General features: G+C 38.1%; 2 protein-coding genes across 2 annotated transcripts; both read left to right on the top strand.

The window, feature by feature from the left end:
• The first annotated feature begins 31,881 nt into the window (after positions 1-31,881).
• On the top strand, positions 31,882-91,322 carry Brdt (bromodomain testis associated). The gene is made up of 17 exons (XM_020158351.2): positions 31,882-32,070; positions 32,867-33,004; positions 34,022-34,136; positions 41,090-41,259; positions 42,230-42,583; positions 51,662-51,790; positions 53,872-54,060; positions 54,793-54,965; positions 55,098-55,384; positions 55,477-55,590; positions 55,664-55,816; positions 63,355-63,416; positions 66,352-66,526; positions 72,186-72,286; positions 81,663-81,868; positions 82,744-82,924; positions 91,254-91,322. The coding sequence occupies exons 1-17, from the start codon at positions 31,882-31,884 to the stop codon at positions 91,320-91,322; spliced, it is 2,805 nt and encodes a 934-aa protein (XP_020013940.2).
• Positions 91,323-107,480: 16,158 nt separating this feature from the next.
• On the top strand, positions 107,481-143,855 carry Ephx4 (epoxide hydrolase 4). Its single transcript, XM_074076493.1, has 7 exons — positions 107,481-107,754; positions 110,033-110,118; positions 118,527-118,684; positions 121,188-121,316; positions 132,025-132,128; positions 135,188-135,336; positions 143,257-143,855. The coding sequence occupies exons 1-7, from the start codon at positions 107,524-107,526 to the stop codon at positions 143,486-143,488; spliced, it is 1,089 nt and encodes a 362-aa protein (XP_073932594.1). The 5' UTR covers positions 107,481-107,523; the 3' UTR covers positions 143,489-143,855.
• Positions 143,856-144,179: the final 324 nt, after the last annotated feature.

Raw genomic sequence — 144,179 nt, 5'->3', positions numbered from 1 at the left:
GGTGGCAGTCTTATGGGACTGAGTACTTAACTTGGAGGGTCTGCACTAATTCCTTGTAGTTGGTGTCAGAATTGAATTATTGGACACACACTGGTGAGAATTAGAGAACTGGTGTAGAAAATCCCTCACATATTTGATGTTAGGGACTACGTCCTAACATAGGGGATGTAACTTAGTGATAGAGTGCATGCTTAGCATGTAGAAGATCCTAGATTTGATCCCCAACATGGAAGGAAGGAAGGAAGAAAGGAAGGAAGGAAGAAAGGAAGGAAGGAAGGAAGGAGGGAGGGAGGGAGGGAGGGAAGGAGGGAAGGAGGGAAGGAAGAAGGAAGGAAGGAAGGAAGGAAGGAAGGAAGGAAGGGAGGGAGGGAGGGAGGGAGGGAGGGAGGAAGGAAGGAAGGAAGGAAGGAAGGAAGGAAGGAAGGAAGGAAGGAAGGAAGGAAGGAAGGAAGGAAGGAAATGACAGGTAGCTGGGTGTGGTGGCATGCACCTATGATCCCAGCTGCTCAAAAAGATGAGGCAGGTGGACAGTGAGTTTGAAGGCATCCTGGGCTACATAATGAGACCCTGACTCAAAAATAAAAAGTGGGTCAGGGTTGTAGATCAGTGATAGAGTGCTTGACTATCATATGTGATGCCCTAGGTTCAATCTCCAATATTGAAGAAGGGAAAAAAAAAAAAAAAGCCAGGTGCTGGTGGTTTACACCTGTAATCTTAGCTCAGGAGACAGATCAGGAGGACTGCAGTTTAAAGTCAGCCCAGGCAAATAGTTCACAAGACTCTATCTCGAAAAAACTCATCCCAGAAAAGGGCTGGTGAAGTGCCTCAAGGTATAGGCCCTGAGTTCAAACTCCAGTATGGGAAAAAAGGAGAAAAAAAGCTGGGCATGGTGGTACATACCTGTAATCCAACACTCTGAGGCAAGATAATTGAGAGTTTGGAGGCAGCCTGTGCTTTATAGTGAGTTCCAGCTTAGTCTGAGCTACATAAGTGAGGAGAGAGAGAGAGAGAGAGAGAGAGAGAGAGAGAGAGAGAGAGAGAGAGAGAGAGAATAGAAACATTGTAAATACTTACCAGGGTATTCAAGTTTGCAGAAGTATAATCCTGAAAACCAATAGCAGGATTGTAAATTCTTGGCATTCCAATAGTCATTGTTAGAACTTAAGTGTTTTATTATTGACAACGGCTTACATTTCTGCTTCTTGATTATGCTTTAGTAGGTACACAGTCTATGACCATAGCTATGCATTCTATGTTACCTTGTTATGAATTATAATCCTAAAGTTCTTGCTCAAAGATTAACAGATATCAATTTAGTATAAAAACAAGAACAAATTGGAGGATTGTTTGTGACTGCACATTTCCCTTACTGAGCTAGCTCATTGACTAGACCTATCCTGGTGACATTTTAGAGCTGTATAAAAGAAATTCAGTCCTGTAGATGGTTTCAGCTCTTCTCAGGCTCAGATTGCTACTGGTCATTAATACAGGTGCATCTACTTTCCCAAGACTCAAAACTGATTCTGGAGTTATTGGGGGATGACACTCCAGCATTTGATTTCTCATTCTAGTTGAAAATTTTGTTCTTGGTCTTTGCAACTAGGTGCTCATCTGGCTTTCTTTCTTTCTTTCTTTCTTTTTTTTTTTTTGCACAGTACTAGGGTTTGAACTCAGGGCCTTTACCTTGAGCCACTCCACCAACTCTTTTCTGTGATAGGGTTTTTTTCAAGATAGGGTCTCATGAACTGTTTGCCCAGGCTGGTTTTGAACTTCGATCCTCCTGATCTTTGCCTCCTGAGTAGCTAGGATTACAGGCATGAGCTACTGGTGTCCAGCTCATCTGGTTTTCTAATTCCTATTGCCAGCTCAGTGTTCTGGTCTCGTGCTCTTCCTCACTTTGATTCGCTCCCAAGTCTCTCACGTTGAGGTTGTTTGAAGATTCATCATGGAAAAATTAAGAGTAATTACAATGTTTTATGCCAATCTAAGAATGATGATTTTTTAACTTCATCATTAACTATTAGCAACCCAAGCATTTACTCTTGGATTTTTGTTGTTGTGTTTGTTTGTTTGTTTGCTTATTTTGTTTTTTGGCATTTTTGTTTTGTTTTAGTTTTAGCAGTACTGGTGTGGCAGGAAGGCAGGGAGCAGGAAGAGAGATTAATGAATGCTCAGTGAAACAAAGAAAAACCAGAGTTAGGGAATGTTACCTGGAGGCCAGAGGAGGGTCACCTCACCCCAGAGATTAGAGTGGCCAATGAAATGACATGTGATTATGTATGGGACAAGCTGTAGCCACCCCCTCCCATTTCTATAACCTGTTCTAAATGGTATATAAGGAAAGCCCCCTTTGTTCTTTGGCTCAGCCTTTGGACACAAGTCTGCTGAGTTGCTGCCAGCTTGCTTAATAAACTTGCTTCCAGAAAGCTTTGGTGCCCTCTCAGTCTCTGTCTGAGCCCTCCTGCAACACTGGTGCTTGAACTCAGGGCCTCGTGCTTTCTAGGCACTCTACCTCTTGTGCCAGTGCCCCCAGTCCTACTCTTGGTTTTTGAACATTAAAAATTTCAAGGCAAATTGGAGCTCCTCTAGTAATGCACACAATTCTAGTACCTGGAGCTCTAGATCAAAGGCTGAACTCTCCAGGGTTCTACTTGTCAGGTCCAGCTACTTGCCCCAACACAACAAAGAGATGAGTGATGGTGAAAGGGCAGAGAAAGGAGGTTTATTACATGGCACAGACATCCATGGGCAGCATTGGGAAGATAGCACTTCAGTTCATCCTCAGCTAGCTTTGGGGTACAAACATGAGCTTTAGGTTTAAATAGAGGAAGAATTGGGGAGAGGTAGCGAGAAATGAATAATTACTAAACAGTCCCTGTCACAGGTGTGATCTGGTGGTTGTTAGGTCCCTGGCATTCTTGGGGCAGGCAGAAGGTCCAGAGGCTAACACCAAAACCAGACCTCCTGATTTATGACTGCTTGCCAAACTTTCCTGCTTGTTTCCCTGCTTTCAAAATCTCAGGAACTTCCAGTTTCTCAACCAGCTAGGCATGTCAACCCATTCCATCTGGTGATCACAGATAATCAGAGACCAGGAACTCTCTCCTTCCCTCACAGTTTGGCCCCTCCTGTAAAGCCCACTACCCATTCCAGCCAAGCTGCTGCACTCTGACTCTGAGGGAGGCAGCCCAGCAGTCTGTACTTCAATAAATCTTTCTTTTCTACATGTGGCATGGTCTTTGTTCAGCAGTTCCTTACCTCTGGTGCTGAAACCCAGGAGAGGTTGACAAGATGCTCTGGCCCAGGGCTGGTCCCTTGGCCTTCATGTCCTGCCCTCTCCCAAACCCAGACTGTTGAATTAACCCCACGTGCCTACGGACTGTGGATCTCGGACCTCACCTCCTTGCTGGCTTTCCCATCCATCATTAGCCTCTCTTCCACTGCTCTCCACCTGACCTACTCCTCTCCTGAGACTCAGTGAGTGTCACCCTTCTTGGGGCTGCCTGCTCTCCCACGGTCTCGGAGTGCCTCCCACACCCACTGGGGTGCCCACCGCTTAGCATGGGGACACCTAGCTAACTGGGTGGTATTCTCTTCAGACAGTGACCCAGGCCAGGGATGTCTGCCCTTGGGAACGTCACCTTGGAGAAGGTGACACTTCCCCCCCCCCTCACTCTCTCTCTCCCTTTCTCTCTCTCTCTTGCTCTCCCTCTCTGTCTTCCCTTCCTCTGCCTAGGGTGAGAGCTCGACAGCCCCTCCAGCTTACTTTGACCAAACAGCAACTGGATGATTCTGCTCTCCTTGCCTGAGTCATGGAAGGGAGGCTAGATCTTGACCTAGATCTATATTGGCCTGAAGAGTAAACTCACCAAGGCACCTACCTCGCTCTCTCACCTCTCTCTCTCTCTCTCTCTCTCTCTGTCCTTTCTCTTCTACATTATGGGAACCACACACTCTAAATTAGATGCATCCATGCCCCTGGGATGACTTCTCTGCTCCCTTGGGAACCTCGGTCTCCAAGACAATATAAAACCTAAGTGACTGACATATTACTGCAACACCATTTGGCCTCAGTACAAGCTAGACAATCAATCCCAATGGCCTGAAAATGGTACTTTTGATTTTCACACACTTCTAGATCTTGACAGTTTCTGCCATTGCAATGACAAGTGATCCAAAACTCCATACTTCCAAGCTTTTCTTTCTCTCTGTTCTCAACCCTCCCTGCTCCAAACTTGTAACACCATTCAAATCCTCCTTACCAGTGACAAACCCCCCTCAAGATTCAAAACTCCTCCTGACCCCTCTCCTGAAGACTCTTCTCTTACTTGTGACCTCACAGGCTCTGTCTGCCCACCTCCCAACTCCTCCTCCCGCCAGTCCTCTACATCAATCTCTTCTCCCACTCCATCCTCCCATGACTCAGACCCCACTTCTTTCACCCCTGCTGGCTCTCCCAAACATCCACCACCCTATTCCCCTTCTACAGTGGTCACAATTGACCCTGAGCCATCAGCTCCTCTGGAGCCAACACTGCCAGCCTTGCCCTCAGCCCCTGCTACACCCTCACCCTGGTCCTCCCCACCCTCATCCCATATCCACTCCCATATCTCCTCCCAAGCACGCCCAGCCCATCTATACCCACTCCGGGAGGTGGCAGGATCTGACAGCATTATCAGAGTTCATGTGCCCTTTTCCATGACTGACCTCTCTCAAATTGAAAAGAGACTTGGCTTCTTCTCTACTGACTCAGCCTCCTATATTAAAGAATTTAAATACCTAACCCAAGCATATGATATGACTCGGCATGATATATATGTTATTATTTCCTCCACTTTAACTTCAGATGAAAAGGAAAGAGTTTGGTTGGCAGCCCAGGCACATGCCAATGACATCCACCACACAGATCTCATTCTCGCAGTGGGGTCTACAGCTGTACCACATAATGACCCACACTGGGACTATCAAGACCCTGCCATGCTAGCCACCTGAAATTATATGCTCACCTGCCTCCTTGTGGGACTACAGACTGCTTCCCATAGGGCAGTCAATTCTGACAAACAGAGAAATTATCCAATGCCCAACTGAAAACCCTGCTGACTTCTTAAGGTGCCTTACTGAAGCTTTAACCCACTATACTAAGCTAGACCCATCTTCCAAGGATGGAATAATTATTCTCAACTCTCATTTTATTTCCCAATCCTTCCCTGATATTCAAAGAAAACTTAAACAGGCAGAGGATGGCCCTCAACCCCCCCCCACCCCGGGGAGATTTGTGAAAATGGCACTTAAGGTATTTAATAACCAAGACAAGGCCCAATACCAGCGAAAGGCCCAGCTCTTGGCGGCTGCTCTGAGGCTACCTCCTCCAACTTTGAGACAGTCCAGACAACAACACGCACCTCCAGGGGCCTGCTACAAGTGCAACCAGACAGGACATTGGGCAAAAAACTGCCCTTCACCTCACTGGCCACCGGGACCCTGTCCACAATGCGGCCAGAGTGGACACTGGAAGGACAACAACCCCTCTTTGTCTCTGCAAGGTAGGTCAGTCTCCCACTCCCACTCTCAACAGAGTGAAGGCCTTTTGCACCTCTTGGGCCTGGTGGCAGAAGACTGACGCAGCCCTGGGACCTTGGCCCCCTTGAAGATCACTTTGGAGGAGCCCAGGGTAACTGTCTAAGCAGCAGGTAGGCCTGTCTCTTTCCTGCTAGATACAGGAGCCAGTTATTTGGTGCTACCTAACTTTTCAGGTAAGCATAATCCCTTGCAGATCTCCATGGTGGGGGTATACAGTGTCCTTCACCAGCCAAAAACTACCAGCCCACTCTCCTGTTACTTATCAGGTGTCCCCTTTACACATTCATGTCTTATCCTGCCCTCTTGCCCCACTCCGTTGTTGGGAAGGGATCTTCTCTCCAAACTTCATTACCTTCTCCTTTACAACCCTACCCACTACTCAAGACCAGTCCCATGTCCTTTTCTTAATGGTACTTACTAACTGTCCTCCCTCATCAGTTCCAAACTCTTTCCCTCTACCTCCTGATATAGTAAATCCAATAGTCTGGGATATCTCCTCCCCATCTGTTGCTTTCCACCACTCACCAATTAAAATATATCTAAAAGACCCTAAGTCTCACCCAAATAGGCCACAATGTCCCATCTCCCTAAAACATAGGTGGGGACTAAAGCCCCTCATTGACAAACTCCTAGACAAGGAGATTCTTAAACCCACCCACTCCCCATGTAACACCCCCATCCTACCTGTCTTAAAACCTGATGGCTCATGCAGACTGTTCAGGACTTGAGGGTTGTTAACTTGGCTGTGCTTCCCACACATCCTGTGGTATCCAATCCATATACACTGTTATCCCGCATCCCTTCAGACACCTCCTAGTTTTCTGTCCTCGATCTTAAGGATGCTTTCTTCACTATCCCCCTTCACCCTGATTGTCACAATCTTTTTGCATTCACATGGGAGGACCCAGCCTCAGGGCTAGCACAACAGCTCACCTGGACAGTCCTTCCCCAGGGCTTCAGGGATAGCCCCCACTTCTTTGGCCAGTCTCTGGCATGGGACTTATCCTCTCTTGACCTTCAACCCAGTACTCTGCTCCAATATCTTGATGATCTCCTTCTCTGTAGCCCAACCCTTACCCACTCTCAGGACCACACTGCCTCACTACTCAACTTTCTAGCACAAAAGGGCTATCGAGTTTCACATTCCAAGGCTCAGCTTTCCCTACCACAGGTTAAATCCTGGGGGGTCCTTCTAACACCGACCTCCAGACATTACAGTAGACCAGAAGGCCCACATCAGGTCATTGATGGTCCCCTCTACTAAGGGGAAAGAACTTCCTTCCTGGGACTGGCTGATGACCTCAGGTCATGGATTCCCAACTTTGCCCTCTTGGCCCAGCCCCTATATGAGGCTGCAAGGGGCTCTAACTGAGCCTCTCAACCCAGCCAAACCCATTAAAACTCCCTTCCTCAAACTTCAACAGGCCCTCCTCCAGGCCCCTGCTCTCTCTCTCCCAAACTTAGATGACCCTTTCAAGCTATATGTCACCGAGAGAGGAGGAATGGCATTGGGAGTGTTAGGACAGATGAAGGGTCCCACCTTTGCCCCTGGAGCCTACTTATCCAAACAGCTTGACCCTGTTGTCAAGGGCTGGCAGCCTTGCCTGTGTGCTTTGGCTGTGGTGGCCCTATTAACCCAGGAAGCCTTCAAACTGACTTTTGGGAAACCCACCACTGTCCTGTCCCCCCACCTGCTGACTGACTTGTCCCACCACTGCCCTCCAACCTGTCTCCCTCGAGACTACAACTCTTCCACCTCACTTTTATAGAGAACCCCGATGTTACTTTACAGGCCTGCCCTCCCCTAATCCCGCCACCCTACCTCCTGACGTCACACCCCGGAACACTCTTGCCTGGAATCCTTAAAGACTCACTTACTGTCAACCCCATCTGTGACGCTCACCTCTGTACAACCCAGGCATTTCTTGGTTTATAGGTGAATCAGCAGACATAGTGTCTACCCACTTAATCAATGACATTATCCCCCACTTTGGATTGCCTCAGACTTTACAATCTGATAATGGTCCAGCTTTCATTTCAAAGGTGACCCAAATTGTCTCCTCTACCCTGGAAGTGGCCTGGAACCTACATATCCCTTATCATCCTCAATCTTTGGGAATAGTGGAGAGAATAAATGGAATAATAAAAAACCATCTAAAAAAGCTCTCCATTGAGCTCCATTTGCCCTGGACTCAGCTCTTGGCCTTAGCTTTGGACTGCATCAGAGCGACCCCCCGAAGCCCTTCCTTCTTGAGCCCCTTTGAAATAATAAATGGCCACCCATTTCTCTTAGGAAATTTGCTTGCAACAGACTCTGCTCCTTTGGCTGATTATCTGCCTTACCTTAACCTTCTCAGGAAACTTCTCACAGAGCATGCAGACCAGATCCTGCCCCACTCCTCAGAGGGCCCCATAACAACTTCTGTTAAAACAGGGGATCTTGTTTCTCCTAAAGGATCTTCGATCCTCTCCATTGGGACCTCGGTGGACTGGACCTCATCTGGTTGTCCTCACAACACCCACTGCTGTCAAGCTCAATGGGATCCCCCAGTGGCAGCACCTCTTAATAAAGAGATATTGGATAAAGAGGATAAAACATTGTCCACCAATTTCAAACTCTTCTGTTACAGCAAAGGATGAGTACTCTTGTGTACCGCTGGGCCCCACGCAGCTACACCTCTCCCATAAACTCTCTCCTTCTTCCACTCCTGTATAAGTTCTTAGTCCTCATCTGGCTCTTGATCTGCTTTCCCTTCACAGCCCAAAATCCTCCTCCTGTGACCCATGTATGTACATTGCATGGGCAGGAAGTATTGTTACTAAGACTTTACTGTTCCATACCTACTATTCCTGTGCAGGCTGTGTCATCGGGTCATGCATCACACCATCTATCAAGTGTGCTCCCATAATAATCAATATACCTGCTTCAACCCCACCTATCGCCCTGTGGAGCATTGGTTAGAACTCAGGAGTGGCCACCTCGCTTGAACCCAGATGCCTCCAGGATCATTCGGGGAACTCAGCAGACAGACTTCCCACCAGATGCTACTACAACCTCCGGCCTACCAATGACTGGACTTGTCTGCAAATGAAGCCTAGGAAAACCTGTCCACCTCCACTCCCGGGGACCTCACAAATTTCCAAATTCCAGCTGAACTCCCCCCCTTAACAATGCCCCCACTCAGCATGAAGCAGCTAGATTGATCGGTACATATAATACCAACAAAAGGCTGGAATGTTAGGTCCCTGGCATTCTTGGGGCCAGGTGGAAGGTCCCGAGGCTAACACCAGACCCCCTGATTTATGACTGCTTGCCAAACTCCCCTGCTTGTCTCCCTGCTTGCAAAATTTCAGGAACTTCCAGTTTCTCAACTAGCTAGGCATGTCAACCCATTCCATTTGGTGATCACAGATAAATGGAGGCCAGGAACTCTCTCCCTCCCTCACGGTTTGGCCTCTCCTATAAAGCTCACTACCCATTTCAGCCAATCTGCTGCACTCTGATCCTGAGGGAGGCATCCCAGCAGTCTGAACTTCAATAAATCTTTCTTTTCTACATGTTCAGCTGTTTCTTACAGTGGTCAAAGGTGTGGTCCAGTTGTTCAGTATTTTAGGATTGGCCAGGCAGGGCCTTGTTACAATAGGAAAGTCACTGTTGCCCTGCAGGGGGTATAGCTTCCTCTCCTGTCACAGGATGTTTATCTATCAGTCTCCATCTTCCTGTTTTTACTAAGGTGTTACCTGACACAACAATTTGGATCAGAAATGGAGTACTTATTCCAACATATTAACTTACATCAAAATCTCCCAGGATACTCCTTAAAATGTTGAGGCTGCCTGAGCCTCATGGTTGACCTATTTTTTTCTCTCTTCATTTATTTTTTATCATCCCAGCAAAGCATGTTGGCATGCCTAGAATCCCAGCACTTGGGAGGCTGAGGCAGGAGGATCTCAACTTTGCTATATCACAAGACCCTGTCTCAAAAAAAAAAACTATGAAAAGTTGATAAACCCATTTGACACTATGTGCAAGTATTTGTTAACTAAGTTATGGTGAAACAAATAACAGAACTACTCGTTTTTCTGTTCCTTATTCTATCCATTCTTATTCTTGGTATAAAATGAGTCTGTATACCAAGAGCCACTGTTTTTTGTTTTTTGTTTTTTTTTTTTTTGTCTTTTCTTCTTTAGCTTAGTTGCAGAAGCTCAGAGGCTCATGTGGACCTGGGGCTGGAAAGTGGGACCTGTACGCTTCCCTCTGATTGGACACACAGTGTCAGTGTAGTCAGGCTCAAGGCCTGGGAACCGTGACACAGCTGTGTCTACAGTAGAGGTTTCCTGGCCAGAGTCTGCTGCAGGGTGGGCAGGGAGGGTGACGGATGTGTCATCTTTTGGAGAAGTTCACCTTGGGTACAGTAAGGAAAAGCTCTGGCAGGCAGTGAATTCCAAGTCTTTAGAGTAGTGCCCTGCTACTTAAACAGAAGTGGACTTAGACGTGATGATGCCTACTGTTGAGCTGTCAGGGAGAACTAGTCTCCAAAGACTTTGATGTGGCCTGAACTGCGTGGGTTTGGGAATGTCATTCTGTGTGTCTTAAAGCATCATATATACACTATTGCCTGTTACCACTCCCCCCATAGGATTTGTTTTCTGACCATGTGAGTTTTGAAACCATCTCTGGCATGAGCAGGAGTTGATCCCTGCATTTCTGTGTTACGTACAGTTCACAGCGCACTTTCCTTTCCGTTATTACATTTTTTTTGTTGTTTTTTAATTTTTACTTTTTTATTATTCATATGTGCATACAATGCTTGGGTCATTTCTCCCCCCTGCCCCCACCCCCCCTCCCCCCCACCCCCTCGATACCTGGCAGAAACTATTTTGCCCTTATCTCTAATTTTGTTGAAGAGAGAGTATAAGCAATAATAGGAAGGACCAAGGGTTTTTGCTGGTTGAGATAAGGATAGCTATACAGGGAGTTGACTCACATTGATTTCCTGTGCATGTGTGTTACCTTCTAGGTTAATTCTTTTTGATCTAACCTTTTCTCTAGTTCCTGGTCCCCTTCTCCTATTGGCCTCACTTGCTTGTAAGGTATCTGCTTTAGTTTCTTTTTGTTGAGGGCAACACATGCTATCTAGGTTTTTAGGTGTCTTACCTATCCTCATATCTCCCATGTGTGCACTTGCTTTTATCTTGTGATCAAAGTTCAATCCCCTTGTTGTTTTTGCCCTTGATCTAATGTCCGCATATGAGGGAGAACATATGATTTTTGGTCTTTTGGGCCAGGCTAACCTCACTCAGAATGATTTCTCCAATTCCATCCATTTACCAGCGAATGATAACATTTCGTTCTTCTTCATGGCTGCATAAAATTCCATTGTGTATAGATACCACATTTTCTTGACCCATTCGTCAGTAGTGGGGCATCTTGGCTGTTTCCATAACTTGGCTATTGTGAATAGTGCTGTAATAAACATGGGTGCGCAGGTGCCTCTGGAGTAACCTGTGTCACAGTCTTTTGGGTATATCCCCAGGAGTGGTATTGCTGGATCAAATGGTAGATCAATGTTTAAAGAGCCACTTTTTAAAGTAGATCAAATGTTTATTCTTTATTAGGCAACTATTTATCGAGCACTAGACATTTGCCAGAGCTTCTTCTAGATGTTAACACAGGGAGCAAAACAAATAAAAATCTCTTTTTTTTTCTCTGAGCTTCCATTCAAGGTAGAGGTAGATATTAAGTAAATAAGCAAGGGCTGCCATGTGGTTCAAGTGGCAGAGTGTTTGCCTAGCAAGCTCAAGGCCCTAAGTTCAATCTCCATATTGAAAATGAAAAATAAATAAGCAAATATTTAATGTGTCCTGGAGAGAAGATAGTGCAGAGAAGATGAATAGGGAGTGTGGGGGTGGCAGCAGTAGTTGCTCTTTATTTTTAAGTTTTTTTTATTTTTCAGTGCTGAGGATCAAAGCCATCCATGCTAGCCAAGTGCTCTATCACTGAGTTAAATCCCCAGCTCCAGCTGCTTTTTAAATAGGAAGGTGAAAGGAGGTCCTATTTAAAAGAGTGATAAATGGAAAAGTGATGGATTAAGAAATACAGTATTACTGCCCATTTGTGGTTCACGGTCATAAATTTAAAGGAAGATCTGACAGCAGGGTCCTGGTTTTTTTTTTTTTTTTTTTTTTTTTTTTAATGATAAGGTCACTCTGTGTAGCCCTGGCTGGCCTGGTACTCAAAATCCTCCTGCCTCAGACTCCTGAGTGCTGGGATTACTGAGTGCTGGGATACAGGCATGCATGTTCCTTTAGTCATACTGAGCTGCAAAACACAATTGATGTAGACTAAATAGGATTTAATTTAAAACTTCACAAGAGTTTAATAAAGAGTTTTGGAATGCATGAAATGAGGAGGAAGTAAGAGGAGGCAAAGAGTTGAGAGTGACTGGAGGAAGAGATTATCATGACTAAAGCTGGCTTGGAAGGGAAGAAAGAAAAGACTTTGGATAGGTGATAGGATTAATGGATTACTGATCTCTACAGACTTGAAGAATTGTTAGGCCATAAATTCCTGATTCTCTTCTGGGGTGGGTAATGAAAATCAGAAGCTCTATTGGGGTTTGCTCCTCCACTTTTATTTTGGAGGTGGGGTTCACTCTACTTCAGCCTATCAGGAATCCAGACAGGCAAACAGATGCTCCTTCTCTATTATGGTCACTTTATTTTTTTGGGTGGGATTGGGGTTTGAACTCAGGGCTTCATGCTTGCAAAGCAGGCACTCTACCACTTGAACCACATCACCAGTCTATTTTCCTCTGGTTATTTTGGAGATGGGGTCTCATGAACTATTTGGAGATGGGGGGGCAGGGCCAGTCTATGGCCTGGAACTGACATCCTCCCAATCTCAGCCTCCCAAGTAGATAGAATAATAGGTGTAAGCATTTATTTTTTGAGACAGGCTCTTACTATACAGGTCAGGCAGGCTTCAAACTTGCCCGCCATCCTCGCCCCCTGAGTGCTGGGATTAGAGACATGCACCATGACACCTGGCATGATGGTTATTCTTAGACCACACAATAGGCATTCTTCTCACTCAAGAGAGCAAGTAATTTTTGAGGACTTCCAGGCTATGTCACAGTCATTTCAGGAGATAGTTTCTATAATTTTCTAATCAGAATCCTAGGCCAGAGGCCTGACTCAGGGGTTTCAGCATCCTGGTCTGGCCATTTGACTCAATACACTAATTAAAGAGACAAATAGCAGAAAAACAGAAAAAAGAGACTTAACATGGCAGGCTTAAACAGGAAGGAGAATAGTAAGCATTTCCACCCATTTTTTGGGTAATGACATGAGCTTTACACTTAAATAGAGGAAGAATTGGGGCAGGAGCTAGAGGTGCATAATTAAGAATCTTGGTAAAATGTGTGTTAGGTTGAGCATTAGCTGAAGATCATCTCAGGATTGGCCAGTTGGGGCTTCTCAAGATAAGAAAGTTATTATTTCCTGGAGGGTAGATTTGACTCTTTTCATAAGATGTTTATCCATCAGCTCTGTAATTTCTGGAATCCAAAGTGACTGTAGGAGAAACTGGCTCACATCAAAGGAGACAGATCCAAAGTGGAGGCTGAGCATTTGCAGACCCAGGTGGAGAATCAGTGCTTTTAGCAAAAGGAGTTTCTAAGCACCTATTATAATTTTCTATGATACTTGACTTAAATATTCTTAATTAGTGGCACAAAATTATTTTTTACTAATATAGTTTTACCATTTTAGGGACAAAATTAGTTTTTTACTGTCTTCCAATGTTATTTTGTGATTTACATATCTTGATTTACAGGGATAGAATCTTGCAAAATTTCTTAAGCTGATTAACTCAGTTCTTAAGATTTGTGGTAGCACTAGATAAAATTTGTGGTTTCTCTCACAGATGTATCCCATGTTTACTGCCTCATCCCCCCAAAATTATTTATAATCTTTATTAAAATGATTATATTAAGATAATTCTTGGCTGGGGGTGGAGCAGTTTGAAGTTTTAGATACTCATTAGACATTCCAAGTAGGCAGGTGGGTATGAACCCGGAGTTTAAGAAGAAAGTTCAGGATAGACAGAAATTTGAGAGCAGATAAACCTTGAGACTGGATGTGCTCCTGCTAGGATAAAAACTGGAAAAAGTCCCAACAACTCAGTAGTAGAACATTCCAGCATTGAGAATGGAGGATTAAGAAGAAACCAATAAGAACTGAGTTTTGGATTTATCAGCACAGAAGTAACTGAAGTATTCTTATTTTTAGTAATAGGTCATCTCATATGAATAATATTGCTTCATAATTTCCACATGAAACCAGTTGTCAATTTAAATTGTTTTATTCTGAGTTTTAGGGACACTTGTGAATCTATAGTTGCCCAGAAAGACAGGTTTCCTTTTGCTGAATAAAATGCTAGAATGAAAGATGGGAACACTAAAATGTCTTTGGGCTAGGATGTAGTTCAGCTATATGAACGTTTACCTAGAATGCACCAGGCTTTGTGCTCAGTACTAAGCACTGCAAAGAAAAAACAAGTCTGTGAGCTGTTAGGATATTGTGAGTTAAGCAAGAATTCTAACTGTGTGGAAATATGTTTAATGCGTTAAAACATAATTACAGTACAACTATTTCCACACGTCACAGAATAGCCTTGTAATATCCTGATCTTAGGGTGGTCTTCAGCACTTTCTTTTTGATATTTTAGAAGCTACCTTTCTCTACTATTTTTGTCACACAGCCCTGAAAAATCTCAACATTAGATAAAGGCAACTGTCTTTTCTTTTCTTTTTTTTTTTTTGAATGGTCAGTCACCAATTTCTAGGTCTCAATCTCAAATATGTCTTACTAATACATTTTCCCAATCAGTTTGTTCTTCTGCTTTCTATAATAATTATTTAAAACCCTTTTCACTCTCTTTTAATCTTCCTGTCCTCTTTCTCCCATCGTTAGCCTAGACTATCTCAAACTGGCTAATCAACTCCCTGTTCAAAATCTCCACCCAGACATCTTATGGGACCCTTGAATTAATTATGTTAAAAGGGAACTAATAGCCAGGCACTGCTTGTAATCCTAGCTGCTCAGGAGCTGGAGATCAGGAGAATTGTGCTTTGAAGCCAGCCCTGGGCACTTAGCTTCCAAAAGACCCTATCTTGAAAAAACTCATCACAAAAAAGGACTGGCAGAGTGGCTCAAGTGGTAGAGCGCCTGCCTTCCAATCATGAGGCCCTGAGTTCAAACCTCAGTACCACCCTCCCAAAAGAACCCTGAACTAATGCTCTTCCCCCTCCTAACAGTGTTTCCCTTCCAAGTAAACCGTGCCATTCTCCAAATGCTCAAGCCAGAAACCCAAATAATTGTTACATCTAATCTAACACCAAATCCTGAGGAATTTACCTCCTATTCTAAGTTTTAAAAAAAACAAAAGCAAAACTCTCTTCAAATCTGGTCTTGCCACTCTTCTGGACCCACCCTACCACCTACTTTCTTAATCAATTTAAATCTCATTTGTCACAGTCCTTAAAACTCAGGTGGGATCAAAGGATACTGTACTCAATGGTCATACACGTAAAGGTTTATAATGCTTTGTATTAATACCTAGTGGAGGAAAATGTACATTAAGTATTCCCCTGGATATACAATTATAATATGTGATATGTAATTAGGCTGTAATGAGAGAGTATATCAGGAAGATCTAATACATGGAGACCTCTTTGAGGTAATGACTTTAGGCTGAGACCTGAGGAATGAGTGTGAGGAGAGGAGAAAGCAATGACAGAAGCCCAGAGTGAGGACCAGGTGCTGGAAAGGCAAAACAGTCAGTGGGAGCAAAGATAGGGACACTGCTGGAGGTGTAGTTGGTGCTGAAGGTTGATAAACCTTGTAGGACCTTATAGCTCAGCTTAAAGGGTTTGAATCTTGATCTTAAAAATAATGAAAAGTAACCTGGCATGGTAGCTCCTGCCTGTAATTCCAGCACTCAGGACGCTGAGGCAGGAGGATCTGGAGTTCAAGACTAGCCTGGACCACATAACAAAATTGTGTCTCAAAAATTAATTAAGCTGGTAGCTCGTAACTATAATCCTAGCTACTTGGGAGATTGAGTTTGAGAGCATTGTGGTTTGAGGCCACCCTGGGCAAATAGTTCATGAGACTCCAATCTTCAAAATAACCAGAAGAAAATGGGATGGAGGTGTGGCTCAATCAGTAGAGTGCCTGCTTTGTACATGTGAAGCCCTGAGTCACACACACACACACACACACACACACACACATTAAAGTGAAAGATTTTAAGACTGGTAACATGATTGGATTTAGTTTTTTGAGACAGGATTTTACCAGCTGGCCTCAAATTCTCCATCCTCCTGCCTCTGCCTCCTGAGTGCTCATATTACAAGCATGGCCACCCCCAATCCTGAGCTTCTGTAAAATCTCAACCATCAGGTTACTTAGACAAAGAGGACCTTTCTAGTCCTTTCTTGACTAAATTCGGCCATTTTCAATTTTTTAAAAAGCGGACTCTTTCAAATGTCATAATGCCTGTGCATCCAAGTATTTGTGACCTCTGGTAAGTGGGTAGCGTATTGCCTTCTTATGAACACTCAGTCCCAAGCAATTTCTTTCCACATCTGAGCCGTTGAATGAAGACACGCCTCGCTGTTAATAGCCCCCAGATTCGTGCTTCAGGAAATGAGGTAGATGAGTGTTTGGCTGGCTGGCGAGCAGCTCACCAGCTGTTTTTGCCCTCCGCTTCCCCATCCATCAAGAAATTGAGTGTTAAGAAGTCAGAAACATTGCGATTGGATCCAAAAGGCAACTACCGTGCTACGTACATCCTAGTGACACATTTCAGCTCTTTAAGGTATCCACACACCATCAGAAGACAGTAGCCAAGACTCACAATCCTAAATCGCTGTATGCAGCTGTGGTGAAATAACTATTAAGTGTCGTTTTAAATCCAATGGTGTCTGCCTCAGCTGCTATCTGATATTTATGAAGCACGCACTATGTGCCGAGAGACAGGAGTTGAGCAGAGTTGAAGAAAGAAAGAGACAGAAACACTAGAATCCAAAACGCATGCACCGCAGAGTAACAACAGCACAGGGCTAAGAGAGAAGCGGGAAAGTTGTTTCAACCGTAAATCCTCCGGGGCAGCGCTCCTGCCCAAGCCCACTGCACCTTGCAGCGCACCAAAGACTTCAATCCACACGAAGAGGCCTCGGCTGCTGTCGGCTGGGACTCGCACCTCCTATGAGATTGGGAGGCAGAGCGGTCACGTGACAGGCCCGGGCCAATCAGCAGGCCGTCCGCAGCAGCCGCCTATAAAGGCGGCCTTCGCAGTCAGCTAGCGGCAGCCATTAGGACTAGAGCTGGCGGCGGTCTGCGGTGGAAACCTGGGAACGGCTGCCCTGCCCTGCTTCATCTTGTGCAAACTGAAAGGGACCATCAAATAAGGTCCTTTTCAGTACAGGTAATAGAGTTTCCACCGGTGATACGGCCCCGGGCTGCTCGTAGGTGTCAGCTTGGGTGGGAACAACCGTTTTTTTCCCCTCTCCCCTCCCCCATCGACACTGAGTGAGAGGCAGCGCTGTTGGGGAGGCCATCCCGCAGCCCAGGTGAGCCGGGAGTTGCTTTCCTTTGGCCTTAACCAACTACAAGCTGTGGCCCCAACAAACCACTCCCCCACACCCCACTTTCTCCCCAGACCTCGTAAATGCTTGATCTTTATGCAAAGGAGGGGTGGGAAGGAGGAAGTTGGGATCGGGATTCCAGGGTGCAACTGCCTTCTCCCATGTTGAAAAAGATATTCGTGGTCTTGATGGGTCTTGGATTGATAGATGGCTGCCTGTGCTGTATTTAGGAGTAGATAGGAGAAAGTGTAGACCATTAACTCTAGCCGGCATCTTTGTTATACTTATTCTCTGTGTGTATATTTGGGACGGGTAGATCCTGGTCCTTTGTTTATTTATTTTTTTCCAGTCAGCTAATTTTATTAAGCCTTTGGTATATTCTAAACCCTCTGCTGGGTATTGTAAAGTTGAAGGTGGACCTGACTCACTGCACTAAGAAATTAGAGATATGTACAAAGTGCTTTGGGACCCGTGGCAAGAACTAGGGCGGAAAGGGATGGGGGAGACCGTTGAATATAGAAGATAAACTCAATTAGATCTTTAGGGGCTAATGGAAGTTTGACCAAAGAGTGACAGGGGAAGCTCTGGTAGAGAAATGTTTGGAAGGTATAGGTATGTATTCACAGAGTAGGGTGGGACAGTGAAGAATTGCAAATTTTTGAGTGGCTGGTACAGTACCAAGAGATAGGACCAGTGAGATAGGTAAAGGGGTTGTACATCATGAGAGACAGTGAGTTGAAGAGTTTGGTCCGACATTGTGGCGCAAAAGTCAATATTATCATTGCAGTAGGTCCAGTGGGAAGTGACAAGTGATTGAACGAAAGAAGTTTTCTTTTGTTCAATGGAGGATGGAGAATAGGAACACATTAAATATCCAGACTATGTAAATTTACATTTAGCAGTCATTCTTATGAAGGTATTTGATACCTCTTAGTGGCTGAGGTTGGTATAAAGGGAGTGTGTAGATGGAATTAAAAAACGAAAAGAAGGAAAAGGAAGACTCCTAGGGAACATTAATGAGTTGGAATCGATGAAATTGATTATTTACTCTGGAGTGCACACTAACCTTCTTTTTTGTTCCCTTAGGATCCTGTTCTTAACTCTGTGATAGCACTAATTGTGTTAATTATATGTATCTTTTTTGTTTTTTGAGTCAGGGTCTCACTGTGTAGCTCAGGCTGGTCTGGCACTTCCTCCAGCCTTAGCCTCCTGAGTGCTGGAATTACAGGCATGCTCCACCAAGCCCCCTATGTATGGAATTAAAATTGCCTATTTAAAGGCCTCGGAGAGAGACTGTACCCCAAATCCTAGCATAGGGCTGGCACCATTCACTGTAGGTGCTTTATAAATATTCAATAAATGAACAAATAGAATTTGGAAAATGGTATCCTGGAAACCAGAGGAGAGTTTTAAGAGAGTCACAATAAATAGACCTGACAGATGTTGCTGAGAGGTCTGATAAGATTCAAAAAGAATCCATCGGATTTAACAACTGAACATGGTAAGTGTTAACTTAGTGTAAGGGGGAGTTTTAGAGGAATGGTGAGGAAAAGCCTAATGTGAAGTGGCCAGTAAACACAGTGCATTTGGGGTGGCGGTGGGGGGGGGAGTGGAGAGGAGGTGAGGGAAGTGAGAAGGTTGAGACTACAAGGAGATAATAGGATTAAGCGAGAAGAGTTTATTTTAAGGAAAAATCAGATAGAAGCAATCAGGGTGTTTCAAGTCCTGGCTACAAAAGGATGTTAATGACATTGTGCAAACTCCAGTCACATGATGTCTTTAAAGAAGAATTTTTGGTTTTTTTGAGACAGGATATTAGTACATAAGTCAGACTGGCCTCAAACTGGTGGTCCTCCTGCCTCAGCCTCCTTAGTGCTGGGATTACAGTGTGTGCACCACATCCAGCAGAAATTTTACGAAGACTTCTGAAAATTTTTATAGAGGGAAACTAGCATAGAAATGTTGAAGATGCATAAAAGGGGATCAGAGACCTTCAGAAAGAGGGGTGTTACTGAGAGTCTGAAAACTTAACAGTTATAGACAGGAAGTTTCCTTAGATTAAATGGATTGTGAAAATACGCATTTTGTATAAATTACCTCTGTTTGCTCTTAACTGAGCCTGATGTAATTTTGAAGAAACTGTTTTCTCTTGGAAACTGCTCCCTCCCACCCCCCACTCACTCCTTGGATTGAAAGCAGGGCCTGGAGCAAGCTGGAAACTGTTCATTTGAGGAGTCAGGATATGAGCTCCTCATAGGGTAGATTACTTTTGTCCTTCCCAAGTCCTACAGCTATCTGATACCCACAGTCCAAGCTTGTGAGTTCTAAGTTGTACTGCTTCCCTCACGTGTAAGGTGTGTTATGAATGCTACCAAAAGTGCCACCCAGTAGAACAACTCACTCTACCATTTATTAAGATGGGTAGAAATTATTTTTGAACAATCTTCAAAGTCTTAAGAAGTTTAATTGTACTCACCTAAAATTGGGCCTTCCAGGATTAAGACATAGTATATTATTTTGTTGCTTAATTTGCTTAATTCTTTGAGACTTTGGTATGCATATAGGGCAACACACAATTTAATACCTGCATGCCATGGTTAGTATTCATTAAGGAATTAAAAACAAAATTTGTGGCAAACTGAAGAAATTGGATGGCTCAAGAGTTTTTTTGGAAGCGGGCACTGCATTGCTGGAGATCAAATCCAAAACCTTGTAAATGCTAGGCAATCACTGTACTACTGAGCTGCATCCTCAGCTGTCCCCCCCTCTTTATTTTTTTTAAGAGAGGAAAGTCTAACTGTGTTGCCCAGGCTGGCCTCCAACTCCTGGGCTCAAGAAATCCTGCTTGAGTTTCATTTATAGCTAAGACTACAAGTGCCCACCACCATGCCCAGGCTTGGAAATTATTTTGAGAGGGGAACAATTACCAAATAAATTGGACTCTTCCAGATAAGCTTGTGCATCAATTCCGTTCTTGGTGAACTTTATATTTTTTGAACATTTTGGAGACATTTTACCTTTTATAAGTATTTTAGAGAATACTTGACCTACTGTATTTGCCAGAGATGACTTTATATTCAACCTCCTCAAAGGCTCTCTTTCTTAGAAGTTTAAAGTTTTATTCTAGTACATCATTGCTATAAATATGTTGAAATAACGTCTAGCGAATATATGTCTAGCAAAACTTAAAAGCATTGGCCCAGAAACTGTGGAGATTTTTTTGTTGTTGGTTTTGGTTTTTTGAGATAGGGTCTTCTCTATAGCCCAGTTTGGCCTTGAACTTGCTTTGTAGCCTTAGACTGGCTTTGAATTCATGATCTTCCTAACCCAGCCTCCTAAGTGCTGAGACTACAGGCATGCACCACCAAATCATATCCAGAAATTGTTAATAAGAATATATTCTATAGACATTTGTACATTTGCAATGAGTATTTACAAAGATATCCATTGCAACATTGTATATAATGGCAGAGGGTTAAAATTGGTAATAACCAAATAGATACATCCATTTGATGATGTTGTTACTATGTTAAAAAGAAGTGGGCAATAATGTATGTGCTGCCCTGAGACATTTTCTAAAATGAATTAAGTATAAAACACATGACCATTTATGAAAGGAAGCATAAGAAATGGTAAACAGTAGGAGGGGACCTGGTCCTCTGTAGGACAAAAAAAAACTGTATAATATTTTCACCAGAATTTCATATGTGGATATTAAAATTCAAATAAACTTAATTTTGTTTATCTTTATGATACATTATCTTTAAGAATTTCTCCAGAATACCTAACATTATTTTATGAGTTATTGAGTGAACAAAAGGGATGTGGTGTTTTTTTTTTTTTTTTGAGACAGGGTCTCACTGTGTTACCCAGGCTAGTCTTAACCTTTCAATCCTTCTACATCAGCCTCTCCAGTGCTAGGATTACAGACATGTACGACCACACTCATCAGAATGATTTTTGAGGCAATTTGTTTATGGAACCACAGTAATGTGACAAGGTGATGCTACACTATTGTGTAATTATCTTGAACAGAGTAAAGTAGAACTTTTCATAGTCATTTATAGTACATTGTCTTTGGGCAATTGTAACTTTTGGTTACAACATAACATCCAGTTCTTACAGACATTCTTTTCTTTTTAGGAATATAGGCATGGGCAAAAAATGTTTTGAAAGCAGAAATAGCAATAAAATGAGAATTCACTATATTCATTAGAAACAACAATGGGCTTTCACGTACAGGATAGGCTGTAGATTGTGCATAGTTGCCATAACCCCTTAGCCTCCTCTTTCCTTATTTGAGGTAACATATTGGAATGTAAGTGATTTTAGAGTAAACTTCAAATTAACCAATCTTTTTATTTTTTGGTGGCACTGGCCATCAAACCCAGGACATCCCACATGCTGAGTATGTGCTTTCTCACTCAGTCACACCTAACCCAGTCTTTTAAATGAATAATAAAGTACATCTGATACTTCAGAGCTGATTATGATCCACCTCCAGTAGGGCATGATGAGGTGAAAACCACTGTACTGGTATTTCCTGTTTTCTGTTAAGAATAAGAGTTTAAATTAATAAATGACATTAGAGAAAGTAAAATAAAATAATGATATTGAAAGCTTCTAGCGTAAATAATTGCAAACTCTCATGAAAGGCCACATAAGCTCACTTTTGAAAATGTAAATAAGAAACAAGATTAAAATTCTTTGAACAGTAAGAGTGGAGTAATTAAAAATACAACTTTTTAAATGTGAAACTTCTTAGTCCTGAAGTACTGCATACTGAGCATCATCTCATATTGAAGCCAGGGCCTCCAGCCAAGGGATAAACCATTAAACCCTGTGAAAACTATCAAATTATTAACACCAGCTACTTTGTCCAATAGCAGTATCAGAACTCTTTGTACACGGTCAGTCCATCTTCAGCCATCAATCACAAAGTAAACACAGAAAACATAAAGAGTACAAAGAAATCTATATATCAACTGTTGTTAATATTTTGCCATATCCACTTTTCTATATGTTTATTCCTTTAAGCTTTTAAAAGATGACATGTTACAGATATGACCCTTCATACCACGTTTTTGAGGATCCATTTAGTATTTTTCTGCATGCTTACCATGTTGTTATAACTTATTAAAAACAATTACCTAAATTTCCCTAGTTATCCAGAGTCAGTTAAAACTGATCATTTCAAACCAAGAATTTAATAGTTGAATTTATTATGTTGCTAAATATACAGTAGTTCATACTTATTTTCTTCAATGACCTTGACTCTATAAAAGCCTGTTTGTATTGTAGAACATCTATTTTCAGCCAGGCACTTGTGGCTCACACCTGTAATCCTAGCTACTTGGGAAGCTGAGATAAGGCAGGTCGAGGCTTGAGGCTAGCTCAGGCAAATAGTTCAAGAGACCCCATCTCCAAAATAACCAGAGCAAAATGGACTGGAGGTGGGGCTTCAGAGGTAGAGCACCGCTTTGCAAGCATGAAGCTCTGAGTTCAAACCCCTGTCCCACCAAAAAAAAAAAAAAGTCTATTTCCTTATGTTTCAATTTATTGAATTTTTCTGCTACAATGGCAGTGGTTTATATCTGCATTGTTCTACCTGGAAAGAACTAGCCACATGTGACTATTAAGCACTTGAAATGTGGCTGAGTTTTAAAATATTTAATTTGAACTTAATAGTTTCTTGTGGCTTGAGAGTATCATATTGGAAAGCACAGCTCTAGCCATTGAATATTCTATTAAATGAAAATTAACTTTAAAGGCTTGTATGCTCAGTTACACATTTTGTGGCAAAAGGTCTTCATAGGTCTTATTTTGGTTCTGTGTACTTGGCTGTGCTCAGTACTATGGAGAAGTCTAAGAAGAGAATTGAGAAAGGCCAGTGAGAGATTTGCAATGCTGCAACATATTATATTAATGATTTTTGGGAGAGCAGTTTCAGAACTGGAAAAGCCAGATAGTTGTATTTGATTTTTTTAAAGAGTAAAAGCTCGGGTGCAAAAAATGTTAGGTTAATAATGAAGCACATAGTAGGAAAGGTATGTGTGTGTGTGTTAAATACACTACTTTTTAGAGGAATTTAGATTTACAACAAAATTTAAAAGAAAGTAGAGTTCCCATGTACTTCCAGCTCCCACACACATCCTCACCCAATATCAGCATCCCACAGTAGAGTGTGGTATATTTGTTCAAATCAGTGAACCTACATTTATGTGTCATTATCACCCAAAGTCCATAGGGTAGACTTTACTTAAGGATTCACTTGTGTTGTGCGTTATATGGGTTTTCGCAAGTGGACTTTACTTTAGGATTTACTTGTGTCATGCATTATATGGGTTTTGATAAATGTATGCACATTATACATTCATACAAAATAATTTCACTCTCCTAAACAATCCTCTGATCAGCCTACTTATCCCTTCCTCTTCAAACCCCTGGCAGTTACTTTTACTGTCTTAATAGTTTTGCTTCCTTTGTTTTCTTGAGACAGGGTCTCACTGTGTAACCAGGCTGGCCCAGACCTCTTGATCCTCCTGTCTCAGCCTCCTGAGTTCTGAGATTACAAATGTGCACCACACTACTCCTAGCCCTGGTTTTGCCTTTTTGTAGAGTGTAAGTAGGTGGAATTATGTAGTTTGTAGCCTTTTAAGATTGGCTTCCTTCGCACTAATATGCATGAAAGTTTCTTCTCTATCTTTTTATGGTGTGGTAGTTCATTTATTTTCAGAACTAAAAAATACTACATTGCATGATGTACTACAGTTTATCCATTCACCTGCTGAAGGGCATCTTGATTGTTTCCAAAGTTTGACAATTATAAGTAAAGCCCTTATAAACACCCATCTGCAGATTTTGTGGGGAACTATATATATATATATATATATTTTTTTTTTTTCTTTTGCAGTACTGGGGTGTGAACTCAAGGCCCACACCTTGAGCCACTCCATCAGCCTCTCCCCCTTTTTTGTGTGTTGGGTTTTTTTGAGATAGGGTCTCATGAAGTATTTGCCCAGCCTGGCTTTGAACCGAGATCCTCCTAATTTCTGCCTCCCAAGTAGGATTACAGGCATGATATATTACAGGGAAATATATTTTTAAGGAAAAAATTTAAGGTACTGATTAGAGCATATCTATATGCAGAGATACCAGCAAAAGTTAATGCCAGATGAAATCTATTAAATTAAACCATAAGACAAAAGAAAAAATTTATTGCATAATCATGTATTTTAAAATATTCAATTGACAAATATACATATTCAAAGTATCTAATATTTTAAATCTGTGTACATTATGTAATGATTATCACAATCAAATCAACACATTCATTATTACTTGTGAGATATATTAGATCCCCCAAACTTATTCATCTTCTGACTGAAAGATTATGTCCTTTGATCACTATCTCCCCTTTTCTCCTATCTCTCAGCCTTTGACAACCACTCTTGTACTCTGTTTTTCTGAGTTTGTCTTTTAGACTCCACATATAATTGTGATTACACAGTGTCTGGCTTATTTCACTTAGCATAATGTCTTATAGGTTCATCCATGTTGTTGAAAATGGCAAGATTTCCCCCTTTGAGGGGGGGACACTAAATAATGTTCCTCTGTGTGTGTGTGTGTGTGTGTGTGTGTGTGTGTATACATTTTCTTTATCCATTAATCTGTTGATGGACAGTTTATTTTTACAGTGGTTATTAAGAGTAATTTCACAATGAAGAGGGGGTGCCAAATCTTTTTGAGATACTGATGTATGTATATGTATCTATATACACATACAATAGTTATATGTGATATGTAAATAATGGCTATACCATTTTTACCTCTCCACCAACAGCATATAGGGTTTCCTTTTCCTCATATCCTCCCTAACACATGTTATCTCTTGTTTTTTTGACAGTAGCCATCCTAACAGGTGAGGCAGTATCTCATTGTTTGCATCTCTCTGGTGATTAGGAATGCCAAACACCTTTTTATATACCTGTTGGCCATTTGTGGGTCATCTTAGGCACTACTGGGATTTGAACTCAGGGCCTCACACTTACTAGGCAGGTGCTCTACTGCTTGAGCCACTCCACCAAAATGTGTCATCTTTGGAGAAATATCTGTTCAGGTCCTGTGCCCATTTTTAATTGGATTGTTATTTGCCATTGTTGTGTGAGACCTTTATATATTTTGCATATTGGCCCTTTATCAGATATATGGTTTGCAAATATTTTCTCCTACTGCTTTTTCACTTTGTTCATTGTTTCCTCTGCTGTACAGAAGCTTTTTAGTTTGATATAGTCCCACTTGTTTATTTTTGCTTTTGTTGTCTGTGCTTTTGGTATCGTATCCAAAAAATCATTCCCAAGGCCAGTGTCAAGGAGCTTTTCCCGTTTTCTTCTAGGAGTTTTATCATTTCAGGTCTTACATTTAATGTATTAATCCATTTTCAGTTGGGTTTTTTTATGTTATATAAGACAGAGATCTAATTTCACTTTATTTCCTTTGCTTATTAGTTGTGATAGCTTTTGGTGGAGTCTTTAGAGCATTAAACTGACCCTGCAACAATAATTTAACATTTTCCTTTCCAACTTGGGTACCTTTTCTTTTTTGTCTAGTTGCTCTGGGTAGGACTTCTAGTACTATTGTGAGTTAAAATGTATATTAATCTTAAAGTAGAGCAAGCCCTTCCCAAACTCAATAGAAAGGAAACATATAATAGTAGAGATGAAGGCCAGGTACTTGGAGGATTGCTTGAGCCCAGGAAATAAAGTTCAGCCTGAGCAACAAAGTGAGACCTGGTTTCCATTTTCAAAAGGAACTAAAGTTTTTGATTTCAGATTTTGGAATATTTGCACATACATAATTATTTTGGGGATAGGACCTAAGTCTAGACATAAAATCCTTTTATGTTCCATGTACCAGTTACACACACATACCCTGAAGGTAATTTCATTTTTTTAATGGTTTTATTAGTTTATAATAGTTGTGCAGGGGTTTTTGCTGTGACATTTCCATATATGGATAATGTGGCCTAATTTGGTTCATCCCTTCCATTGTTCTTTCTCTTCCCTCTCCACCTTCTTAAAATGACTTTGACAGTTCAGAGTTTCATGTTCATACATGTGTAGAAAATACATCAGCCATATTCACCCTTCTTTATCCTCTTCATTAATCCCCCCTCTCCTACTAGTGCCCTCCCCTTAACATTACCTGTTTTACATTCCTGTCTAAAGATAATTTTATGGTGTTTTTAGTATGTCTACATCTTTTTTTTTTTTATGGTGCTGGGGTTTGAACTCAGGGCCTCCAACTTGGCTGGGCAGTTGCTCTACTACTTCCTTTTTTGTGTTGAGTATTTTTCCTTTTGTGTGTGTGTGTTTCTGTTTTATTTATTTGTGTGTGTGTGTGTATGTGTATGTGTTGTGTTGGGTACTTTTGAGATAAGGTCTCTTGAACTGTTTGCCCAGCCTGACTTTGAACCATGATCCTCCTGATCTGCCTCCTTAGTACCTAGGATTACAGGCATGAGCTACCAGAGTCTAGCTTAGTGTGCCTACATCTTAACTATAATCTGTCACATGAGGTCAGGTGGAATTTTCCACTTGTGGCTTTATGTTGATGCTCAAAAACTTTCAGGTTCTGGAGCACTTCAGAGATGCTCAATTTATAGTAGTGAAAGAGTAGAGATGCTCAATTTATAGTAGTGAAAGAGTGCAGTGGCAGATAACTGGATTGGATTTGGAAGGGACAGAATTTGCATGCCTTTTTAAGATGTGATTATGAATAGATGTGGGAGAAGAGTATTTCAGGAAAACTGTAAAGGCCCAGAGTTGGCCCATTGCAGAGAACTATGGATGGAGTGATGTGACTGAGTGGAGAGAGCAAAAGGAAATGAGGCTGAAGGACAAGGGACCAGACCCAAGGGCTCAGGCTAGATTGGAGGTGTGCAAATAGTTCTTATGAATAGTCTTATGAGCCATGATAATTAGGGAGTAGGCTTATAGTGGGGCAGGTAGTGAAAATTTAAGATTTGTTTTGGAGGAGGAACTAAAGAATTTGCCAACAAAGTGACTGGGGTGACTTGGGGAGGCTTGAAGGAAAGAAAGAAGTAAAAAGACACCTTGGTTTTTGTCTTGAGCTGTTGATTAAAGTGGTAGTGCCGTTACCTGGTAAAAGAGAAAGGCTTAGGAAAGAGGAAGCAGATTACTATCAAGACCAGTTGATGATCTCTCCTGCTGTCTTTTTCCTGGACTAGTTTAGAGCCCTTTACTAGCCTCCCTGCTCTGCTCCTGCTCTCTCCCACACTCTACTCAGCCTACATTTAGAGAATAAAATTTAAATTCTTACCATTGCCAAGACCCATACAAAATCTGGCTACTATCTGCTTTTTCTTTTCTTTTTTTTTTTTTTAACTTTCTTGCCCATTTTCTGTACTCTGCTGACCGTCGTTCTTTCTTTTTAAGCATACTAAGTGTGTTCCCATCTTAGGGCTTCCCTTTCTGCCTGGAACGCTTTCCTCTATCTTTGTAGCCCAAAAGTCCTGTCTCAGAGACTTTCCCTAACATTCCCATTCCCCTGACATTACCCTGTTTCCTTCATAATAATTGGCATTTGCTGAAGTTACTGTTTTGTTTTTTTCTCTTTGGTTTCCCTTCCTTACAGTGTGTCTTCATTAGAGCAGGGCTTTTCTATTTTATTTATTGTAGTATCTCTAGCACCACAACAGTCTCTGGTCTCAAACCAGTGCACAGCAAATGTGCTGAATGAATTGAGTTAGGTAATGTGAATTTGTAGAATCTGAGCCTCAGAAGAGTAGATAGTGGGGATAAGGAAACATAAGGTATAAGGAATAAAATTATAGAAATAGCTGTCGGGAGAAGGGTATGAAACAGGCTGTATAAAGAGACAAGGCAGTACAGTGGTGTATGCCCTGTAATCCCAGCATTCAGAGGGCTGAGGCAGGAGGACTTAGAGTTTGGGACCAGCCTGTGCTACATAGGGAGTTCCAGGCCAGCGTGGGCTATGTAGGGAAACCCTGTCTCAAAAAAAAAAAAAAAAAAAGCGATCACAATGAGATCCCATTACACACCCAGAAGATGGCTGGAAAGACACTGATGATGTAAAATATTAAGGATATGAAATGACTGGAACTCTAGGCTGCTCTTGTGTATATAAATTCGTACCTCATTTCAGAAAATTATTTGATAGCATCTACTAAAGTTGAGCATATACATCTGACTCAGTTATTTCACTCCTGAGTTTATACGCAGCATAAGTGCATACATACACATACACTACAAGCGTGTTCATAGTAGCATTATAATGAGAAGTAGGAAACAGTCTCAGAGTCTCAACAGGAATAGGCAATTTATGGTATAATTTTATAGCAGATTACTGTGCAGCAATGAAAATGAACAGACTACATAGGCAATAACTTGTTAAGTCTCACAAACATCATGTTAAGGTCACAACTTAATCTGTGGAGATAGAAGTCAGTACAGTCCTTTGTGGATGAGGAAGGGTATAGTGATTGGGACACTCAAAAAAGAAGCTAGCTTGCTTTATTTTTATTTTATTTATTTTATTGCTTTATTTATTTTGATTTTGAGATAGGTCTCACTTTGTAGCCCACACTGGCCTAAACTTGGAATCCTCCCACTTCAACCTCCTGAGTACAGGGATTACAGGCAGGGACTACAGTGTTCAGCAAGCTTTAAATAATTATGAAGTCAGGGGTGCACGTGGTGGCACATGCTGTGTTGGGGGCAGAGGTAGGAAGACTGAAGTCCAAGGCTGGTTCCAGGCAAAAGAGAGATCCCCATCTAAAACTTAAATTACAGCAAAAGGGATGGGGCATGGCTCAAATGGTAGTGTTTGCCTAGCAAATGCAAGGCCCTGAGTTCAAAACCCCAGTACTGCAAAAAAATTAACAAAGCCAGTATAATAGTGAATTTAGTCTTGACATAGACTGTCTCCATCTTTGTTCTTAATGACGTTAATGAAATGTTACTGTTTTGTTTGTTTATTTATTTGTTGTTTGTTTTAGAGACAGTATCTTGCTATGTTACCCAGTCTGGCTTCAAGCTCAGTCCTCTTGCCTCACTTAGCCTCTGAGTGCTGGGGTTACAGACATGACCATCATGCCTGACTTGAAGTGTACTATTTCATATAAATAACATGGGAAAAATAAAATCATGAGATGAAATAAATTATAAGATTAATTATGACCTTCAAATAAGTTCATTTTAACATAGTAGTCCTCAATCTTGCATCAGATTTGCATCCTGAAAAGCTGGACTGGGGCGGGGGTCAGGGGGCAGCCCTGAGCTAAATCTCCAGCATAGCAAAAAAAGAAAAAACTGGTTCCCAAACCCTATTTCCAGATGTTTGGCTCTAGACTTTGATAGTTTAAGAAAGATCTACTTCTCTTACCTATTAGGATGGCTACTGTTAAAACAGAAAATAACTCTGCAAGAACATGGAAAAACTGGAGCTGTTGTGCACTGTTGCTGAAATGTGAAATGACAATAGCATTCTTCAAAAAATTAGAAGCTCACTGTAGAATGCTTACCTAGAATGCAGGAGGTGCTTCTGCACCAAATAAGCAAAGACCCAAACTGAAAAAAATTAGAAGTACAATTGCCAGGTTGTCTAGCTGTTCCACTTCTATACTTCTAGATATGTATGTTAATCCAAATGAATTAAAAGCAGGGTCTTTTTTTCACATTTAAGTGCAGTCTAAAAAAGCAGGGGTCTTGAAATATTTGTACATCCTTGTTCACAGCAGCACTATTTACAATAGCCAAAAGGTAGAAGCAAGCCATGTAACAATGGTGGATGAATGGATGAACAAAATGAGGCACACATCCAATTGAATAATATGTAGGCTTAAAGAGGAAGGAATTGGGATGGAGAGCATAGCTCAGTAGTATAGTGCTTGTCTAGCATGTGCTAGGCCATAAGTTCAATCCCAGCAATACCAGAAAAAAAAGAAAAAAGAAAAAAATTGTGACACCTTATAATATGGATGAACATTGAGGACTTTGTACAAAATAAAATAAGCCACCTACAAAAAAAGACAAATACTTTTATGACTTCACATGTAAAATATCTAGAGTAGTCAAATTCATAGAAACGGAAAGGAGAATGGTAGTTGGCAAGGACTGGGGAAGATAAACATGGGGGGGTTAATGGATATAGAAGTTCAGTTTAGTAAAATGAAAAAGTTCTGAAGATTGGTTTCATAAAAATATGAATATATTTGACACTGATGAACTACACACTTAAAAATGGTTAAGATGGTAAGTTTTATTATAGATTTTATACCAAAAGCAAAATAAGAAAGATCCACAATGATTAATTTGCAACAGGAGCTGAGAACTAACACTGACTTAATGCAAGCAAAGATACATTAGTTTTAACACTGGTCTCTAAAAGGGGGCAATTTGATAACAATGCTTTTCATTTTGCTGGTTTACTTGAGGTATTTGCGTGAACATGTTAGTGCCTTTACTCTTTGATCCTTAAAGTAATAATAATGTAGTGTAGGTACACTGTTATTAGATGATATCTTTTTGAAATGCTCAGGAAATTTAAAAATATTTTACTTTAGATATAGCAGTATGCACCAGAGTAGCATTTTAACACTTGGCATTTTTCTTTCTAATGATTTTTCTTTTTCTTATTTAAAGAAATCTTTTATTATTTATTATGGGTTTTGGTGTTGAGTCTTGAACCCAGGGCCTTGTGTATGCTAAGCACATGCTCTACTATTGAGGTGTACCCCATACCCCTATGCATTTGGTTTTTAAGTACAGTTAGCCTGCCTTATTTGCAGATTTATTACACATAGTTTTCACCAAGTGCTGTCAAAAAAATAAATTTCAAAACCAAAAGTTTTAAATTCCTGCATGCATAATGCAGCCCAGTAGATGTCAGGAACCTCAGTCAGTCATGTGTTATTGTCACTGTGCTTTAGTTGCATGATTTGTAAAAGTGAACGTGCTTAATTAAAGCTGATAAAGTGAAAATTTGAGATTTGTTGGAAGGCGGCACATCTTTAGAGGAGCTGGGCACTATTATGGAAAAAATGAAGCAAGCATTCTTAGTACAGCACTGAACTCTATGCCTCCTGAGCGTGTGTGGTTTTTCCTCAATGACAGTCTCCTTGCAACCGTAAGCCTACAAATACAAAGGGGCTACTATAAACTCCTTTGGTTAAGCAACTAGAAAAACTGGGGAAAAAGATCCAGAAAGATCTTTTTTCTCCTTTCATTGAATTAACAATTGTAGGATACCTATATGCTAGTGATATGTTTAACATTCCTTGTTATTTGTTTTTATTAGGAATTTGTAGACTTTTCCTGTTAAGACCTCAATTTGTGTTTTTGAAAAGCAGAAACAAATTCTGTGAAATGTTGAAATAATTTAAACCATCTAAGGCATATATAATGAAACAACTTATACTACTTATATAAAAAAAGGTGGGTATTTGTTTAAAATTTATTCATTTGAGGCTTTTTTCTGACTAAATATATGTTTTCAAATATGGCATCTCTTTCTCTTGAATGAAGTGTGTATATGATACTTAGTTTTTATTTTTCAGGACATGTACTTGTAGACAACATTAGAATATCAGGATTTAAACTTCAGAATGTCTCTGCCAAGCCGACAAACAGCTATTGTGAACCCCCCTCCACCAGAGTACATCAATTCTAAGAAAAGTGGGCGGCTGACAAATCAACTGCAGTATCTACAAAAAGTTGTCCTGAAGGCCTTGTGGAAGCATAGCTTTTCTTGGCCTTTTCAACAGCCGGTGGATGCCGTGAAACTAAGGTTGCCTGTAAGTGTATCACATAATTATGTGAACTTAAAGAAAAATTGAACTGGGTATGGCTCAAGTGATAGAGCACTTACCTTTAGCAAGTGTGAGGTCGTGGCTTCAATCCTCACTACCACATGCACAAAAAACGACGTAATAAGAAGGAAAAATCCTGTAACTATCTATAAGAAAAATTAGTATTTAATATTCTAAAATATAATTAATAAATACCTGATTATTTAGTATCACTAAATAATATTCTAATGAGTATTTTTCCCCAAAAATCTAAAGCTCACTTTGATAGGCATTGATATTTAACTGTAGATAAATTATGCATGTTTTCTTGTAGCATGTTTCACTTGCCTTCTGATGTAGGCTTATCATGAATATTATCTTCTCCATGAAGTCTCTCTTAACACTTCTTGGCAGACTAATTTGTTTCACACCCAAATTAAACTTTAGGTTTTATTAAGAATGTTTAGCCATCTAATAACAAAATGGTTGAGTAATTTGCAATATATCTAGTAAGTATGGATCTGTCAGATTCCATAAATACTATTTTTCCCATCATCCCATTTCCCTTTTTATTTTTCCATGAATAATCTTTATATTGACTTTTTCTTTCCTCTGAAAAATAGTGCTATGACATTCATGTTTGCTTTTCATATTAAAAGTTCTGGCTTTCTGATTATAGCTTTTTAAATGCAGTCAATTACACTCTAGTTAGAAGTGTATAGTTTATGAAATTTCTTTGTGTACCAACACTTACAGTGAATTCATTCTTACTAACATTTAGAATTTCTTAAAAAAACCATAGGATTATTATACCATTGTAAAAAAGCCAATGGATTTAAATACAATTAAGAAGCGGTTGGAGAATAAATATTACGCAAAGGCTTCAGAATGTATAGAAGACTTCAATACAATGTTCTCAAATTGTTATTTATACAACAAGGTATGTAAGCCTTGTACTGCTGATTCTTTGCAGAGTATAAACAAGTATGCTGATTTCAGATTTCAAGCCTTGATTTGGAATATTTTACATGTTTTAAGTATAATGTTTTTCAATGGACTTAATCGTTTTCACACTTCCGTGTTTATTTATTTGCTATATTTTTACCTAAATAGCTATAATGGCTTATGCTTTTAAAAAATAAAATACCAGTGATAGCTTGTTGATGTCATTGAAGAATTTTAGAATTATTCTACTGTGTCCTTGCTATTTTAGTTATAAGATGAATGATACACCTAACGATTAAATTTTCATGATAGGGATCCCTGGCCACAGCCTAAGACATCAAATAAGATGCATACTTTCCAGGGCTCCTTATATGTATGAAATATTTAAAACTATTAACTGATGCGGATTTTAAAGGAATCAGTACTAATGGTTATCAGTACCATTGTGAACTTTATCTTAATTCATCAGTGATTCTGATGGGTCCTTTCACATTTAACATTTTAAATAAAGTTCAGTAGTTCTCTTGAGCTACCTAACCTAGAAATAAACGTTCTCTGCTTTAGGCTGTTGCTTTTGGGTATACTTACCAAAAAAAAAATCAAGAAGGCAACTTTTAAGCATATAGCTAAGATTTTAAAATTGAGTCAGTGCTACTTTAGTTAATTGAAAACTTAAAACCCTTCAAATGATGAAATGCTTTGCTGGGCACTGAACAAGTTTGTTTTAGCCTACTTAAGGGGTAGAAATTGTCATTTCTAATAACTTTTTGTATTACTAGGATTGGTTGTATTGTACTGTGGTGCTCACAAAGGCATTCTGGTCCTTTTTAGAGGTCAGAGGGGTAGGATGCTAGCAATTAAAATAAGAGCTGCCTCAGTAATTTCTAAATTTAGAAGAGATAAATATGACTAAGAGTATAGTCACTGCCTTCTATAAAGTAACCTGAGTTAAAGAAATTTGGTACAATGACCATACTGAGTATCCTTAAAGTAAAGTTAATATGTTTTCTAGCCTGGAGATGACATTGTTCTTATGGCACAAGCTCTAGAGAAGTTGTTTATGCAGAAGTTATCTCAGATGCCACAAGATGAGCAAGTTGTGGGTGGTAAGGAAAGAATAAAGAAAGGTAAGCCAGGAAGAAAGTCTCAGTCTCTCTTTCCCTCTCCCTTCCCCCATCTCTCTCTTCCTCCACCTCCTCCCTTCCTTCCCCTTTTCTCTTTCCCCCTCTACCCTTCTTCTCCTTCTCCCTCTTCCCCTGCCCTCTCTCTGTGTGGAGGAGTGTGTAATGACTAGAACTAAACAAAAATCTTCAAAGGAGATAAACTTGTAGAAGTTCTTCTACATTCTATTCTGTTGGTACAAAGTGTCAAATTGCCAAAAGATTCCATAGCTAAGAATGAAAATTTACTGTTGCATTTGAAAATTGTCTATTGGTCCTGTCTACCCACCACCCCCCCAACCACCTTTTTTAAAGGAAAAAAGCTTTGGAGGTAACTACTTCTTTTTCTGATTGGCCTTCATATATGGTAGGCAAGCACACTATGCCACTGAGTTACATGCCCAGCTCTTTTATAATTTTTAACTTGATTCACTTGCCTCAGCCTCTTGAGTAGTTGGGATTACAGATGTGAACCACATGCCTGGCTAGAGGGAAATCCCTTTACAGCTAGCTAATCATCATATTATTTAAATACAGATTACAAAATTAATCTTGGTATTCAAATGGATTTATTACAGAGGTGAACCAAGAATGTTATAGATCAAATGTCAGTTCATCTTTGGATCATTCAAACTGTGAAATTTTGGTTAAGTTTCTTAATCATTCCATGTTAGTTTCCTTATATACAATAGGAAAATACTTATCTTTTGTGGTTGTAAATGTGCAATATATGCTTAAGTGGCTGGCATATGAAGGTTTGTAGTGGGTTCATGGTAGGATTGTTTTTATTGATAGTAACATGTACTTTTTCTTCATTGTTAATAGAGCTTAAGATAGATCATGACTTAACAGTTTGCTGCAGTCAATTCTGTGAGATATTAACTGATTATTAAAGTCCTTTTTCTTGTGTTATTTTGGAAGAGGTTGGTTTTAAATCTGGAAATACAAGACCTCACCTTCTACAAGAGGACTGAAATAAGCTCTATGAGATAGATAACACATAGATGAATATGGTACTTAAATTGGTAAAGATGGTACTAGTTATTGCTGATTTAAATTGTTACCTGTAGCAATGTCAAACTTATTTATTTCTTGCATGTTCTTTTAAATATTATTTTTGACAGTACTGGAGGTTGAACCCAGGGCCTCATGCATGCTAAGCAGCAATCTACCACCTAGCTATTTTCCCAGCCCTTTTAAATTTTGAAACAGGATCAATCTAAGTTGCCTTGGGTGGTCTCAAACTCATGATCCTCCTGCCTCAGCCTCAGCCTCTCTAGTAGCTGGGATTACAGGTATGCACCTGTAATGCACTAGGTTAATAATACTTTTTCCTTTTTTATTACAGTACATTAATTGTGAAAAATAATGGGCTTCATTGTGACATTTTCATACCTGCATATATTATATTTAGGTCATATTTCCCCCACTATTCTCTCTTATCCCTCCTCCCCCTGCTCCCCTTCCTCTTATTTAATAGTCCCCCTTCTACTTTCATGTCTTTTGTTTTCTTTTCAGTATTCCACATTTGAGAGAAAATATGGAATACCTTTCTTTCTAAGTCTGGCTCATTTTGCTTAACACGATGCTCTCCAGTTCCATCCATTTCTCTGCAAATGACATGATTTCCTTCTTCCTTATTTACTCCATTGTGTGTCTATACCACATTTTCTTTATTCATTCATCCATTGATGGGTAACCAGGCTGATTCTATAACTTGACTAATATGAATAGTGCCATGATAAACATGTGTATACAGGTATCTTGTTATATAATGACTTCGATTTCCTTAGGTATATCCCTAGGAGTAGTAAAACTGGACCCTATGGTAGTTCTAGTTTTGGCTTTTTGAGGAACCGCCAAACTGATTTCTGTAGTGGCTGGACAAGTTTCCATTCCCACCAAAAATGTATAAGGGTTCCTTCCCCACTCCCCGCCCCCAGTCCTGCAGCCCTGCCAGCACTTGATGTTTTCTTCATAAAGTCATTCTACTTGGAAGAGATGGAAGCTCAATGTACTTTCAATTTGCATTTCCCTGATGTCTAAAGATGCTGAACATTTGTTTATGTACTTATTGGTCATTTGTACTTTTTCTCTTGTAAAGTGTCTATTCATTTCCCTATTTGTAGATTAGATTATTCATTCTTTAGGTCTTTCATTTTTTAGTTCTTTATATATTCTGTATATTAATCCTCTGCCAGATGAATACTGGCAAAGATTTTCTCCAGTTATGTACGCTTTTTACTCTGGTAATTGTTTTCTCTGCTATATAGAAGCCTTTAAATTTGATTCAAACCCATTTGTCAGTTCTTGCTATTATTTCTCAGGCTATTGGAGTTCTATTCAGAGAACTATTGCCTTTGCTCTGCCTGTATCTTGCAGTGTTTCCCCCATGTTTTCTTTCTTTCTTTCTTTTTGGTATTGGGGCTTGAACTCAGGACTTCACATTTATGAGGCATGCACTCTACTGTTTGAACTACTCCACCAGCCATTTTTTGTGTTGGTATTTTTGAGATAGGATCTTGTGAACTATTTGCCCAAATAGTTTGAACCATGATCCTCCTGATCTCTGCCTCCAGAGTAGCTAGGATTACAGCTATGCATGAGCCACCAGTGCCCAGCGTCCCTTGTGTTTTCTTCTGGTAGTTTCAAAGCTTTAGGTCTTATGTTAAGGTTTTTGATTCATTTTTTTTTATCCTTAATAATATTGATAAGGATGTTCTTTGTTTTATTTTTTTTCCTTTTTCTTTTATTATTCATATGTGCATACAAGGCTTGGTTCATTTCTCCCCCCTGCCCCCACCCCCTCCCTTACCACCCAGTCCGCCCCCTCCCTCTCCCCCCACCAATACCCAGCAGAAACTATTTTGCCCTTATTTCTAATTTTGTTGTAGAGAGAGTATAAGCAATAATAGGAAGGAACAAGGGTTTTTGCTGGTTGAGATAAGGATAGCTATACAGGGCATTGACTCACATTGATTTCCTGTGCGTGGGTGTTACCTTCTAGGTTAATTCTTCTTGAACTAACCTTTTCTCTAGTACCTGTTCCCCTTTTCCTATTGGCCTCAGTTGCTTTTAAGGTATCTGCTTTAGTTTCTCTGCGTTGAGAGCAACAAATGCTAGCTAGTTTTTTAGGTGTCTTACCTATCCTTACCCCTCCCTTGTGTGCTCTCACTTTTATCATGTGCTCATAGTCCAATCCCCTTGATGTGTTTACCCTTGATCTAATGTCCACATATGAGGGAGAACATACGATTTTTGGTCTTTTGGGCCAGGCTAACCTCACTCAGAATGATGTTCTCCAATTCCATCCATTTACCAGCGAATGATAACATTTCGTTCTTCTTCATGGCTGCATAAAATTCCATTGTGTATAGATACCACATTTTCTTAATCCATTCGTCAGTGCTGGGGCATCTTGGCTGTTTCCATAACTTGGCTATTGTGAATAGTGCCGCAATAAACATGGGTGTGCAGGTGCCTCTGGAGTAACCTGTGTCACAGTCTTTTGGGTGTATCCCCAAGAGTGGTATTGCTGGATCAAATGGTAGATCGATATCCAGCTTTTTAAGTAGCCTCCAAATTTTTTTCCAGATTGGTTGTACTAGTCTACATTCCCACCAACAGTGTAAGAGGGTTCCTTTTTCCCCACATCCTCGCCAACACCTGTTGTTGGTGGTGTTGCTGATGATGGCTATTCTAACAGGGGTGATGTGGAATCTTAGCGTGGTTTTAATTTGCATTTCCTTTATTGCTAGAGATGGTGAGCATTTTTTCATGTGTTTTCTGGCCATTTGAATTTCTTCTTTTGAGAAAGTTCTGTTTAGTTCACGTGCCCATTTCTTTATTGGTTCATTAGTTTTGGGAGAATTTAGTTTTTTAAGTTCCCTGTATATTCTGGTTATCAGTCCTTTGTCTGATGTATAGCTGGCAAATATTTTCTCCCACTCTGTGGGTGTTCTCTTCAGTTTAGAGACCATTTCTTTTGCTGAGCAGAAGCTTTTTAGTTTTATGAGGTCCCATTTATCTATGCTATCTCTTAGTTGCTGTGCTGCTGGGGTTTCATTGAGAAAGTTCTTACCTATACCTACTAACTCCAGAGTATTTCCTACTCTTTCTTGTTAATATCTAATATTATTAAATTGAGTCTTTTCTCGTCTGGTTTGGCTAAAGGTTTATCAATTTGTTTCTTTGGGTTTTTTGGATGTTGTTTGCTTGTTGTTTTGTTTTTTATATTTTTTTTGGTGGGACTGGAGTTTGAATTCAGGGCTTCACACTTGCAAAGCAGGTGCTCTGTGCCACTTGGGCCACACATCCAGCCCATTTTGCTCCGGTTATTTTGGAAATGGGGCCTCAAACTATTTGCCTAGGCAATAGGCTCAAACTTCCATCCTCCCAGTTTCAGCTTCCTAAGTAGCTAGGATTACAGGTGTGAGTCACCTGGTCCCAGCTTGTTTATTTTTTCAAAGAACCAACTCTTTTTGTTTATTCTTTGGTTTGGTTTTGTTTTTTGAGATGGGTCTCACTATGTAGCCCAAACTGAACTTGAATTCCCAATCCTCCTGCCTCAACCTCGGGTTCTAAGATTACAAGAATGTGCCGGCATACCCAGCATCTGTATAGTTCTTTCAGTCTCCATTTCATTAATTTCATCTCATTCTTTGTTATTTATTTCCTTTTACTAATTTGGGTTTGGCTTTTTGTTGTTGTCATTGTTGTTTTTGTTTGGTTTTGACAGTACTGGAATTTGAACTCAGGACTTCCCCCTTTGGTAGACATGCACTCTATTGCTTGAACCATACCTCCAGCCCCATTATAATTTATTGATGGATGATTTCCCTTTTAATATGTAGTGACTTTATCTCTTCTGACTGATCTTGGATTGGAGTCTGCTTTGTCAGATATGAATATAGTTATTGCTGCTTATTTTACATCCATTTGCTTAGAATAACATTTTCCACCCTTTCACTTTCAGTCTGTGTCTTTGATAGCAAGATGAGTTTCTTGCAAACAAATTTGAGCTTGTTTTTAATTTACTCAGTCACTCTGTATCTTTTAATTGGAGAGATAAGACCATTTACATTAATGGTTATGAGAGGTATGTACTAATTCCTAGGTTTTTGATGATGGGTTTTTTTTCCTTTTGATTGTTTTCTTTCTCCCTATTCATCATACTGGTTTACTAAATTAACATTTTTGATTCTTTTCTAATTCTTATTTGTTTATCTATTCCTCTAGTGAGATTTATTCTTTCTCAAGGTTTGTAATTGTGTATTTCTTTCTTCCTCTTCTGTGTAGCATTCCTTTAAGTATCTTCTGCAGTGCTGGCTTGGTGGTCATGAGTTGCTTTTATGCTCATCTTATAAGGTCTTTATCCTTTGACTTCTTAGGATTATTTTGTGTCAGGGCTTGAAATACATCATTCCATGCTCTCCTGGCCTTTAGGGTTTCTTCTGAGAAGCCTACTGTTATCATGATGGGTTTGCCCTTATAATAAGTTAGTGCTTCTCTATTTCAGTATGTGTTCATTGTTCTGTATTCTTGGCATTTTAACTATAATATAATATGGTCATATCTGTTTTGGGTTTCAATGCCTCTTGTACTTAGATGTCTAATTCTTTACCTACATTTAGGAAAGTTTCTAGTATTATTTCACTGAATAGGTTTTCTATGCCTTTAGTCTGCATATCTGTACCATCTTTGATGCCAAATCTTCATAAGTTTTAATTATGTCCCAGAGGTCTGATTACATTTTTATTGCTAGCTACATATAATAATTCATCAATCTTGTTTTCAATTTCTGATAACCTTTCTTCTATTTGATCTAGTATAGTGTTGATGTTTTCTACAGTTTTTATTTGATTTATTGAGCTTTTTACTTCCATTTTCTACCAGAATCTCTTTGCTCAATTTTTTGTCTAAATTCAGTATTATCTTCCTTACTTCATTTGGCTATTTTTTTCTGTACTGTTTGAATCATTCATCATTTTTTAAATTAGACTTTTAAATTCTTTGTCCAGTATTTCATCTGTTTTGACAAATTTTGGTTCAGTTATTGAAGAGTTCTGAACTTTTGGCAGAGTTATTTTCCTTGCTTTTTCATATTTCTTATGTTTCTACATTGGATTTGTGTGGGAATAATATGTCTTATACTATTAATATGAGGGTTTTCCTAGTTAAGAGTCTTCTCTTAAAAAGCTCAGTTGAGCCCAGTATGACTCAGGGGGAAGAAAGAAAATTGCAGTAATGGCATCAACACCAAAACAAACCAGATATGTAAATACTATACAAACAATTACAGAAACTGATACCCCCAATAACAATAGAAAAAGAAAGGAACAAATATAAACTCGGAAGCTAAATATTAATAGAAGTAAAGATATTATTAATAAAGCAACAAAAAAGGGTATGGGGAAAGGAATAAACAAAAAAGAAAAAATAGTGAGGGACAACACAATAATACAAATAATACAAACAAAACAACCAAAGGGAAAAAATAAACATTTCCTCCTTGCTGAAGTGGAGGAGACCCCTTCTCCCCAAGCCTTTTGTTTTGTAGTTCATCAGGATGGAGAGAGGGAAGTAATGTGGTTTGTTTTTTTTCAAATCCAGTCAAGCACAAAATTATTTTTTCCAGAGTTATATTTTGGAAATGTTGGCCTTTTGGGATTTTTTAGACTTTAGAGATAATTGATTTCAGAATTTCAGCATTTGGGATTATGGTATTTGGAATTGTGTTTTGGGGGGATTATGATCAAATTGTCAGCAATAGTATGTGTGGGAGAATTTAAAAGATTGGGGGAGTGTATTATGCTTGTCTTGCTAAAAAGCTGAATTAAATGAATTAAAATAGACTACTAAGAGTAAAAACAGTGTTTTATACTTACTCAAACATTTGACTCTGATTTACACTTCACTAGACATTCAGAATGTACCAGTTTCTTGTGGTAAAGAAAAACCATCCCCCAGAGCAACAGAAAAAGTATTTAAGCAGCAAGAGATTCCCTCTGGATTTCTAGAGGCATCTGTCCCTCCTTTAAACATGGTGCATGAAGCTCCACCTGACGCTGGCTCACAAGCTGTGGTCCAAGTAAGTTCATTGTAGTTCTTAAATCATCGCTTCCTGAAATAGTGCAGTGTATCTTTGCATGTTGTCATGTTTATATTTTTTCAAAGCTTATATGAAAATTGCTTTATAGCCTATAGCAATCTTAAGTCATACTATTTCTGCCTCTCTATACATTTTTTGGACAGAGACCTAGAAAACTAACCCAATTTTGGAGGTTTCTTACATAGAATTTGAACTGTTCTAGTATCTTAATGTCATTAATATTAAAAGTTGTCCACTTACATAGTTTTTTGTTTTCTTCTTTTTGAGATAGGGTCTCATTAACTAGCCTGGGGCTGGCCTTAAACTTAACAATCCTCCTGCCTGAACAAGAGGATATATATATGTGTGTGTATGTATATGTATATGTACATTATTTATATATATGTGTATGCATTTATTATATATATATATACACATACATATTTATATATATAATCTACCAGATTTCAAGTATTCAGAAACATTTTTGTTAACAACCACGAATTTGATTTTCTCTCTCATTTGTCTTTAGGTTTTGTATCAAGGTAATTATTTGGGATGTGGGAAAAAAATATTAGAACTATTTATTTTTGCTTATAAAAGAGAAATAACCTTTACTAATACATAATACACAGATTGATAATAGTGGCTTATAATTTAAAAAGAAAAGCATGCCCAACATACATAGTTTTCTTTTTAAATTGTATTTCCTCTTCCTTAAGAGAAAAGATACCTCCTTGACAGGCCTTTTGTTTTACAGTTCACCAGGATGGGGGGAAGGAAATATTAGAACTATTTATTTTGCCTATAAAAGAGAAGTAACTTTTACTAATACATAATAATAATATATGGATTGATAATAGTATGTGTAACTTATATAAAAACTTGGTATTCAGTAATTGTTCCCCTTTTTTAGCTGATGAATATCTCCTTAAGTATAGTTTTTTGTTGTTGAATTGTTTTATTTTAGGTTTCAAGGGGTGTGAAGAGAAAAGCAGACACAACTACTCCTACAACTTCTATAGCTAAAGCAAGTACTGAATCTTTTCCGACACTTATAGAAAATAAATCAGCAAGAACACCTCCAATAAAAGAAAGCATGCTGAAGAATGTTTTGCTGGATTCTCAACAACAATATAAAGTTGTAAAGAATGTTAAAATAACTGAACAATTAAAGCACTGTAGCGAGATTCTTAAAGAAATGCTTGCAAAGAAACATTTATCATATGCATGGCCCTTTTATAATCCTATTGATGCTAATGCTTTGGGACTCCATAACTACTGTGACATTGTCAAAAACCCAATGGATCTTGGAACTATCAAGGTAATTGTTGCCTTAATAGGAGGAACTTCTTTATTATAAAAGCAATTCCTCATTGCAAAAAAAAATTTAAAAACTAGAATATTTTGAAGAAAATTAAATCACCAGACTCTTATCACCTGAAGTGAATCATTGGGACATTTTTAAATATATCTTTTCATTTTCATGAAAGCACTCCATTGTTCTTCATTACAATATTTGGGTCATTGTACTTTACTGTATTATAACATTTTCTCGTTACTGTTCTTTAAGAATATTTTTGCTGATTACATAATTCTAGTTCTTTTCTCTTTTTTGGAAGGGCAACTACTTAAAAGAATAGAACAGTAGCATCTTCAGAATTATTCAGTATCTCAATCCTAAATGACTACCCACTGAACTTCCTATTCTTTATTATTGTCTAGATATTTGGTTCTTCACTTTTTAAATTTTTTGAGATAAAGTCTCAGTATGTAGTCCAGGCTACCACTGTGCCTGGCTTTGGTTTGGTTTTAAGCACCATTTTGTTTCATTTTTTTCATCGGCAAAGTAAAGTTAATTAACATGTTACTAAATTTTGTACTCACCCTCATTTCTTGTATCCTGTTCTTACCCTCTGGGTTTGTTCTTTTTGTTGAAATGCAAAAGTAGTTGTTCTTCCATGAGAGTTCATAGGTAGTAAATTCATGATAGCTTATGTCTAGAAGTATATTTGTCCTTATTCTTGAATTATTCTTTAGTTGACTATAGAACTCTTACATGACCACTATTGTTTCTCAGCATATGAAGACATTTTTTGACATCTGTTGCTGATAAGGTGTCGGCTGTCAGTCTACTTGGCATTCTTTATAAATGATCTATCTTGTCTCTAGCTATGACACTGGAAATTTGGTCCCAGAACTCAATGTCATTTCACAAATAACGAGAGCAAGGTTTTGTAAGAAAAGAAAGTAAAGATTTATTAATTTTGTCAGGCAAAACAAGGACTGCATGAGCTGCTGTCTCAAAACCTATAGTCCTATTCCTGGGGGTTGGGGGAAAGATGGGTTTTAAAGGAAAGCCCAGGAGTGTGGGCTTTTGGATGTACTTGCTGAGGCATGATTTTGGGCTAAGTGGTGGCCTTGGCTCTGCTTAGTTCCCCGTGTACTTGTATTAGTCTCTATATCCCTTGCTGTCCTGAACATTTCCTCATTCCTGGGTCAGCAAGATGAGAAAGGAACCTGATGACCTTGCCTAGATCTATAAAGACTTTCTTGAGTTTCCTTTCATGAGGGAATGGGAAGAGGAAGATAAGATAAAGAAAAAAACATGTCTGTTTAAAACTTTTTAGAATTTGCACAACTGAAAGTGAGTAAAGTGAGTTTGTTATTGGGCTATAAATCTATAGTTAGGTGTCTGTTCCTGTTACATTTTCCCATTGTTCATTAAAAATTTTTATAGAAAAAGGGGCATGATAATCATATAGTTGCTTTCTGTTGAGGTTGGGTAATGTTAGGGGATTTTGTGGAGAAGAGCAGTACTGAGAGTTGAACACGGGATCTTGCCACCTGCATGGCAGGCATCCTACCTTTTGAGCCACACCTCAGCAAAATATTTGTGCAATCTAGTGTGCTTTTAAACTTTTTAATTTATCTGTATTTTGGTGGCAATGGGGTTTGAATTCAGGGCCTGGTCTTGCTAGGCAAGGCATTCTATCACTTACACTATGCTCCCACCCAGAGATTTTTTTTAATGTAAGGCATGCACCTGTCTTTACCAGTCATCCTGGTGGGTCTTAAAGTTCCCAACAGTGGTTTTTCACAGGGAGGGTGTACAGCAAAGTGATAAGCAGAAGAGTAGGTATATGAATCCAATCAACAACACGATGGTCACACCAAAATTGAAGACACCTAATAGAATAGATTTGACACCATTAGGCAGGTAGCAAAACAAATTTGAAATCAGTCTGTCAACTTGGTGCCCAGGCCGTCTAAAATGGCCTGTGTTGCTCTCATGCTTGTTGTAACAAAGTTGCTTATTGTCTAATCTTTGGTATATTAACTCTTCTACCTGAGAGGAAGTATTGATATGGGTACAACAGGACAATTGGCAATAAGAGCACATAAGCACGTAGTCTAGAGCCATTTGATTATCCAACACCAATTTTGTAAAGGAGTCCAAGGAGTGTTAAAGATTGGAAAGGGATAAAGTCGTTTCATTAGCTGCTATAATCAGGATTTGCGATAGATTTCAAAGAACCCATTGGTGGGCACACACCCCACCACGGAAAAAGAGAATAGCCAATATGATACCAGAACCTATCCGCTATCTTTCCTGATAAATCACGGGTCACTCTAGCAAAAAGCTTCAAAGAGCTTGCCTAGTGAAATGATCCATCTAGAAAAATGAATGGAGAATAGATAACAGACATTGGGTATGGGTAGAAAAATTTCTTAGGCTGTCCATTGCTCAGAGGTGTGGAGTAATTTGACAAAGTACTGCAAATTCTGAAAGGGCATTTCCCCAAAAAAACATAAATGAGTCTCTGTGTAAAAATATTTTGCAACTTAAAGCCCTGTATGTTTTAGCCGAGTCCTCTAACTTCTCAGGAGGACTGTGAGAGCCAGACCCTGCATTTCATGTACATAGAATTTAAACTCTTTTTGTATATCAAGCAGTCCCAGGGGTGCCATCATGAGGCTTTGTTTTAGGATTTCAAAAGCCTTCTGGAATTTTCCTGTCCAAACCAATTGTTGAACATCAGTTCCGTTCAGGGTTTCATACAAAGGCTTTGCTGTTAGCCCAAAGTTTGGGATCCAAACGTGGCAAAACCCTGCCATCCTCAAGAACCAGTACATTTGTCTCTTGTCCCTTGGGACATGTAAGTTAAAAATGTCATGTCTCCAGTTTTTCATGAGACTGCAGCTTCCCTGGTATATCTGAAAACCTGTGGCTTGCAAATCTGGGCCTTTTTAGGTGACACCTTGTACCTGCATCGGACAAGATGGTTCAGCACTGTAATGATGTTGGCAAGGCAGTAGTGTTGAGGATCAGGACTGGCCAGCAGAAGTCATCAACATATTGTAACAAGACTACTTGGTTTAAGTGTAAATTTAGTAAGTCTCTTGTTAGGCTTTTATTAAAAAGGATAGGTAAGTTTTTAAATCCTTATGACAAGACAGTCCAACAAGATTATGTAGTTACCTGACGATCAGGATCTTGCCATTAATGTAAATAGTGATTAAGATTCCGACCCCCCATCCCCCACCCTCGAGGCACAGGTGGCTCGTGCCTTTAATTATAGCTACTTGAGAGACTGAGATGGAGAAGATCAACATTCAAGGTCAGTTCACAAGACCCCCACCTCCAGAATAACCAGAGCAAAACGAACTGGAGGTGTGACTCAAGAGGTATAGAGCACGTGCTTTGCGAGTGCAAAGCCCTGAGATCAAACCCCAGGCCCACAAGAAAAAAAAAAGATATTTTTCCCCCAAAGGGATGTAAAAGAAAGTGTATTTTAAAGTCAACATTGAAAACCATCCATGGGTCCCCTGGCACAATAGTTAAAAGTATGTATGGGTTAGGCACGGCTGGGTAGACATCCTGAACTACTACCACCTTATTTATGGCCCTCAAAACCTGAATAAACCTGTATTTTTCAGTGAGGGGATTTTTACCTGGTTATGTTGGTATATTGTAGGGAAACTGACAAGGCCAAATAAGTCCATGTTTAAACAATCTATTTAGGATTGTTTTAAGGCCTCTTTTTAAAAAAAGGTATTTTTTTCTTTTTAGCCCCTTTTTAAATAGCACTTTAATGGGGGCCACTGAAATGACCCACCCACAGACTCCCATCAGCCCATACAGCTTTACTTTTACATAGACATGGAGGGAGGTATTAAATCTGCCTCAGCTTCTCTCTCTGCAAGTAGAAATTGAAGGCGGAGTCCATTCTCAGGAGGTACCTGTAATTGAAGCTGTTGCTTTTCAGGTGAAAAGCATTTAATTTGCACAGCAAATTTTGTCCCAAGAGAGGAGTGGGACAATCTGGCATGTGCAGAAAGTAATGTCTCAGACTTTCTTCTCCCAATTTCCACTCTAGAAGCCAGAGGCACCACCCCAGCAATGTGGTATTGCTCAATGACATTAATTTAGAATTCAGAACTGAGTAACTCACTTCATTATACACTGGGAGGTCAATTACTTACGTCCCTACTGTCAGTTATACCCAGGGCTTCAGTGAGGGATATTTTGTTGGGAGCTTCCAGAATGGTTTGAAGCCCTGGGCCCCCCTCACTTATTATCTGAATCTCTGGCCCTAGAGGTAATCAGACCTCTGAAATTCATTTGTTTTTGTTTTCTGTTCTTTTGTAGCTTTGGGTACTGCTTTTTACAGTGGTTTGTTTTTTTTTTTTCTTTGCAATTGGCACATTGGATTTTCCCCAACTTGGGTCCTTGTCATTTCCAGCCCCCACGGGCTACATAAAGGACACAAAATGGTTTTAATTTCTGTTCCTCCCTAGCATTATAAAACTTGTAAGCAATGTCAACAAGTTGTGAGGGATTCATGCCACTTTCTACCCCTTGTAATTTCATTCTGATGGCAGAGGCAACTTTGTCCAATAAAAGTCATGTTAACCATACATAGGTTTGCAGGGGTCTCTGGCTATTTTCTGGCAAGTCTGGTAAACTGTTCTAAAAACTCAGAGGAGTCCTCATTAGCCTTTTGTTGCAATTTTTGGCTCCTATTTAGGCTCCTCTGCTTGGTCACTCCTCTGAGGAGTCCTGCAAAGATGCACCTGCAATAATGATTAATCCTGGCATTGTCTGCCTTTGTATAAGGGTCCCAGACTGCTTCCACCTTTGATATGGCCTCGTCAGGTATGGGTAACCTGGTTAGGATTCTCATCATAAAGGCACTGTAACTCATTTTTTGGTCTTGTTCATAAGTCGGTGTCATTGGCCTTGAGCAAGATATTTAACAGAGTTTGCACATCTGCCCAGGTAGGGCAGTGGTTAGCAAAAATGATAAATAGTTCAGTATTTTTCTGACGATCCTACCTGTAGGTAGGGTTTGAATTATTTTTAATTTAATAAGTCTGAGGTTGAAAAGGATTATAGGCACAACAGTGCCCAGCTATCTGCCTGAAAGGAAATTGCCCTGCTCCAGGCAATACTGGTCCCCTGACCAAATAATGTATCCTGTTTGGTCTTAGAAGGGAAGGCCATTCCTGTGCTTGGGTCATAACCAGAAGGGTCCCGGGTCAGTTGCATTAAGCATCTCTGTTCTCCTCACTCTCAGGTAGAAAACAGGCTAGCAACTTCCCAGGTAGTCAGAGGAGAAGGGCAGGGTAGTCATATCTTCAGCATAACCCCGTGCTACAGGAATTCATTATACTCAAATTAATTAGGTTTTCTTTGACCTTTTTTCTTGGACATGGCTATCTTCACTCACCAGAGGCTTTGACCTTTTTTTGTACCATCAACTTAGCTGCTGGCTGTTCAGACATCTTGTTGTGCAACTGCACTGCTTAAATGCAATTGCATATGTAACAAAATGACTCCAATTATAAGGTTGTGTAATAATTTAAAGTTTTATTCAAAAACTATCCTCATTTTTCAAAAAATACACATAGGCCAGGCCATGTTGTAATAAAATCTCATCTTTTTTTTTTTTTGTCATAGGCTTATAACTATAGGTGGGCCACTCGGGTTAAGATTTGTCCCAAAGGGCTTTCCGATGAAACACACATGGCGCCTTCCATAATAAACACAACACACAGACACAAAACACCCAGACAAATAAAAGTGAATTCCCCTAAATGAAAGCCAACAAATGGGAACACTCCACCAAATGATGAAGTCAATGGATGGGAATGAATTCCCTGTGACTTCTACCCCAAACAGTACCACAAAAAAATGCCCCCTACAGGCCAGAGGATACACAAAGGGACCTCCCTAAATTGGTGGAATCAAAGGGTATTGTTGTGCACACCAGAGGACTCACCCAAGCTTGGCTAAGGTGTTGTGCTTTTTTTTTTTTTTTTCCAGATCATTTTTCCCTTTTTCCAAAGTTGTTTCAGCAGCAGGAATCCTGCATCTGTGATCCACAGGGGAGAAAACAGGAGTTCCCCAGAGCTAAATCTAACTCCAGTAGCTGCTGGGATTGTCCGTCCCTTTGTCTCCCCATCTTCTCACATGCCAACACCTTAACTAGGGCTATTTCAGAACTCAACCTGGGGAGGACTTCCTACAAACCTCCATTTTCCCACAGTGTGCGGGGTTCCGGGTGAGGACTTTTTCCAGGCCTCACACTGAGCATCAAGCTCGATATGGGAAATTTGGTCCCAGAACTCAATGTCATTTCACAAATAACGAGAGCAAGGTTTTGTAAGAAAAGAAAGTAAAGATTTATTAATTTTGTCAGGCAAAACAAGGACTGCATGAGCTGCTGTCTCAAAACCTATAGTCCTATTCCTGGGGGTTGGGGAAAGGAAAGCCCAGGAGTGTGGGCTTTTGGATGTACTTGCTGAGGCATGATTTTGGGCTAAGTGGTGGCCTTGGCTCTGCCTAGTTCCCCATGTACTGGCATTCATTAGTCTCTATATCCCTTGCTGTCCTGAACATTTCCTCATTCCTGGATCAGCAAGGTGAGAAAGGAGCCTGATGACCTTGCCTAGATCTGTAAAGACTTTCTTGAGTTTCCTTTCATGAGGGAATGGGAAGAGGAAGATAAAACAAAGAAAGAAGAAAAAACATGTCTGTTTAAAACTTTTTAGAACTTGCATAACTAAAATGAGTTTGTTATTGGTCTATAAATCTATAGTTAGGTGTCTGTTCCTGTTACAACTGTACATTTGATTTTATTCATCCTGAATGGAATTCAGCACTTTCAATATGAACACTTGTTTCATAGTTCTGAAAATAAGTTTTTATCCATTACCTTTCAAAATAGTTTTATCCTATTTTTTCCCTATGTACCAACTCCAACTCAGAGGTCATGAAAAATCATCTGAAATAGATAAACCTTAGGCAAATCTTAAAGAATAGATAAGAAATTAGTAAGTTGTAGGCTGTAATTTAGTAAGTTATTGGGTATTTCAGGCAAGAGAAACAACTTGTGTACTGTCCATGAGGTGAAAAAAACATTGAAAGAATATTTTGTGCCACCTTGAAATATGGAGAATATGAAGGAAAACTGAGGAAATGAGACTGGAAGGAAATATGGGTCTTTATAAAAAGAACCTTTAAAGAAGCCAAACCATGAGAATAATGTCTTTGTATTTGATTTTTATAGTGTGTTCTGTAGCAGGAGTGAACACACTGGTTAGGAGATTAGTATAGGATTCCAATATGTTGACTTTAGTTCTCTGATGTCATTCATACTTGCCAGTGATCTGGTTTGCAGGAAATTGTTTCCTGTTTTAGTTTTAATTTTCTTATTGTTTTAGTTTTGCTTTTTTTGAGACAATTTTTACTATGTACCCTGGCTGGCCTGGAACTTGCAGTTTTCCTGCCTCAAGTGTCCTGAGTGTTGGGACTATAGGTAGGTTCCACCATGCCCAAACTTGGATTTTTAAATTACCAATGAAGTATAATGCGTTGCCTTTGTTTATTGGTGGGTTAGTGGATTGCCCATTAATATTTTAGGCAGTGGTCTATAGGATTTTCTTGCTAGTTTTTCTTTTTGTAATGGCTGTCCAATTAGCTATTGTATATCACATTCTTCTGTACATCTCATGTGCAGCTACCTAAACATGTAACTCATGCTCATGTTATTTTTCTATTTAACATCTTTTCATTCTCAGACTTTCATTTACATTTATTTTATTAATTATACAACATAATGGTTTGATTGTGAATTTTTATACTTGTATACTCTGTACTTTGATCATATTTACCTCCCCCTACCCCCCTCTCTTGTCCTACTTCATTTTCCCACTGTTCCTCCCTCCCAAATTGTTCTTTTACTTAAAAAAAAAAAAAACTCTAGGTTCTACATACAGAGAAAATAAGTAATGTTCACCTTTCTGAGAATGACTTATTTTGACTAACATGATGATCACCACTTCCATCCATTTTCCTGCAAATGACAGAATTTCATTCTTCTTTATGACCAAATAATTACTTCGTTGAGTATATAGAACACATTTCCTCTATCTGTACGCTACTGATGGGTACTTGGATTGATTCCATGACTTGGCTATTGTGAATGGTGCTGTGATAAATATGAGTGTGCAGGTATCTCTGTAGTATCAACTTTGATTCCTTTGGGTATATACCCAGGAGTTGTATAGCAGGGGCATTTGCCAGTTGTATTTTTAGTTTATTGAGGAGCCTCTCTACTGATTTCTATAGTGGCTGCACTAATTTACCCACCAAAAGTAGGTTGATTTCCTTTTTCCCCCCCCTCATCTTCACCAGCTTTTGTTGTTGTTTGTTTTCTTGATTATTGCCTTTTTCATTGAGGTGCAATGGAATCTCAATTTAGTTTTGATAAGCATTTTCTGGGAAATTTTAATATAACTCATTCAGATGTTCAAAATCAGTTTAATGTGACTTTATAACTTTTTTCTTTATTATAACTTTCTTACTATTGTACTTGTCAACCCAAGATTATATAAAAACATTGTGTTTCCCCACCTATGTGATTTTATTCCTGTCCTTTTTTTCACTTGGAATGCCCTCCTTCCTTATCTCCGTCAAAATTTCAGCTGGGTGCTGGTGGCTCAAGCCTGTAATCCTAGCTACTCAGGAGGCTGACCTCAGGAGGATCACTGTTCAAGGTCAGCCTGGGCAAGTAGTTTTTGAGACCCTATCTCCAAAATAATCAGAACAAAATGGACTAGAAGTGTGGCTCAAGCAGTAGAGAGCCTGCTTTGCAAGCCTGAAGTCCTGAGTTCAAACCCCAGTCCCATAAAAAAAAAGACATTTTTAATCTAAAAAGTATGAAATCCTTAAATGAATTTATGAATTTTAGCATTGGTCAAAATGGATGATGGGTAACTTGATTTTCTGTGTTCTCCTGTATGTCTGAATTATTATATTACTGAACTTCCAGTAGGTACTGTTATTGAATTGAACTTTATTGTTTGTGAATACTGTAACTTTTCCTTAATTTAGGGGAAAATGGACAACCAAGAGTATAAGGATGCATATGAATTTGCTGCCGATGTTAGATTAATGTTCATGAATTGCTACAGATGCAACCCTCCAGATCATGAAGTAGTGACAATGGCTCGAACACTTCAGGTGGATTTCATTTGTGCTCTGAAAGTGTTTTTCCTCTGAATGTAATTTTAATATTTTAGATCCATAATTCAAGAAATAAACAATAGTACACCCCTAAGTAGTATAAAACAATGTATAAATTATACTTTTTAAACTGTGAGGGTTTGTTTTTAGCATATATTAAATTGTACATTGAAGGGTTTCATCATGACATTTCCATACATGCATATAATGTGCTTTGATCATATTCACCTCCTTTATGTCTCTTTCTTATCCCTCGTCCCTCCCCCTTTTCCTGCCCCTTCCACCTCCCTAGCAGTCTCCCTTTTACTTTCGTGACATTGTTTTTGTTTTGTTTGTTTTGTTTCCCCGTAGCTTCCACAAATGAGAGAAAACATGTGATACTTGTCTTTATGGAACTGGTTTATTTCACTTAACAGGATGATGTCCAGTTCTATCCATTTTCCAGAAAACAACATAGTTTCCATTCTTCCTAATGGCTGAGTAAAACTCCATTGTGTATATGTACATTTTTCTTTATGCATTCATCTGTTGATGGGCACCTGGGCTGATTCTATAATTTGACTTGTAAATAGTGCTGGAGTAAACATGGGTGTACAGGTATATCTATCTACAGTAAGCTGACTTTGAGTCTTTTTGGTATGTACCCAGAAGTAGTATAGCCAGATCATATAGGAGTTCTATTTTTAGTTTTTGAGGAAATTCCAGACTGAGTTCTGTAGTAGCTGCACTAAGTTTCATTCCCATCAGCAATGAATAACAGTTGCTTCCCAACCCCATCCTTGCCAGCATTTGTTTTCTTGATGATAGCCATTTGGACTGGGGTGAGACAGAAAGGCAGTATAGTTTTGATTTGCATTTCTCTGATGGCTAAGGATATTGAACATTTTTTTCATATGTTTATTGGCCATTTGTACTTTTTTTGAGAAATGTCTACTTAGTTCATTTGCCCAATTATACCTTGAGTAATTTGTTATTTTGGTGTTTAATTTTTTGAGTTCTTTGTATATTCTGGATTTTAATCTCCCATAAGATTTTCTCCCATTCTGTAGGTGTCTTTGCACTCTCATAATTATTGCTTTTGCTGTGCAAACTTTTTAAAATTTGATACAATCTTGTTTGTCAATTCTTGCTCTTATTTCCTGAGCTATTGAAGTCCTATTCAGAAAGTTATTGCCTCTTCTTACTTCTCAAAGTGCTTCCTTTATGTTTTCCTCTAGTAGTTTCAGAGGCTCAGGTCTTACATTAAGGTTTTTAATCCATTTTGAGTTGATTTTTATGTACAGTGAGAGAGTGTGGACCCTCATTCCAGTCTGTTGCATGTGGATATCCACTTTTCCCAGCACCACTTGTTAAAGGAGCTGTCTTTTTTCCAATGTATGTTTTTGACACCTTTGTCAAGAATTAGATTGCTATAGCTGTGTGCTTATTCCTGGATTTTCTAACTACATTCTCTGTTATTGGACTATGTATCTGTTTTTGTGCCAGCACCATGCTGTTTTTATTACTATGGTCCTATAGTCAGGGATTGTGATACCTCTGACACTCAAGATTGCTTTGGCTATTCAGGGTCTTTTGTGTTTGCATATGAATTTTAGCATTTCTGTGAAGAATGTCATTGGTATTTTGATGGCGATTATAGTGTGTTTGTCTTTGAAGTTATTACATGCTTTAGTAGCAAATATTTTAATGAAGCTACCTACCATACAGAAGAAATTGGGAAATATTAATGAAAGGGCACAGAAGATCTCTGAGATAAGGTTAATTACAGCCCAGGTCCCACTGACAAGAAGGGGCAATGACTGAGTCTGAGTCACTTAAAGGTAGAATGGTGCACCAACCACAGTGCCTTTGAAAGAAGGTCTCCTATATACCTTGAGGGGTCAACCTTGCTTGCAAAATGGAGAAAAGTTGCTGAGATTAGCAGGCAGAGAAGCATGGGTCTTATTATATTTTTCCTAGTGTATCTTAAAGAATTCTGATCAAAATGTGACACTGAAATCTTCCTTGAGTTAAACAGTGTTACTGCTGCATTAAATCTGAAATGCCAGAACACCTTAAAAGTCTAATTTCCATTTCAGGATGTTTTTGAAATGCATTTTGCCAAGATCCCGGATGAACCTGTTGAGACTACAACTTTCTGTCAGCTCTCCACGGATGCTCCAGAAACCCACGGCAGAGAAAGCAGTAGTGAGGTTTCCTCTGAAGACAACTCTTCTGATGATTCTGAAGATGAACGAGTTCAGCGCCTTGCAAAGCTTCAGGAGCAGGTGGTTGACTGACAAGTTTTGATATTCTATGAGCTGCTGACTTACTGTAAAATCCTTCTTGTAGATTTAAAGCTGATAGATTTGATCACTAGCATCTTTATTTACTTAATTTGTCATTTTTAATTATCCTTCCTACTCAAATATCTACATATTAATACATTTTTTAAAAAAATAAATTTTGCTATTTACACTTGTAATCACAATTAGTTGATTCTTTTTGAAATTATTTATGACATAGTATGAGATATTTTATGGATGAGGTCTTACTTACCATTTGGTACTTTTTGTGATAAAATGTTAACCTTCTCTGATCTTAAGTCTGAAAAGTTAATGATTAAAAATATTTAAGACTAATGGGGGAGGGAAAAAACTTAAGATCACCTGGAAATATCAGTAATGTTTATTTTTGTTTGCTTATTTATTTATTGTGGTAGGAATCAAACCAAGGTCTTTGCACAGCTAGAAAACTACTCTACTGCTGAGCTAGGTTCCCAGCCCTCCTGTATTTCTTTTAGATGAATATTTAAATTTATAGGTTGAGCATATGATACTGTGTGCAGTTTATTGTATGCCCTTCAAAACAATAAATTCCTGAAATGAAATTAAAGCCTGAAGGAAATATAATATTGAATGAATTTCACAAAGAATTTTCTTGACTTTGGGGTGCTTTAATTTTTTTCTACTGTCTTTAATTATTTAGAGCCATGAATGTTTAATCTTTTTCTTTCTCAGCTCAATGCTGTTCATCAACAGCTACAGGTTCTGTCCCAAGTACCTTTCCATAAGCTAAAGAAAAAGAATGAGAAGTCTAAAAGGCCTAAAAAAGGAGAAAAGGTTAATAACAGAGATGTAAATCCAAGGAAAAATTTTCAGCAAATGAAACAAAAGGAAATGCCTAAGAGCAAGTAAGCATCTTTTATGGTGGCTTATTAAAAGAATTGTGTAAAATAAATTCGGCTGTGAATATAGCTTGTTTATCTCAAGTAAATAAATAAGTGAAATAAAATAAATTTGACTAAATGGAATTTTTGTTACAGCCAACCAAAGAAGAGGAAACAGCAGGTTCCTCTGAAATCTGAAGATGAAGATAATGCGAAGCCTATGAACTATGATGAGAAAAGGCAGTTAAGCTTGGATATAAATAAACTTCCTGGAGATAAACTCGGGCGAGTAGTTCATATAATACAATCTAGAGAACCCTCACTAAGAAATTCCAATCCTGACGAGATAGAGATAGACTTTGAAACCCTGAAAGCATCGACTCTAAGAGAACTGGAAAAATATGTTATGGCATGTCTAAGAAAAAGACCACTAAAACCTCATGGTATGTATTTCTGTATAATAATGAAAGTCTAGTATGGCATTTGTGTTAAATTTTGGTTACTCTCACCTTTTATTTAAACTTCTAAATCATAGCTAAGAAAACAACAAAGTCCAAAGAAGAACTTCATGCACAGAAAAAACAGGAGTTGGAAAAGCGTTTACTGGATGTTAACAATCAATTGAACTCTAGAAAACGTCAAGCAAAACGTAGGTGGCAGTTTTAACTACTCCTGGGAGTATTTCGTTGTGTTGGCATTTTAATGCGTTTCACTCTTTGCAGCTGAGAAAGCACAACCATCCAAAGCCATTGGAAGCGGATCCCACCTGAGTGACAGCAGCAGCAGCAGCAGCAGCAGCAGCAGCAGCAGCTCATCCGGGTCTGAAAGCAGCAATAGTGATTCAAGCTCTTCTGACAGCAGCGACTCTGAACCAGGTTAGCTGTCCCCTTACTGCACCTCTGTTGGTGGAGCATTTTTTCTTGTAATGTTGAGACTTAACATTTTGGAGAAGTATTTGTTACTTACCCACGACCTGTAGTTTGTATGCCATACATATTTAATTGCATGTAGACAGTTTTACTATTTGATATACTGTGTAAAATATTATACATATGTGACTTGTAGATTTGTAATGTTGAAAATCAGTTTACTCGTAGTGAGATAGTCTGCAAGTAAATTATATCAGATCTTAAAACCAGAAAATAACAGATAATAAAATACTGATTTTCACTTCTTTTTAGATAATAAAAAGATTATTTGAGGGCATGCTTCAGTGTTCTCACTCTGATGTTACAAAGTGTGTCCTGTTTTGATTCTGCTTTCTGAATAGAACAAGAATTAAGGAACCAGTCATCCCAGAATTTGTAAAGTGGATTTTTTCACTTTATTAGTTTCTGCCCTGTAGAATATTATCTTTCATCTATAGAAAAATAGATGGAAGTACCATATTCTCTTGTATAATTCATCAGTCCTGTCAAACTTCAGTCATTCATGTTTTCTTTGCATTTTTCTTTGACAGTTATATAATTGGCAGTAATCACTACCCCCAAAATGCTGACTTGGCAGTATGTTAATGCCAAAAGGCAAATTCAGAATATTGGGCACTTTTGTGACTATAATTTGTTTTGTGTTAAATGAGATATTTCTTGTTGTAAAATTCAGTTCTCTTTCTTAATAAAAATAACCACATAGCCCATTCTGACTTCAGGAATTCTTACCATTTGGAAGAACATCCCTCTTCTTTCTGTCTAGTAGGGTTCGTTGGCTTGCAGTACATTCAGTTTTCATCTTGGTTCTATTTAATTTGTTTTTCTGTGGTACTGATAGCTGCATTTTGTTTCTGCAGCTCTAAAGTATATTGTGGTAAATAATTTTGTAAGAATAAACACAAATTTTGCGTTCATTGGAATTTGTCATACTAATAAATTTTAAAATTAATTCAGGGCTCTGATTACATAGTATTTCCTTATATTTAACTTCTAACCATAAAACATTACTGGAAAAAAATCTCAAGTTGCATTTAGTATTTTAAATTGTAATTAGTAATTGTATTTTCATCTAATAAAGCATTTGTGGCCTAATAAGTTAGAGCACTTTGTCTTTTATTTGTAGGATAAAACTCTTACGGTAATTATTAGTTTGAATTATTTAATTCAAATAATTCAATAAGGACTGGGACATGGCTCAAATTGTGTAGTACTTGCCTGACAAGTAGGAGGCTGAGGTCATTCCCTAGGACTGCCCCACAAAAAAACCAGTCAACCAAATAATTCAACAAATGCCTTGACTATTAGAGGAAAATAACTATATGCAGAGTTTTTCAATAAAGTACCTTACTTTAACCATGAATTATCCATTTCTAATAGAATATCCTACCAAATTACTCAAAGGGAAGAATGTTTATCATGAATTATATGGTCTTGAAATCGTGCAGTATCAATTTTTTTTCCCTAATTTTCCAACAGAATTCTAATCCTAAAACACTCCTGAGGTTTTTTTTGGACTAATATTTTTGGTTAATGTTATCTTTCCCAAATAAAATGAGTTGTTTTAAAATATGCTTTATTAGTGTGTGTGTGTGTGTGTGTGTGTGTGTGTGTGTGTGTGTGTGTGTACTGAGGTTTGAACTCAACTTGCTCTTGCTAGACAGGTGCTCTGCCATTTGTGCCATGTTCTCAGCCCTTTTTAAATGATTTTTGTTTTGAGACAAGGTCTCACTGAAGAGCCCAGGCTAGCTTTGAACTTTGTCTTCTTGACTCAGCCTCCTAAGTGCTGGCATATAGACATGCACCATCATGCCAAGCTTAAATACTTACTAAAATTAAAGTAGTAAAATTTCCTCCCTGCCCCCCACAGTCTCCTGAGTACTGGAATTGAACCCAGGGCCCTGCATATGACAGGCAAGCACTCTAACCACTGACTACACTCTTAGCCCCAATTTTTCTGTTGCAATCTGACACTATGGTCACTTTGCCTTCTAGCCTGATAAAATGAATTGTTTCTTTATCTTGAGATAGGTTCTCACTAGGTAACTCAGGCTGGCCTCACACTCTCAATTTTCCTGCCTTGTCCTCCCTAGGGCTGGGATTACAAGCATGCACCATCATGCTTAGCTTGTCATTTGTTTTTGAAATGTTAATTGTTTTATGAATAGTCAATGTATGTACTTTATTCTAAAAACACTGTTTATGTGTATTGTAAATTGCAAATGGAAAAGCTAATTTAATGGAAAAATATATCTTTGCTTAATATAGGCATAAATAAAGCAATAAGATCTTTTATGCTAAATATTAACTTCAGTTGTACTTATTAAATACTTTAAGACTCTTAATTTCTAGTGAGTAAGCTATCAACATTTTTTGCTTCTCTGGTAATAACAATAAGAATTATAAACAGAAGGATTATAAATTGTGAAAAATAAGCAAATTAGGCCACATCAATGCAATACTTATAGTAAAAATAATTAAAACATCTACATTTCTTAATTATGCACATAACATTTTCCAGGGACATTTGACAAATCCTTTGTCAAGTTTCAGGGTTGGGGGAAATGGGGTTATTTACTGAGAATATATAGTTTGTAAAAGTTGGGCATATGAGCAAAAATCTTATCTGCTACAACATGTACTAAAAATTAACTCAAAATATCAGTAAGATTTTATAGCGCTATAATTAATTATGACTTGTTCAGAACTGAAACCCACAGTTGAATTTCATGATTCTGAAAGTTGTATAGCTACTAGGTTTTTCTTTGTTTATTGGAAATAGGAAATATGAATATAATTTCATTTCTGTAAAATTTTAGAGAAAAACTTTCTGAATGCTTTGGTGACATTCTCTTCTGGTAGAAGGATAGTATCCTATGAAAATTTTTCTTAATCTACCTTTTAATACTTGTCTTCCTGAATTTTTATAATGACTTTGTTCTGTGCAATTTTCTTAACCAAGTCACAACCTTTTTGAATTTTAGTTGTCAGGCACAGCTGAACTCTGCATTTCTTCAGATTATTGTCTTCTTATTCTTATGGTAACGCTATATTGTCAGTTGATCTTTCTTTACTATGATACATTCTGTTTACAGGTGGCAAATGTTTTGAAGGTTATATCCAAGCATTTAAGGGTTGTAAATAGTGTTAGAGCTTTTCATTCTACTTTACTTAAATACTACCTTCTATCATTTTCAAACTTCAGTTTATGCACTCTTGAAAAATTTAGAATTATGTTTTTCTTTGTTAAGGAAGAGTAATTACACAGTAGAGCATGACTTTCCAATGAAAGTTTTATTTAAAAATCTGGGAAATTCACTTAATTCTCATCTCAAGCAAGATATTAAATCTGTTTCAAGGTAGATGTTATTAATGAAATCCCAAATCCTTCAAAAATGAGAATCTGTGGACTAGAAGCAGCATTTCATTGCAAATTTCAATGTAATTTGATTTGCTCATTTAAATTATCTTTTTTGACTGACATCAACATATGCAAATAGTCGTGCAGATAAGTCAAGAACTTTTATTACACATTGATATAAATATAAAACCTTTTAAAATTATTTTTCATAGCCGTCAAAATATCATTAAATGTCAGATCAAAGATGTAGGTGAAGTTGAAAAATAAAATTAATGCCAATGCATGTACCCTGTATTGGCTAGGTTGTGCTAGTATGTACCTATAAGCTATTAAGGGATTTTTAATGCTGAATACCTTGGGGCTACTTTGAATGATAAAACTGAGAGCAATAAAATTAGTTACTTTAATCCTTTGACATGGAGCAGCTCATCAATTGTAGTGCTTTTAATTGAAACCTTATGTGAAATAATTCCAGGAACTATATAGTGTAATACTTGTGAGATAGAATATTTCTTCCTTTTTTCTTTTATTAACTTTAGTGTAATATTCAGATAATGTTTTATTTGTTGTTGTACTAGGGTTTGAATTTAGAATCTCACAATTGCTAGGTAGACACTTTACATCTTGAGTTACCCCTTTAGCCCTTTTTGCTTTAATTATTTTTCAGGTAGTGTCTTGGATTTTTGCTCAAGCCAGCCTTTGACTGAAATTCTCTTATGTAAGCCAGCCAGTGGCTGGGACCACATGTGCACACCACCATGCCTAGCTTGTTGGTTGAGATGGGGTCTTGTTAACTTTATACCCAGACTGGTCTCAAACCATGATCCTCCCAGTATCTGCCTCCTGAGTAGCTCGGATTACAAGTGTGAACCACTTCTCCAAGCCAGATAATGAAATTTATTAGTTCTTAAAGTAACATTTCTTTCTTTTGTTGTAACCTTTCTTTGTTATCAGTGACTGGAAAGTTGGAATAAGGTATTTTGTCTCTTTAGTAATGTAACCGAGGTCTTCTATAAAAGTGACAAGAATGTGATTACATTTCTCATCAATTAAAGTATCGTGATTCAAAAGACTAGAAAAATAAAAATTGAAGGACCCAGGACTCGCAAAAAGCTTTCCATGTATTGAGGTCCATATTGAGCCTTGGGTCATCTCTGCACCATTTTGTGCACACGTTAGGTGTTCCTGAGTAAACAGACCATCTAGATAGTGCTTCTCAGCAGTGGCACCACATTAGAGTCACTGTAGAACTCTAAAGTTCCAAGTCTGAATCTGAACTGAATGGGAAGGGGAGCCAGGTATCTATAGTGTTAGGTGTATCCTAGGAATTCTGAAGTGCCACCGTGGTTGAGAATCATTGGACTAGGATTTGTTTTGTTTGTTTAGCTGTTTCTTTTTCTTTTTCTCCTTTTATTAATTGATAGGCATTTCAGTTGTTTCTGGCATTTCTGCTAGCATGGACAGTACCACTGTAAACATTTGTGTACAAGTTTTTGTTTGAAGATCCGTTTTTAAAATTTTTATATTATTACATTTACTCACATACGTATACATTGTTTGGCCCACCCCCTCAACCCCCCGGACCCCTGGCTGGATTTTGTTATTTTGTTTTGGTACTTTTGTTGTTTGTTGCTTTCCACTTTCTCACTAGTTGAAGGATCCTTAGTAAAAATGAATAAATAGTTTATAATTGGTTTGTTCTTGATATTAAAGTAACTACCAAAAACTTCAATGAAAATTGCCAAAACATTCTTTAAAGAAATGAATTTTTCAGTATAGAACCAATTGCTTGCTTTTTGTCAATAGGACATAGTTTGGGTGATAAGCTTGGGCAACTCAACATCTCTGGACCTGCTTTCTTTCCTATAAAATAAGGAAGCAGTCACCATGTAATGCCTGCCAATCATTTTTTTATATCTTGTCCTTCCTTTATACTGAAGCATGATTTGTTTTTCTAATTTAAAATCTTTAGTAGTTATTTCTACTGTATATGACATATTCTGCTTTTGCACTGTGGCACTAAATTCCTATTCATCTTTTCAGAATTTTAGTCCACATTGGCTTGCTGATATTATTTGGTATCTCTGAAGCATCTGTCTCAGAGCCGTGATAGATGATGGGTATTAAACCTTTGAACCAAATTCCAGCTCATTAAAAAAAAATTCCCAGTGCTAACTTTTTTATATAGTTTAAATGAAAGCTTTTTAATCAAAGTTTTGTGTTGAGTTTCTTGGGAGACAGGAAATTTGAATATATAATGACATATGTAATATGCATTTGATTAGCAGTTTATGTGCATTACCCAGTTCAGCCCTCTAAAGGTAGGTATGACTGTTAATCACAGTCCCCAGAGAAATTAGTTGGTAATGTATATGTTGTCATAATTGTTCTCAATTTAATTGATGTTTGATAGACCTGGAAGGGCTTCTGTATTAATTGAGGTATGATCTTAAGCTTAATGGCAAAAACATGTATATGCTTTGAATTCCAAAGGCCAGGAATTCATGAATAAACAGATGTTTATTATGCTTTTCGAAGGTGATTCTGCAAGTTTGGAATGAGAAACAAAGTGCTAAGTTATAGGCTGTCATCATTCATCTGTCTACAGTCTATTTGACACTTATGAGACATATATATACTAGGTGATTTTGATATTTTTAGTTAAAATTGTTTGATACCTTTTGCTAGTATCCTTCAGATTCTGAGGTGCTAATTTTTATATAACTCTAAGCTTCAGTATTATATATCAGAAAACTAAGGTGATGCTCTTAAATATTTTTTAGCAGAACAGAAATGTAGTATGTCATATTTTTATTATACTTAGGAGTTTATATTATAGGATATTGAGTTTAGGTGCATGTTTGAATAATTAAAATAGATGTATAAATGTGTATGTATTATATGATCATATTAATGAAATCTGTCTTTTTTTTGCTTTTTGTTCAAAGCTGAAACTAATTTCTCCCTTAAGTGTCAAGGCCACCTCTTTATTCTGTCTCCCAATCTCCCTCCAAACACTTAAATAATACTTAGCTGAGTGACATTAAGATGGCTCATGTCATTTGAAATACTTGAATTCTTTAAAGCACAGCATTGAGTGGCATTTAGCAATTTTAACAATGTCCAGCATCAAACATTTTAGGAGAGGAAAGAGCAGGAACACATCCAATGGAAACTGATGGCATTTCAGGAGGCAGAAGGTAATTATTAAAATTAGAATGTTTTAAGTCTGAATAATATTTGGTGTTGATGAGCCTTGGTGCCCTGGAGCCTGAAGCAAATAACACTCAGGTGGTTCATGAGAGCTGACTTGGACAGATGGACGGAGGCAGTTTGTGCTTAACCACACTGACCTAGACTTATGATGGAGGAGTAGCCCCAGAATCAACAGTAAGATAAACAAAGGGGGACCCCACTGATACCCTGACAGAGAGATCTCTTTTTTGTACCTACTGCTACTGCCAGTGTCAGCCATACAGGTGTTTCTAAAGGTAAAGGGAGTTCTGTAAACCCATTTGTTGCTATTTACTTGAAAATCAAATATCTTGGAAGTAAAGAAAGTATTAATTAGATGGGATCTTCAGTATAGTGCTTAGCAAGCAGAACAGACCTTACCACAGAAATCAAATAGCTTCACTTACAAGAAAAGATGGCATACTCTCAGATAAACAACTTACCCTTTCTCTTATGGTAAATTCTTAATTATTTTATTTAAGCCTTTTATAGCTATATCTATGGCTATTTTTAATAAAGGATTATTTAAGTATAATCAGTACTGCTTATTTGAAATCTTATTATCTCTGTTTGATAGCTTGTTCCTTTTTAAATTCACTTATTAAAAGCCTTGGCTGTGGAGTAACACACTTGTTTTTTGCTTGAATGTAATCCAAGTTGGAATTTGTGAGTGGGTGTTTGTTCCATGGGGAAAAGAAAATATCTTACCCCATAAAATAGCAGTATCCTTTAGAAACTTTGGCTAATTCAAATAGGGCAAAAAACTTGTGACTATACTTCTTGATAAAAGAAATTGGTGAAATTACCATTTCATTTCTAAAATGGAAAAATTATCACTTTTTGGTGTTTTAAGCTGACAAATGTTGAAATAATTATCCATATGCATTTACAGAAATGTTTCCAAAATTTACTGGAGTAAAACAGAATGATGTGCCTCCTAAAGAGAATGTAAAGGTAAGCTTTTATCTTAGAATTTAAAATACTATGGATGTTATACTCACTGGTGTAGTAATATAGCTTTCTTTAAAACTTTTTTGTTAGCTTGGTACCACTGGCTCACACTTATAATCTTAGCTACTCAAGAGGTAGAGATCAGAAGGATCTTGGTTCAAAGCCAGCCCAGGCAAATAGCTCACAAGAACCTATCTCAAAAAACCCATCACAAAAAAAAAAAAAAAAAAAAAAGAGGGCTGGTGGAGTGGCTCAAGGTATAGGCACTGAGTTCAAACCCTTTTCTGTTGTTGTTGTTTTGGCTGGGCATGGTGGTATAAATCCTAGCACTTAGGAGGTAGAGGGAGGAGCATCATGAGTCAAGGCCAGTCTGGAGCTACAATAGCAAGACCCTGTCTCAAAACAAGAAAAGAAAAGAAGGGCTGGTAGGGTGACACAAGTGGTAGAGCACCTACCTGCCTAGCAAGTGTGAGGCCCTGAGTTCAAACCCCAGTACCATAAAAAAGAAAGTCTGAAGAAACAGAGAATGAAAATTACTATTTTATTTGCAAAGTTGTCATGGTTTTCAGCTCCTTGATTAAGATTTCAAAGATTTCTTTCTAAAAATATTTACCAGAGAAACTCTTGGGCTTCATTTTTCTAATAAGATATAACTCTTATGTAAGTCAAACAGATAAATAGAGCAAATTGTAGAAGTTTCAGTTGAGAATCTGAATATAAGTAACCACTTTGGTGCTCCTCAGGGTACACATAGTAGGATATGCATAGTTTTATGCACACAGTAAGGCACAATTTCTCAAGAAAAGCTAGGAAGAGAATGGGAGTTAGAGTTTCTATAGATAAAGCTTATAACTCCCAACAATCGCACTTCTATATTTGTTTAGTAGTTCACATGAAAAGAATAGAAGTAATTTTATTTTCACTAATTCAGGTTGTTATCCTCATATAAACATTTTATACTGTGTATACACCCCAAATGTAGAATTACAGTAAACTTTATAATAACCTCTAACTAGGTTAGGAAAATGCAACAATAAATAACAGTCCTGAAAGAATTCTAAGTTGTGAAACGGGAATTAATCACAATTAAAAGATTATAATATGTGCTATAATTTGTATGAATCATTTTTTAAAGATGAAGGAATGGTGTTGGCGTAGCTAAAGTGGTAGTTGAACTAAAGTTCAAACTCTAGTTATTACCAAAAAAGAACAGAAAAGAAAGTCCTGTCCAGAGGTTGTACCAGTGGGAGGGTAGAGGGCATTAAAAAAAGGGAGAAGGAAGGCAAATATGGTGAAAGTACTACCTATCCATATGTGAAAATGAGAATTGTTGAAACTGTTCTGAGAAGGGAATAAAGGAGAAAGATGGAGGGGGTGAATCTAAGATATATTGTAGGCAGTTTTGTAAATGTCACAATGTACCCATGGTACAACTATAATATGCTAATAAATAAATTTTTAAAAAGAAAAAGAAAAGGAATATGCACTGCCTGAAGGAGGAACAGATTTCACAGAGGAGGTATTGATTAAAATGGGTTGTAAATGATTGGTACATTGAGACTTACTGTTTTAGACAGAAGTAATAGCATTCATGAAGAGAGGCAAATAAGGCATAGCAAGTGTATTCAGGAAAATGTGGCAGTTGAAACTGTTTATAAGGGATTAAAATACTTGAAGGATGAAATAGGAAGGGTTTTGGATACCAAAGAGAAGTGTTAGAGTTTGTAACTTGGAAAGGAGGACTGAAATCTCAAAGAGATGCTATTTTTAAGATATAAATGGTCCATCTTATAGGTATTAGTGAAATCAAAACATTATGTCAAGATATGAAGGATCTCTGAAAGCATTCTCAATACATAGCATGTAGAATGCCACATTTACGAGCTATTTTAGCCAAAGTTTTTTCAATTTCACTAACTGAGGAATAAATTGCCCATTAATGATCAAAGAGAAAGAGGGTACACATTAATTTATATATTCATGAATGAATGCACTTATTTGTGTATTTCAGAAAGTATTGTTTGCTGATTTAACCCTGAACATTAGACTCCTAGCTTTGGGCTTGGAGTTGGGATAAACCTTCCAATGTTATTCATTTTATTCAGGCTGCTGTAGGTGTTATTTGTAGACTTGCCTTATCTACTCACTTGTCCCAGTCCTATTAGAAGGAGGTGAAAGGGAATCTCACCCATATATGTGCTTTCTGTACTCAAAGCTTAGTATGTAACTTTAGTTCTATAACTTAGCTTGTCACTGAATAGCTGTGGGAGTTTAGGTAAATCTCTTCTATTATTTCTAAGTCTTATTATAAACCATAAGTGGAGATAATTATACCTAATTCATAAAATTGTTTTGACAATTAAAAACTTGGTCTAGTGCCTCACACGTGGTATGGATTAAATAAATGTTAACAATTATGACACAACTTTCATTTAATAAATACTTAAGCAAGAAAATAGTGAATTAGTTTTATGGGATGATGATGATGATAATGCAATTTTAAATTTCTCCCCTTATGTCTTTCGTAAGGGGAGTAATTTAGTAAGGACAAAGGGGTAAAGGAAGTGGACTGACGTGTTGATCTGTTATAAAAGTTCAGTTTTTATTTTCATTGGATCCCAGGAAACCTTTTGAAAATGATGAGCACACTTAATAACATACTTGTAAATCTATGTGTACTAATAACTGAAATCATAGGCTTTGATTAACTCTACCTCATAAACTACATAATGGCCAAGTTATTTAATCTTTCTAAATCTTAGTTTTCTCATCTGTACAATAGAGATCATTATCTCTTATGGGTTTATGTGATGAAGGTATTGTGGTATTCAAAAGTTATCACTGAATTACATATTCTTTCCCCCTTATGTTTCTGTTGTCTTAGTTATGCTTCCTGTATAGTTAAAACTCTGTGATAACTTTATTTAACTTTGTCTAGCAGATACAATCTTCTGTGCAAGGTACAATCTCTGTTGAACCAGCCCTTGCTCAGCAGAGCACACACCCATGTGGAGCACCAGTGAATCATCACCAGCTGGCACATGGTTACCAAGAGTCAGAACACCCACATACTGCAGGGAACATTGCACATATACAGAGTCAGCCTGCTTCAGGTAAGAAACTAATATGCAAACAACTGTGACTGAGAAACTGACCTCCAAACCCATACATGAAAGTATTGAGGTCATCATCAATGTTACAAATCTTATGTAGTAAGTTCCAGGTTGGAAATTATGACTGAAATAAACAGAAATGATCTGCTTTAGCCAGGCATGATAGTTCATACCTGTAATTCCAGCTACTGTGGAGGTGGAGATAAGGAGGATCAAGATCCAAGGCTGGCCTGGGCAAAAGTATATGATCCCATCTAAAAACACTAAAAAAGCAAAGAAGCCTGGGAGAACTTGGCTCACAAGATAGCATGTAGCAAGCACAAGGCCCTGAATTCAAACCTAAGAACTGCCAAAAAAATAAAGAAATGAAAAGAAACTATCTGCTTTATACCCATAGGCACTAATTACATGCAGAAGAAATTTATATATATTTACCCTCTACTTAGAACTTATAAACTTAGAAATTTTATATACATTGGCATATAGGCTATGTAAAAAAGCCTACCACTACCCAAGTGCATACTACGAAGTTCTTAACCACTTCAGCAAATGCTGCACATGTTACAAAGGTAGGCTGTAATGAGGAAAAGGTATTTTAGAGATTCTGTCTAGGTAGAGAAATGAAGTTTTATATATATATATATATATATATAAAATAGTTCACAGTTATAGAAACTTAGGCTAGAAATTCTAATTTCAGTAATGAGATTCCTCGTTACTAAAACTATCTCCCCAAACTGGCTAAGTTTTATATTGTTTGATTTGCCTTTATAGCCATCCTCTCATCTCATTAAAAGAGGAAGGTTTTGCTTGTCTCAATGGTTGGGGTGGGAATTGGATACTTTTCCAATATCCATGAGCCCAGCCTAGAGAATGCCAAAACTGTGAGACACTAATGTATTTAGGTCTAGATTAGAGGCAGGTGTGAATATTTATCATCCATATCTCCTTCTGCCTAGGCTGTTCCTTGGTTTCCACTTAGCTTTCCAAGGGCAGAGGTAACTCCCAAACAGAAAAGATTTCTTCTCTCAAGAGAAAAAATAACCAGGGACTGTGGCCATAGCTCAGTTGTAGAGCATGTGCTTAGCATGCACAAGGCCTTTGGTTCAATTCCCAGCACTTAAAAAAAAGTCAAACAACAAACAGGAGAGAGACAGACAGATGGACTGGAGGGCATCCCAGGAAGAACAATATGGAAACATCTGCAGTATGAAATATTTATGTCCATCCTTTTCTGGAAATAAATTTTTAAGATATTCAAAGAAGAGAATGATGATATGGTAGTCATAGGTCCTGATTTATTTTGAATAGCAGTACTACATTTGGGTATTTTATTTTGAATGCAACAAGGAACTTTGAACAAGAGCATAGCAAAATCAAGATTTTAGTGGATGAGGGAGTAGCTTAGTGGTTAAACATTTGCCTTGCATGCATAAGGCCCTAGGTTCAATCCCCAATGCTGGGGAAAAAAAAAAAAGGATTTCATACCAGGAAGAGATTGCTACTAGCTAGAGAGTGAATTAAGATGAGGATGCTGTGATGTAGTTAGGACTAAGTCAGGGAGGTAGGTGTTGTAATCTATTATTACAACCCAAACTGATGCCATAAGCTATAGAAAAGATATGGATTAGAAACATATTCTATGGCATAATTAATAGACTTTGCTAGAATAAATAACCTTCCAGGAGATTACCTAATAGTTGGATTAAAAATAAGAGGTAGAGCTTATTTGGAGCAAATAAGATACTATACAATATCTAACTGAAAACATAAAAAAAAATGGGCATCTGGAACTAACAGGATGTAACAGGATGTAATTTAGGAATTGCCAGTATTGAGAGCTTGCTTGGAAGTTCTAGCAGGGGAGTGCAGCTACTCATAGACACTTGACAGAAGAACAGGCCTCCTCTGTCCAGGATGGTTGTCGCCTTCAACAGAGTGTGTAGCTTCTTGAGAGATTCACATGGAATGGTGAGGGAAGAAGGGACACCACCTAGCCAGACAGATCAGCTGAATAAACCATGGAGAGCAGTGGGGTGACAGATACCATAGCTAGATTGCCTTCACATCATACAGAAGCTACCTGAAGTCATGAAAATGAATAATAACCAGGGAAATGTGCAGATTCAGAAAGACAAAATTCTAAGAAAACCTCAGTAAAAGAAGAAATAAGAGATAATCCAGAGGTAATAGGTACATCTGTAATCTCAGCTACTCAGGAAACTGAGGCCAGAGGATTTCTTGAGCTCAGAAGTTTAACACCAGCCTGGACAACACAGAGAAACCTCATCTCAAAAAAAGAAAGAAAAAAAGAAGGGGTAATCATAGATAGGAGAAACGTGGAAATGGTATAATAGAAACACAGCAAGGAAGGTTTTAAATAGAAACTAGTGTCACAAGTATCACACACTGCAGAGCAGCGTTGAGCTGGGGTGAGGACTGGAGAGGACTGGAGAGGATCAAAGCTGGTGCTGTTTTCATAGCCACTGTGAATTCATAGCCAAACTGCTATAAACCGAGAAATAACATAACCCGGGTAAAGCTTGTTGGTGAAGATGGCTGGGGCCTTAACAGGAAGATGGATTTTTTTTTTCAAGCAGTGTGTGAGGTTGTTTTGTTTTTGAGTGTTTGAATTTGAGAGATGGGAATACATTGAAGGCTGATTAGTAAAAAAGTAGGGAAAACTTGCTCCTTATGTTAGAGTATGTTTGTAGAAGAATAGTAAGGATAGACTTGCCCTTGAAAAGGAATAAATACAATGAAAAGCAATGGTAAAAATAATGCAAAAAGGGTATTTTATCCCTATTTTAAGAAAATACTCTATCTCTGAAAAGACAAGCTTTTAATAGCTAAATCCTCAGAAAGGATAAGTCTACTGCATTATCTCAGATTATGTTACGTGTTGCCTGTAAGAAACAGTATCATGTAAAGGGAGTTTGGATGAAGTGAAGTTGGCTATTCATTCTACTGTAGTATTTGGCAACTGTAGGTGGCGCTATGCCCAAGGGAAATTGCAACTGTATACAAATAGAGAGAGAAATTTACTTTTCTGGAGTTTAATTGCAATGGAAATGAACTTTTGGTTAAACCTTATCTTAAATTTAAATGATTAATAAATTTTATGCTGAAATTTTCTCATTGAAAAATATTTTGACATTTTCTTCATGCCTCCAATTTTTCACCTTCACATAAAAAGGAACATTTCCCTTTCATTAAGTTGAAATTTTTAGTCACAAAAGATTACTAACCCAATCCTTACAATTTGTCCTCTCCCTATCACTTAAAAATCTTCACTGAATTGTTTTTAAAAAAAATACTAATTCTGCCATATCAACATAAATTCACATGGCAAGTGAAAAGACAAATCAGGGAGTTTGCCAACTTGTAGAAGAAATGACAAACTTAGCTATAAAGTGAAAACAGCATAACTTAAAAGAAGCAAAAGCAAAATTTAAGGAAGTAGGGAAGGCAGAATTACCTGATTTCTTTGACAGATGCATACTTTACAGACTAAGTATCATTTGAGCTGGGCATTGGAGAATAAAATAAGACTTCCCTATGTATATCTGGAACTGACAGGCATTCCAAATGGAGGAAGCAGAATATATGTGCTTTTATTTAAGAAATCAGTAATTCAACAGCTACTGGGGAGGGAGAGATCAGGAGGATCATAGTTCAAGGCCAGCAAAAATTTAGAAGACCCCCATCTCAACAAAACAAGCCTGCTGCAATGGTATGGTGTGCACCTGTAATCCCAGTTATATGAGAGGCCATGAGTAGGAGGATCATGCTTCAAGGCTGGCTCTGGGTCAAAAGCAAGTTCCTCTCTGAAAAATAACCTAAAGCAAAAAAGGTTGGAGGCATGGCTTAAGTGGCAGAATGCTAAACCCCAGTACCACCAAAGGAAAAAAAAAAAAGTTTTGCTTGGATTCACAGGAATGTGGGAAAATACATTTGAAAGGTAGACAACAGATACAGATCATAAAGACCTTGGAATCTAGATGCTGTGGGTTTAGTGATAAAGATATAGTAAGTGGGGATCCAGTGAAGGTTTTTCAGAGTGTGCTTCAAGATAATGGATCTGCCGATATTATTTAGGCTAATTGAGGAAATGGCTCATAGAGATTAGAGATATGGAGGAAACCAATTGGGCTCACTTGGATGGAAAAAAAATGAAATGATGGAAAGACAGAAAAGGTCAAAATTTCAAGGTAGAATGAGTAGAATGAGGAAATGTTTTGTTCTTGCTATGCTCACTTCTATTCTCTGATGCTTCTGGCTCTCCTTTTAGTCTCACCTTCAATAAGTGTGGTTTAGCCAGAGAATCAGTCGAGGGACTGATGGGTGGTAGAAGCTTAGGTGTAAGCTCCTACAATTTGTAAATAATCAGGATTTTGTGATCTTGAGTCAGTTAACAAAAACAGTAATTCAGTTTTAGTTTGTCTCCTCTGTGCTTTGGATACTAATTAGGCCTATAGACAAAGACTACAAAGTATTAAAACAAATGATCAGTTAAGTTTCATACATCAGTATGCTCTTGGTTGTAAATTATGGAAAACTCAACTCAAATTGACTTAAACAATAAGGCATTTTGTAGCATACATATCCAGGAGGACAAAGGTAGTTCAATCTTTTTGGCATGGTTTGATCAGGGTTTATAATCTATTTCTGTAGTTTATCTTCACCCATAATAACAAATGAAATATTTGTATGAAAGCTTAAGAATTAATAAGAGGGTCTGGGTTCAATCCCTAGCACAAAAAAAAAAAAAAAGAAGAAGAAGAAGAAGAAGAAGAAGAAGAAGAAGAAGAGGAGGAGGAGGAGGAGGAGGAGGAGGAGGAGGAGGAGGAGGAGGAGGAGGAGGAGGAGGAGGAGGAGGAGGAGGAGGAGGAGGAGGAGGAGGAGGAGGAGGAGGAGGAGGAGGAGGAGGAGGAGGAGGAGGAGGAGGAGGAGGAGGAGGAGGAGGAGGAAGAGGAGGAAGAGGAGGAAGAAGAGGAAGAAGAGGAAGAAGAGGAAGAAGAGGAAGAAGAGGAAGAAGAGGAAGAAGAAAAAGAAGAAGAAGAAGAAGAAGAAGAAGAAAAAGAGTTAACAAGATTTAATGGTTATCTTCACCTTAGAGAGTCAAAGTTTTGCATTTCTTAACCCATCACCAGCTCACTAGCTATCATAATCAGCTATGTCAGGTCTCTGTTTTCCAATTCTTCGTGTTTTATTTGTTCTCAGATTGGCCACCCATCACTGTCTTTTCCGGTATTAGTTGCTCTTCCTGAGTTACTGGTAGGGAAACAGAATGGTCATCACTCTTTTAGCTTAATCAAGACCCACCTCTGGAGCTGAAGTTAGTCCACAAACTGAAGAGCTCTACAGCAGGGGGACAGAAAAGATAGATTTTGGCCAGTCAACTACGATTTCCATTATTCCTCATGCTGACCAAAACTAAAACAAACAATAACAACAACAACAAAAGGTCACTTTCAAAGGAGAAATGTTTACTTTTACAGTATAACAAAGTCCTCAGGGAAGAATGCTCCAAAGTTAAGATGCATGAAAAATTAGTTATTTTATACTCATAGTGTCTAGCTTGCAGGGAAAAAGAAGAAAAAATTCTGAATATGATGAAATATTTTGATTATGCCATTCTAAAAATGTGTGCTTCTAGGTGATTCCCAACAAGTCTTAGATGGCCCCACTGTGATGCATCCATCTGGTGATAATGACACAATGGTGTTAGAATCTGAATGTCAAGTTCCTGTGCAGAAGGTAAAAGCAAGTTATTTTTTAAAAGGGATTTAAAATTGAATTGGGACAAAAGATATTTTAAACCCTAACTTTTTTTCTTTCCTTTTTTTAAAAAATTATTGTTATACTGGGGATACAATGTGACATTTACAAAAGTTCTTACACTGTATCATAGTTGAGTTCACCCTCTCCATCATTCTCTTTTATCCCCATTCCTGGAACAGTTTCAGCAGGTCTCACTTTTCCATTTACATATGTGTGTACATGATATTTCTACCACATTCACCTCCTCTGCCCTTTCCTTATGTCCCTAAGGAAAGGTACCAACCCCCAAACCCCTGGTTTACCTTCCTGTTCTCTCTTTTTTTTTTAAAGACATTTTTGTTTGTTTAAAATAGCTCTACAGGGAGTTTCATTGTGACATTTCCATATATATATATATATATATGTATATATGTATTATAACTCAAATTGATTCATCCCCTCTATTTTTCTCTTTTCTACCTTAGTCCCCTTCTTGTGATTTCAGCAGGTTTAAAAATTCTATGTTCATTCTCATATAAGAAGTACATCAACCTTATTCACCTTCTTAACTTCCTTCTTTTACCCTGCCTCTCTCCTGTGTGACTTCCCCTTAGTGTGACCAGTTTTCATGATATTTCTGTGTTTGTATTGCATCTCTGTTCTACCTATGAGAAAGCGTGTGGCCTTCGACTTTCTGAACTGGCTAACTTCACTTAAGATGATGTTCTCTAGTTCTATCTATTTACCTGCAAACAACAGAATTTCATTCTTCTTTGTGGCTGAATAAAATTCCATCTTGGCTGTTTCCATAGCTTAGCTATTGTGAATAATGCTGCAATAATTTTTTTTGGTGGGTCTGGGGTTTGAACGCAGCTTCACAATAATGCTGCAATAAACATGGATGTGCAGGTGCCTTTATTGTAACCTGACTTATGTTCTTTTGGGTACAATGGCAGTTCTATTTTCAGTTTTTTAAAGAGCCGCCATACTGTTTTCCATAGTGATTGTACTAATTTATATTCCCACCAGCAGTGTGTGAGGGTTCCTTTTGCTCCACATCGTCACCAACATTTATTGTTGTTTGTGTTCTTAATGATGACCATTCTAACAGGAGTGAGGCATTTCCTTTATGGCCAGGGAGGTTGAGCATTTCTTCATGTGTTTTTTTTTTTTTTGCCATTTGGACTTCTTTAAAAAAGCTCTGTTTATTTCATTTGCCCATTTCTTCCATGGGTCATTTTTTTGGGAATTTAGTTTATTGAATTCCCTATGTATTCTGGTTATTAACCCATTGTCAGTTAGATGTCAGTCCTATCTCCTCTTTGTTGCTGAGACATTTGAGTTCTATTTAGGAAGTCATTGCCTATTCCTATGGATTCTAGTGTATTCTCTGCTCTTGCACTAGCTTCAAAGTTTCAGGTCTTACATTACAGTCCTTAACGCACTTTGAGTTACTATTCCTGCAGGGTGAAAGACATGGATCTAGTTTCAGTGCTCTGCTTACAGATATTCAGTTTTCTCAGCAACATTTGTTGAATAGTCTGTCTTTTCTCCATTGCATGTTTTGGGTGCCTTTGTCAAAAATCAGGTAGGCATAGCTTCATGGATTCACATCTGGGTCTTCTATTCTGTTCCACCAGTCTTCATGTCTGTTTTTGTGCAAGTACCATGTTAAGCCCTGACTTGAATGAGATTTTTGTATCTCTAAGCATAATTTTTGCTTATGTAATTAAAAGAAAATACATGTAAGCAACACCTTTCCTCCATCCACTACCATCATTCCTCATGCTTATGTGTAACTGCCATCCCAATTTCTTTTATTTGATTCTTCTCCTCCTCCTTCTCCTCCCTCCTTCCTCCTTCCTTCTTTTTCTTCTTCTTCCTTCTTTCCTTTTTTGCTGCTGCTGTTCTGCCGGGGATAGAATCCAGGGCCTTTTATATACTAAACATGTGTGTCAACATCGAGCTATGTCCTCAGCCTCTTGTCCTGATTTTTAAAAAAATTTTTAATTTATTCATACATGCATACAATGCTTGGGTCATTTCTCCCCCCTTCCCTCACCCCCTCCCTTACCCCCTTACCCCTTGCTACCCTGCACAAACTATTTTGCCCTTATCTCTAATTTTGTTGAAGAGAGAATATAAGCAATAATAAGAAGGACCAAGGGTTTTTGCTAGTTGAGATAAGGATAGCTATACAGGGAGTTGACATGCATTGATTTCCTGTGCATGTGTGTTACCTTCTAAGTTAATTCTTCTCGAACTAAACCTTTCTCTAGTTCCTGGTCCCTTTCTCCTATTGGCCTCAGATGCTTTAGTTTCTCTGCATAGAGGGCAACAAATGCTATCTAGTTTTTTGGGTGTCTTACCTATCCTCATACCTCCCCTTGTGTGCTCTCGCTTTATCATGTGATCAAAGTCCAATCCTCTTGTTGTGATTGCCCTTGATCTAATGTCTGCATATGAGGGAGAATGTATGATTTTTGGTCGTTTGGGCCTGGCTAACCTCACACAGAATAATGTTCTCCAGTTCCATCCATTTACCTGCGAATGATAACATTTCATTCTTCTTCATGGCTGCATAAAATTCCATTGTATATAGATACCACATTTTCTTAATCCATTCGTCAATAGTGGGGCATCTTGGCTGTTTCCATAACTTGGCTATTGTGAATAGTGCTGCAATAAACATGGGTGTGTGGGTGCCTCTGGAGTAACCTGAGTCACATTTTGTTGGTTATATCCCCAAGAGTGGTATTGCTGGATCACATGGTAGATCAATGTTTAGATTTTTAAGTAGCCTCCAAATTTTTTTCCAGAGTGGTTATACTAGTTTACATTTGCACCAGCAATGTAAGAGGGTTCCTTTTTCCCCACATCCTCGCCAACACCTGTTGTTAGTGGTCAACACCTGTTGTTAGTGGTGTTGCTAATGATGGCTATTCTAACAGGGGTGAGGTGGAATCTTAGTGTGGTTTTAATTTGCATTTCCTTTATTGCTAGAGATGGTGAGCATTTTTTCATGTGTTTTTTGGCCATTTGAATTTCTTCCTTTGAGAAAGTTCTGTTTAGTTCACTTGCCTATTTCTTTATTGGTTCATTAATTTTGGGAGAATTTAGTTTCTTGAGTTCCCTATATATTCTGGTCATCAGTCCTTCATCTGATGTGTAGCTGGCAAATATTTTCTCCCATTCTGTGGGTGGTCTCTTCAGTTTAGAGACCATTTATTTTGTTGAGCAGAAGCTTTTTAGTTTTATGAAGTCCCATTTATCTATGTTATCTCTTAGTTGCTGAGCTGCTGGGATTCTATTTAGGAAGTCCTTGCCTATACCTATTAATTCCAGAGTATATCCTACTCTTTCCTATACCAACTTTAGAGTTTGGGGTCTGATATTAAGATCCTTGATCCATTTTGAGTTAATATCGGTATCTGTATGGGCATAGATTTCTCTAGATTTGGGAAATTTTCTGTAATTATTTTGTTGAATATATTACACATTCCCTTTGCTTGCACCTCTTCTCCTTCTTCAATGCCCATGATTCTCAGGTTTGGTCTTTTGATGGAGTCAGTGAGTTCTTGCATTTTCTTTTCACAGGTCTTAAGTTGTTTAACTAATAGTTCTTCTGTTTTTCCTTTAATTACCATTTCATCTTCGAGTTCTGAGATTCTGTCTTCTGCTGTTCTATTCTGCTTGATTGGCCTTCCACGTGTTTTACATTTCTGTTTCGTTCTTTTTTCTGAGGTTTTCCATATCCTGAGTCACTTCCTTTTTAATGTTGTCTGTTTTTGTCCTGAGTTCATTTATCTCTTTATTAATCATGTTCTTTGTTTCACTTTAGTGTTTATATAGTGCTTCTATGATTTCTTTTATTTCTTCTTGTGCTTTCTCAAATTCTCTATTTTTGTTGTCTTGGAATTTCTTGAGTGTCTCCTGTACATTTTGGTTGACCTTATCCAGTATCATCTGTATAAAATTCTCATTGATTACTTGGAGGATTTCTTCTTTCAGAGTGTTCTTGTGGGCTTCATTGGGTTCTTTGGCATAGTTTATCTTCATTTTGTTGGAGTCTGGATCTGAGTATCTGTTTTCTTCATTTCCCTCTGGTTCCTGTACTAATTGTTTGCTGTGGGGAAACTGGTTTCCCTGTTTTTTCTGTCTTCCCATCATTGCCCTTTGTGTTGTTATTGTCTCTGTACTGTGTGCAATTAAGTATTTTCTAGCTTGTAATAATAACAATGATGATATTTAGAATGGAAGGGTGAGAGGAGAGGGAAAGCAAAGAAGGTAAAGAAAAAAGGGAAAAACAAGTAAACATGTAAAAAAAACCAAAACAAACAACAATAAAAATAGTGTCAAAGATATAAACAGGGAGAGATAGTGTACTAATCAACAGTAAGCTAAGCAGGCATTAGAGAGACAGAGGATAAAAAAAAATCTTCAAGTTCAAATGCAATGAAGTTTCAGTTTTAATAATTTTGGTGTTAGTCCCTCAACCTCCAATCCTGGAGATAGTGTCTCAGAAGTAGTTCTGTTGTTGTGTTATCAAAGGGGAAAAAAACCAAGAAAACAAAAAAAAAAAAACAACAAAGTGTCCCAAGTTCAAATGCAATACAATTTCACTAAGCTTTTCAGCATGCAGGTGTAGTTCGGTTGTTGTCTCATCAAAGGAAGAGAAAAAGAAAAAAAAAGAATCTGGAGACAGCTTTGTGAATGTCTATCTGAGGCTGTGGCTCACCTGCCCACTGCTGTCAGCTAGCTGTTGCTGGAGGCTTTATTGATTACAAGGTTTCCCCTCTCCAAGCACACTGGGGGAGGTGGCGCTACATTGCCTTCTCCAGCCAGTGTGTTTATTTACAGTTCATGTGGGAGGTGTCCCTTCCCCCCTCTCCTCTCACTGCCACTTTTACAAGCTTTCCCACTCCTGGTTGCTGGGTGGGTGCCGCCACTCCTGCCTTCTCTGGCCGGCTTGTTTATTTACAGTTCCGTGGGGGATTGCCCCTGCCCCCCTCTTCAGCGCTCAGGGCACCCCACCCTCTTTGCTACATGTTTTTTTTGTTGTTGTTGTTGTTTATTCAGTTTGTTTTTTTTCTCTTTTTTCCCTGGGTGGGGGTCATCTATCCAGGGGGCTATGCTGATGTGGCCCAGGGTTGTCTGTGGGAGTACTGCATACCGCTTAGCTCACCTGGTGGTCTGCTTCTTCCCAAGTGGTGTGGGTGCTGGCATCCGGCGGTGCAGGATCCCTCCTGGTTTCTCCGTTTAACGTGGAGTGGGGATGCTATGCTCAGGCTGAGGTGTGGAAGGGTCAGAGTTTTGCCTCTTCTCAGTGGTTTTTCCTGTAAGGTGTATCTCCAGCATCTCTCGGAGATTTTATTTTAGGAAGCACGCTTTCTGCTTCCTCCCTCTAGTCGCCATCTTGGAATCTCTCTACTTTTACACTTTCTATACTGGAGAACTGAAGCACTGTTTGATTCTTGCTTCCCAGATGGTCAACTCTGGAACTCCCCCAGAGCAGCGTCCACATGTGCAGCCTACCCAGGGGTTGGCCATCCTGATTTTTTAAAGCGTGTCATAAAATCATCTTTTAAAATCTGAGCAGGGGAATTTTTAATGAGTCTTACATGTGCTTAATCTTCAAACCACACACTGATATCAGTCTTTTAACCAACATTATAGATGTTTGAGATGTATTAGGTATATCAGGTGCTATTTTAGGTATTTGAGTATAATTCTCAGAAACTACATATGAAGGGATATTTGTTCTATATGTCTTCTCTCTCGCTCGCTCTCTCTCTTCCTCTCCTTTTCCTTCTCCCTCTCCCTCTCTCCCTCCCCTTCTTTTTTCCTTGTAAGTACTTCAAAGGACAAACTTCAGTTTTAATGTTGAGATTATTGTTTGTGTACACTTAAGAAATCTAAATCACATTCTGTGGAGCATACAGACTTGGCCCTAGTGCTAAATTTCTTCTTCCCTCTCACTCTCCCTTTCTGTCTTCCTTCCTTCCTTTCTTTTCTAGTACTGGGGATGAAACCCAAGGCCTCATGCCTGCTAGGCAAGTGCTCTACCACTGAGCTTCATCCCTACTCAATAGCTGTGATTTCTTACATAATTCTCTACTAGTAGTTGTTATTATTAAAGACTGACTATGAGTGAGTTTAATGTAGCTATTTTGCTATTGATAAGTATCGATTAGAAACATTTAAAGTTACCTTTTCTAAAAACCAACAGTAATTTTCTATTTTATTGTTTGTGTGTCATCCCCTTTAGGTAAAAAAGAATACTGCTACAGAGTTTCTTAAATCAAACATTTGATTTCCTATATATCACAGTCTTTTCATTTCTAGTTTAACAAAGATTTATCTTTACTGGCCCAAAATAAGTTTAAAAAGAACAATAAAATTTCTAAAAAGACAAAAGGATCACAGCAAAAATAACCATAAGAAAATTAGGTGTATGTTAAACCATTGAAGCTTGTGCTAGGATGAAAGTGGCTTATCTACTATAAAGACTAGCACACCGCACTAACTAAATGGGGATGAAAGCTTAAGAAAAGATGGGATTGTGTAGTTTGTTCTCTTCATAAGAGATGGTCAAGCAACTTCCCACCCTTGCACCCTCAGTATTAGCAATTGTAACATTTATTGAAAGGAGAGCTGTACAATTTTGATGCTACAAGAAATTTTTGAGAGTTAGTCTTCACAAATAAACTGCAACTCAGATGATTCAAGCATCTTCCCCAAATAAGAGCTAGAGGTAAAATGAAAGATTCGAGCAAGCTCTTAACTATTCAAGTTTCTACTCTAACAAAGCTAGAGGTTCTTCTCTTATTTACTTATTCCTTGTCTCTTCTTACTTTCTCTCTCATCTGTTAATAATTTTCTTTCATTCAATAGTTTTATTGTGAAGTTTTGCCATTCTATAGCTTCTATCCTCTAGTCCTTTGTACCTTATTTTCTCACTATCTCTTTTCGTCTTCAACCGTAGTTTCTCAACAACAGTATAATTGACATGTTAGATTGGGTAAATCTATGTTGGGGGCAGGTTTCTGCACTATAGCGTGCTTAACCAAAATCTAACCCTCTGAATGCCAGAAGTACCTCCCCCCCCCCGACCATATGGCAGCCAAAAATGTCTGACATCACCAAGTGTTTGCCTTGGTGAGAAGTGGGTGGAAAAATCACCCAAGCTGAGAGCCAGGGTCTTAATTTTCCAAGCATTTAGCTATTCTGCTATGTCTGTAATTTGTCCTCCCTGAGGAACCATTGAATTCTGAAATAGCTGCATCCCTCCCAATGCCTTGATATGGTATGATATCCAAAGGCTGTCTACTACTTCTTTTGGATTGAACATCTACCATGATTTCAGTTTAAGTATTATCATTTTTGACAACTTCCTGGTCCCCTATAGTCAGGAATTGCTAAACTGCTAAAGTTTATCTTTACTAAAGATAACTCTTTTCACCTTCTTACCACAGAAACCAGACCTGATAGCCTCTATTTTCGCTATTTTAACATCTATAACCAGTCCTGGAATGACTGACATGGACTGCCTTCTAATCAGTTCCACTTCAACCTTCTTATGTTAGTTTTCTTGATGAACTGCTCTGATCATGTTACTCATCTGTATGAAAACTTTACTGGTTTCCAACTTCCACCTCCAGAATGATTAAACCTGTGTGTTATGATCCCAGTTTGACCCATCATTCTTAACTAATATGGTTGTAGTTTATTGAAACCAAATTATTCATTTCTCTCCAGACATAGAGGAATGTTTTCTATCCTCATGTATACCTATCAAAAGTTTTTTCATTCTTCATGATACCTGTAAACTTTCCTATTTGATACTCTGCCAAAATTTTATTGGAATGAAATAGAAATTTGGCCATAATTTCATCCTGTCTTTATCCCCTATTAAAATACCACCAGGCATTGCCTGTCCTATTTCAAATCTCTGTTGGAAAGTGAGATTCTTCAGTTGACTAGTCATGTGAGCTTTGGAACTGGTGTTTAGCTTATTCCATTAGTAAGGACAAAAACAGACTTTACTGACAATTTATAGGAAAGACTTCAAAAGCACAACTGGGTGACCATTGGCAAAGGTCCCTGTGTAGGTGGCAGGGTGTGGGGAGGGATATTCTGACTTACTATTTTGGGACAGAAATTGAAGGACTATGGCTATCAGTCATAACTTTTCTTTTGCCTTACATGGAACCCTAGACAAAGTTTAATATTTCATGGAACTATATCAAAAGAAAATTCAAGTATAATTATTAAGGAGACAGTTATAAAAAGAAAAACATTAAAAGGGTATTACATAATAATCCTCTTTTCTTACCATAGATAGGCAGGTTAATTCTTAAAAAACCATCTAGACCTGTAGTAGTGACATGTAGCCACTGGATCCTTGAAATGTGGCTGGAGCAATTAAGAAGCTAAGTTTTAAATTTTATTTCTTTGAATTAATTTGAATTTTAAAACTGACACAATTCAGTTATTAGAAAACTTAAATATGTTTGGAATGGCTTAGTTCCATTTAACTATTTTATAAGTTTTTAAATTAATTATAGCTCAATTGGGTTTTTTGGGTAGACTGGGATTTGAACTCAGGGTTTTGCATTTGCAGTTCAATTATTTTTAATCAGAATTTAGAATTTAAGAAATGCTATAAGCAAAATAAATAATCTGGAGGACTTCATATGAAAAAATGTAAAATCTTTTAGCTTAATCACATGTTGAAATAGCAATGCTCTGAGTATATTTCACTAAATAAAATTAAAGATATTATTAAAATTTTAACTTAAACTTTAAATGTGTACTAGGAAATTTTATATTGCATATATTTCCGTTGTGTAGCACTGATCTCAATCATGGTATATCTTAAGAACAGTGGTCACATGAGTTAATAAGGAAATAACATCAGTTAATAAGAAAAGACATGGTATGTCAGAGGTTTCTCAGCCAATTCCATGCAGCTCCATTCTTAATGGCATAATCATGCTTTGCCTCATATTAATCATTTGCATATTTGCTTTATTTTCCCTACAGGAGCATAAGTGTCTTGATTACAGTGAGTTGACCACTTGTTTTTATACTCCTTGCAATTATTATAAGCTACATATACATATGTATCACATTAAATTAAAATAATTGACAACCATGCTACTTTAGTTAGTCTTAGGAGAGAATAACTAAATTTAAATGATCTGTTACTTTGTTTTTACATTCCCCTCTTTCTTTAGGAACCTTTAGTAACAGTACATGGCCTTTGGAATCTTAATTTGATCTATTACTATGTCAAAAGATAATTGTCTTCCTTCTGAAATTTGATTGACATCTGTAGACATAGACTGAACAATACATTTATTTATTTTAGGATATAAAGATTAAGAATGCAGACTCTTGGAAAAGTTTAGGCAAACCAGTGAAATCATCAGGTGTACTGAAGTCCTCTGATGAGCTCTTCAACCAGTTTAGAAAAGCAGCAATAGAAAAGGAAGTAAAAGCTCGAACACAAGAACTAATACGGAAACATTTGGAACAAAATACAAAGGAACCAAAAATAGCTCAAGAAAATCAGAGGTCTGTAATTTACTGGATTAAAGAACTCCATGGCAGTTATAGAAATACATATTTTTTTTATTAATTTATTCACATGTGCATACATTATTTGGGTAATTTCTTCCCTCTGCCCCCCTCCCCCACCCTCTCCCTACTTCCCCTCTCAGTTCCAGGCAGGTTCTGTTCTGCCTTTATTACTAGTTTTGTTGAGGAAAAGAGACAAGCCTAATAAGGAAGGGAAAGTGTTTTTACTAGTTGAGTTGAGGACAGCTATCCAGAAATACTCCTAGCATTGCTTTCATGTACACATGTTATGACCCATGTTGATTCATCTCTAACTGATCTTTACCCTGGTTACTGATCCCCTTCTCATGTTAACCTCTGTTGCTTTAAGGTTTCTGTATTAGCTCCTCTGGAGTGGAGACATCAAACACTTTCATATTTTGGGTTTTCTACCTATATAGAAATATATTTTAAATATTTGTCAAGTGACTATGGTTCAGCTGTTTAGTAGAACACAGAACAAATTACAATTGCAAAACATGCGTTTTTATTGATATTTTTATAAGTGGTAGCACCTATTTTGAAGAAGATAGAAGTAATCAAGTGATTAATGGCTTTATTTTCCAGACATATCTTCAAGGTTCTTCATTCCACATGTAGGAAGATAATGGTGCACTTTAGTCAGTTTTCCAAAACCTTTCATTTTGTTGTTGTTAATACAGATTACCCTATGTAAAATTTGACACCCCAAAGACAAAATTTAAAATAATGCTATAACATAGGAAAATGGGTATCTAGCATATTGCTTTACAATTGTTATTTAATAATGTATCTTTGTAATAAAAAGTTTTAAGGAACTTGAAACCTACTTTGAGCTTTACTGTTTCATTAAGGGACCTTGGAAATGGATTGACACTAGAATCTTTTGCAAATAAGATCCAAAGCAGATGCCATGGAGAAGAGCAGAAAGAACATCAGCAGTCTTTGGAAGCTCAAGACAAATGCAAGCTTTGGCTTCTCAAAGAACGTAATTTAGCAAGAGAGAAAGAGCAAGAGCGGAGGAGGAGAGAAGCAGTAAGTGAATTTTAGTTGACCAAATCTAACTAACAAAAATTTTAACTGATTGCTCTGTTTTATGTGTTCAGCAATGCATTTGAGGTAGTTTTTCAGAGACAGTGGAGTTACCTCTGTGGTGAGAATCAGATTCTGTAATCAGAGCTTAAAATAAAAATTTCACAATCAAAAAAGGCAAGCATATGCAATATAGATTATTGAGCCTGGAGCTACTAGACTGCCTGGGCTCAAATCTATTTATTAGACTTTGGTCATCGGAAGTTTGTTAATCTCTCAGTGGTTCAGTTTCCTTATTTATAAAGAGGAAATAAGAACACCTATTGTGAAGATGAAAAGAATTAACATGCATTAAGCACATAGGAGAATGCTGGCACATAAGTAATTTACCATTTACTAGTCTTGAAAATATGCAATTGGTGGCCAAAAGATAAGTCATCTGTTCTAAGTCAGTATTTTTTTAATTGGTGGCTAGATTAAAAAATTGAAGTTAAGTATGATGGTGCAAGTTTGTAATCCCAGCTCTTGGGAGGCTGAAGCAGATGGATTCCGAGTCCAAGCCAACGTGGGCTTCATAGTGAGATCCTATCTTAAAAAACAAAAAACAATTGATTTTTGTATAGCAGTACCGATGTACAAAATGATATATTAAAAGCTAGACTTGATTGTTTTTATCCATGAATTTTTAGTTTTAGTTTTTGCACTGCTGGGAATTGAATCCAGAGCTTGGTACATGCTAAACAGGCATTCTACCACTAAGCTACATATCTAGCCCATCTGTGGATTATTTTAGCAGTGTTTATCATTCAGTTTCAAATATGTGGGCATTTTTTGACTAGTAATTTCTGTTAGTGGTTTCTAACTTCTTCGGGGGTCAGAGAACATACATTGTCTGACTTGAATTGTTTGATATTTGTTGAAAGTTGTTTTATGTCCTGATTTATGGTCTACCTTGATAAATATTGTATGCACACTTGAAGAATGAGTGTTCTACTGCTGTTGGGTACACTACTGATCAAGTCATATTGGTTGATAGTATTGTTCAGGCCTACTAATGGTTTCAGAGTTTCAGGTCTCACATTACAGTCTTTCATCCATCTTAGTTGATTTTTGTGCAAGATGAGAGGGATCTAGTTTTAGTCTTTTGAAATGTGGTTATCCAATTTTCCCATCACCTTTTGTTAAAGAGACTGTCTTTCTCTGACATACATTTTGGCACCTTTGTTGACAATAAGATAGCTATAGTTGCTTGGGTTTATTTCCAGGTCTTCTCATTCCATTGGTCTCCCTGCGTGTTTTTGTGCCAGTGCCATGCCGGTTTTGTTACTATGGCTCTCTAATTACACCTGTGCACCACTTTTGGAAGCATGGCCATTTTCACAATACTAATTCTGCTGATCCACGACTTTGGGCATTTTTTTTTTCCATCTCCTAATGTTTTCTTCAGTTTCTTCAGTGTTTCATAGTTTTCATTGTAGGGGTCTCTCTCCTTCTTGGATAGGTTTATTCCTAAGGTTTTTGTTTATTTGTTTTTGTTTTTGTTTGGGGGACTATTGTGAATAGTATTTTTTCCTGATTTCTTTCTTATTAGCATTTTCATTATTGATATATAGAAAAGCAGCTGTTTTTTATGTTCTTTTATTTCATTGTTTTTACATTTGTTCATATGTGTTTGCATTGTTTGGGCACCTCTCCCCTGCCCTCACCCCCACCCCGCTTCCAGGCAGAACCTGTTTGCCCTCTTGTTCTCCAATTTTGTTGAAGAGAAAAAATAAAGCAATAATAAGAAAGACATAGCATTTTTGCTGGTTTGAGATAAAGATAGATATAAAGAGAGATTCTTAGCATTGCTTCCATGCATATGTGTACTACAACCCACATTGGTTCATTTCTACCAGACCTCTTTACTACTTCTTGGTCACCTTCCCATAGTGGCCTCTGTCAGTTTGAGATTACTATATTTGCTTGCCTACAGTGGGCACATCAGCCAAATTCAAGTTTTAGGTTTCCATTCCTTTCCCTATTCCTCCCCTGCACATTCTCCCATTAGTGTGTGACCCACGTCCAATAATACTACTACTGCATTTGTTTTAGGTCTAAAATCCTCAGACGAGGGAAAACATACAATTTTTGTTCTTCTGAGCCTGGCTAACTTTGCTTAAGATAACATTCTCCAGTTTTATCCCTTTACCTGTAAATGACAAAATTTTATTCTTTGTGGCTGAGTAAAATTCCATTGTGTATAAATACCACATTTCTTGATCCATTCATCAGTAGTGGGGCATCTTGGCTGTTTCCATAACTTGGCTATTGTGAATAGCGCTGCAATAAACATGGGTGTGCAGGTACCTCTGGAGTAACCTGAGTCACATTCCTTTGGGTATATCCCCAAGAGTGGTATAAAGCAACTAATTTTTGTATGTCTATTTGAGGTGTGTTTTGTTGTTGCTATTGTTTGTGTTTTTGTTTTTGGCTTTTTGAGACAGGTCTTACTCTGCAGCTCTGGCTTGCCTCAGACTTACAGTTCTCCTGCCTCAGCCTCCAAAGTGCTGAGCTTCCAAGCACATGCCTCCATGTGCAGCTGTGTGTTGACTTTGTATCCTGTTATGTTGCTCAGACTCTTCATCTGATCTAAGTAAGAGTCCTGTAGTGGGTTTTTAAACATTATTTAAGTATAGGATCATATCATCTTAAAAGAGGGATACTTTGACTTTTTTTTTCTATTTGTATCTCCCTTTTTCTTTTTTTAGATGTATCACTCTAAGATTTCAAGCATTATATTGAATAAGAGTGATGAGAATGGATGCCTTTGTCTTTGTTCCTGATTTCAGAGGAAATACTTTCAATTTTTCCCCGTTCAGTATAATGTTGGTTATGTGTTTTTCATACATAGCCTTTTTTATGTTGAGGTGTGATACTTCTATTCCTCGTTTTATCATAAAGGGATGTTGAATGTTGTCAAAGGCTTTTTCTGCTGTTGTAATGATAATGTGATTTTTAAATTCTTGATTCTATTTTATGTGCTATATAATGTTTATTGATTTGCACGTTGAACCAACCTTGCAACCCTGGAGTGAAACCAACTTGATTATGGTTTACAATGGTAATACTGGCTTCCTAGAATGAGTGTGGTCGCATTTTTCCCTTTCTTTTTTATGGAATAGTTCAAGGAGCATGGAACCTTCTTTTAAAGTCTGGTAGACTTCAGCAGTGAGTCCATCCAGTTCTGGACTTTTCTTTGTAGGGAGAAAGGATATTACTGCTTCAATCTCATTGCTTCTTGTTGGTGTTTTTTGGATTGTTTATATTTCTTGGTTCAATTTTGGTAGGTTCCATGTTTCCAGAAATTCATCTATTTCTTCTAGATTTTCTAATTTATTGATGTATAAGTTTTCAAAATATTCCTTAATAATCTGGATTTCAGTTGTATCAGTAGTAATATACCTTCTTATTCCTTTCTTCTTTTCTTTTTTTTTTTTTTTGATTTTTTTTTTGGTGGTACTGGGGTTTGAACTCAGGGCCTTATGATCGCAAGGCAGGCACTCTACTACTTGAGCCACTCCACCAGCTCTCTTCTTTTCTTAATTTAAGCATTTAATGCAGAGTTTCTTTTTAAAATCATAACCTTTCTTATCATATATTAATTGTACAAAATAAATAATTGGTTTCATTATAACATTTTCATACATGTATATAAATGTATTTGGATATTCACTCCCAGTAATGACCTCATGTTTTATGATCTCCTTTTCCAGCTCAAATTTTATTAATTTGTGTCTTCTCTTTCATTTGGTTAGTTTGCTAAGGATTTGTCAGTCTTATTTACCTTTTCAAAGAACTAATTCTTTGTTTCATTGATCCTTTGTATTCTTTTAGTATATATTTCATTAATTTCAACACTGAAGTTTCTTTCTTTCTTTCTTTCTACTACCTTTGGGTTTGGCTTGGTCTTAGTTTACTAAGATCTTGAGAACTTGAGGTACATCAGTAGGTTGTTTGAGATCTCTGTTATATTTTAACATAGTCACTCATAGCTATAACTTCTTCCTTAGAACTGCCTTTGCTGTATCTCAAAGGTTCTCTTAAGTTGCGTTTTCATTTTCATTTGGTTCTAGGAATTTTTAAATTTTCCCCTGTGATTTCTTCAATGACACACTGTTCAAAACTATATTGTTGAACCTCATGTGTTTATATAATTTCTGAGGTAACTCTTGCTACTGATTTCTGTTTTTGTTACATTATGATCTTATAAGATAAAAGAAATTATTTCCATTTTTTGTATATTTGTTAAAACTTGCTTTATGGCCTAAAATATATTTTGGAGAAAGTCCTAGGGGAAGCTGTGAAGAACATGTACTCTGTTACCATTGGGTGGAATATTCTGAGATGTCTGTTAAGTTCTTTTGATAGATGGTGCAGTTTGTCTGAAATTTCTTTGCTGATTTTTTTTCTTGGGATGATGTGTTATTGATGAGAGCAGGGTATTGTAGTAATTACTGTCATTTTGTCTGGACCTATTTATACCTTTATGTCCAATACTATGTACTTTATGAAATTGGTGCAATTATAAAATATATTTACAACAGTGCATGTATATTTACAATAGTCATATCTTCTCGATGGGTTTTTCCTATTAGTAATATAAAGTGATATTTATGTGCTTTGTCAGGTGTAAGTATAACTACTCCTGCTTGCTTTCACATCCCATTTGATTAGAATATCATTTTCCATCCTTTCACTTTAAGCCTGTGTTTGCCAGTGAGGTGAGTTTCATGAAGACAATAAACAGTTGGGCTTCATTTTTTTTTAATCCAGTCAGCCAGTCTGCATTTTTTAATCAGAGAATTAAGACCATTTACATGTAATGCTATTATTGAAATGCAAGTAGTAATTTCTCCCTTCTGTGTCTTATAGAGTTTTTACTTACCATAAAAATATAGTTTTAAAAAAAAATTAGAGAAGCTTTTTTCCAGGTCCTGTAGTATTTGATTCTACCAGGTCTGGGGTAGTTGAATGGGTTGTATCTGGAGTCTGTTGTAGGTCCTGTGTTCCCACTGTGTAAGTTGTTGCTGTATGCAGGCTTTGGGCACAGCCAGTCAAGATTATATTGTGAGAATCAGGACTGCATTCACTTTAGAAGCTTTTCTCTTTGTTGCATACAGGGAGCTGCTGCTGGCCCCAGTGAGCTTTGTAGCCTGTGGGCCATGCATGGCCATCCAGTTTCTGTACCCAGAGGCAGCAGATGTCTAAGCTGCACAGTGTCCCCCAGGTGCATCAGAGGGTGGGGGAAGCAAACAGAGCACTGAGTTCTGCACTGGAAGGGGAGACCCAAGAGAACTGGGTTCTCTGTCTGTGCTTTCATACCCTGCCCAGTAGCAAAACATCCTGAGGGAGGGTGGATGCTGTGGACATTCAGAGACCACTCAGAGCTCTCAGATCTGCCTGGCAGCAAACCACACATGACAGGGAGGCAGCTCTGGAGGTCAAGCATCCCACTGGCCTCAGAGCTCTGAAGTAATCCTCCGCTCAAAGTTCTCCTAAAGCTCACTGATGGTCTTTTAATTTTTAAAATTCTTTTTTTTCCCTTTATGCTTTCATTCCGTATGAAATCATCTGTTAATCCCATACAGTATGTATATATTTTTTACCTCAGGTATTGTAATTGTCTCTAGAAGTTTGACTTGGGTCTTTTTAAGTTCTCTTCCATTCAAAGTTTTGAACACATAGAATATATGTTTTAATGGACTGTGCTAATTCTAGAATCCATGTCAGTTCCAGGCCAGTTTCAGGTGGTTCAGTACTCTCATTTTTATAGATAGTATTTTTCTGCATACTTAGTAAGCATTAATGCCAAACTTTAAGAATTTTTTTGTCAGTTTTGGTAATCATGGGAAAGATGTGAATTCACAAGACACACAGGAACATTAGTTTGGCTTTGGCTGTAATATTGATTATAATACAATTTAATTTCCTAGGAAATAATGAACAAAATTTTGTCACCTTAATTTTTTTTTGAGATATGTTCTCACTATGTAGTTGGCCTTGAATTCCCAATCCTCCTGCCCTGCCTCAGCCTCCCAAGTGCTGGGATTAGAGTTGCAGGCCACTAAGCCCAGCTAGCTTCATATTTTATAATTGTAAAGTAGAAACAAGCCTCTGTGTTGAACAGAGGTTATTTTATATTATATTTTATTTTTTATTTTATGGTGCTGGGGATCATTGCCAGGGTCCCATGCATGTAAGGCAAGCACTTTACCACTGAACTGTACCTCCAGGCCTCAGAGTTTGTTTTAGAACCGTGTAGTCTTACATAACTTTATATGATAAAAATGTACTTTATGTGGGCAGAGACAGTAGCAATTGGCCACATATGGGTATTGAGTACTTGAAGAGTGGCTAATATAACTGAGAACTTAACTTTAAACTTTAATTTTAATTTACTTAAATTTAAATAGCAACTTTTTAAATCTTGTTTGTAGGCTTTTGTTTTGTGGTACTGAGGATTGAACTCAAGATTTCAAGCTTGCAAGGCAAGCATTCTACCACTTGAGCCACACCCCCAATTCTTTTTGCTTTTAGTTTGTTTTTCAGATGGGGTCTCACCTTTGTCAGGGTCAGCCTTGGACCTCAGTCCTCCTTCCTCTACCTCCTAAGTAGGTGGGATTATAGATGTGCACCACCATACCTGGCCCTGTTTGTATTTTTGTTTGTTTATTGGCAGCCCTGGCATTTGAACTCAGGGCCTCATGCTTTCCAGGCAGGCACTCTATCACTTAAGCCGTTCCACCTGCCCTTCTGTTTGTGTTTTTTAAAATAAATCTATATTAAATTTTTCTTTAGTACCTGGACAGATGTCTTTCTCTAGTAATCTTAGAATTTTTCTTGTTGACATTCACAGGGCCTGGCTTTAGTCATCCCCATGTGATTTTACATCAAGCTGGTTGCCACCTAACAACCCAACTAGAGAACCTGATATGATTCCCAATATCCTAATCACTTTTTTGAAATTTTACTGAACTTAGAACATTTCACCTCATGCCAGTTTTCTTGATCAAGCTTTTTATCTTACATTTGAATGGATGAATTGTGTATTGGAACTGCAGAGAAAGGAATATCCAGCTTATGGTGTTAGCTGCAAAGAGCATTAGCTATTAAGTCATGGTATCTAAGGTTAATTGGTATAGAGACTAACTAATTCTCTATCAGTAAGTGCTCCACACACAGAGATTTTTAGTCAAGATGTAAGAATCTAAGTAAGGCTACATAATCTTTAGTCAGATTTCATTACTCATTCTTCAAGTCTGTACACTGCTTGTAGCATCACATGATTACATGATATTCAGGCCAGAATGAGTCTCCAGCTCTTACACTGCTGGCTAAAGTAAGAAGTTAAACTATCTAGGCTAGACATTTGGCATCCCTAAGAACTAGGCATTAGGAAAGACCTGGCTTTTGATTTAAGAAGTATTTTTTTTCTCTAGGCAAAAATTTAAGAAATTTTTGTAGTTGATTAGTCAGATGTACCCTTTAATTATACTTTTGGTAGGTAGGCCATAATTCCGAACTTTGTCTTGATGAAAAAGCCAGTCACACTCAGGAAGCCAGCCAACTGGGTAAAAATTGGAGGCTTTACTTATTACTGATCTTTCCTGTTTATTGAGGAGGTACCCAGTTTTTGAATTTTAATATTTGATGTCATTTCAGCTGGCAAGGAATATCTAACCTAAGAAGAACATTTAGAAAAAGGGTCAGGATATAGCAATATATAGAACATTGTTTACTTTGTCTTAATTAGCTTTTTCTCTGAGTCAGCTCATTTTAAAAAGATTTTTTAGCATTTAATAAAGCATTGTTCTGAATGTTCTACATGCAATTTGTTTCTGTCTTCATAAATATTTATATATAGACTAGACTTGATTAAGTAATTTGCCTTAGGTTACATAGTAGTAAGTCATAGAATCAAAGAAAAACCATAGATTTAACATGATACATTATAGTTCTCTCACATAGGGAAGATACTGATTTATTCAGAAAATAATTTTTATATGTCTAGCACTATGTTAGTTACACAAATAAATAAAAATAGTGTGCTCTAAGTCCATATTCCTATTAATACCTACTCTGTCATTGAGAGGTTCTTGTCTTATGTGGAGAAAAGTCAAACTTATGTGTTCTTGTGGGCATTTTTATTTATCACATAAGCAATATGTTATGAAACAGGTATAAAAATAACAGAAATAAAAATGTATTATGTTAAAAACTGTTTGCATTTTGTATAGCTGTAATAAAGGCATACATTTTTAAAGTAGTTAAAATGTTCTCTTTTCTACAGATGGCGGGTACCATTGATATGACTCTTCAAAGCGACATTATGACAATGTTTGAAAACAATTTTGATTAAAATTCAGTTTTTAAATTAACCATCACCTTCAAATGAATGTTGTAAGATTAAAATGCATATGGTAAAATAATTGCCTTCAGACACCAAGTATATCAATCTTATATTGTATTTTGACTGCTCTAAAATGATTAAACAGTTTTCACTTACATTTTTAATAGCTATATGTTCATTTTAATGATGTAATTTGTTGGAAATTTTATAATTTGGTTCTTTAAAAATTGAATAGATATCCATTCCACAAATGTCAACTATGTATTGTAGGTCCTGATCTAAGCAAATCCAAAAGAGATGGTCCCTGACTGGTTTTAAAATGAAGACTATATAAAAGTATATTAAAACATAGCACCTGTTGAGTTTTTAACTTAAAACAAATATCTATCTGCTTTTAGAAATATTTAGAGCTTCTAACAAATAGTACTTGGTTTCCTTGTGTGTCACATTATAAAAGATTCTCTGCTAGTTCTGCCCAGTACATCGACATTTTATTTAAAGAAATATTACCAGCCTGGCTCAGTGGCTCAGACCTATAATCCTAGCTACTTGGGAAGCAGATATTGGGAAGATTGAAATTCGAGGCCAGCCCAGGCAAAAAGTTCATGAGACCCCATCTCAACTAATAAAAGAGCTGACCACGGTGGCATGCACCTGTCCTACCAGCTGTGTGTGAAGTGTGAATAGAATAGTGGTTCAGACCGGCCAGGGCATAAACCTGAGACATACACACACATACATATATTACCTATGGTTTAAAAGATGTTGACAAAATAATAGTAAATATTAATTATGTACGCAAGCTTCTATAGGAACTTACCATTTTTAATATGTATGTGGTAGTAATGTTTACTTTTACTTAACCATAGTCTTATTTAAATGTTCTGTAAAATACTTTTGTCATTTTCAAGTTGCAGTTACGTATATATCATGTATATTGACTTCCATTTTAAATTTTTGAACTCTTGAAGTGTAACATGATTCAAGCTCTATTCTACCTAAAGTAAAAATTCAAAACGTGTATGTATTTTAGAGAGAAAAGAGAATAAGAAAATTTTCTTGACCTCATTTGTCTTTATAATTAGCATGATGGCTTTTTGAAATGCTTCAGACTGTCAGCCAATTTAAAAACATGATTAACTATTGCCTAAAATAGTTATACTACTTCCATGGAACAGCAGAATTAAAGTGATAGTATTTCTACTCAAATGTCTATTTTTAACCAAGAACTTAGTACGTATATACTCAACAGTATGTATTGTTATTTTCCCAAAAGATTATATATAATATAAAATTATAGAGGGCTATGTTATGCTTTCTGTGTTTAGTTTAACCAACTTTATAATTAACTTCGTCTGTAAGGGGCTGGCACATTGTAGATACTTGACTTTTGGTAGGTTGGTTGTAGTCAGTTTAGTAGAGAAAAATATTGGTTAAAAACTGATCCTTCCTATATTATATGTTGTTTTTCAGTGAAAGATTGTCTGGGTTCTTTTAAATTCATACATACAACTGTCTTCAACTAAAGTCTGGTTTTGTGAGGGCCCCTTTTCTGGCCCCATCACTCACCACTCTCCAACTCCTAAAACCTTTTCGTTATGTTTTCTGGGCTTTGTGAAAAGCCAACAACATTCTCTACATAGCAAACCCTTTTGATTGTTCTTTTCCTTTTTTGTTCTGAGTTGTTCAGAAAATCTGGTCCCTAGCCCAGATGCATCAGCTTCATCAGGAATGTTTAGTAATGCAGATTTGGAGACATCAGACTTAGACTAAATTAGAAACTCTATATAGTTGAGTAAGCCCGCCAGGTGATTCTCACCCACAGCTAACATTTCAAATCCATGTCTCATCCCTGCAGCCTCTCATTTAGTGTATGTTTTCTACTGGTTTTTCTTACCCCTATAGTGCTACTTAGAAACTGTTTTCTCTTTCCCTCCTCTCTAAAACACCCAGCTTTAAATTTTTCATCTCATCCAACTGTACCACCCATAGTTATTTGCCATTTCTGGTCACTCCTTTTTGTTCCCAGAGACCTTAGTTTCTTTCTCATTGTCTCTCTGGGATGGATACTTCTCTGCTAATGATCTTGATTAGCAAGATCAGGCTCAGCTACCCACTTCTTTGCCATTACTAGTAACTGAAGCCCTTCCTTAGTCTCAATTTCAAACATATTCTCTCACTACTTCCCCGTATTTTTTCTAGCTTACTCTGTATAGGCCCTTGACTCCAATAATTCTTAGACCTCTTCAGAACCTAACATCCATTGCCTTTTCACAGTACTTCTCAGGGTGGCATTATAGCTCAGTGATAAAGCACATGTTGGGTTTAATTCCTAGCACCAAAAGAACAAAACATGGTACTTCTCCCTTGCATGCCCTTGCTTCTCTGCTTATCCTAACTTTGTAGCACATTATTATACCCGTATACCCTCTCAACTCCATTGCTCCTTTCTTTGTTGTATTCAGTTGGCAAAACTCAAATCCTTGTGGAAACTGACTGCCTGCTCTGTACCCACGAAACTGAATGTGGGTAGAGAAAAATATGCAACCATGATAACCATTCTCACTTTAAATTTCTGAGCACAAACTCAAGTGAGCCTTGATGCTGGCCAGAAATCTTAGTAAGTTTCCATGGTTGGTTCCCTCTTCCTAGGCAGACAGTTATTTCAGATCTCCAACACACCCCCACCCACCAGCAGTTTATGTGACCTACTTTTTGCTGCTTTTTCACTGAGATGACAAAAGCAACTGAGGAGACCTTCAGGAGGTTTCTAGCATCAGTCTAGGAACATCACTGTTCCCAAGTTCTGCTTTCCCTTCTGTTGCTAAGGAGGCAAATCTCACAGGAGGCGAGTTCTTTCTCACCTCCCCAAGGGCATTGCTGTAGCCGTTGTGGTTTCCTTTGCTGATATACAAATACGATCTGTATTTGTTCTAAAAGATAAATGACAGGAATTATGATCCTCTTCTTGTTACTTTCTCACTTCCTTGGCCCATTCTTCTTTTTTCCCTTAACAGTAATGTGTAAAAATTATTAACACTGGGGGTGTAGCTCAGTGGTAGAGAGTACTTGCCTAGCATGCACAAGGTCCTGGGTTCCATCTCTAGTCCTGGAGATAGATATATAGGTAGATAGATAGATAGATAGATAGATTTCTCTATATTTTTTAATATACACATATTTGTGTGTGTGCATGTATATGTATGTGTGTATATAGATAACTTGCCCTTATTTAAAGTGTACAACTTAGTGACTTTTAGTATAGGAAAATCCTTGTTTATTTATAATTCTTTGTTTTGTTTGTTTCTTTATCTTTTTTCCATTAATTTTTTATTAGGATATATATATTCATTGCACAGGGGGATTCATTATGACAATTTCAAATAGGCTTATATTGTACATTGGTTAGATCACCCCCACTGTCTCTCCCCCCGCTCCCGTTTCTCTATCATTCTTTATATATTCTGGATCTTAACATTTTTTGTTACAAATATTGTCTCTATATGAGTTGTTAATTTATTAATTTGTATATAATTATGTAGAAATACACAGTCAAAACCAATTTGCAAGCTCGGAAATCATGTTACAAGTCATTTATACATTATGATATCCACTTATTACTTTTACAGTATTTTTAAGTTACAAAGCTCTTAGAAATGATTCAAATGTAAATATTAGACATATTAAGAAGTGCGAGGCCCTAGGCTCAATCCCCAGTATCACAAAAATAAATATATACATAAATACATGCATGCATACATACATACATAAATATAATTAGATATGTATGTATAGCTAAGTGCAGCAGATCATGCCTGTAAATCCCAGGTATTCTAGGGGTGGTGACTGGGAGGATGATGGTTTGAGGCCAGCCCAGGCAAAAAGTGAGACCCCCACCATCTCAATTATAGTTCACAACTGTAATCCCAGCTATGTGGGAGCCCATAGGTAGAAGGACCATGGTTCGAGGTTTCCCCTGGTAAAAACACAAGACCCTATCTGAAAAATAACTAAAGAAAGGGAATGGGACATGGCTGAAGTGTTAGAGTGCCTGCCTGGCAAGTACTAGTTTTAACCCCAATATTGCTAAATAATTTTTTTCTCTCCCTCTCCCCAATTATAGATAGATCAAAGCTTATATATTATTCTCTATCTTTATGCTCATTCAGATATGAATGCATGAAGGATTTCATGGACTTGTTTTTACAGAAATACAGCCATCTATACATTTACATGTATATATACATTTTAGATAGCTACACAGTAAATCATTCTTTTTCAAAGGTTACATACCATTCACTACTGTAGCTATATCATTTTTATAAACACCATATCCATTCACCTTTTTCTACTATGAACAACACTGATGTTAATACTTGTTCATATAGCCTACTACATATTCAGTCTTTTTCTTCTTAAAGGTTGAGCTTCTAAAATGAGATCATTGGAGTAATCAAAGGGAGTAGGTTTAATTTTACTAAGTGCTGCCAGTAACTCTTCAAAAACTGTTAGAGCAGTTCGTATTCCCACAAGTCTGAAAATACCACTTCCCCACTGCCCCTACCACCATAAAGTGTCATTGCTTTCATTCTCTGTTAATCAGAATGAAAAAAATTGATTTGTTTCTGTCATTTGTATTCCCCAGACTACAAGTGAAATTGATCAGCTTATCTTTGTCTACCATGTCAGTTGTCTGGTAGTTTTTTTTAGGTTATCTTTTTCTTACAAGTTTGCACTTTTTTTGTTTTTTGTTATTTTAAATGTTGGCTCTTTATTTTGGAAACATTTTGTATAATCTATTGTTTGTCTTTTGAGACTTACAGTCTTTTTCCCACTAAAAGTGTTAACTCTTATGTAGTCATATGTCTGACTTATGGTGTCTGGATATTTTCCCTTGTTTACGAATGTGTCCCCATATGAAGATGATAAAATATTCTTATATATATTTTTGCACTTAAAATCTGGGTATAATTTTTACACTAGAATTTCAGATATATTGAAGATATTTTTATCTATGATATGAGGTAGGAAACTACCTGATTGCTTCCAAATGAACTATCATTTATGCTACCACAATTTATTTAATGAACCTCTGAATTGCATAACTGTTACTGTATAAAATTTACAATCACTTTATCAGACTTGTAGTAGTTGGGATTGAACCCAGGGCCTCAAGTATGCTAAGTCAAATGCTCTATCAGCACCCCCAGTCCTTTTATTTGTATTTGAGATTTGTATTTTTGAGGTAGGGTCTTACCAACTTTACCTGAGCTGGTCTTTCCCTGAGCTGCTCCTACCTCCAGCTCCCAAATAGCTGGATTACAGGCATGGACCACCATGCCCACCACTTCATCTGATTTGAAGAACTTGAATGAACTTAAACTGATTTTAACTGAAACTAGAATTAAATTTACAGGCTTGCCAGGTTTTATTTTTGGTTTTACAAATATACTCCTCATGGAACCCATTTTTTAAGCACTGCCAGTCTCAAAAAGAGGCAGGGAAGTTCTCTCTGTTGTTCCACCTCAGAATCAGTTAGGAGCAGAATAATAGGCATCTGAGGTGGTAGGATTTCCTCAAAGTCAGGCTCAGAGCCGTGTCAGCCCATAACGGTGCCATGTGCGAACTGCAAGCAGGCAGTTGAAGGAAGGTCTTCACGAAGCTGCAGTCCCAGGCTGGCGGAGGCAAAAGCAGGATCACCACAGAGTAAGACTGAGAAGTTCACTCATGATTAACGATGAATGATGGATGGGAGGTGTGACTCAAATAGTAGAGCGCCTGCTTTGCAGGTGTGATGCCCTGAGTTCAAACCCCAGTCCCACCAAAAAAAATAAAAGATGAGTAAAAACAAACAATAACACGACCTCTCATCCTACTCTCCCCAGGGCTTTGGTAGAACAACTTTTGCAAAATGTTTAAAATAAATGATTTTTTGTAGTAAGTGGACAGATTTGGAAAAAATGAAACGTATAGAAAAGAAAGTGTTGAAATAGACTGTAAAAAACCTCAACAGTTGGGTTAAAACAACTCAGCACATGATTTAAAAAAAAAGTGAATTAGAGCTGGGGGTGTAGCTCAGTAATAGAATTCTTGCCCAGCATACACAAGGCCCTAGATTCAATCCCCGTACCACACGCACGCACACACACACACAAAGTGAGCTTGAAGATCTATCCAAATAAATATGCCAGGATATAGCACAAATTGACAGGGAGGAAGAAAATGTAAATGAGATGATAGGAAATTAGAGTAGGGGTTGACAAACAGTGGCCCACGGATCAGATCTAGCTTGCTGCCTGGTTTTATAAGGTTTTATCCAAACACAGCCACATTCATTATTTAAAAGACATCTGTGGCTGTGTTTGTGTCGTAATGGTGGAGTTCAGTAGTTGTGACAAATTGTGTGACCCTCAAAGACTAAAATATTTACCAGTTAGCCACATGGTGAGAAAGCGTCAGGAAATTTTCCAGCCCTGATCTACAAGATCAATTGAACAGGCCTAATACATATCTAGTGATGTTGGCAGCACAGTGGTGTCTGTGGTCAGAAGGCTTCCAAGGTCCTTGGGTCCCACGGGGAAGAATCCGACAGGACACATGGGTGTAAATGGAGTTTATTAAAAGTTAGGGAAGGAAGATACAAAGGTGAGGCCCAAGTGGAAGCTGGGTAGCAGAGTGAGTGTGCATCTCTTCTCCAGGTGCTTTTAACCAGGAAATAGAGAAAAGTTTAGATCAAGAAGAATTAACCTAGAAGGTAACACACACGCACAGGAAATCAATTTGAGTCAACTCCCTGTATAGCTATCCTTATCTCAACCAGCAAAAACTCTTGTTCCTTACTATTATGGCTTATACTCTCTCTTCAACAAAATTATAGATAAGAGCAAAATAGTTTCTGCCGGGTAGAAGGGGGGGAAGGGGGGTAGGGGGGAAGGGGGGAGAAATGACCCAAACATTGTATGCACATATGAATAAAAAATATATATGCTAACCTACGGGAAGGGAGGAACGAGGTGATTCCCATCAATAATCAATGAGTGGGGAGGGGCCTGGTGGTTCCCCACCTGGTGAGGGAGGTCCAGCATGATCAATCTGAAATGCAATATTAAATCATGCATTTTCTTATGAGTCCTGAACTTTTCCTAATTTTAGCCTGTCTCAGTGAGAGTCCTTGGAACCAACCAGGAGAATAAGGAGTGTCATGTTTTGAGGAAAGAATCGTGATTTTCTTAAAATTGAGAAAAATGAATCCTTTTTCCTTAGAAATACAACATCCCAAGCAAGATAATGAAAAATTGATACCTAAGACATTTTTCAGTGGTCAGCATAATGTCATAAAGAAGATTTTGCAAGCAGCCACAGAAAAGGAGCTTTCTGAACTGATTTTTATTTTCCCAAATAGAATAAGTTGTCAGGAACAATGAACATTGAGAACAGTGAAATCAAACCTTTAAAGTTTTGAGAGAAAAGTAACTGCCAGCTTGCAATCACAGAGAATAAAAAATCTACCCTAAAGTTCATTTGGAAACACAAAAGACCACGAATAGCCAAGGCAATCCTCAGCAAAAAGAGCAACAATACCTGACTTCAAACTATACTACAGAGCCACAGTGATAAAAACAGCATGGTTCTGGCACAAAAACATATATGAAGACCAGTGGAACAGAATAGAGGACCCAGATATGAATCCATACAACTATGCCCACCTTGTTTTAACAAAGGTGCTAAAAATATACAATGAAGAAAAGCCAGCCTCTTCAACAAATGGTGCTGGGAAAAATGGTTATCTACCTGCAGAAAAGTGGAACTAGATCCATGCCTGGCACCCTGTACTACTGTCAACTCAAAGTGCATTAAGGACCTTAATGTCAGACCCAAAACCTTGCAGTTAGTACAAGAAAGAGCAGGGAATACCCTGGAAACAATAGGTATAGGCAAGGACTTCCTCAGTAGAACTCCAGCAGCCCAGCAACTAAGAGAAAGTATGGACAAATGGGACTACATGGAATTAAAAAGCTTCTGCACAACAAAAGAAATGGTCTCTAAACTGAAGAGACCACCCACAGAGTGGGAGAAAATATTTGCTAACTATGTATCAGACAAAGGATTGATAACAGAATATACAGAGAGCTCAAAAACTAAACTCCCCAAAAATTAATGAACCAATAAAGAAGTGGGCAACAGAACTTTTTCAAAGGAAGAAGTCCAAATGGTCAAAAAGCACATGAAAAAATGCTCACTATTCCTGTCCATAAAGGAAATGCAAATCAAAACCACACTAAGATTCCACCTCACTCCTGTTAGAATAGCTATCGTCAAAAATACAAATGACAACAAATGTTGGTGAGGATGTGGGGAAAAGGAGCCCTCATACACTGCTGGTGGGAATGTAAGCTAGTGCAACCACTTTGGAAAACAATATTGAGGCTTAAAACTAAACGTAGATCTGCCATATGATCCAGCAATCCCACTCCTACTGATATACCCAAAGGCAAGTGACACACGTGATTAAAAAGGCACCTGCACACCCGTGTTTATTGCAGCACTATTCCCAATAGCCAAGATATGGAAACAGCCAAGATGCTTCACTGCTGATGAATGGATTAAGAAAATGTGGCATTTATACACAATGGAATTTTACTCAGTAGCAAAGAAGAATGAAATTTTGTCATTTGCAGGTAAATGGATGGAACTGGAGAACATCTTAAGCAAAGTTAGCCAGGCTCAGAGGACAAAAATTGCAGGTTCTCCCTCATATGCGGATTATAGACCTAAAACAAATGCAATAATATTATTGGACATGGGTCACACACTAAGGGGAGAACGTGCAAGGCAGGAATAGGGAAAGGAAAGGAAACCTAAAACTTGAATGTGGCTGATGTGCTCAGCGGAGAGGAGTGAATACAGTAATCTTAAACTGGCAGAGGCCACTATGGAAAGGGGACTGGGAAAGTATGGAAGAGGTTGGGTTGAAATTAATCAATGTGGGTTGCAATACACAATGCATGGAAGCAATGCTAGGAATCTCTCTGAATAGCTATCTTTACCCCAAACTAGCAAAAGCGATATGTCTTTCATATTATCTCTTATGTTTTCTCTTCAACAAAACCGGAGAACAAGAGGGCTGAACAGATTCCACCCAGAAGATGGGAGGAGGAGAGCAGGTGTGAGAGGAAGGGGAAGGTGGCCAAAATAAAAGCAAGAAAGATAAAGTTTTGAGAGAAAAGTAGCTGCCAGCTTGTAATGTGAGAAGGTTGGAGGGTTGCAGTGTTTCCAGCACTGGGGTCATGTGTTAGTCTTGCAAGTCTGCCTTCTTGATACGCACCTGTAGGTAGCTTTTCTCTGCTGCAGTGTCCCTCTAGACAGTGCCCTCTAGACAGTCACACGTGGGTATCTGAAACTGAAATTGTCTTAATCACATCTGCTTCTGTTTTTCATTAACAGTCTGTGCACTCTATTCTGAACTATTTGCCCAGGATAGCATATGTTGAGAAGGTTCTAAGTTTTTGTGATTTAAAAGTTTTTGAGTGAGGGAGGAAAAGCTGCATGCATGTCACTGCTGACTACAGGCTTCTTTAATGTTCTGGATCATATTTCTGTGTGTATACAATAAGAATGGTCTGAAGTAATTGTGCTATATTTATGTTTATTTCCAGTCTTTTTTTTTTTTTTTTTTTTTTTCCTTTATTTTTTTTTATTTATTTATTTTTTTTTTTAATTTATTTTTTTTTCATTTTTCTTTTATTATTCATGTGTGCATACAAGGCTTGGTTCATTTCTCCCCCCTGCCCCCACCCCCTCCCTTACCACCCACTCCACCCCCTCCCGCTCCCCCCCTCAATACCCAGCAGAAACTTTTTTGCCCTTATCTCTAATTTTGTTGTAGAGAGAGTAGAAGCAATAATAGGAAGGAACAAGGGGTTTTGCTGGTTGAGATAAGGATAGCTATACAGGGCATTGACTCACATTGATTTCCTGTGTGTGGGTGTTACCTTCTAGGTTAATTCTTTTTGATCTAACCTTTTCTCTAGTTCCTGGTCCCCTTTTCCTATTGGCCTCAGTTGCTTTAAGGTATCTGCTTTAGTTTCTCTGCGTTAAGGGCAACAAATGCTAGCTAGTTTTTTAGGTGTCTTACCTATCCTCACCCCTCCCTTGTGTGCTCTCGCTTTTATCATGTGCTCATAGTCCAATCCCCTTGTTGTGTTTGCCCTTGATCTAATGTCCACATATGAGGGAGAACATACGATTTTTGGTCTTTTGAGCCAGGCTAATCTCACTCAGAATGATGTTCTCCAATTCCATCCATTTACCAGCGAATGATAACATTTCATTCTTCTTCATGGCTGCATAAAATTCCATTGTGTATAGATACCACATTTTCTTAATCCATTCGTCAGTGCTGGGACATCTTGGCTGTTTCCATAACTTGGCTATTGTGAATAGTGCCGCAATAAACATGGATGTGCAGGTGCCTCTGGAGTAACAGTCTTTTGGGTATATCCCCAAGAGTGGTATTGCTGGATCAAATGGTAGATCGATGTCCATCTTTTTAAGTAGCCTCCAAATTTTTTTCCAGAGTGGTTGTACTAGTCTACATTCCCACCAACAGTGTAAAAGGGTTCCTTTTTCCCCGCATCCTCGCCAACACCTGTTGTTGGTGGTGTTGCTGATGATGGCTATTCTAACAGGGGTGAGGTGGAATCTTAGTGTGGTTTTAATTTGCATTTCCTTTATTGCTAGAGATGGTGAGCATTTTTTCATGTGTTTTCTGGCCATTTGAATTTCTTCTTTTGAGAAAGTTCTGTTTAGTTCACATGCCCATTTCTTTATTGGTTCATTAGTTTTGGGAGAATTTAGTTTTTTAAGTTCCCTGTATATTCTGGTTATCAGTCCTTTGTCTGATGTATAATTGGCAAATATTTTCTCCCACTCTGTGGGTGTTCTCTTCAGTTTAGAGACCATTTCTTTTGATGAACAGAAGCTTTTTAGTTTTATGAGGTCCCATTTATCTATGCTATCTCTTAGTTGCTGTGCTGCTGGGGTTTCATTGAGAAAGTTTTTACCTATACCTACTAACTCCAGAGTATTTCCTACTCTTTCTTGTATCAACTTAAGAGTTTGGGGTCTGATATTAAGATCCTTGATCCATTTTGAGTTAATCTTGGTATAGGGTGATATACATGGATCTAGTTTCAGTTTTTTGCAGACTGCTAACCAGTTTTCCCAGCAGTTTTTGTTGAAGAGGCTGCTATTTCTCCATCGTATATTTTTAGCTCCTTTGTCAAAGATAAGTTGCTCATAGTTGTGTGGCTTCATATCTGGATCCTCTATTCTGTTCCACTGGTCTTCATGTCTGTTTTTGTGCCAGTACCATGCTGTTTTTATTGTTATTGCTTTGTAATATAGTTTGAAGTCAGGTATTGTGATACCTCCTGCATTGTTCTTTTGACTGAGTATTGCCTTGGCTATTCGTGGCCTCTTGTGTTTCCATATAAATTTCACAGTAGATTTTTCAATCTCTTTAATGAATGTCATTGGAATTTTGATGGGAATTGCATTAAACATGTAGATTACTTTGGGGAGTATCGACATTTTTACTATGTTGATTCTACCAATCCATGAGCATGGGAGATCTCTCCACTTTCTATAGTCTTCCTCAATCTCTTTCTTCAGAAGTGTATAGTTTTCCTTGTAGAGGTCTTTCACATCTTTTGTTAGGTTTACACCTAGGTATTTGATTTTTTTTGAGGCTATTGTAAATGGAATTGTTTTCATACATTCTTTTTCCGTTTGCTCATTGTTAGTGTATAGAAATGCTAATGATTTTTCTATGTTGATTTTATATCCTGCTACTTTGCTATAGCTATTGATGATGTCTAGAAGCTTCTGAGTAGAGTTTTTTGGGTCTTTAAGGTATAGGATCATGTCGTCTGCAAATAGGGATATTTTGACAGTTTCTTTACCTATTTGTATTCCTTTTATTCCTTCTTCTTGCCTAATTGCTCTGGCTAGGAATTCCAGTACTATGTTGAATAGGAGTGGAGATAGTGGACATCCTTGTCTGGTTCCTGATTTTAGAGGGAACGGTTTTAATTTTTCTCCGTTAAGTATAATGCTGGCTGTAGGTTTGTCATATATAGCTTTTATAATGTTGAGGAACTTTCCTTCTATTCCTAGTTTTCTTAGAGCTTTTATCATGAAATGATGTTGGATCTTATCAAAGGCTTTTTCTGCGTCTATTGAGATGATCAAGTGGTTTTTGTCTTTGCTTCTGTTAATGTGGTTTATTACGTTTATTGATTTTCGTATGTTGAACCACCCCTGCATCCCTGGGATGAAGCCTACCTGGTCGTGGTGGATAATCTTTTTGATGTGTTGCTGAATTCGGTTTGCCATTATTTTGTTGAGGATTTATTTCCAGTCTTTAAATAAAAAAGAAAATGGGAGGGTCACCTTGGAATTCTGAACTCAGTAAAACTATCAAAATGCATGTGAAATTTAAAAACAATTTTTTTGCCAAAAAATGTTTTTTCCCTAAAATAAATGTACAAGGAATATTCCACTTTTATGGAAAGAAAAGCAGCTTGACCCTATTCCGTTTACAGTTGTACCATCTGGAATATGTGGACTCTGATGTGGCACAGGAAGATGGGGTCCAGTGGTCACGCAGGAAGTTTTTAATGGCCAGACTTGAAAGAGGCCTCTTGCACTCACATCCCGCTGACCAGAGCACAACCACTTGGCTGCATCTGACTACAAACCTGGGGAATGCAGAGTGACACATGGGTATTGGTAATTCTTTGCAACATGCAGGCATTTTGCTTTAGAGGAAATGCAAATGGCTAAGAAACATGAAAAGTTACTCAGCTTCTTTAAAACGGAGGGAAATAAAAATTAAGGCCTTAGGTGAGTGTAATCTTTATTCATCAAATTAAATGATTACTCAGTCATATGTTGTAGAGGATCAGTGGAGCTCATGCTAGTGGTGAGAAGCATAAATATACTTGAACATTTTGTAAAACTGAATAATAGTGTAGTCATGACCCAGCAATTCCCTCCAGTATGGACCCTCGAGACACCATTACCTACCAGGAAGACACGTGCAAAACATACAAAACACGTATGAACAAGGATCATAATGAAAAGGGAGGGAGGGGAGAAGAGAGAAAGGAAGGAAAGAAAGCGCCAACTCAAATACCCAAAAATCAAAGGAATGTACTAAACATCCCAGAGATAGTGCCACAAAACTCTGACGAGGTGGAATTCAATAGAATTCCTTTCAACAAATGGCACTGGATGTCCATGGTGGGGGAGTGTCAACCTAAACCTCACACTTTGTACAAAAATTCATTCAAAATGGATCATGAACTTAAATCTAAAGCTATAAAACTTAAAAAAAACTTTAGGCGACCAAAAATCGTATGTTCTCCCTCATATGTGGACATTAGATCAAGGACAAATACAACAATGGGATTGGACTATGAGCACATGATAGAAGTGAGAGCACACAAGGGAGGGGTGAGGATAGGTAGGACATCTAAAAAATTAGCTAGCATTTGTTGCCCTTAACGCAGAGAAACTAAAGCAGATACCTTAAAAGCAACTGAGGCCAATAGGAAAAGGGGAACAGGAACTAGAGAAAAGGTTAGATCAAAAAGAATTAACCTAGAAGGTAACACCCACGCACAGGAAATCAATGTGAGTCAATGCCCTGTATAGCTATCCTTATCTCAACCAGCAAAAACCCTTGTTCCTTCCTATTATTGCTTATACTCTCTCTACAACAAAATTAGAAATAAGGGCAAAATAGTATCTGCTGGGTATTGAGGGGGTGGGGGGGAGAGGGAGGGGGCGGAGTGGGTGGTAAGGGAGGGGGTGGGGGCAGAGGGGAGAAATGACCCAAGCCTTGTATGCACATATGAATAATAAAAGAAAAAAAAATCTTTAGGCTTTATGGCTAGGCAAAGAGTTTTTATACAACATCAAAAACGTGACTTTTAAAGGCAAAAATTAGCAAATTTGACCTTAGAAAATTAAAACTTCTCTCTAAAAGAACAAGCCACAGATGAGGGGGAAATATTTGCAAATCATATTATGTACGATAAAGATTTGTAACCAAAAACTTTAAAGAACTCAGGCTCAATCTTAGAAAATCTTTTTTTTTTTTTAAAGTGAATAAAAGTAGCTGGAGTTATAGCTCCATGGCAGAATACTCAGGCCTAGCACTCATGTGAGGCCCTGGATTTATGGCCAACACTGCAAAAGAAGGGGCAAAAAAGTGAGTAGAAAAGACTTGGACACTTTGTCAAAGAAGAGTATATTTGAGCGATAGTAAGTACATAGAGATAGAGAGTCATTGTGAGAATCAACTAAATTGAGTCTTTTCTGTCAAACAGTTAGTAAAGCATGAGAGTCTTCATTTCAGATTCATGGGTTTGAACCTCTTTCTCTCCCCCTCCCCCAATATCGACACCATGGAACATTTCTGTCATTGTGTGGATATTAGCTAATGTCCCTAGTTGTCTATGTGCTCAGTGGCACGTCATCTGGCTGTAAAGTTCCTGCCTTTAAGCAGAGAACTGTTTGTTGTTGGATGTCCTAAACCCCAACTGCTAGTTTTAGGATACTCATTGCCCAGAGGAATCTCTGTTTCAAGGTCCCCTTGGCCCACAGGTTAATTATATGCTTGGTGCTACGGTTCCAAGCCAAACAGTCCTGTCAAGCCTCAGTTTCCCCAGAATGCTAGAAATTCCCACCTTAGGGAATCACCTCTTTGTCTTTGGATACACCAATCAAATTAAGTCTGGTGTCTATGCTCTCCAGTCATGTCTGTTCTTCCCCTATGCCCTCCCATAAACCTGGACCATTGCCAATCACAAAGACTGTGAACCCCAGCACCTCAACTCCCTCTTTAGAGCAAGGGGCAGCTTGCTCTCTAAAAGAGAGGGGTGTGTGTTGGCTGGCTTGACTTATGTCAGAGATACACACACACTCTTCTGCAGAAGTAAATTTGACCTTGCTCGTCAACGTTCATGTGTGTCTGACTTGTGATCAGATATTTCTAATCGTCATTGGGGAGATACAAATTTAAATGTCAATGAAATACCACTGCACAGCTCTGGAATGGCTATAATTTAAAAAGTGTTTGTTTTCTATAATACCCAGTGCTTTCAAGAATGGGACCTAACTGTAGCTCTCATATCCTTGGTGTGATATGAAAATAGGCCCTGCAGCATGCTAAGCATAGGCTCTACTGCTGAGCTAAACACCTAGTCCAGTTCAGGTACTTGGAAACCAGTTGAGGACTTCTCATCTAGTTAAACCAAGCCTACCATTGGAGCCAGCAATCCTATTTGTAGGTATTTATCTAAGTGAAATGAAAATGTGTTCACACACAAAAATTTTTATGTGACTGTTTTAGAGTGGAGTTATTAATGACAGCCTCAACTGGAAAAAAAAAAATCAAACGTTCCTTAACTGGGACAGGCTAAACAACTGTGGGACATGCATTCAATGACAGAGCAATCAACAAGGGGAGGGGAGGGGGAGGGGAAGAGAAAAGTCTCAAATACATTATGCTAAGTAACAGAAACCCAAAACAAAAGGTTATATATTATGTGATTCCATTTACACAATACTCTTCCAGAAAGAGAAAGAAAAAGAAAAAAGAAACTTCCAAGGACAGAAAACAGACCAATGGTGCCCAGGGGCTTGCCTTCTCGCGATTTTCTAGCGGGGCTCATTGCACCTGGTTGAATATCAACATCTTGAGAAGACTGTCGGGAATAATTTTAAAAAGTGTAGTATGACCACAATGCAGTACACAAGTCCTTTACCGCTCCCCTCCCCCACCCTCACCCCCCATCATCCTCCATCCAGAAAAAGGCCTAATGAAATTTTAGGTGGCAATGGAGCAACTGAACACTGGGCAAAACACAGTGGCACTTCCCAGGATGGCTGGGCAAGTGTCCCCTTTCTTGTGCCCACGGTTTTAGCAGCTGTGAAATGTGGGTCGCTGTGTGGAAGAGGGGGCGGCCGCCGCCCGGGGGTCTCTCCTCGGCGCTGCGGGCCGGGCGGGCGGCCGAGCGCGGCGCGTGTGGCGGGAGCCGCGGTGACACGGACGCGGGCCGGGGGCGGCGCGCGGGGCTGGCGGTGCGCGGGCGGGCCTGCCGCGGTGCTCGCGCGGCTCCCGGGGAAGGCAGCGGGCCCCATGGCGCGGCTGCGGGACGGCCTGCCCCGCCTGGTGGTGGCGATCCGGTCCCTGCTCTTCTGGTCCCTGGTCTACGGCTACTGCGGACTCTGCGCCTCCATCCACCTGCTCAAACTTTTGTGGAGCATCAGCAAGGGACCCGCGCGGACCTTCCGGCGGGTGGTCCGGGAAAACCCCCCCGCGTGCCTGAACGACCCCTCTCTGGGCACCCACTGCTACGTGCGGATCAAGGTGAGGGCCGGCGCGGGCCTGCGGGGACCGGAGGGAACGTGACGGCCGTGGGAGCGAGGGCGCGGGGCCGATCCCTCCATGACGCTCGGCTCAGCGTCCCCTAGCGTTCCCGGGCACGCGGTGGGGACCCGGGAGACGCCTGGGGGAGGCAAGGGACGGGTCAAGCTTGTGTCTTTATGTTCTTTGCATATCCTGTTTGTGTGTGTGTGTGTGTGTGTGTGTGTGTGTGTGTGAGAGAGAGAGAGAGAGAGAGAGAGAGAGAGAGAGAGAGAGAGACAGACAGACAGAGAGACAGAACACAGCAATCCGTTTTGCAAGCGCTTTAGGCGGTTTCTGAAGCGGGATTTCTCTAATCAGGGTCCTCGTGCACTGCTTTCCCCTCCTCCCCCTGCCAAATCAACCCAGAATATTCTGCTCCCTTTCTTACTGTCGACTGTGAGGGGAAGCTGTCCCTTGTCACCTTTTTGCCCTTTAGAGCTCAGCTGGGCTGTAGGGAATTGCTCCTGGTGATAACCCATGGTCTCAGGAGTTCGTACTTGCCCCAGTTTTGAGATTGAAAGTGAGTAGAGTAAGACCTTAGAAATCCGGAGTTTCTTCTGACCACAGATGACCTAGGCAGCATGAAACAAGAATAAATGAAGTGCGTTTGTGAGGGGAGCAGACTTTCTAAATCAGGGACCAAAGGAAGAAAAATTAAATGTCAGCCATACATGAAGACTATTTAATTGGCCGAGCTTGTCCCAAGCTTTCTCACCAGTCCACAGATGCTCTATTTCCTGAGACTCCGTGCGGGGAAGGGAAATAGCTTCAGTGATACACCCTAAGGACCTTTCAAAACCAGCACCCTATGGGAAGTCCTGATTTCCTATTAGGAGCTAAATTGCCCAGTGGTTGGACTTCAGAAGGACATTCAGGAGTTTAACCTGGAATTGACATAAGAATAATCAAGTGAATCAATATTTGCCAAAAATTACAAAATGTCCCAAACCAAATTAACTTAGAACCTAATATAATTATTACAATTACTGCAGTGACACACACATTCAGTTAATTAAATCCAGTCCAGTGCATTTCATCCTCCAAAACTCAGGAGGAGGAGGAGAAGGGGAAGAGAAAAGGGAACAAGAAGGGGAAGTAGTAGTAGTTATAGAACTTCTAGAAAGGGATTCTGCAGTTGAGGGGAAAGTCAAATTTGTTAACTCTGTCCAACCCTAGGTGTAAACGTAGCATATGTGTCACCTGAAATTGCTCATAAGATAATCCCCTCACTGGCTTTATAGAGCGTCCCTGAAGATGCGAACCAAAGCATGGGAAGAACACTGTCTCAAGAGTTAGGACAGATGGGAATTCGCCACCCTACTCCCAACCACTTTTTTTTTTTTCAGTGCTGGGGATGAACTCAGGGCCTTGTGCTTGTTAGGCAAGGGTGCTTCATCCCTAGTCTTCCAACCACCTTCCTTACTTAACATATTTGGGCCTAAATCTGTAAAGTGTTATGGTTGAATTAAATGACCTTTAAGACTCCTTCCACATCTGAAAAGCAAAACCCAGTGTCTCTGTTCAGTTTTTAGTTCTCATTTTCTTTCCTTCTTTCAGAATTTTAATTTTTCTTTCTTGCTGTCTTTTCCACTTTCCTCCTGTCTTCAGTTTGCTTTCTATTAGCTGCATTCTCTCATTCCCATTCCTTGGGCTGTCTTGTCTCCCACAGGCAGGGTAATGTCTTGAGCACTCAGGATATGCTGCTGTTAGACACACACACTGATGTGCAGAACAGGCAGCAAAGGTGAAACACTCAAAATAACGTGGGAAGGAGACACCTAAAAATAAGAGAAGGAGGTGTGAATTATGTAACTGATGGCACAGCTTTTGACAGGCAAGCCAAGAAAAGCACATGACTAAGAGGTAATCTTGGCAGGAATATAAATTCAGATCAGAATTATTTACATGTCCTGCAGAATTTGAGTGAGATGAAGTGTGACACATCAGCAAGATGACAGTTACAAATCGTGACATTGTTTCAGATGCTCCAAACATATAAACTGACCTTATAGTAGAACAAGACAGGAAGCGCCTAGGAAGGGAACGCCAACAAAAGTGAACCAGTTCATTCATTCTGTTGATAAGTCCTGGGCTTTTTCTTTTTGAAATGAATAATATTTACTTTATTTCTTGATGTTAAAATAATAAAGGCAAATTTTGTAATGAAATGGAAATGCTAAATGTACTGTTTTGCCATCAATGCCAAACATCACTAAAATTCCATGCCCTCCATTTTCAGGATTCAGGGTTACGATTTCACTATGTTGCTGCTGGAGAAAGAGGCAAGCCACTTATGCTGCTGCTTCATGGATTTCCAGAATTCTGGTAAACTTACCAACTAACTTTTGCATTAAAACTTGGCTTCTTGGCTTAGTCCATCTTGTGCTGGTATAACCGAATACCACAGAGGAGTAAATTTTCTCACAGTTCTGGAAGCTGGGAGGCTCAGGATCAAGGCACTTGTGTCTGGTGTGGGTTGTCCGTGTCATCACGTGGTGGGTGTGGAAGGGCAAAAAGGCAAAGGAGGCAAACTCATCCTTAGACAATGGCATTAGGCCCCACCTCTTCCCACTATTACAATAGCATTCTACATGAGTTTTGGAGGGCACAAAAGTTCCAACCACGGCACTTACAGAATCTTTTTCTTATAATGACTTTTGACAGCCCTTACTCTATGATCATTTGCCCAGAGGTAGCATTCCTGATTTGTCCAAATCACAGCAATGGTTTTCTTCTTACTCTAAAGAAGCCCACATGCAACCATTCTAAATTTTTTTGAAGATTACAAAAAAAAGTAGCTTTTAATCTTTCAAATATTTGAAATAAGGATTAAATAGTTTCTATAAAGTGCTAACAGTTTCTTTGTTACTACGGACAAAGTACAACACTGGGGTGGGCAAGGAGATTGTGAACAAAACAAAGGCTCGGGGTGCTTGTTATCAGGAAGGTTTTAGAGAAGCTTGGGATAGAGGGAAGGCAGAAAGAAGACTCCAGGAAACTTAATATAAACTGTTTCCTGTGCACATAGCTATAGGCTCATATGAATGCAAGATAAATTAAGGAACTAAACGTTTCAGGTTATGAGGAAAACCTAAAACTAAAACTACAGTTTACTTATCTTAGTCTATTTTTGCTATTATTATAAACTACCTGAGATTAGATAATTTGCAAAGAACAGAAATATATTTCCCACAGCTTTTGAGGCCAGGAAGTTCAGATCAAGGTCATAGTAGGCTTGGTGTCTGCTGAGGGCCAAGTCTCTGCTTCCAAGATTGTGCCTGATTGCTGTGTCCTCCAAAGGGACCAAATACTGTGTCCTCACATGGTGGAAGGGTAGAAAGACAAAAACAGCCTAGCTAGTTCCCTCCAGCCCTTTTATAAAGTTGCTAATACCGTATATGACAGCTCTGCCCTCATGACTTTATCACTCCCTAAAGACACCTAAGTACTATCACCTTGGCAAATATGTTTGAATATATGAATTTTGGGGTACATATTCAGACCACAGCAGTTACCTAGGAGGAAATTTTCTATTCTTCATTAACCCCACAGGGTCAAATAAAGACAAAAGTAATACCTGATTAAACCTTAAAAAATGAACATCTTTAAAAGAGATAGTGAAAATAGTGGTTAAAAAAAGACTAGTTTTGGTGACAGAGGGCCATGATCTTCAGATGATTTGTGAATTAAATCGGTCAAAAATGGATGAAAAAAATCCATATTCTCTGAGTTGGCTCAACGGTAGAGTATCTGGTGTCTTTTGATCTAGGACAATATTCTGTGCCCAACCTCCCTCTCACTATCTCATGATTCCTGGAATATCACCATTAAAATTTTTTCACCTCCTTTAGAATTTTTAAGGATTTTGTCTTGAATTAAGATACATATAGCTCTGAAAGGAATATTATTACTTTTAGGCAATTTAGTTAAATGCCTTATCAATAAAAGGGACTTCGTGAACAAATGCATTGAGGATGCTAGTATAAACTAGGAAGTATTAGCCATTGAAGAAAGGAATGGATAGAAAAGACCCATTTACCTCAAAATTTTTCTAGAGCAAAAAAACCTGTGGGTGCCTTTTCCTGAGGCAACTTTTCTTTCATGAAGATTTTTCCCCCTCAAATTTAACTGCATGAATAAACATAAGTCACTTTCATCTGCTCTTCCATCTGGAGACAGCCTAATTAGGTGGTAGAAAAGCTGCCTCGTGCAATTCAAACATACGTGTGGGCACTCATGACATGGCTGGCTCACATCACAGTAAAATGTTACTCTGAAGCATTAGTCAAAATGTCCAAGAGGAACATGGGCAGAAAATTCCAGCTTACCCACTTGATTGCAGGACCCTGAACAATCATTCATAAAAGACTTGCAGAGATATTGTGAGGATGGAGTTAAAACATGAAAGGACTTTTCCAAGACCCCAACAAACACTCAAAAGATGTTCCTTCTTTTCATTCACTCAGTGTGGTGATCCAGAATCCCCTAATGCTAGTGATCACAGCTAACATTTACTGAGCACTCACCATGTCCCAGGTAGATGAGAACATATCTATCCTTCCAAATTGTCAGTACCAGGAAATAAGATGCCCTTAATTCTTGCAATTCACAGCCAACATCTGCTGCTTGTTCTCAGACTGTAGGCATGATGGTAATCTGATAATACACATGGATTTTTAACCCTTCAAATTTCACCCTTATATGAACATTCAACAGGGTAGTAAAAAGTTAGCAAACAAAACAGGAACACCTTTAACATTTTAAGTCATCATTACAAATAGAACTTATTTATTTAGAATGGGGTGGTTGATATTTACACCAGTGAAAGTCCATGCTCTTTTTCCTCCTGGAATTTTTTTTACCTGCTTACACGGGCAGCAATCTTTGGGAAGATAAAAATGATTCTGCAAGGACCTCAACTATTTGATAACTATTTCAAGAAGCCCCAGAAAATGGCAGTGGCAATCATTTAAGCCAGGGAGGTAGATGCTCTTGGAGATACTTTTTTGCATTTTTGTTATAGCACTGTTCAATTATTTACTCCTCACAAGAGCCCTGTTGCAAAATAGAAATGCCTGGTGATTTTTGGGCATGTCCTAGAATCTTCTTTGGACAGGACACTGAGAAGGGGCCCAGCACTGGCCTCTGGACATTAGCTCATTTGCTCTAGTAATCAAGTCTGGAATGTGTCGAAAAGAATCTCATTGCTGTGAGGGACAGTTTAGTTTTCAAAACGCTACTAGGAATATTTTCACTCCGAAGATCTATGGATTAGAAATATATACACATCATAGATGGGAACAACTTGCCTCTATTCATCTGGTTCACCATATGTCACTCTTGATATAATTTCAATCAACAATAAACCCAGATAGATCAGTTACTCAAATAGACCATCTTGAATTCAATGAACTCTGCTGGCCCTTAATCTGAAAGCCGCCTATTGTTCAGGGAAAGAAACCACATGGAAACTACTGGTAATAAAATACCTCTTTTTAAGTATGTCATATTCTAGACCAAGACTGCTCATTTGTCCTTCCTTCTGAACAAAATACCATTATTACTCTCTTCAGTATACCTAGTGGATTCCACTCAAGTGCCATTCCTCTATCAATTAAGTTTTGTTTAAATACACATAAGTTATAAGCTTGTTTGTGAATCTGGTAAGTCAGAAATATTTGATACATGAAAACAAAATAGTCATAAATTGGTAATATGTATGAAAGTGCTTTTTAAACAGAGAAGCAATACTCTCTCTACAACTAAATTAGAAATAAGGGCAAAATAGTTTCTGCTGGGTCTTGGGGGGGGGTGAGGGAGGGGGCGGAGTGGGTGGTAAGGGAGGGGGTGTTGGCAGGGGGGAGAAATGAACCAAGCCTTGTATGCACATATGAATAATAAAAGAAAAAGGAAAAAAAATAAATTAACAGAGAAGCATCATATAAATGTAATGTATATCTACATTTATCATTACCTGAGAATAACTGTTGAGAAATGGTGATGTTTAATGCATACTATTACTTGGTACACAAAAACAATAAAATTGTATCTACTTTCTTACAATCAAAAAAAAATCGTCGAAGAAGATGCACATCTGTGAGAACTTTAGCTAAATTAGCCCCTGATGATGTCATTTGTCAAAGGATGGCTTTTCTCTCCCTCTCTGTCTCAATTTGCATCTCTTTTAAAAATATTTTGAGCCAACCCAGGCAATTTCTGTGAATCACTTTCATCCCAGCTGTATTGAATGCCTGTGTCATCACTCAAGCATTCTTCATGCATACAGCTGAGCACAGAGGCCAGTGACCCAGGCCTTCCTCTGTAGTGAAGACAAAGGATGCTTTGCATCCCAAAGTGGCTGGTCTGGTAAAGTCAGAAACTCACCTTATGTTAAGAATAATGCCTGAGAAAAGAGGCTGTTCCCGCCCTCAAGTTGACTCTGCTATTATCTAAAGCAACCCCCCCCCAAAAAGAGCAATGTGCATGAAAATAGTTTGGTTATTTATAGTATTTTCAGGGTTACTGCTTTTGTAGTTGTGTTCCAGTACCAAGGGGGTTGTTTTATTCATATGGATGACACGCTCATCAGTCTATCACCTGGGTAACTTCCCTTCCAGTTTAGGGAGAACGTGTGAACCAACTGTGTTATTATTTATGAATTCCAAGAAGAAGACCTTTAAAAATTCTTCTGTAATTTATTAAAATACAGTTACCTTATTTCTTATAATTGTTTAAGATATTGTCTGACTGTACTAATTGGTAACAACAATAGTTGCATTTTTTTAAAGAAATTTAAATTATTCATAACATAAGACATGCAGGTTTCATGTTTACATGATCTCTTAATATAACTTTAAATGTGAAATGTTGCAGAATTGTGTACACTGAAGTCAAATTTCTACCTTGAAATTTCTAAATGAATTATAAGTGAAGATACCAGTATTTATGATATTAAAATAATACATAGTTTAATGGAAATTGAATATAAATTTCCATACAGGAATAGGAGACTTTTAACTGTCTTTATCCTAGCTTTGAACTGGGACAGAAGTCCCAGTGAACAACTGGCACTTCTAGCACTACCATCACTCAGTGTTCCATTGGTCTGTTGATTCACTTAGTAAGTATTAATCACATACAGACCACTTAGGGAGCTCACGATGAATGGAGGAGGCAGATATCAGCAGATCATTATATAACATGTGCCCAGTGCACTAAAAGTGTACATAACCAAGCTCAAGAGAACTAAAGGAACCACAGGCACCAGCCTGTGAAGGAGGCAGCCTAGGATGGCTCCTGGAAGAGGAGTCCCAGTGTGAGGAAGAGTTCACTGAGAAGTGAGGAACAGGGATCATGGATAACAGGGAAGCAGAGGAGAGGGCTGGTATTTCAGTCAAAGGAAACCATGTGAACAAAGCCAGGAGAATCAAACATGATACCCATGTGCATTTATGAGAGCAGCCTCATGCTGCCACATACATGGACCTCTTTGGCTAGCCTATCTGGGATTGAATTCCAGATCTCCTGTTTGCTAACTCTGTGACCTTCAGTACTTCAGTGGGCCTTGCTGTGCCTCTGATTCTTCATCTGTAAAGTGGAGATAATAACACTTACTTTATAGCATTGTTTTGAAGATCAATGCTACCATCTGTGAAGCACTAGAATTAGACCTGGCTAGTAAGAATGATGTAGATGTCAGCTCTTTTTATTATAATGCAAGTGACACAGTGAAAAAGTAAGCAGGCTAGACTGAGCAATCAAATCTTGAAAGTTTGAAAGCCAGGTATGGTGGTACATACCTGTAATCCCAGCACTTGGGAGGCTGTGGCAGAAAGATTGCAAGTTCCAGGCCAGCTTGAGCTACATAGAGAGACCTTGTCTAAAACAGTTTTTTTTCTGAAGGTTTGGTTTGCCAGGATAATGTGTTTTGGCTTCAGTTCTGAGTAATAGAGAGTCAGACAAGATTTTAAGCAGGAACATGACATAAGAGAGTATATGTTTTGGCATATTCTGGTTTTGTTGAAGATAGAGGTGAGGGGAGTGAAATGGACACAGAGATACTAAGAGGCTGCTGCATTCACAGAGGCCTGGATTAAGGTGACCACAGCAGGATGGATGGAGTGATTGCATAAATAAATACTTACAGTTAAATCTGCAGAACTTTATTCGTCAGGATGAGGGATTCTAGAAAGGGAAGAATTAGGCTTGAGTTACAAAAACATTTAAAAAAAAAAGCAATTCAAAGCTGTAAGTAAAGCTAATGAGAAAATAATAAAATCATAGGAACTGACAGATGAGAGTCTTTGAGGAAACTGCTCCATTTGTTTGTTACAACCCAGAGACAAGATTACTATGACCCTGCCAAAAAACACAGTTTGTTAACATTTCCAAATTCAATCAATGGCAATGTTTTTGCAGATTTTCATAAATCATAAACTTGTAGAAGACCAGGGATTCTGTATCCACTCAGAATTGCAAACACGTGTCTGCCCAGTCCCATACCTACCTGTTTATATCGAGTGATTGCTTGTTGTATCCATCCTGTGCTTTCTGCCACTTCACACTGCAGTCCCCTTGTCACTGCTGGCCTATAATCATGCATCTTGGGTTTGCTTGTCTTTTGCACTTCAAAAGTATTTTCAGACACTAGTCTCCTACTTGGTTTGTGTGGAAAATTTTATACCATGGTTTTATGAACAGATGTGCATGCAGATGATTTTTTTAATGTGTATTTTGAGTTCTATAACATAATGAGTCACTTTGAAAAGCCTGTAACTGCCAAGATGCCCCAGCACTGACGAATGGATTAAGAAAATGTGGTATCTATACACAATGGAATTTTATGCAGCCATGAAGAAGAACGAAATGTTATCATTCGCTGGTAAATGGATGGAATTGGAGAACATCATTCTGAGTGAGGTTAGCCTGGCTCAAAAGACCAAAAATCGTATGTTCTCCCTCATATGTGGACATTAGATCAAGGGCAAACACAACAAGGGGATTGGACTATGAGCACATGATAAAAGCGAGAGCACACAAGGGAGGGGTGAGGATAGGTAAGACACCTAAAAAACTAGCTAGCATTTGTTGCCCTTAACGCAGAGAAACTAAAGCAGATACCTCAAAGCAACTGAGGCCAATAGGAAAAGGGGAACAGGTACTAGAGAAAAGGTTAGATCAAAAAGAATTAACCTAGAAGGTAACACCCACGCACAGGAAATCAATGTGAGTCAATGCCCTGTATAGCTATCCTTATCTCAACCAGCAAAAACCCTTGTTCCTTCCTGTTATTGCTTATACTCTCTCTACAACAAAATTAGAGATAAGGACAAAATAGTTTCTGCTGGGTATTGAGGGAGGGAGCGGGAGGGGGTAGAGTGGGTGGTAAGGGAGGGGGTGGGGGCAGGGGGGAGAAATGAACCAAGCCTTGTATGCACATATGAATAATAAAAGAAAAATGAAAAAAAAAAAAAAAAAAAAGAAAAGCCTGTAACCTTTTTTTTTTTTTTTTGCCAGTTAGCTATCCAAAATAACTTTGCTACTTCAGAAAGAAAATCTCCTGGATCTCTTTATTTTCAGTTAACACTGTGGTTCTCTGATTGGGTACAGGAAGTCTCCAGGGCTGGTCAGTGCTGGTTCCATTTTGGTTAAGTGTTTGTAATATCATTCGTGTGTGTGTGTGTGTGTGTGTGTGTGTGTGTGTGTGTGTATGTGTGTGTGTGTGTGTGTGTGTGTGTGTGTGTGTGATGCTGGGGTTTGAACTCAGAACCTCATGCTTGGTAGGCAGGCATGCTACCACTCTACCACTCTCGAATATCACTCTTGCATATACTATGGTTTTCAGTCTTCTCCACAGAATTCACTTTTGCAAGTAGAGGTTTATCTTAAATGGTTGTTCTATATTGGATTCTTTCGGTGACAGTCTTTGTTTAAATCTCCAGACATTTTTTTTAATCTATAAGTAAGTTATTATTACTAAAAACATTGATCCTTATTTGACAGTGGGGTAAAGTGAGTAAAATCTACTTTGCAGGGAAATAAATTTTTATTTAGTAAATGTTTCTAGTTAAAGAATCAAATGGTTCTGTAAGACAAAAGTGTTCTGTTTATATTACTATGACAAAGATCCTGGGCCAGATGAGCACTCAGATTTTCTGGTAAAACTCTCAAACCTATCTTCCTTCTGATTATTTAAAAACTTTATAATCTGTTTATTCTGTGTAGAAATTCAGGCTGCAAAATACTAACTGCTCTTAGTACACATTCCCTTGTGTAAGCATCATTTAAGAAAAGCTTAGAACACTTATTTATTAAGTATGTATTATATATGTTATATAGAAATATATAAATTTTAGTATCTGACATTTTGTAGTTTCTGTACATACTGGTCCTTTGCTGTCTCCCACTTGAGCTGGTAAAAAGAAAATAATTCTAGTGGAGATTGTCAGTGCTCCTTCTAACATGGTTCTTTTTCTTGTTGTGATATGTAACTATACAACCTTTTCCAAAATAAGGAATGTCTTACAACTTTCTACTTAGGAAATCTTTAATGTTACTGTTTTTTATTTGTTTGGTCACTATACTGACCAAACTGGGCTTCAACTCCTGAACTGAAGCCATCCTGCATCAGCCTTCCACGTAGCTGAGATTCCAGGCATACACTATCACACTTGGCTAATGTTACTCTTTGAATTAGTTAGTTGGGTATTTTTAATGTTTCTTTTTCTCTGCAGGTATTCTTGGCGTCACCAACTGAGAGAATTTAAAAGTGAATATCGAGTTGTAGCACTGGATTTGAGAGGCTATGGAGAGACAGATGCACCCATGCATCGGGACGATTATAGATTGGACTGCCTAATTACAGATATAAAGGATGTTTTAGACTCCTTAGGTGGGTTTGTTTATTCTTTCACAACTTGTGAATTGACTTCTCTTCTTGGGAGGATGCATTTTCCACCTACCTGAGCTGTTATCAGGATCCCATCCTCCTAGTTGTTGCTGTACAGCCCAAACACTGTACAGGAAATTTAATATAATGCATCTCAAGTGTCCAGCCTGGAATGACTTTCCAAACTTAAAAATAGATCTTTCTTCTCTTCCTTTGGAGGATTAAGAGGAGGAGGCTGCATTCTGACAGGAAAAAAATAAGACTAATATATACAGTTTATTATTTTCAGAACTAAGTATTGAATTATTTGATTCTTGAACTCAGAAGACTTATTTCTTCAGAGTCCACACCTAAATATTAATTTAAAAATGTTGTGAGATGCAGAAGTACTTGCACCATCTCTCCTGTACTGCAGCTACAATAATACTGTGTAAGAAACTTCCCCACACTCAGGGACCTGCAGGCGTAATCATTTAGCCCTATGCCCTGGCTTGGCAGGCCAACTGTGGGCGGGTCCCTCAGGGTCTTTGCCTTAGGCTGAAGGTCCTCATAGAACTGGCTTCTCACTGGGAGTTGGGCTGGAGCTCAGCTAAAGGGGATGGGGTGCGGGGTTCTTCTCCTGGCAAAGCAAAAGGGGCAAGAGGCTGAGCCCACCTACACACGCATATTTCAAGTCAAGTCATACAGCCACCAAGAGACCAGAGCAAATCACATGGCAAGTCTACCATCAAAGGAGCCGCAAACTGTATGTCTTCCCAGGCAGTTAGGAGGGGGCAAGAGTAAATTGTTTTTATTTATTTATTTGGGTTTTTTTTTGGGGGGGGGATAGGGTCTAGCTGTGTAGTCCAGGCTATCCTTGAACTCACAACTCATAATCCTCCTGCCTTTGCCTCCCAAGTTCTGGAATTACAGGTGTGTACCACCATGCCTGGCCTAGGAGTAAATATTTTTTAATGGTAATCTAATCTACTACACCCCTTTTGAGTAAAGCCCTTTTGTTACCATCAATATGTTAATAAAACAACAGAGGAAGAAACACCATGCAATCAAAGACCTTTCCCATAATGATCTAATGAGTGCATAGATCATGCTGACATTACTAGAGAAGAAAAAGTGGATGGGGTCTGAGGTGTCAACATGCAGAGCTGCTTTGAGTGTAATTACAGAAAATAGACAAGGTGCTCATTTCAAACACCTGTTTCATTCCAATTTTGCAATAATTCAGTCAGACCAGGATTAAATTCATCATCATAAATTTTCTAGGCAAACCAATAGTATAAACAAGAGTGTGTGTGTGTGTGTGTGTGTGTGTGTGTGTTGTGATAGGAATGATGAGAAATACTTGAAAGAATTAAGTAACTTAAATATTCCAGGAATAAATTATAAATGAATCTTAGCTATCTGTACAGGGAAATCCTGTAGGAATCTCTATTAATATTTTCAACCTAATTTAAATGATCATAATGATTATATGAAACGAGACTTGTACAGCCACGTGTTCCCTAAGGATAGGGCACATTCTGACAAATGCATCGCTAGGCAATTTCTCCTTGTGTAACTCATAGCATGTATTTACTAAACCTAGATGGCCACTCAGCGTGGCCTCTTGATGCAGCCGAGAGACCTAGCAAGCTTGAACTGTATGAGGCTGCTGCCAGTGGAACACAGCATATGTTTTACAATAAAAGGTTTTTGTAATTGCAAAGAGAGTAATAAATAACAAAAGACATATTAACTATATAAGCCAGTAACATCGTCATGCATCATTATCAGATATTACATACTGTACACAATTGTGTCACACTTTTATATGATGGCAGGGCAGTAGGTTTGTTTACACCAGCATTACTGCAAACACAGGAGAACTTGACCGTGTTACATTAGCACAGCTATGCCACCAAGCCAAGAGGACTTTTTAAATCTCCACTGTAAGCTTATGCCACCACTGTCATATGTGCAGTCCACCATTGATGGAAATGTCGCTGTGTGGTGCACAGCTGCATTAGTTGGTGCTGTGTTTAACACTTTTTACCAATTCTGTTTGACTTCACACTTTCAAGTGAATGACTGTTTGTGACACTGGATTTTGTGACATTAGGGAGAAAATAGTTACTTCCTAGAAATAAAGATTTATGTATTGGACATAATAGGATTCAATTATGGATCCTATTAAGTAGTGATTTCTCAGCATTCAAAAACTACCCCAAATATCATTGTTTATAACCTAATTGTGGTCCATAAAACCAGAGCTGAGCTGGCTATTGCAGACTTTTAAAATGTAGATTCCCAGGAGAGATTCTGAATCTGTAAGTCTAGCATAAATTTTCTGAAAAGCTACCTAGGTGACCCAGATATACAGGCAAGTTTTGGAACCACTGAACTCAATATATCTTTAAAAGTGCATAATTTGTTGAGCTCATGAGGTAGGTTAGTGGGAATCAGTAGTTTCAGAAGTGCAACTGCTTTCTGCTTCTCTTCAATGTCAACATGCTTTTCTCCGTCACAGGGTACAGCAAATGTGTTCTGATTGGCCATGACTGGGGGGGCATGATTGCCTGGCTGATCGCCATCTGTTATCCTGAAATGGTAATGAAGCTTATCGCTATTAATTTCCCTCATCCAAGCGTGTTTACAGGTGAGTTTAAATTTTCATGAAAAAATCTCTGCTGATGTGACAATTCATTTTGTCACTATCATTTTGGATTTAAAGCAGCAAAATTTGGTTAACATAATCATTCTAGCTCTTTTTGCATTAGTTATTTTTGAGATAATCAGCCTGGACTATGATCCTCCTATTTATGCTTCACCGCATAGCTGGAATGACAGACACGCATCACTGTGCCTAGCCATTGGTTGAGATGAGGTCTCACAAACTCTTTGCCCTGGCCAGTCTCAAACCACTGTCCTCTGGATCTCAGCCTCCCAAGTAGCTAGGATCACAGGCATGAGCCATCATCCCCAGCCAGGTAGTTTTTTGAGACAAGATCTTGCCCCGTATCCCAGTGTAGTCTTGAACTCACTTTGTTGCCCAGGGCAGCTTCAAACTTGCAATACTTCCACTTCAGCCCCCTGAGTTCTGGGATTACAGGCATGAATCACAATGCCCAGCTTTTTAAAAAGTTTTTTTCCTTTTTTTTTCTTTTATTTATATGTGCATACAATGTTTGGGTCATTTCTCCCCCTTCCCCAACCCCCGCCATTACCCCCCCACCCCCTCCCTCTCCATTCCTACCCCCTTGCTTCCAGGCAGAAACTATTTTGTCCTTATCTCTAATTTTGTTGAAGAGAGAATATAAGCAATAATAGGAAGGACCAAGGGTTTTTGCTAGTTGAGGTAAGGATAGCTATACAGGGAGTTGACTCACATTGATTTCCTGTGCATGTGTGAAACCTTCTAAGTTAATTCTTCTCGAACTTACCTTTTCTCTAGTTCCTGGTCCCCTTCTCCTATTGGCCTCAGTTACTTTAAAGTATCTGCTTTAGTTTCTCTGCGTTGAGGGCAACAAATGCTATCTAGTTTTTTAGGTGTCTTACCTATCCTCACCCCTCCCTTGTGTGCTCTCGCTTTTATCATGTGATCAAAGTCCAATCCCATTGTTGTGTTTGTCCTTGATCTAATGTCCGCATATGAGGGAAAACATATGATTTTTGTTCTTTTGGGCCAGGCTAACCTCACTCAGAATGATGTTCTCCAATTCCATCCATTTACCAGTGAATGATAACATTTCGTTCTTCTTCATGGCTGCATAAAATTCCATTGTGTATAAATACCACATTTTCTTAATCCATTCGTCAGTGGTGGGGCATCTTGGCTGTTTCCATAACTTGACTATTGTGAATAGCGCTGCAATAAATATGGGTGTGCAGGTGCCTCTGGAGTAACCTGAGTCACATTCTTTTGGGAATATCCCCAAGAGTGGTATTGCTGAATCATATGGTAGATCAATGTTTAGCTTTTTAAGTAACCTCCAAATTTTTTTCCAGAGTGGTTGTCCTAGTTTACATTCCTACCAGCAATGTAAGAGGGTTCCTTTTTCCCCACATCCTCGCCAACACCTGTTGTTGGTGGTGTTGCTGATGATGGCTATTCTAACAGGGGTGAGGTGGAATCTTAGTGTGGTTTTAATTTGCATTTCCTTTATTGCTAAAGATGGTGAGCATTTTTTCATGTGTTTTTTGGCCATTTGAATTTCTTCTTTTGAGAAAGTTCTGTTTAGTTCACTTGCCCATTTCTTTATTGGTTCATTAGTTTTGGGAGAATTTAGTTTTTTGAGTTCCCTATATATTCTGGTTATCAGTCCTTTGTCTGATGTGTAGCTGGCAAATATTTTCTCCCACTCTGTGGGTGGTCTCTTCAGTTTAGAGACCATTTCTTTTGTTGAGCAGAAGCTCTTTAGTTTTATGAAGTCCCATTTATCTATGCTATCTCTTAGGTGCTGAGCTGCTGGGGTTCCATTGAGAAAGTTCTTGCCTATACCTATTAATTCCAAAGTATTTCCTACTCTTTCCTGTACCAGCTTTAGAGTTTGGGGTCTGATATTAAGATCCTTGATCCATTTTGAGTTAATATTGATATATGGTGATAAATATGGATCTAGTTTCAGTTTTTTGCAGACTGCCAACCAGTTTTCCCAGCAGTTTTTGTTGAAGAGGCTGTCTTTTCTTCACTGTATATTATTAGCACCTAGGTCAAAGATAAGTTGGTTATAGTTATGTGGCTTCATATCCGGGTCCTCTATTCTATTCCACTGGTCTACATGTCTGTTTTTGTGCCAGTACCATGCTGTTTTTATTGCTTTTGCTTTGTAATTTAGTTTGAAGTCGGATATCGTGGTACCTCCATCATTGTTCTTTTTACTGAGTATTGCCTTGGCTATTCGTGGCCTCTTGTGTTTCCATATAAATTTAACGGTAGATTTTTCAATCTCTTTAATGAATATCATTGGGATTTTGATGGGAATTGCATTAAACATGTAGATTACTTTTGGGAGTATAGACATTTTAACTATGTTGATTCTACCAATCCATGAGCATGGGAGATCTCTCCACTTTATATAGTCTTCCTCAATCTCTTTCTTCAGAAATTTATAGTTTTCCTTGTAGAGGTTGTTCACATCCTTTGTTAAGTTTACACCTAGGTTTTTGAATTTTTTTGAGGCTATTGTAAATGGAATTGTTTTCATATATTCTTTCTCAGTTTGTTCATTATTAGTGTATAGAAATGCTAATGATTTTTCTATGTTGATTTTATATCCTGCTACCTTGCTATAGCTGTTGATGGTGTCTAGGAGCTTTTGAGTAGAGTTTTTTGGGTCTTTAAGGTATAGGATCATATCATCTGCAAATAGGGATATTTTGACAGTTTCTTTACCTGTTTGTATTCCTTTTATTCCTTCTTCTTGTCTAATTGCTCTGGCTAGGAATTCCAATACTATGCTGAATAGGAGTGGAGATAGTGGGCATCCTTGTCTCGTTCCTGATTTGCTTCTGTTAATGTGGTTTATTACGTTTATTGATTTTTGTACGTTGAACCACCCCTGCATTCCTGGGATGAAGCCTGCTTGGTCATGGTGAGTAATCTTTTTGATGTGTTGTTGAATTCGGTTTGCCATTATTTTATCGAGGATTTTTGCATCAGTATTCATTAAGGAGATTTTCAAATTTATCTGAATATAGGTTCTCAAAGTAGTCTCTGATGATTTCCTGGACTTCAATGGTGTTTGTTGTTATCTGCCCTTTTGCATTCCTGATTCTACTAATTTGGGTTTTTTATCTCCTCATTTTAGTCAGGTTTGCCAGGGGTCTAGCAATCTTGTTTATTTTTTCAAAGAACCAACTTTTTGTTTCATTAATTCTTTGTATGGTTTTTGGTTTCTATTTCATTGATTTCAGCTCTTATTTTTATTATTTCTCTCCTCTATTTGTTTTGGGATTTGCTTGTTCTTGTTTTTTTAGGAGTTTGAGATGTATCATTAGGTCTTTGATTTGAGATCTTTCAGACTTTTTAATATATGCATTCGTGGCTATAAACTTTCCTCTCAGGACTGCCTTTGCTGTGTCCCATAGGTTCCGGTAGTTGTGTTTTCATTTTCATTGACTTCCAGGAACTTTTTAATTTCCTCTCTTATTTCATTAATGGCCCATTGTTCATTAAGCAATGAGTTATTCAGTTTCCAGCTGTTTGCATGTTTTTTGTCTTTATTTTTGTTGTTGAGTTCTAGTTTTATTGCATTGTGATCAGATAGTATGCACGGTATAATTTCTATTTTCTTATATTTGCTGAGGCTTGCTTTGTGTCCTTGGATATGATCTATTTTGGAGAAGGTTCCATGGGCTGCTGAGAATGTATATTGTGTAGAAGTTGGAAGAAATGTTCAGTAGACATCAACTAGGTCCATTTGATCTATGGTATAGTTTAGATCTAGGATTTCTTTATTGATTTTTTGTTTGGATGACCTATCTATAGATGATAATGGGGTGTTAAAGTCTCCCACCACTACTGTGTTGGAGTTAATATATGCTTTTAGGTCCTTCAGGGTGTGTTTGATAAAATTGGGTGTGTTGATATTGGGTGCATATAGGATGATAATTGTTATTTCCTTTTGGTCTGTTTCCCCTTTTATTAGTATGGAATGTCCTTCTTTATATCTTTTGATCAATGTAGGTTTGAAGTCTACTTTGTCAGAGATAAGTATTGCTACTCCTGCCTGTTTTCAGAGGCCATTGGCTTGGTAAATCTTCTTCCACCCTATCATCCTAAGCCTATGCTTATTTCTAATGGTGAGATGAGTCTCCTGTAAGCAACAAATTGTCAGGTCCTCCTTTTTAATCCAGTTCATCAAATGGTGCCTTTTGATGGGGGAATTAGTTCCATTAACACTAAGTGTTAGCACTGGTAAGTATGTGGTGATTCCTGTCATTTAGTTGTCTTAGTTGTTTGAAGGTTTGATTTTGTGAACCTAAATTGATGTTACTCTTTACTTTCTTGCTTTTTCTTTTCCTGTAGTTTGATACTACCTGCCTTTTCATGGTTATTTTGGGTTTCACTTTCTGTGTGCAGAATCCTTTGAAGAATCTTTTGTAGTAGTGGCTTTGTGGTCACATATTTAGTTTCTGCTTATCATGGAAGACTTTTATTGCTCCATCTATTTTGAATGATAGTTTTGCTAGGTAGAGTATCCTAGGGTTGAAGTTATTTTCATTCAGTGCCTGGAAGACCTCACCCCAAGCTCTTCTTGCTTTTAATGTTTCTGTTGAGAAGTCTGCTTTGATTTTGATGGGTTTACCTTTGTATGTTATTTGTTTTTTCTCTCTTACAGCCTTCAGTGTTCTTTCTTTAGTCTCTGTGCTTGTTGTTTTAATGATAACATGCCGTGGGTTAGTGCTATTTTAGTCAGCTCTGTTTGGTGTTCTGGAGGTCTCTTGTACCTGTATGGGCGTAGATTTCTCTAGATTTGGGAAATTTTCTGTAATTACTTTGTTGAATATATTACGCATTCCCTTTGCTTGCACCTCTTCTCCTTCTTCAATGCCCATGATTCTCAGGTTTGGTCTTTTGATGGAGTCAGTGAGTTCTTGCATTTTCTTTTCATAGGTCTTGAGTTGTTTAACTAATAGTTCTTTGGTTTTTCCTTTAATTACCATGTCATCTTGGAGTTCTGAGATTCTGTCTTCTGCTTGTTCTGTTCTGCTGGATTGGCCTTCCATGTGTTTTGCATTTCTGTTTCATTCTTTTTTCTGAGGTTTTCCATATCCTGAGTCCCTTCCTCTTTAACATTGTCTCTTTTCATCCTGAGTTCATTTATCTCTTTATTTATCGTGTTCTTTGTTTCACTTTGGTGTTTATACAGTGCTTCTATAGTTTCTTTTAGTTGTTCTTGTGCTTTCTCAAATTCTCTATTTTTGTTGTCTTGGAATTTCTTGAATGTCTCCTGTATGTTTTGCTTTATATATCCAGTATCATCTCTATAAAATTCTCATTGATTACTTCTAGGATTTCTTCTTTCAGAGTGTTCTTGTGGGCTTCATTGGGTTCTTTGGCATAGTTTATTTTCGTTTTATCGGAGTCTGGATCTGAGTATCTGTTTTCTTCATTTCCCTCTGGTTCCTATACTAATTTATTATTGGGGGGAAACTGGTTTCCCTCTTTTTTCCATCTTCCCATCATTGCCCTTGCTATTGTTACTCTTCCTATACTGTGTGTAATTCAGAATTGTCCAGCTTGTAATAATAACAGTGGTGATATCTAGAATGGAAGGGTGAGAGGAGAGGGAAAGCAAAGAAGGTAAAGAAAAAGGGAAAAATAAGCAACTAAAAAAAAACCCAAACAAACAACAAAAAAAAAGTGCCAAAGAAATAAACAGGAAGAGATAGTGTACAAATCAATGGTAATCTAAACAGGCATTAGAGAGACAGAGAGAGGATATTTTTTAAAAATCCCCTAGTTCAAATACAATAAACTTTCAGTCTTAATAATTTTGGTGTTAGTCCCTCAGCCTCCAATCCTGGAGATGGTGTCTCAGAAGTAGTTCTGTCATTGTCTCATCAAAGGGGAAAAAAACAAAACAAAAAACAAACAAAACAAAACAAAATATCCCAAGTTCAAATGCAGTACAGTTTCAGTTAGTCCTTCAGCATGTAGTTGTAGTTCAGTCATTCTCTCATCAAAGGAGCAAAAAAAAGTGTCTGGAGACAGCTTTGTGAATGTCTGAGGCTGCAGCTCACCTGCCACCTCCTGTCATCCAGCTGCTGTTGCAGGGTTTATTTATTGTAGATCTCAGGAATGAGCATTACATTCACCTAATCCCACAGGCTTTGTTTATTTAGAGTTCTCCTGGACACATGCCCCTTTTGTTTTCTCCAGTATACAGCTCTACCCACCTGTGCCACACTTTAAGCACGTTTGGAAGCCTTTTTCTCTCCAAGGTTGCTGGGTGGGTGCCACCACTCCTCCCTTCTCTGGCCAGCATGTTTATTTACAGTTCATGTGGGAAGTGACCCTTCCCCTCTACTCTGGTGGAGCTTTCCTCACAGAGCCACTTTTACAAGCTTTCCGCTCCAAGTTTGTTGGGCAGGGGCCGCCACTCCTGCCTTCTCTGGCCGGCTTGTTTATTTACAGTTCCGTGAGGGATTTCCCCTCCCCTGCTCTTTGGTGCTCAGGGCGCCCCACCCTCTTTGCTATGTGTCTTTTGTTTTTGTTATTGTTTATTACTCAGTTTGGTTTTTTTCCTCTTTTGTCCCTGGGTGGGGATCGGTCTGTCCAGGGGGCTATGCTGATCTGCCCCAGGGTTATTTGTGGGAGTACCACGTGCCACTTAGCTCACCTGGTGGTCTGCTTTTCTCGAGCCCTAAGGAGCTGGCATCTGGCGGCGCGGGAACCCTCCTGGTTTCTCCGTTTAACATGAGTGGGGATGCTATGTGCGGGCTGGGGGTGTGGAGGAGTCAAAGTTTTGCCTCTTCTCAGTGGTTTTTCCTGTGAGGTGTATCTCCAGCATCTCTCCAAGATTTTTCTTTAGGAAATACGCTCTCTGCTTCCTCCCTCTAGTCACCGTCTTGGAATCCTCCTTTTCTTTCTTGTACTGAGGGTCCAACCCAGGTCCTCATGGATAGTCAGCAAGCTCTCTACCACTGGAACACACTACTGAGCCCCCCCACTCTAATACCTTGGCTTCAACTTCCTGAAGAGCCTAAAAAACTAGTTCCCTGTTTGCTTGGATAATTTCACTCCTTTTTGGAAAATGTTTTACTGTTAGCGTGGAGAGAGATAAAGAGGGAAATGCAGTGACATTACTTTGAAAGTAATGAATCCCGAGAGACTAGAAACAAATTCTTTTGTCTGACTGCTTTGCTATTAGAAATAAAAGTATTCCTAAAAGCAGCAATTCTCAAATTTTTGGCCTCAGGATTTCTTTATACTCTTAAAATTATTAAAGGCCTAATGAGATCTTGTTTATATAGCTTATATCACTAACTGAATATTTAGGAAATTAAAATGGAAAATTTTTAAATATTTATTTATTTTAAAAAAATTTTATTTTTAATAAAAGCTAACTAGACTGCACAAAACTAACTATTAAGGCTGGCAGTGTGGCTCAGGTGGCAACGCACCTGCCTAGCAAGTATGAGACCCTAAGTTCAAACCCCAGCGCTGCCTCACAAAACAACAAAAAATAACTACTAACTATACTAACTAAACAGAATTTTAGTGAAAAGAATGTTATTTTTTACATTTTTTTTGCAAGTCTCTTTAATTTTTAGCTTAATACAAGGCAGCTTGCTTCTCATATCTGTTTCTGCATTCAATCTGTTGCAATATGTTGTTTGAATGGAAGTAGGTGAAGAAATCTGACTGCACACAGGTTAGTAATTGGAAAAGGCAGGAGTGTTTGAATAGTATTTTCCCATAACTGTGGATTTTGTTCCTTAATGCTACAGCAAACTCAAAAACTTGTGGTTTCTTAAAGGTTTGTAACAATGTAAATATCATATAAATGAACTTTTGTACTCTGTTACATTAAAACTCATTGGTCTCTATAGCACTTTGAATGAAGCTTTTATCTATGCATGATTTTCTGTCATCATGCATTGGAAGACATTGGTTTGCTAAATTATACAGATCTTGAATAAGTCAACACATTTCTTCAGATAATATTTTTTTAAATCACATTCACTAAGGCTGGGTCCAGTGGCATACTTCTGTAATTCCAGCTACTCAGGAGGCAGAAGTAGGAGGATTGTGATCCGAGACCTATCTGGACAAAAGTGCAAGACTTGTATCTGAAAAATAAACTAAAAGCAAAAAGACAGGGGGTGTGGCTTAAGCAGTAGAGCACTTGCCTAGCAATCATTAAGGCCATAAAAAATAGTAATAATAATAAATTCACATTCCTTGATGAAGCAATAGGCTCACTTTGCTCCTTTTTAAGAGAAAGTCAACCAGATACCCTGATTTGGCTTGAGGACAGTTTGTCATTCTTTCAAGTAAAAATGGTATTCCATAGAAAATGCAACTGATTGACTCATTAACTCAAACCATTTCAGACATTCTTTTCCTTGAGGCAACTGTTGTTTTGTGTGCAACAGAACTGCTTCATGTGTGCTTTTTATTTCGTCACATGGAGTCTTAAAAGATGCGCTCAAAGGCTGAGGATTAGTAATTTTTGCTATTTTGCCAAGGGCATCAGGAAGTGAAACTGGCACTTAATTAAATTAATTGACTAATTTATTTACTACAACTGTGCAGTAATGAAGACTACAGTGACTTACCAGCCTTGATTTCTACTGAGACAGTAGTGGCTTTTATTCACCATTGTTTTTGTACCATCAGTGCAAATTTCAGCACAGTGAAAAAAGCAAATAATGTCCCAGTGCTGTTATGACATAGATTTGACTACCTGGGTACCAGAAAAAGATCTTGGGGGATCCCCCAAAGATTCACATGAACCGTACTTTGAGAATTTTTGCTTTTAAAGGAACTCTTAAATATTAAAAGTGATTAATGGTCTGTGAACAATAACTAGGCACATTTTAAGTTGTTTTTTGGCAAAATTATAATTTTGTCCTATTTAACTGCCCTTGTTAGGTTTTCTGAGGTTCACTTACTGCAGGAAACAAAATATTCAGAACATCCTATTTCTGTTTCTTCCTCAAAAATTAAATAAGTGAGGAATATGGAGACTTCAGTGACTACAACAGTACTGCGTATCATAGGTGTAAGATACACCCCCACCTGACAAGTCTCAGTTGAGGACCAGTAGTGTGGATGCTTAGGATTCAGATGCATCCTTCCATCAGCATAAACTGCCATCAGCATGGCTTCCTAAGAAAAATGTTAGATCACTGACAATGACCTTGGAGGAAAAATTCATTAGATTTTTTCTCAGGAAGAAGTTATACTATGTGCTTGGTCAATTGATCAGGACCCTAGGGTAAATGTTATTTGGGTGGTGGTGCTATATGGATAAACTGTAATCAGTGATTTCAACAAGAATAGACTGGGTATATTTGTGGAACTGCTATATCAATGATAGTTTCAATTGACCCATCAGGTCAGTATGAGGCTTTCAAGTAACATGTCTGCATTTTTTTCTTTAGTTGGATTGACAGCTCAATGCAAGAGTGAATAAATCTTGTTCAACAATGACTTTATAAAAGTCTAGCATAACAGTGGTACATTTACTTGAAAATTATGTTTCTAAAAACTGCAACCTGTTATAAAATCAAAAATAAGGGAAAAAAAGGGCTGTAGAGCAAAGAAAACAGAAGTACAGTGAACAATACTACACAAGTACTGAGCTTCAATATGTACCATCATGTTACTCCCAGTCTAAGACTTCAGTGTCTTCCCGAGCACTTAAAACAAAATCTTTACCTTTCTGTCCTTACCATTCTAGTCCTACCTCATCAGGACTCCATGTTTCTTTCTGACATACCAGCCACTCTGGTCTTCTTTCTGCTTCTTGTATATGCCAAGTCCAGGGCCTACTTGGCCATTCCTGAATAGCCTTCCTAGGCCTTTGCATGCCTGACCCCTCCCCTCTTACCATTCAGCACTGAGTTCACCACATATCATGTCCCCAGAGAGGCCTTCTCTGATCACCTTCACTGATAGTCGCTCCACCCATCCCACCCGCCATCACACTCAGTAAGACTATCTTGTTATATATTCTTTATGATGTTAGTACTCTCTAAAGTGATTATCTGTGTGTGTGGTGCAGGGATCAAATCTGAGGCCTTGTTCATACTAGGCCAGCATTCTGCCACTGAGCTACATCCCCAGCACTAAAGTAGTTGTTTAAGTACTTGTTACTTACTGCACAAGTTCCTTGTTCACGGGGACCTTTTCTGTCTCGCTCTCTTCTAAACTGCAAACAATAGATACTCAAATAGTCATTGAATGACTGAATTTTCTAGATGCATGAATTAATTTACAAGAAACACTTCAGTTCCTTTTGAGGGCTAATGAATAAGGTGTTCAATTAAAATCAACCTGTAAGCAAAATCTTTTAAACTTCCATCAGCATGGATTCCTAAGGAAAGTATTAGATCATTGACAATGACCTTGGAGGAAAAGCAGTGTTATTTGGGCTTCCTGTTTCCTTCTGAGTCAAGACTTCATAAGGTGAAGCTTTCTTGATACTTAAAGTACTATAAATTGTCTCAGTACTGGAAATACCAAGAACAAAAGAAGATAGAAATGGTTCTAAAGAGAAATATGCAGAAGCCTTACTTGTGGATTCTTTTATGGGATTATCTTAAAGGCAAAATTGTCCTAAAAAGAAGTTTGTTCAATACTAAGTAACTTTTACTTCTTGGTAAAATCTAATATGACATTTTAATTTCAGAATATATTTTACGACACCCTGCCCAGCTATTCAAATCCAGCTTTTACTACTTCTTCCAAATACCACGGTTCCCAGAATTTATGTTCTCAATAAATGATTTCAAGGTAAGTGAAACAAATCATTTATTACTATTCATGAAAAATATTCTAAGTCCATTTTGAAGAAAGAAAAATGAAATAAAAATATTAAAACTTAATGAATGGGTTTATGCAATTGTTCATGCAACTGAATGCCTGGCTGGCCAGTTTTTGTGAGGATCTGTGCTGCTACAGGCATTCCTCTCTTCACAAATGTCTCATGGGGAGATGAAGAAGTTTGATGGCAGAAGTAGAAGCCTTTGGGAATAAATAAGACCCTTAAACAAAGTACCATGCAGGTGTTGGTATATCTTGGAAGCTTATTGAATTCTCCTTGTTTTTCCAAACCAATATTAGATATTGAAGAAATTGAGCAAGTTAAAAAAAAAAAGACACCATATCATTTTACTGGAAATAATTCTGTGGATATCTCTGAAATATCAGGGCTTTTTTTTTTTACATAATCTCAATGACGCTATCAAACCTAACAAAATGAATGACAACTCTTTAATATCATTCAAATTTCCTTAACAATTTCCCTTGTCCTGATGCACTTTGTTTGAATCAAGACCAAACAAGACCCACACATTGCACTTGCTTATTATGACTTTTTTTAAGAGACATGGTCTCATTATGGTGCCCAGGCTGACCTTGAATTTCAGCCTCAAGCAGTTGTCCGGACTCAGCCTCCTGCAGCAGCTGAGACTACAGTGTGTACCACCACATCTAGCTGTTATACTTTTAAAATTTATTAAAGTTCCTTTTTTTCCCTTTCTTTTAAAAATGCTACTTGCTTATTGAAGAAATTAGGCCTTTGGTCTTGAGGGAAGACCACATTTTGGATTTCACTCATTGCTTCAGAGTGGTGGGTTTAACTTGTTCTTTTTGCCTTTGCTTTTCCTACTTCATAGGTGCTGCTGATCCAGAGGCTTGATTAGATTGGGTTTTAATTTGACAAGGGGACTTAAAAGGTGGTGGCATATGCTTCCTCATGTGTCACACAGGGAAGCACATTTATGTCCAGTTTCTGAGTCATGAATTGTCATCCTATCCAAAATTTTCTGGCAGCTTTTCAACAAACTATGTTAGCATACTTTGATGATGATAGCCTACGTTATTATTTCATTATGGTGTGCAAAGTGATGATTTTCCCATTCCATCTTTTTTTTTTTTTTTGGCAGTACTGGGTATTGAATTCAGGGCCTTGAGCTTACTAGGCAAGTGCTCTACCACTTGAGCCATGTCCCTTTTGCTTTTCTCATTTGTTTTTCAGATAGAGTCTCCTCCTGACTTTGTCTGGGCTGGCCTCAAGCCACTCTCCTTCTATTTCTGTGTCCCAAGTAGATGAGCTTATATGTGTGTACCGTTAGCCTTGGCCCCATCTTTCTGCTTTTATTAATTGAAAATTTTCTAAAAAGAATTTTCCATATCTTCAATTTGATTTTCTTCAATACAGTTTACACAAGAATGGCAGAATAGATGCTTCATCCTTTCTCTTTGTTAAACAACTTTCATTTTAACTTTTTGGTTTTTTTGGTGGTACTGGTGTTTGAACAGAGGGCCTCACTGTTACTAAGCAGACACTTTACCACTTGAGTCATCCTACCAGCTCATTAAACAACTTTCTGTGTAATGCGTATTTTTGTGACATAGTCCTATCAATTATAGGCATCATTCTTTTTGATGCCCAGATATTTCCAGATTAGGCAAATGAGAACCCCTACAAGTTGGCTCTTTGTTGTATCCTTGTTACATAATCCTTTAAATCAGTGATAGTACTAATTCAGAAGCACTGGTCCTAAATGGTATAGACTTATCTTTTATTTCATGCCCTAGATCTAGAGTTAGCCATTGATCCAAGGTACTCTAGTTCTTTTAGTAGGAAATGAAGAGGCCACAGTCTGAATGTCAAGTTGATCGTTGTTACTATGGTTTCATTATTTCTAGATCTTTCCAATGACAGAATTTGGACATACATAGTTTTTAGGATGGAGTAAATAAGTCATGAGCTCTGAGTTGCAGTATCAAAGCAAATTTAACTACATTTACACTTCTGTGATCATATACAAAGCATTTGCACTGTTACAAGTGAAAACATAGCACATTAAGTAAGAGAGGTCTCGCTTCTCTATCCTCTCTCTCTACTGTTTCTTCTTTAAAATATAACCAGGCCCTTTTATACAATTGATAATGTATTATAAACATTATTTTCCACCCTTGACTTTTGTTTGTTTTCTTTTGTTTTTATTTTTTCACTTAGCAATATATCCTGGAGTTTAGTTCAGGTAAGCAAATAAAGATAGTACTAGCACAACACTGTGTACTGCTGATACTCAAGTTTATTCAAGCAGACCCCCACTGATAGGCAGTTGTTTCCAGTCATTTTCTGTTGCAAATAATACATAAGTTATTTCACATTTATGCAAGTGTACTTTGGGTTGAGGGACTTATATTTTAAATTAGCACCCCAGTTCTTCTGCTGCAAGTGGTTTAGAGCTATACTTTAAGAAATGACAATGAGCAGTGTTTCTGAAAATGTGGGTGGGGACCTATTAGTAATGAAATCAACTTAGTACCTTGCAATTAGAATTTTAAAAATTAAGCATAACAGAATTGAGTTGAAAATATCAGTGTTCATTGTAATAAGAATAATAGGTGCTACTTTAAATTTTGTATGAACCTGGGTGTAAACTGCATCAGACATAAAAGGTATTTGTGACCTGGCTGGAACAACTTCATGGGTACAGCATTGATTGTCAGCAAGCAAGAGTTGGAATATTAAGGAAGGCTTTTGGTTGGGGCAGCTCTTGAGCTGAGCCTTGTAAAACATGAGTAGACACTAAGGCGACAGAATGCTTTTCTTAAGATGAAATATTCAAAGGGGATTAAATGGGAAGAATATAAAAAATAAAGCCAGGAAAACAGATGCATAAAATTCATTCATAAACAAAGAGGTCCTTGACCTGACTAGAGCAGAAATTAGCAACTGTCACTGCACAATCACCATTATTTCCTTTTAAAGTAAAAGATTTAGCTTTTATTAGATGACTGAGAAGCTTTAATTATTCTGTTTTCACTTGAATTAGGCTTTGAAGCACCTGTTTACCAGTCAGAGCACTGGTATTGGAAAAAGAGGGTGTCGACTAACAACGGAAGATCTTGAAGCTTATGTTTATGTCTTCTCTCAGCCTGGGGCACTAAGTGGTCCAATTAACCATTACCGAAATATTTTCAGGTCAGTATAATTTCTTTTTGGTGAAATAAAATCTTTCAGTTTGATCCCAAAGAGAAAATATTTTAAGATTAACTTCATCTTATCCAAAGAGTCCAATGGAGTGTTCTGATTTTAGCGGTTGCATGATCTTTTCCATGGGAATTTCAAGCATGTGGAAAGTAGATAGAAGAATATACTAGATCCCCCATGCAGAGCTGTCACTTCTTTTATCCATAATTCTAGCCACTCATTTGTGTTATTTGGATAAATTTGTATTTTTAGTTATATTTTAATGATTATTTATTCATTCAAGAAATGTTTATTAGGGCTGTGCATGAAAGCTCACATCTATAATCCCAGCTACTTGGGAAGATCGTGGTTCAAGGCCAGCCTGGGCAAAATTAGTGAGACCTTATCTCAAAATTTAAGCCAGGCATCATGGTTCACCTCTGTAATCCCAGCTGGTCCTGAACAAAAAAGGCTGGCACAGTGGCTCAAGTGGTAGTGTGCATGCCAGCATGTGTGAGGCTGAATTCAAACCCCATTACACCAAAAAAGAAAAAAGAAAAAAAAATCCAACCTCAGTACTTCCATGAACAAAAAAGAAATATTTTTAAGCACTTTCTAAGTTCTAGGCTGTTAGTACTCACAGTAGAGCGATGAATAAAAGTAGACATGGATCCTGATCTCACAAAATCTGTAACAGACACTGAGCGAATGTCTGTTACAAGGGAAACAGATATTAAGCGAATAACCAGGTAATGGATGCATGGCTATAAATTAACAAGCTTTGAAAGGAAGAAATGTGAACTGAGGAAATTATGTTCGAACATAATCAAGAGAATTAAATGATGACTTAGGCATTGACTAGACAAGTTTAAGAAGTAGGGGGTCCAGCATTCCAAGAAAAAGCTGTGTGAGAAGATGGAGGGCTGTGACTTTACTTAACAGAAGCAGGGCCCATGTAGCTGGAGTACAGAAAGTGAGCAGAAAGGGCATGGAGCAAGAACATGTCCAGCCACACAGAAGCCAAGGCGTCCATATTAAGGATGTGTGAGACAGGCACCAGTGGCTCACTCCTGTAATCCGGGCTACTCAGGAGGCAGAGATCAGGAGGATCACAGTTTGAAACCAGGCCAGGCAAATAGTTCTCGAGACCCTATCTCAAAAAACCCATCACAAAAAATGGGCCGGCGGAGTGGCTTAAGGAGTAGGTCCTGAGTTCAAACCCCAGCACTGCAAAGCAAAAAGAAAGTGAGAGCCTGAGTGTGAAGCCTGTGAGTGAACTTCAAGCAGAAAAGAGAAATTCAACGTGTATTGGATACGATCACTTGGGCCATAGTGTGGAAAATGTGTTGGAGGAGACCCAAGAGTGAGTGAATGTGGGGAAATTGCAGAGTCCAGCCTGGGGTGGTGGAAGCTTGAACTAGTCTGAAGACAGCAATGACGCAGAGGATGAGTAGATTTAAGAGATGCTGAAGAAGTAAATTAAGAGGGTTTGGCAATGACTTAGACAGGTAGAGAAGCCAGGGATGTGAAAGATAGCTCCTTGGTTCTGGCATGCACTACTGTGAGGCTAGTCCTGCTGGTCACTAAGATAGAAAACACTAGAAAAAGACCAGGCTGAGGGAAGGTCTTGAAATTTATTGATCTTAAGCTAGTTGAGTTTGTGGTAATGCCTTCGATATTTAAATAGGTAGTTGCTAAAACTCGTAGGAGAATATCTGCAATAAAGACACATGAATTCTGGGAACCACTAAAGGTTTAGTTTGAGAAGACATTGGCTAGGGAGAAAGAACAGCATGAAACAGAAGACAAAGATTTACCCGCTTGGGTCTGGACTCTCCATAGGAGAAAAATATTTTTCTTCAGAATTAATAAACACAGCCTTCCTTGAAGATAGGTAGGGGTTGGAATTTATGCTACCCACTGGAATTCTCAGGCAGAAGTTGTATTTGCACATAGTCTTGGGCTGTTAACACTCCACAGGAAGCTTGGCAAAAACAGACAAAACCTCTTTGTCTTTCTCCCAGATAAAGTCCCCTGACGACAATTTATGAAGACACAAATTACAAAAATACCAATCTACCATGAATGAAAATCAGAATGTAATTTCTGTAGAACCCCTATAAATTTTAGATAATAAAACTAATGGAGACTATAAAGTAGTTTTGAATTATTAAATATACAATAGACTGGAAATATGAGGAAAGAATAAAATATTATTGGAGAAGTAGCTTTTTTAAAACCTGAAAGAATTGCTAGAAAATGGAAAGTATGGTCATTGAAATCTAAAGTCCATAAGTGAGTTAAAGAGCAGATCAATTAAGCAAAAGAGAATTGTGAGTTCAAAGTTGCATCTGAAAAAATTACCCAAAATGTAGCTTAGAGAGATAAAGAAGGGAGTACATAAAAAACCATCAACAGATTGTATTTGACCTGGAAAACAGAATTAGAACTTATGTACATATATAAATGCTGACAGTATATATATTAAGTACTTTAATTGTAAGACTTTTTCTGGGAAAAAATAGAAATAGAATACATTAGGTATTTTTAAACAAATATGGGGATAAGAAAACTATCAATTCAAAACAATTTCATTATGTCAGTAAGCATAATCAATGCCAGTGTATGATTAATCTTTGTACTTAAAAGACAGAAAATATCAGATTGGGTTTTTGTAAAATTATAGTGTTTATGCAGTCACAGTTAAAGCTATGAACACAAAATAGTTGAAGGAAGCGAATAGAAAAAAGTTATCACCGGCGTTAGTTTAAATAAAACAAAATCTCGCAAATGCTTTGTTTGAGTGTGGAATATAAGGGAGTCACAAAGTTATAGACTAAGGGGAGAAATAACTTCAAATCCTGTTTGACTAGCAGCAACAACAGTTACAGATCTCTCTTTATATTTGTAAAGAGCAAGCAGCATGACACATTTTCACACGTCTTGATTTTAGACAGAAGACAAACATGATAATTTCTTATTCTCATTTTTTCCCTTTATGAAAGCCAATTTTGTGGTGCATGACACTATGTTTTTGTATTTGTTTGTTTGTTTTGTGGTGCTAAGGATGAACCTAGGACCCCAAGCAGCACCCTACTACTGAGCTGCATTCCCAGCCCCAGACCTGTATATCTTAAGTAGCCATAGAAGAGAAAAAAAAAATCTCATCTTTCTGAAATTCTTTTACTAACAATTATTTATTAGGAGGAAAAATTATAATTTTATAAAGGCAAAATAGTTTTATTTTGGGTGGGTTTTGTGTGTTTGTTTTGTGGTGCTGGGAGTTGAACCAGGGTCTTGTGCAATGCTAGACAAGCACTCTGCATCTTGAGCATGCCCCGCCCCCCCAGCCCTGAAGGAAAAAGAGTTTTAGACTATATTGTTGTAGGTTAAATCTAGTTGGGTGAAGGTCATCTCAGACCTTCTGAAAGCTCAACTGAGTGCCTCTGAGCAGTCCTTCACATGGAGTGAAACATACAAGTTGCGTGGCATAAGGAGTGTGTGACACACAGCACTACAAATAAAACAGAGTGCCTAGTTATAGTGGAGCATGTGTAATCCCAGGTTCTCAGGAGGCAGGAGCAGGAGGATCATAAATTTGAGGCTAACCAAGCAAAGTTAACAAGACCCAATCTCAAAAAGCTGGGGTCTGGGAGAGTGGCTCAAGTGATAGAATGGCTGTCTAGCAAGCGTGAGACCCTGAGTTCAAACCCAGTACCACCAAGGAAAAGAAAAAAGAGCTGGGGGTGTTGTTGCTCAAGTGGTAATGCAACACACACACATACACACACACACACACACACACACACACACACACACACACACAACCATTACTGCATTGTACTCAGGATGAAAATGGCTCTCATTTGTCACCCTACAACTCTCCAGGACCGCAGCCTCAGAGTCTCATCTAAGAGCTATTGAAAATGTGGAATCCAGGAGCCAGAATGAACCAGCAATCAGGCTAGCTGTAGGACCTATACTGCAAAAAGATAAATAAGCCTAAACTTACCATAAAGCATCAAATAATACAGCAAAAACTGACTGATGTATAAAGAAAAATGGACGAATCCACACTGGAAATTTTAATCCACCTTTCTCAGAAGTTGATCAAACAAAGCAGAAAAATAATTTATAAAATTGCAGGCCAGGTGTGGTTGCTCATGCTAAGATCAGGAGGATTATGGTTTTAGGCCAGCCTAGGCAAAAAATAAGCAAGATCCCCATCTCAACAACAACAACAAACTGGGCACCGGTTCACACCTGTAATCCTAGCTATGCAGGAGGCATTAATTTGGAGGACTGAGGTCTAGACTCCCCTGGGGGAAAAACATGAGATTCTATCTGAAAAATAACTAAAGCAAAAAGGGCTGAGGGTGTTGCTTAAGTGGTAGAGCACCTGCCTAGCAAGCACAAATCCCTGAGTTCAAACCCCAATATCACCAAATTTTTTTAAAAGATACAGAACATTTGAACAGCCTTATTAACATCTTTGATCTGATGAACAATTCTAGAACTTTCTACCCAATAATTAGAAAATACCCACTATTTTTAGCACATAAGGAATATTTGTAAAGATTGATTACATACTGGACTACAGAGCAACTCTGAACCAATACCAATCAATTATGTTCTCTGAACACAGCACAGATAAAAATAACATCAACAAAGTTTTAGAAAACTCCATATATTCAGAAATTTGAAAAACACTACTGCGTATCTAGAAAAATGCCTGTTTTCCCTTTGTTCTGACAGCACAATCAACACAGAGGATTTCTGTGATCCCCAAAAGGTATGAGGATTCCTCCCTACTAGTAAATAGGCAATTCTGCAGGAGACACCAAGTGGGTGTCCTATAATTTCAGTCCTGACACTATCTACTTAGAGATAGTGTCATATCCCTCAAGTTGAGGGCTCGGTCCCAAGACTGTCCCCACTTAAGACCCAGTCACGAATCCAGTCCTCCAAAACTTCTGACTGACCAGCTACAAATTTGGGGATCCAGGACCCCCTCCTCAGGTTCCATGAATTTGCTAGAGTGGCTCACAGAACTCAGGAAAACACTATGCTAATATGTAGTGGTTTATTACAGAGGACATTTTAAAAGAATAAAAATAAGCAACCACATGAAGACCACATGAAGGACCTCCACAAGGTCTGGAGGGTCCTGAATGCAGGAGCTCTGTGCCCATGGAGTTGGAGTGCACCACACTCTGGGCACATGGATGAGTTCTTATACACCATCTTGTAAGCCTCCACATGTTCAGCTGTTCAGGAGCTCTCTGAGCCCTGTCCTTTGGGTTTTTATGGACACTTCATTGCATAGGCATGAAGCAGGGTCAGCTGTGTCATGGGGTGATTTCAAACCCCTAAATGTTATTATCTTCGCTGACAGACCAAATCAGAGAACCCAGCAAGGCCTCCTGGTTCAGATTCTTCTTGGCCTCTCTGTGAATCATTCCTTCCTCATGGGATGAGGCAGAGAATTCTTTATGGCCAGGTTCAAGATTACAGTATGTTTTCATTTCTGTGACTCACTTTGGGAAAAGGAATTCTAGTTTTTATGGCCTGCTCCAGGGAGAAAAAGAAGGTTGAAGAACGGTAGAAAGTTACAGAAAGAGATTTTGCAAGGCCTGCTTCTGAGGTCTGCAGTGCCCTAAAATTATTCTAGTCACACAGGAAATAACAAAGGCTATTGAAGTAATGAGCCAGGAACTGTGGATGAAACCAAAAAACATCATAACTACTAAATAACTCATCAGTCAAAAAATCATAATTAGTAAAAACTTGGACAAATTATAATATGTGTGTATCGTTAAGATAATACTTAGGAAGAAATATGTAGTTCTATATGCTTGTATAGAAAAGAAGACTGAAAATTAGCAAGCTAAAAGTCCAATTGAAGATGTCAGAAAAAGGCCAGGTGCCTGTGGCTCACACCACTGGAGGATTTCAGTTTGAGGCTAGCCAGGCAAATAGTTCATGAGACCCCATCTCCAAAAGCAGAAAACCTTCCTGGGGACGGTCAGAACCTAGTCATCACTCCGAGGGCAGTGGTTCTCAAACTCTGTGTTTCAGAGTCTCCTGCAGGACTTGCTCAAATGCAGACTGTACTGTACCCCTAGAGCCTTTGACTCAGCAAGCCTGGGATGGGGCCTCAGAACTAGCATTTCTGACAAGTTCTCAGGAGGACCACACCTGAGAACCCCAGCTTTAGGGTAAGGTGAAAAAAAGAAACAATGTCAAGGAAAGGTAAGCAGAAAGATGCGATTACAGCTTAAGCTCAGCAGAGAGTGTGGGGTATTATTATTTCTGCATCACTTTCTAATTAAAGTGAGGAGATATTTCCACATTAGAAATGTAATGATGGCTGGGAGTGTCGCTCAGGAGTTGAGCCCTTGCCTATCATGCTTGAGACCTTGGATTTGATCTCCAGTACCCAGGAAGGGGGTGAGAGGAGTAAAGCTGGTGTAGATAACACTCTGGAAATTGCTGCCTTAAAAATTCATTCAGGCTAATTTGAAATAGGTATGTTAAAATACTTCTCATAGTCTAAATAATTAACAATAATTATTAGTTACAACTTTTAATTTTTTAAAGTTTTCATATTAAATCATTTTTAATCAGAAATATTTTATCAAGTGTTTTGCTTTTTTTGATTGACAAAAATGTGACTTACTGCTAGAGAACGTCTAGTTATTCATTCTTATTCTTAGTCCCATCTACCTTTCAGAAAAACAGTGATACAAAAGGTTTTAAAAGTTTTAGCTCAGATGACCCAAGCCTTGTATGCACATATGAATAATAAAATAATTTAAAAAAAAGTTTTAGCTCAGAAATTCCAGGAAATGATCTGACCCAAGGAAATGATCTGAAATGCCAGACCGAGATCTAGACAAAAAAATGCTCATTATAGTGCCTTAAAATAGTGGGAAATGCCACCATGTGTAAGGGAATAATCAAGTCACTTACAGTTTATTAGACAATAAAATAATATCTTTATAATTATTTTTGACAAATGTCATTAAATGACTGAATTCTAAAGATATAATTTAATGTGAAATTTGCATTAGTAGACTTGTATAAATTGTGTATATTTGTTCCATTGTATAATAGTGTGCTTTCAACTATATGAGTAGAAAATTACCAAACAATTACTTTTTGATGATAAGATTACCAATGATGGAATTATGCATGATGTTATTTTTATTCTTTTTGCTTTTCTGTGTTTAAGAAAATACACAATAAAAGCTTTATGTTTAAAAAAGAATCTCCCAGCTACTCAGGAGATTGAGACAAGAAGGTCATGAACTTGAGATCAGCCTGGGCAACATAACAAGAAATAATCTTCTTGTAAAAGAAATCTAATACCATATAATATTAAAGCTCAGTCCATATATATTTTCTGATTTTTCAGCTCCAATTTCCACATAAAATATTTCAGACTATCTAAGAGCAACTGAAAATATATTTAAGTCGAAACACAGTTTAAAGCTCTTTTATCATATCATTCAGAAATTCTGGTGTCTGCATGAAGCAGATTATTACTGATAGTGATAAATTTCATACTTAATTTATAGCCCTCATTATAATTTTTGCTAGTCTCATCCAATTTAAAATTATATTGGGCTCCTTTATAAATAGTCTTTATAATTTTTTATTGTACAGGTTGATTGCCTAATGCAATGTTTCTAAAGTAGTTTTTCATCATCACCTCCCTAAGGAGCTTTTTTAGACATTTTTCCTAATCACCTCCATCCCATGAAATTTTAATGTCTTTTTATGTACTATATGCATATCCATATTTTATATGTCACTCTCCTAACAAGTAATTGTCACCTCTTGAGAATGCATGACCTAAAGGAATATTATGTAAAAGTGTTACTTTAATTTTTACAAAGAATCTCAAATCTATTTGTTTTACTTTTATAGCTGCCTGCCTCTCAAACATCACATGGTGACCACTCCAACACTACTATTGTGGGGAGAGAAAGACGCATTTATGGAGGTTGAGATGGCTGAAGTCACAAAGATTTATGTTAAAAACTATTTCAGACTAACTATTTTGTCAGAAGCTAGTCACTGGCTTCAGCAGGACCAACCTGACATTGTGAACAAATTGATATGGACATTTCTAAAAGAAGCAGCAAGAAAAAAGGATTGACTTTTCTTTATCTTCTATTGAGAGGCCTCTAATGAAATATCTAAGTGATTTTTTAAATTATTCATCAATGTCCTTATGTTTTATTAGGAAAAACTTTTATTATGCTTTATCACAAATAAACATCCTGAAAATGGCATTGAAAAGGATGTAAGAAGGTATGAGTATGTGCTGTCATGTTTACTCCCATTGTCTGCATTTTACACAGGGGAGTGTCTGCCTTAAAAAAAGGAAATTGGGGGAAGTGGCTCCATTTTGGCTTATTGCTTTCTTTGCCCTCTTAATATTTGGTGCCTTTTACAAATGTGTACTAAGGATTAGCTGTGCCATATTATAAAAGGCAAATAAATATGCAATGATATAAATTTTAGTTTTATTGTTAGAAAGTTCTTTTTTATTATTATTTTTAATCATTAAATTGTATTATTGAGTCTTTTGGATGTATGGTATACATATATTAGTTTGACAGTAAATATAACTGGATGGCTATCCATTCTTCAAATGGGCCATAAAAACTATTTATACTGGGAAGATTAAACTGTTTTCTCAAAGAACTATTTTGCCACATCAACCAAGAAATGTGGAGATTCTTAACTATATCATATTTATACATAAACATTTGTTAAACATCACAGACTAAGGAAGCATATCCACTAAACTACTTGCCTTAATTCTCTAGATTAATTCGTGTGAA

The sequence above is a fragment of the Castor canadensis genome, chromosome 6, assembly GCF_047511655.1.
Source record: "Castor canadensis chromosome 6, mCasCan1.hap1v2, whole genome shotgun sequence".
Taxonomy (NCBI): domain Eukaryota; kingdom Metazoa; phylum Chordata; class Mammalia; order Rodentia; family Castoridae; genus Castor; species Castor canadensis.
This window is presented reverse-complemented; position numbering and strand designations above follow the sequence as displayed.

Coding starts and splice junctions, on each gene's coding strand:
- Brdt (XM_020158351.2), top strand. CDS start 31,882: ATGTCTCTGCCAAGCCGACAAACAGCTATTGTGAACCCCCCTCCACCA. Junction 33,005..34,021: donor ATTGTTATTTATACAACAAG/GTATGTAAGCCT, acceptor TATGTTTTCTAG/CCTGGAGATGACATTGTTCT. Junction 72,287..81,662: donor GTCAAGTTCCTGTGCAGAAG/GTAAAAGCAAGT, acceptor TATTTATTTTAG/GATATAAAGATTAAGAATGC.
- Ephx4 (XM_074076493.1), top strand. CDS start 107,524: ATGGCGCGGCTGCGGGACGGCCTGCCCCGCCTGGTGGTGGCGATCCGG. Junction 107,755..110,032: donor ACTGCTACGTGCGGATCAAG/GTGAGGGCCGGC, acceptor CTCCATTTTCAG/GATTCAGGGTTACGATTTCA. Junction 135,337..143,256: donor CATTACCGAAATATTTTCAG/GTCAGTATAATT, acceptor TTACTTTTATAG/CTGCCTGCCTCTCAAACATC.